Source organism: Cydia pomonella, chromosome 6 (assembly GCF_033807575.1).
Source record: "Cydia pomonella isolate Wapato2018A chromosome 6, ilCydPomo1, whole genome shotgun sequence".
NCBI lineage: Eukaryota > Metazoa > Arthropoda > Insecta > Lepidoptera > Tortricidae > Cydia > Cydia pomonella.
The window spans coordinates 11,215,867-11,360,045 of record NC_084708.1 but is presented as its reverse complement, the minus strand read 5'-3'; the positions used below and the strand labels follow the sequence as shown (position 1 = coordinate 11,360,045).

At 36.8% G+C, this 144,179-nt stretch overlaps 9 protein-coding genes and 4 long non-coding RNA genes across 18 annotated transcripts; 8 read left to right on the top strand and 5 right to left on the bottom strand.

The window, feature by feature from the left end:
• Positions 1-2,666: 2,666 nt before the first annotated feature.
• On the bottom strand, positions 2,667-5,834 carry LOC133518595 (uncharacterized). The gene is made up of 4 exons (XM_061852257.1): positions 5,771-5,834; positions 5,176-5,281; positions 2,830-3,067; positions 2,667-2,681 (listed from the first exon to the last, which is right to left on the bottom strand). The coding sequence occupies exons 1-4, from the start codon at positions 5,832-5,834 to the stop codon at positions 2,667-2,669; spliced, it is 423 nt and encodes a 140-aa protein (XP_061708241.1).
• Positions 5,835-5,954: 120 nt separating this feature from the next.
• Positions 5,955-7,254, bottom strand: LOC133518943 (uncharacterized). Its single transcript, XR_009799554.1, has 3 exons — positions 6,903-7,254; positions 6,558-6,721; positions 5,955-6,105 (listed from the first exon to the last, which is right to left on the bottom strand). It is a non-coding gene; the product is annotated as an uncharacterized LOC133518943 (long non-coding RNA).
• Positions 7,255-9,633: 2,379 nt separating this feature from the next.
• LOC133518944 (uncharacterized) lies at positions 9,634-13,100 on the bottom strand. Its single transcript, XR_009799555.1, has 4 exons — positions 12,992-13,100; positions 11,572-11,733; positions 10,257-10,327; positions 9,634-9,650 (listed from the first exon to the last, which is right to left on the bottom strand). It is a non-coding gene; the product is annotated as an uncharacterized LOC133518944 (long non-coding RNA).
• Positions 13,101-15,576: 2,476 nt separating this feature from the next.
• Positions 15,577-18,474, top strand: LOC133518653 (uncharacterized). The gene is made up of 2 exons (XR_009799503.1): positions 15,577-15,888; positions 18,277-18,474. It is a non-coding gene; the product is annotated as an uncharacterized LOC133518653 (long non-coding RNA).
• Positions 18,475-27,784: 9,310 nt separating this feature from the next.
• LOC133518940 (keratinocyte proline-rich protein-like) lies at positions 27,785-30,626 on the bottom strand. Its single transcript, XM_061852738.1, has 3 exons — positions 30,132-30,626; positions 29,747-29,995; positions 27,785-28,004 (listed from the first exon to the last, which is right to left on the bottom strand). Exons 1-3 carry the CDS (start codon positions 30,471-30,473, stop codon positions 27,960-27,962), a joined length of 636 nt encoding a protein of 211 aa, XP_061708722.1. The 5' UTR covers positions 30,474-30,626; the 3' UTR covers positions 27,785-27,959.
• Positions 30,627-30,800: 174 nt separating this feature from the next.
• LOC133518942 (small proline-rich protein 2B-like) lies at positions 30,801-32,323 on the top strand. Its single transcript, XM_061852739.1, has 2 exons — positions 30,801-31,230; positions 31,943-32,323. The coding sequence occupies exons 1-2, from the start codon at positions 30,997-30,999 to the stop codon at positions 32,132-32,134; spliced, it is 426 nt and encodes a 141-aa protein (XP_061708723.1). The 5' UTR covers positions 30,801-30,996; the 3' UTR covers positions 32,135-32,323.
• A 1,552-nt stretch (positions 32,324-33,875) lies between these two features.
• LOC133518939 (zonadhesin-like) lies at positions 33,876-46,799 on the top strand. The gene is made up of 14 exons (XM_061852737.1): positions 33,876-36,519; positions 37,977-38,183; positions 39,148-39,330; positions 39,556-39,747; positions 40,632-40,832; positions 40,940-41,128; positions 41,291-41,482; positions 41,621-41,848; positions 42,306-42,497; positions 42,636-42,827; positions 43,721-43,915; positions 44,145-44,333; positions 44,764-44,979; positions 46,582-46,799. The coding sequence occupies exons 1-14, from the start codon at positions 36,432-36,434 to the stop codon at positions 46,602-46,604; spliced, it is 2,487 nt and encodes an 828-aa protein (XP_061708721.1). The 5' UTR covers positions 33,876-36,431; the 3' UTR covers positions 46,605-46,799.
• A 12,992-nt stretch (positions 46,800-59,791) lies between these two features.
• On the top strand, positions 59,792-73,451 carry LOC133518938 (uncharacterized). 2 transcript variants are annotated; one of them, XR_009799553.1, is made up of 7 exons: positions 59,792-60,114; positions 62,105-62,296; positions 62,765-62,965; positions 63,495-64,923; positions 70,340-70,531; positions 71,141-71,341; positions 73,272-73,451. It is a non-coding gene; the product is annotated as an uncharacterized LOC133518938 (long non-coding RNA). The 2 variants fall into 2 exon arrangements; XR_009799552.1 differs by having other exon boundaries at positions 71,141-71,345; positions 73,272-73,396.
• Positions 73,452-73,529: 78 nt separating this feature from the next.
• On the top strand, positions 73,530-93,772 carry LOC133518936 (zonadhesin-like). Of its 3 annotated transcripts, XM_061852732.1 has the most exons (14): positions 73,530-74,457; positions 82,947-83,174; positions 84,512-84,694; positions 84,834-85,025; positions 86,384-86,578; positions 87,274-87,477; positions 87,704-87,874; positions 88,508-88,696; positions 89,245-89,433; positions 90,232-90,429; positions 91,611-91,796; positions 92,201-92,386; positions 93,021-93,215; positions 93,473-93,772. In XM_061852732.1, exons 1-14 carry the CDS (start codon positions 74,388-74,390, stop codon positions 93,487-93,489), a joined length of 2,403 nt encoding a protein of 800 aa, XP_061708716.1. In that variant the 5' UTR covers positions 73,530-74,387; the 3' UTR covers positions 93,490-93,772. The 3 variants fall into 3 exon arrangements, with proteins under 3 accessions (XP_061708716.1, XP_061708717.1, XP_061708718.1); XM_061852733.1 differs by lacking the exon at positions 87,704-87,874; XM_061852734.1 differs by lacking the exons at positions 84,512-84,694; positions 84,834-85,025.
• A 3,651-nt stretch (positions 93,773-97,423) lies between these two features.
• LOC133518937 (uncharacterized) lies at positions 97,424-105,134 on the top strand. Of its 2 annotated transcripts, none has more exons than XM_061852735.1 (6): positions 97,424-97,619; positions 100,650-100,686; positions 102,375-102,724; positions 103,092-103,306; positions 104,035-104,233; positions 104,778-105,134. In XM_061852735.1, the coding sequence occupies exons 1-6, from the start codon at positions 97,427-97,429 to the stop codon at positions 105,017-105,019; spliced, it is 1,236 nt and encodes a 411-aa protein (XP_061708719.1). In that variant the 5' UTR covers positions 97,424-97,426; the 3' UTR covers positions 105,020-105,134. The 2 variants fall into 2 exon arrangements, with proteins under 2 accessions (XP_061708719.1, XP_061708720.1); XM_061852736.1 differs by lacking the exon at positions 97,424-97,619 and adding an exon at positions 98,562-98,868.
• Positions 105,135-108,437: 3,303 nt separating this feature from the next.
• On the top strand, positions 108,438-110,658 carry LOC133518934 (uncharacterized). Its single transcript, XM_061852729.1, has 2 exons — positions 108,438-109,016; positions 109,267-110,658. Exons 1-2 carry the CDS (start codon positions 108,897-108,899, stop codon positions 110,407-110,409), a joined length of 1,263 nt encoding a protein of 420 aa, XP_061708713.1. The 5' UTR covers positions 108,438-108,896; the 3' UTR covers positions 110,410-110,658.
• Positions 110,659-113,167: 2,509 nt separating this feature from the next.
• On the bottom strand, positions 113,168-123,366 carry LOC133518935 (guanylate kinase). Of its 2 annotated transcripts, none has more exons than XM_061852731.1 (5): positions 123,182-123,366; positions 122,829-123,096; positions 120,449-120,672; positions 119,145-119,252; positions 113,168-113,537 (listed from the first exon to the last, which is right to left on the bottom strand). In XM_061852731.1, the coding sequence occupies exons 2-5, from the start codon at positions 123,083-123,085 to the stop codon at positions 113,521-113,523; spliced, it is 606 nt and encodes a 201-aa protein (XP_061708715.1). In that variant the 5' UTR covers positions 123,086-123,096; positions 123,182-123,366; the 3' UTR covers positions 113,168-113,520. The 2 variants fall into 2 exon arrangements, with proteins under 2 accessions (XP_061708715.1, XP_061708714.1); XM_061852730.1 differs by lacking the exon at positions 113,168-113,537 and adding an exon at positions 114,624-116,065.
• A 2,000-nt stretch (positions 123,367-125,366) lies between these two features.
• On the top strand, positions 125,367-130,340 carry LOC133518933 (G2/mitotic-specific cyclin-B2-like). The gene is made up of 7 exons (XM_061852728.1): positions 125,367-125,603; positions 125,685-125,896; positions 126,202-126,340; positions 126,771-127,121; positions 127,675-127,797; positions 128,246-128,466; positions 129,376-130,340. The coding sequence occupies exons 1-7, from the start codon at positions 125,571-125,573 to the stop codon at positions 129,764-129,766; spliced, it is 1,470 nt and encodes a 489-aa protein (XP_061708712.1). The 5' UTR covers positions 125,367-125,570; the 3' UTR covers positions 129,767-130,340.
• Positions 130,341-144,179: the final 13,839 nt, after the last annotated feature.

The window sequence follows — 144,179 nt, the reverse complement described above, 5'->3', positions numbered from 1 at the left end:
CTAATCTAGATAGATTGTATACACCCAAAAACCCCCATATACCAAATTTCAGCGAAATCGTTAGAGCCGTTTCCGAGATCACAGAAATATATTTATATATAAATATATATACAAGAATTGCTCGTTTAAAGGTATAAGATATATATTATAAGTTAATTAACTTTCTATAAACTATTGAAACTTGATGTGTTGACATAAAATACGATAGTTCAACTGATTGATCCTTAATCCCAATGAAAAACCATATTAAATACAATAATGGTTTATTCAAAAGACGTTACAAGTCAAAAGAACAGGACTGCACAAAACTCACAGTTTGCTTAATAAAATATTCCGTCGATCATCTCGACAATGATCTATGACTCATGCAGGGTGGTGTCCGACAGCTATGACTGCCTTGTCGAAGGCTGCGATAGGCTGCGGAGGCTGACCTACTGCGAGCACAGCATCTGTTGGGAGAATTTGCAAGATTAGGAATTTGAATAACCAAAAATCCAAGGATTGTTAAGTACATGAACAAAGAGTTCAAGGTGTTGAAGGCAAATGTAGAAAAGAAGAGAACTATCTCTAAATCAAATAAAACGTCAAGTTCAAATGTTGGTACCCTGAATTAACGATTATGCAATATGCATCATAAAATTGAAGTTGCCAAAATGACCAATTAGGGAAATTGACGAATCAAATATTTTGATGGCATTGACGTATTAGGGAAACTTACGAATTAACGACAATGGCGAGAATTACCAGTAGTGCACTAACGCGAAAACCAGTTACGGCAAAACAGCATATCTAGAAACATATTATACCTACGCTATTTTGCCTTAACATGGCAGTAATCTATGTCTACGCAGGGATAGCCCCCGTCCTGTGGAGCTTGGACAGCAGGCTAAAATATTATTATATTTGTGATGTTAAAGACTCCGTGAGCATGACACAACACAAGCAAGGTACACACCAATGTAAAATGCAATGCAGGACTAATTGAATGTCGAGTCATAAAAAACGTCATTTTTAGTAATTAGGATGGTCCATACAGAACGAGCCGCCTCGCGAGGAAATTCCCGCGCGAAGTAGCTCGGTCGGTGGAGACGTGCCTCGCTCGACGGAATGCGACCGCGAGTGCATTTACTTCGCCCGAGGCACGTCTCCACCGACCGAGCTGCTTCGCGCGGCAATTTGCTCGCGAGGCGGCTCGTTCTCTATGGACCCCCCTAATCATGAACATTTTTACGAATTTAGTGCCGTTTCTCGTAAATCAGTCCATGGCAAACTCCCCTATAATGGAAGTGGCATCAATAATGAAACGTACTTAAACCACAAAACCTGTAAAATAAGTGTTTAATATCAGTTTTTAAACACTGGCAACATTTTACCAAAAACAAGAGTCATTGAGCTAGATTAATATGAAATCGGGTACTCCCAATTTTCTCTTAAATATTTCATGATTGGTGCCGTTGCTATATCCACTAATGGGTACCCTGCTTCTGGCATCAGTCAGTGTTAAATGTTAAATCTGCCTTTAGCCGAAGCGCCAGGTGTCACTGGATATTTGCTACTTGACTGTATACTGTGACGAGAGAGCCGCCGCCGCAGCACGGCTTGCACGGCGCTGGAGGGCAACACGCCCCACAGCATCCGCCGCATCCACCTCTGTTGACGGTCAAAATTAAAACTTTAGAACTTATCAACAAATCCACCAAAGCAGTTTCTATATTTGTACGTCCTTAAGAGGGATAAGACGTGACCGTCCATGCAAAAACAGAAAACGTTTTTCCACTTCTAAATATTTTACATTCTTGATGAAAAACTAGGTTTATAGGTTTTCCTTTTTATCAAAATTTGCAAAACAAAAAAAAGGCATTATTTTTTATTTAATAAAGCCAAACATATAAACCTACAATATATTATGCTGAAGCGATCGACATCAAAATCAAAGTGATTTGTTAAGATTTTGTTAGTGGAAACTATTTTCTCGTGAAATTGAATTTCATAGAAAAAAAAACACCGTTATTTCGTTAGATTCGAAAAGCTATTTCCTTCTTAAGCTCTAGGACTCAACGTAATTTGCTATCTTTGTTCACCTAGAAAAGTTAAGTAATTAGCTCAAAGAGACTGATTTGCGTGGTGAATTAATCTAAATCAAAACTTGCCGTTGGTCTGCAAATAAACTACTTATATAATAAACCAATGTAAAAACATACCTGATATTTGACATTATTGACTGCAGTTGGTTGATGACGCTCATACGGTCGCACATTTTGCACTTTTCTGTAATGGAAATGTATTTTAATATTGGGCAAAATATTTTAATAGTTTATAATATTTTTATTACAAAAAATTCAACTCCAAAAATTTCGACTAAAGTTCCAAATAGATTGAACAAAATTTACTGACAAAATAGACGTTTGTTGTAATTTATTTTATGTCAAATGAATTGTCATACAAATTTAAAAAACGAATAACAACAAAAAAGGTAAAATTGAAAAGAGGTTTGTATATTCGCGCCGCTGAGTAGGTACAATTTTTACAAGTTTTTATATAACTTGCCCTGTTAAGGGGCCTACTGATTACCAATTCGCCAGCTGTCAGCTTTTGGGAATAATGAAATGAAATGAAATGAAATGAAATGAAATGAAATGAAATGAAATCGTTTATTTCGGACATAATTATCCATAGTTTTGCTTAAATATAATGAATAATTTATAATCTAATAATTTACTTAATATAAATAAAATCTACATTAAAATAATTAATTAATTAAATAACTTAAATTAAATTAAATTAAATCAAATCAAATCATATTAAATTAAAATTATTATTTGGTCTCACATGCATGGACATCCAGTGGGTGATCATAGGACTGTCCATCTTCTCGGCGACCACCTTTAATAGAGTGTTAGGGCTGCCCTGCACGCGCGCCCACAGGGACGCCACGCGCTTGCGCAGCACGGCGTGGAAGCCGTCCGTGCCGCTGTCGGCGAACATGCCCGACGCGCTGCAGCGCCAGGGCAGCCCCAGCAGTCCTCGAAAGGCATTGTTGTATTGGACCCGCAGAGCACTAAACGTCCTATTGGTGTAATCACTCCATACCCAACTAGCAAAATAACCTTGTAACCAAAGGCTTATATGGCGAAAACTCTTATAAACGTCATTTAAAGGCATCGTTTATGTCAACATACCGTATAAAAGCTTTTTACAAGAGGATTAAGCTAATACGGCTACAGACTTTATAATAAGGTCAGGTAAACGTTTACAAACCTAAATTATATGACTACAATAAAACCTTTACTTATAAGGTTACAACCTTTATAATTGGGTTCGGTAATCGTCAATAACACCAAATTATATGGCCACTATAAGACTAAAATTATTAATTACCTTATAATGGCTAATTATACGGGCTTTTAGCCAAATACTATTAAAAGACACATAAAGGCTATCACGGAGGCTTTTTATCTTATAAAAGAAATACACAGGATCGTTATAAAGCATTCTATCTTATAGAGGTCAGAAAGTAAACGACTATACAGCAATGGAATACATGTCATTTATATGACTTTCAAAAGAGTTCAAGTCTTGGTTAGTCAGGTATATAGTAATTATAAGCGTGTAGTCCTTATTATTGTCATAAAACTTTTGTTTATATGACAAAGACAGCCATTACACGAATTAAGTTTGCTTACATAAAATTATAAAAGATGAATTTGGAAGAATGGAAAAAGTTCAAAAAAAGTGGTAGTTCCAAGAGGAAAGTGAAAAGGATGTACGACCAAATGAATAATGATATTAGTAAAACTACGACTTCTACTTATGTCAACAACACTTCTTTTGTCAAGGACAATACATCCGAAAGTGCAATTGGTTCCGTACAAAATATTAACTTAGAGAGTTCGGTTGACGGCTTTCAAAGTTCGGAACATTTTAGTGAAAATTCGGAATATGACAGCCAATTTGCAGTATGAACGAAAAATAAATCTTCTCTTCTTAGAAATCGGTCCACATCAATGAAAATAACCATAGTAGTTCGTTCGGCAGATCTAGGATAAAAGAGTTTTATTTAGTCATTACTGAACCCTAATATGTATCAAGATGGAGAACGCTTAGCTCGCAACATAACCACTTTAAACGTTTTTCCCTTGTAAACACCTTATAGAGGTTTTGTTAATTTCTTGAAGACTTATTGAGGCAATAACAAAGGAATGAAAAATGATTCAAACTTTTTTTCACCACAAAACATTGTCAATTAATGGGGGCGTTGAAAATGAATTGAAAATACCCCATTTCCTCACTAAAACGAGTTGCCACTTAGTTTCAAATATTAAAGAGACAGAATCAAAGTTAGAATTATAGAAATAGACTTACCCTTTTCAAAATGGTTGATGAATCAAAAAATATGTCATTCATTAGAAACACTTGCGCAATTATTCTTGTTGTAGGATTGCTGCGATGTTTTTAAGTTTTAAGTCATTTAAAGCGATTCTTTTATAGCGGTTATAAAAACATGCTTCTTACGAATGGAGTTCATATAACAATTATAAGTTAATTCTACTTAAGCAAGGTTTATAAAATTCAACTATAAGGACTTTGAACATATAAAGGAATTAAAATTGGCAGTTATATGGGAATCATACTTATTGCTAGCCTTTATATGTCTAGTATAAGAAAAAATAGCAAATAATAAAGCTACAATATGGTAATCATAAGGTTTACTTACTTATAAAATGGGCCCAATTCCACTCTTATAAACGTTTATGTGACTTGTATTAGGATAACTTTTTTTTCCTTATAAACCTTTATATGACATATTTTTGCTAGTTGGGTAGGCTACACATGTACAGCGTCTGACAGTAAGATTTAAACAAAGTTACCTTAACTTCGCGTGTACAGCGTACAAACCTGCGTGAGAGCATATTACCCCTGACCGATAGTGCTCTGCGTTCCCTTTCTAGGTCGACGTCGTCTTTTAGGGTATCCGTGACCCAGTGACCCAAATATTTAAAACTTGTAACTTGTTTAAGAGGAAAACCGCCGAGAGTTATAGGCGGAATGGGGTAAGTTTTTGTACCGGATTTGAAAATTAATATTTCACTCTTTTTTACGTTATATTTGAGTCCATGAGTCACGGCGAACATTTCACAGATGGACAACATTGTCTGCACTGCTAGCATGACTTACCGCGACAGGCTCGACAAGAGACAGATCGGCGCGACTTGAGGGCTTGTCGCGGGGTGGCAGCACAACTCACGCGCGAGAGACGCGACAAACTCGAGATCGAATGTCACTGTCACAAAATGACAGAATATCGCGACTTTGAACTAAAATCCGTAGCACAACTGCCATTTTCGAGTCAAAATATTCTCTCGTCTTTACGTCAAACCGCGAGTCGAAGTCTACGCGACATTAAGAACGCGACTTGCTCTCGCGGGTGGTTAACTTGTACTTTTTTGCATAATTCATGAAATAATTCACATTAGTAGGACCGCAAGCCGGTTGGCTACTGGCGGATGCGGACGGCTCCGGTGGGACTCCATCACTTCTGCCTTATGTAATATGTAATAGGCTCCGGCGCGGCCCGATTCCGGCCGGTCGGTACCTACAGTTTTTCTCTTTTATGTAACAGGATCGTGTCAGGCTTTAAATTATGCTTTGATTGAAATCTATCAGTCATCACCTACTAAACCATTCCATCCCTGGCCAACACCGATATTTTGAAAGTGTCTTTAGGCTCATGTCAAGTTACGGTATGGCTGTACATATACGGTCATCATACGGTAGAGATCGTGGCCGTGTTCTAGGCGCTTCTCTTCGTGCTTGACAGGTCTTGATACGGTCATGGTATGATACGTTGCAGTAGGCATTATGAAGTGGGCCTAGGGAAGACCTTAATGACGGGTTCAAGGTACCTACTTTATATTTGTTTCATTGCAGGTAAAAATTACAGGAATTTAGGAAAAAAACAATATTTAAATTCAGAGTATATATTATTGCAACTTATATTAAAATCTTCTAGAAGAACACTAAAAAATAGTTTAAGTATCTTCTACATTAACTTAAAATTATTTTCAATTTTTCTTTTTCTTTGACATGCGGCGTAGGACAATCACCCTGGAAAGAGAACCGGTTTGTTAACAAAACAAGAATTTTTTTTGACTAACTATGAAATAAGCTTTTTATATTCATTTGTCAAATTTCAAATAGCTATACTTATGAAAACACACGTTATTGGCACAAATAAACCTACAACACAAAACAAGTGTTCTGTAAGAGATCTTGGGATTCAAAGGGCTAAAGCGCTCACACATCCAACTTAATTCAGGATCTCAAGGATCAGGATCAAGTCTGACTGCAGTAATCAGGAACAAATAATTTAGGATCCTAGGTAGGACGCCAGTCAGGTGTTGCTTGCTTTTTCTTTAATGCGATTGCATTACGGGAGATTCGGTAGAAATTGGTAATTCTTACACTCATACGTATCCCGATAATACAATTTATTTATATCTAATTTAGTAAAAAAAAGAAGATACAGTAACTGCGATCATAAGTTAGGTTAGTACTACCTCTTTCTCCTCAGACTTAGCAGCCTTGCTTAGCGCGGAGACAGCCAGCCCCGCTTTTGATACCTTCTTGCCTAGTGTTTTCTGACTATCCACTTGAGATCTCGATATCATCTTCCTGTTAACAATAGCTTCCATTGGATGTTTGGGATAATGCAGGACTTATTCTGAAAGAAATTAAAATCATCTTACAATAGGAATATGTGAAACAAACCAATAATCACAATTCCGGGAATTTTAATTTACTATAAGAATATATTATTATAAGTTTAATTAAAAATACATTAATAAGGAATATGAATTTTCATAAATGCTACAAAAGTGAATGTATAAAGTTCTATTACTTACATATTTTCCATATATATTCTCGTAATAAAATGTTGACAAAATTTGAAATTTCCTTGACTTTGACAGGATAACATAACCATCGACAAAAAACTTGATTTTTACCACCGAAGAACGAATGAAATAGCGCAACCCTGTTTCCGATTCAGTGTTGTTACATGTAAATAGCATTTATTTTTTCACTTTGATTTCATCGGGGAACACTGACGAGTCGCGCCGCGACTTTGAGTTCTCTACGCGACTGTTGCAGTCGCGGGTGTCAGTTGTGCTACGGAAATCGACAAATTTGACAGCTGCGGGAATGTCGACTCGAGTCGCGGTCCTTCTCGCGGATGTAAGTTATGCTAGACCTGCAGGAGTGCATCGATTGAGGGGCTCAGCAGTACCATGTCGTCGGCATAGCTGATACTATTGACGCAACAGCCGTCCACCGAGCAACCCACACCGGCACTGCTGAGCTCCTCAATCAGCCCATTTACATAAGCATTGAATAGCGTGGGTGATGTGAGCCCCCCCTGCCTCACTCCACACTTCATCTTGTAAACCTGCGAATAGTCCCCTGCCCATCGCACCACGTTAGTTTGGTTATCGTACCAATATTTAAAGGTCTCTATTATTTCAGCCGGCAGACTTGTGTCGTTGCTCAGCTTCTTCCAGAGCACATTGTATGACACGAGGTCAAATGCCTTCGACAAGTCCAAAAAGACCGCGTACACTGGCGTATTCCTGTCGGTATAGTATCGCACGGTGTGCTTAAGGCATAGTATTGCTGTTTCAGTTGACAGCCCAGGTCGAAAGCCGAACTGTGCGTCATGCAAAAGTATGTGTTTGCTTAAGTACGTATTAAGCACACCATCCAGCACCTTCGCCAGTATAGTAGCCAGAGAGATTGGCCTGTAGTTGGACTTGTCGGAAGCATCGCCGGTTTTATTTTTAATAATGGGTACAACTATCGTTTTCATGAGATCGTGCGGTAGGCAGTTGTGACGAATACAAAAAGTGAACAGCATTGCAAGAACCCTGGGGAGATGAACACCCGCGTGTTGCAGATGCTCGATGCTAAGGCCGTCGTGTCCGGGTGATTTTCCTCTTTTCATATTACGAATTACCTTTGAAACTTCTGCTGGTGTTATTTTGACTGGATCACCACGCACACGACACCCAGCTCCGAACACCGGCTCACTCCCATCTGCCGCCAGAGGGTCCACTTTAAAGTGGTTCATGAAGAGGTTGGCAATATCACTGGGTTGACTAACCCCCTCCACACTCGCCGGTAAACTCACCCTTGGACTGATCTTATTAGTCGCCTTCCAGAACTGGGCGAAGTTTTTAGATTTGTGATGAGAGGCAATCATGTCCATCCTTAATTGGTCTTTATTGTTTTGACAGTATTTAAGTTTGAGTTTGAATTCTTTCTTAGAGTGGTACATTTCATCATACAATCGACCTGATCTGAGTTTACCATACCGGCACCATTCTAGAAAACAAGATCTTGCCCTCCGGTGAGCCTTCCTCACATGTTTGTTCCAGCCAGTTACATTGCCAATCCTTCTGGGCTGTTTTCTTTCACAACTAGCAATAGAAGCATCCCGAAGTACTGTAATAACAGAATAATACAGTTTTTCAATAGTTTTCCTGTGATCAGAATTACTACATAAATTATCACAACATAATGCTAAATCACTCGGAAAATCAATATCCTTTAATTTACAATTACAAATATCTAAATATTCTTTTATTTGGGATTGCTCACGCTCACCCCATATTATGCCTTTTAGCAAGTTCTCATTTAAATTGTTACTGTTAAGAGTTATATTTTTAGGTACACTTTTACTTACGTTACATATAATTTCTATAGGAAAGTGATCAGACCAGTATACGTCATAATGTATTTTAGCACCAACAATAGTTTGTCTAGCCGCTGTTGTGGTCACACAGTGGTCAAGCCACCGCATACATCCATGGCTGTCACTTATGTACGTATACGAGTACTCCGGTAGGAGCTCTGAGTCCACCATACATAATTGCATATCCCTACAAAAACCACTCAGCTCATTAAAGAACGGCGTGTCAGGATGAGCATTAAAATCGCCTAACAAATATATTAAGTCGACTTCTTCACTGTCTATAATTGCATACATTTCACTTAAGCATTCTGTAAATTCACCCAGATTCTCACGCTCATCAGTTGGCATGTACACAGAAAATATTATTAAAGATCTGTCATTCATAAATAATATCGATAAAATCGATATCGAAAAAAATTGCATATTTAGCAAAGCGATTAAAAATTAAAAAAAAAAATTGAATCAGAAGATTCGAATAAACATGATAGTTCATCATTGTGTTCCACGTGTGCTTCTAATAAGAACATCTTCGAATTCGAGAAAAGCCTCGCCAGCTCCGGTTTACCTGCTGAGAGGGAACAGCGAAAGATAACCCCATCCTTCTAAGCACCAACATTTTTAAACGATTTTATTATTATTAAACGGTTTTATTTAGCTTGACCCCGTATCTTCTTTGTATATATCTACATCATATATGTGTGCTTCAAATCTTGCAATCGATTTTTGACCCCTTCTACTTAACCGATTTTGATGAAATTTGGCAGGCGTATCAAGTCCTCGTGACAATGGCTATTTATAATATTTTCAACCTTCGATCTTCTTCTCGTTCTAACAAGTTTGTAAGTGCGAAAGTGACAGGCATAGTGACATGTAATTAAAATGCGACCGTGCTACAGCCGCAGGCCTCGTAAGAAACAAAAGAAGAACAGAGAAATTCATATTCATCAATTATTGGCAAATTGAAGAGAAACTGCAACCCAGAAACATTGATGCTCCATTGATGATGATATTGAGCATAGCAGGGCAAACGAAGAACGATGTAAATTATACAATGTGTTTGTACGCCTATAATGGAGCCGTTAACAACGTATACTTAGTAACTCATGATGTACTGTAATAGTACAGTCACGACAGTGCCAAAAATATTTATACACGACCTCAAATATACGGACAGAGTGCCAAAAATATGTGTAGTACTGTACCTTAATATACGGGATATAAAGTAGTGTATACATATTTTTGGCACTTCGTGCGTATCGTATTGACCAGACTATACATTCCGATACACGTGCGATAAATTAAAACACGACCGCATGGAGTATTTTAAATCGACACGAGTTGCGAATTAACCATTCGCATGTGTATCGTTCAACGTTTTGCAACACTTACGTGCTATTTAGTAGCACCATAATTATGAACATAATGTAAAATTATTTATGATTAGGTTGTCATGTTAAACCTGCGTATATTTAACTGGGTTATTATGAGATTTGGTTGAAGCGAAACGCACCTGTTAATTCGCTCGTTGTTTTAGCGGCGTTGGCAATACGATGGCGCACAGGATGGGTAGTGAGGCTGGACCTGACACATCAAAGAAGGTTAGATACTTGCACTAGGTACTGCCTAATTAGGCAAATAACGAATTAGGTACGAGTTGGAACCGCAGTCGTGTCGCCGCAACGTGTCGTCTGAAGTTGCGACTTGCGACACATCGCGTCGTCGGGTTTCAACTTGTCCGTCAAAAATCCCCGGACATCGGGTAATTTCGAAAAATCGCTCATAATTCCATCATATCAAAGGCCATTTTTGGGAATTACTTACCCGACACTCAGAATTGACTCGGAATTATTTTATTATAAACTTATTTGGATAAAAAAAGTACACAAATGCTGCCACTGCCATGGAAGAGAATTAGGACGTGATTTCAACTAAGGAGATTTACCTTACCAAAGGATTCGTCTACGCGATGATTCGTGTGTAGACCTCTGCGCGTCTTGTATTCGTTGCGTTTTTACGCTTGCTTGCCAGACGCCTACGCTTACGATCCATGTGCGGGGGCCCTAGCCTAGTAGACTTAAAGGCGGTCTTCGCATTGGATGCGCATTCGCACGCCGCTTTGGTGTACGAGCGGGACATAGCTATAAATGCGCATAGCGCTGTCTCGCTCACTTAAAAGGCGGTCTACCTCTACACATATGGATTCACACTCCGCTCTGGTGTGCGAACGGAACATACGTATGTAGCTATATATACGCGCATAGCGCTGTCACACTCGTACACCGAAGGGACTAGCGAATTCGCATCAGTGTGATAACCGCGGTTGATTGTACAGTTACGGACTTTAATTGCTGAGCCATTTAGGGTTTACTTTACATTAAACACATCATAGGTATTGACATACTAACGGTACCTATGGAGTTGTCAAACTAAGCTTGAAGTACATCCACGCTTTATCAGGCCTGATGTCAGACCCGATTTCGGGCCTGAGAAAGAATATTTTTCCGTTTCACCAAATATCAGCACATCGTTTACAATATTTGAAATTTAAAAAATGGTTCATATGCAAAATTATCAAACATTTAACATTTTTGGCAATCATCAGAAGTATTATTTTATACAAAGTATTTTTTACAAATTAAATATTGTTAACGATGTGCTGATATTCCGTGAAACGAAAACGATTATCAGGCTCGAAATCGGGACTGATTACGGGCCCGAAGTCGGGAAGTGTGGATGTAATTGGCGCTTAAACCCGAAATGGCTCAGCAATTAAAGTCCGTGACCGTAAGAAGTAAGAAAAGTTATAAGTAGGTACGTTTTCTTACCGGTCGTTCGTAATTAATAAGTTGATATCGAATATGCTTGTCTTGGTTATTGACAAGCATGCCAGGCCAGGACGTGGGTCGGTACTCGAAGCAGCTGTCACCCACGATCAGAGGCCGCCGAAGAGTGACGTTGTCTATGCCGCATGGTAGGCAGGTTGGGCCCTGCTCGAATGAATAAGAAAATTAAAAAAAAGAACTGGAAATAAAACTGAGCACCTAAAATACTTCCCTACTCAGTGACATAAGTCGCTTCGCATAGTTATTTTGTCAACCACAATCATTTGAATTTTTTAATAAAAAAGTACTTACTTATTTTTAAACGACCCGTCTCTATGCATTGGAGAAATAATATATATATATATACATATAAGATGTTATAAAAAATAACATTTACAATAAAATGAATAAACTCGATTTCCCACCATTTTATTTTGTAACTTTTTAAATATACTGATTACACCATAAACAATTAAAAAAGACGCTCGTGGAACGGAATGCGTTTCGGGAGCGCTTTTCTTACTAAATTGTGGCTGAATGTTTTTTTTTTCTTCTTTCCTTTCGATTTTTTTATAAAGGGGGCAGTTTATGTGCTGATGATTTAGTGCGATTATTGTTTATACTCTGGCAATACCACTTTGTCAGTAGAAAAGGTGCGAAATTCAATTTTTTCTACTGACGGAAATGGCTTGCCTAACCCTGAGCAAGGAGTTAGCAAAACGCCTTATAGAGGCTTCGGCTGGCCAATATTTTGCTCAGCGGATTAGCATTGCTATTCAGAGAGGGGCAATGCGGCCAGCCTTCTGGGGAGCCTAATACCTAGCGGCCAAGTATTTTTTTTATTTGTAAGTTTTTCATTTAAGTATTTTATTATGTTTTCATCCACTTGTATTTCCTTGCTAAACTATATATTCCAGGTACCGTGTGCTGAAGTTTCAGGCATATACCTATACATATTTGTTTATGGACAGAAATTGAAAAAAGATTCCTCAAATTCTGCTTGTTTACATTTTTTTTAATAATATGTAACAATTTTAAAATTTCAGTAAGGATAATTATAATAGCTAAGTAGCTAAGACGAGCATAGCGGAAGAGAATATACAGCTACTAGACACTTGTATGGACTCTTAGATATGTTTAAAATATGCACTTAAAGCATGTTTACCTACTCAAAAGTACTTTACCTACTCAAAGTGGGTGCGGCCGTTATTGTTGTTACTCTTAGCTTAGTTTATTATTTGATGCAACAGTGGCTTGAATGACAGTCTTTGATTGCAAGAGTTGGTTGATACCGGCGAGGAATTTACTTCGCGATTCGTGTTGGATGTTGAGTGTGTCTCTGGCCAGGTCACCTAGGTCTTTAAATCTCCTAAAGCAAAAGTCATATAAGTACTGAAATAAAAGAAAGTATACCGGTACTTACCGAGACACGATAGCACGGAACGCATGGCGGAGGTTCTTTATAACTCGGCAAACATTGAAGAGGGCTACACATTATAATTTAGAAAAATATTCCAAAAAATTATCACTGATTTTGCAATTTTTTTACAAAGAGAATTGTTACATTTTGACAGAAAATTCTTCTTCAATCGTTCTGGTTGTAGCAACTAAAAAAGAGGTTACTTAATTAAATGAATAAATAACATCATTCAATAAAAAAGCGGCCATGTGCGAGTCGGACTCGCCTATGAAGGGTTCCGTACCATTTATGACGTATTAAAAAAAAACTACTTACTAGATCTCGTTCAAATCAATTTTCGGTGGAAGTTTGCATGGTAATGTACATTATATATTCTTTTTAGTTTTATCATTCTCTTATTTTAGAAGTTACAGGGGCGGGGGGGGGGGGGGGGGGGGGGGAGGGGCACACATTTTACCACTTTGGAAGTGTCTCTCGCACAAACTATTCAGTTTAGAAAAAAAATGATATTCGAAACCTCAATATCATTTTTGAAGACCTATCCATAGATACCCCACACGTATGGGTTTGATGAAAAAAAAATTTTTGAGTTTCAGTTCTAAGTATGGATAACCCCCAATATGTATTGTTTTTTTTTTCTAAATTTGTGTGAAAATCTTAATGCGGTTCATAGAATACATCTACTTACCAAGTTGCTGTGACATAAACGGACAGACAGACACGGACATGACGAATCTATAAGGGTTCCGTTTTTTGCCATTTGGCTACGGAACCCTAAAAACACTAACACGTCCGGTATGCCTATCTTCCTTCATAATCTGAATTCAGTTCCGTAATTCAGAAAGCCCAGAATCCCATACAATGTTATGTTCCATACACGTTCTGATTTTTCAGATTATGAATTTCTCAGATCAATCTGTAAGAATGATACTGAAAATTAAGCACCTCTGACCATATTATTATGTATGGGAGGGCACGTCGGGCACACACATACACCGGAATCAGACATTCGTGGAAGAGAGTGACAGACTTTCATGAGACAAATAATCGATCGGAGTGTTTAAGACATTTGTAAGCATTTTTGTAAGTCAAACCTTTCTGTTTCTGAATTAATAATCTGAATTCTGTTCAGAGAAACATCCTGGACTTGTGATGCCGGCCTTATAATTAAAAAACTACAAAATGTAATAGGTAGGTCAGTTATGTCATCAAAATAAATAATTTACTAAAATATTACATTTTAATATTCTCAAAATTACACAAGCTTTAATAGTGTCGTATGAGATTGCAGTATGTTCGAATGCACAGTGATTTTTCCGGCAGAATAGCTATCGAAACTCAAACAAAGCTATGTCCATCTCTATCGCTCTTGCTACATTCGAGTGAAAAGGAGGACGCTTAAAAAAAGACAAGCTTTCATTGAATGACAGCTTGTCTTTTAATTAATTCTCTTTGTTTATTCTAGCTGATGTCTCTGGCCATATTGTTGCAGCCACACATTTAGCTCGATTAGAAGATATTTTTAAGCAAAGTACACATAATATGCACTGTGCTTTTGTCTTTTAAGTAAAAAACAGCTTCATCGCCTTTTGAATGTATAGTCGTGCAAGCCATTTCCGTGAAGTGTTGTGTTCAGATAGATGTTTTATATCTGAAATTTATAATATAAATAAATAGATATTATAGGGACATTTTTACACAAATTGACTAAGCTCCACGATAAGCTCAAGAAGGCTTGTGTTGTGGGTACTCAGACAACGATATATCTAATATACAATACAATTACTTAAATCCATAGAAAACATCCATGACTGAGGAAAAAATATCTGCGCTCATCACACAAATAAATGCCCTTACCGGTATTCGAACCCATGACCATCGGCTTCAAAGACAGGTTCACCCACTAGGCCAGACCGGTCGTCACATATAAGTAAGTAAATATTCTTTATTGTGCACCATACAGTTGAAAAAAACACTTAAAAGTTAGGTAACAACACGCGGGCGGTCTTATCGCTAAGAAGCGATCTCTTCCAGACAACCTTTGGGTAGCAGGAAACTATGAACTTACAACATATACATCACACACATACACATACAATTACACATACAGTGAAACACACCCGACTTAAAGAACAATAGAGCTTAGCCTTAGCAATTTTTTATACCGCACTAGCGCATTCATTTAATTTAGCTACGTGCATCAAAAGTACTTACAAGTCTTACAACTACTTAACTGAAGCAGTTGATAAGTGTGAAGTATGTTCTACTTAAACATACCTTCTTATTTTTAGAAGACTAATGTCTATGATACTCGTTGCCGTGGTGGCAATTATCTAAGGAAAAATATGAGTGTCAAATAAAACATCAATATTCTCTAAACATATTTATTGTACTAAGACTTATTTAAAAGAATTATAAAATGTTTCAGTTTTTTCTATTATAAATAAACAAAGTTCTTACATACGCCACAGTCATACTACAAGTTGAGAACTTTATAATATGATTGTTTATGGGATGGTTCAGGGTTGGGTACGTGCGACTGATGAGGATGTGTATTATGTATGTAAGTAAAAAATATATTTAAACATGCCTCGTGGCATGCATTCTAGAATGCGCTACAAAAAAGGTACAGTGTGGACATAGCTTTATTTTTTTTTTTTAAACAAGAAGTAGTTCTTCTATATTCAAAATTCTTAATAACCAAAATGGTGAACCAAATCACAATCAACGCTCAGTATATACTTAACTTTCCTATTGAAAACACAAAAATATAAGAAAAAAAACGTATATTAGTTTGATAATCTTTTAAAAATATATATCCTAAGGAAAATACGCAGCGTTTGCTGAAAATAAGTTCATCTGTGCTAGCGAAGGCTATTCGTTCATTTCCCTGCGAAAATGTAAGTTCTAATTTCCTTTTACATTGTTTTAATTACGACCAGATTCTATTTTGGTTACTAAATGTAGCACTGTGACTAAATGCAAGCAACAATAGTCCTTTTTGTGAAGTGCTATGCTCCTATCGTCAAGAGCCGGATGTCCGCCTAGGCCCACAAGTTCCGTGTCTAGGAGTCCCGGCAATTTACCAATGGTTTTAAATTCCAAAAGGCCCCTAGGTCTATCGAGGCCTACCTATCGTTACAATTTTAGAACCTGGGAGACATTCTGCGATCATCCTTTTTATGCTTTTCTCAAACGTGGTTCACCGTGGTTCATAAGGACCCTTTTTGTCGGATATTATCTACTCTGCTAAGAGGGCCAGGGAAACTTCTGACAAAATGGTAGATCCTAAAGGATAGGCCCTTTGCATGAATGCTATTAACGTTGGCTGCTCACCATACTTCGCTATAAGTGATCCTACACCGGTATGCTCACAGCATCGGACTATTAGAGGTTTGCTTTTGACAGGCGCGGATTCAGCCCTCAAAAAAGGTTGTGGCCACAGCCACCCGAAAATCGGCCAAGTGTGAGTCGGAGTACGAACTCTTGAACGAATCAGCCTATCGATTTCAATAGACCGTGAAAGTGTAACGTTACAAATCTATACCTAATGACCATTCCGCGACCAATTTTTAGTAGATTATCGATGATCTAAGACATGTAAATTTTAGGTCGATTAACGTTTGGTAGAGACTTCACAGGTTCAATTCGCTCTTATGTATTGGGTTGGGTTGTGTTGGGTTGTGAGCATGCCCATCGTGCCCATAACGGTGGATCCGCCCTTGGCTTTTGATCCGACGATTCCGGTTTGTTACAGCCAAATGTCATAATGTCATTTTACCCATTTGACTAAATCCCAAATTGTTTTAGTTCCAAAAAGCCTAAATTCCCAAATTGACTTGTTTTCAATACAATCAAATGTCATAATAACATTTACACATTACATCCGATATTCAAAATGTATAGTTGGTAAAATGAACAATAACTTCAAATACCGAATTATTATTAAGACTGAAAGTGAAAATGCATAAGATTCATAATTACCAAAATTCAAACTTGCCCAAACATCATAATGACACTTTCTCATAATACCTAAAATTTAATAAAGCCAGAGGTAGAGAATCCTGTCCAACCCACCTTCCTACGGGTAACAGAACTCCCCAGGAGTACTCGGGTACGTGGGGTCGCTACTCCCCAACAGCTCGCCACAAGCTGCCCTGCGTTGACTGATTGCACTGGAAAACCAGTGGGCGATGGGGATATTATTATTATAATTAATTTAATTACTCATTGCTTAAAAACTGAAAACTTGATCATAATTTTAAATATTTTCCATAGATACTGTGTTTTAGAATTTTTTTGACAATGTGACGTTTTTGCATCTAGTTCATTTGATTTTTAGACATTTTGGGAAATAGTTTAATTAAAAAATCATCAAAACACGATCAAGACAAGTTTTAGACATTTTGGGAAATGGTAGAATTGAAAATTTATCAAAACGCGATAGAGTTTAAATGAGTTATAGTCATATTAAGAATACGGTAATTTAAGAAGTAGGCGTAAGTCATTTCGAGCTTTAGACATTATGAGAATAATCTGTTTTGATATTCTGACATTCTAGAAACACGTTATTATGATATTTGGCTGTAACGAACCGGAATCGATCCGACCTGTGATGCTCATGACCACACAAAGATTACGTGATCCCACCGGTGATGTTCATGGCAGCCAACTTGTTAAGGCGGGATTCCTGCCTGTTGTTTAAATAAATAAACCAGTGTGCGGCACAAAAATGCTGAGATAAGGCCATTTCGTGACACTTCATTCTCACTGTTTTCTTTTGTCTATTGACTGTGTTTACGAATAAAAAAGATATATTCTATTCTAAAATGCTTGTACCGCAAAGGTCGAATGTGGCTTTTTTGCGTGCCTGCCGTATTTTTTCTTAAATTTGGGGCATGGATCAACATAGAGGCCTCGTAATATATCCTTGATTATTCCCTAAAGTCCTAGATCCTATTTTGCTGAAACTTCTACGATTTTTCGTTTTATTGTATAAATTTCAGGAACACTAGTATTTACATTTTCTTATCTCTTTGAACGCCAAGAGCCACTAAAGTGGTCGTGTGCTGTCGTGCCTACCACGCCAACGACCACTAAAGGGGTCATGGCAGACGCTGTCAAAGCAATTTTACTGTTGAGAGATAAGGTTTAAATTCATTTCTCACCAGTTGAGATGTTGGCGCGTATGCCACATTTTGATACGAGAAAGCGTTCAAAAGGTTAACTACATCATGCTCACAGAAGTTAGTTGGCTGCGCTGCTATATTCAACCTATTTATTTCCAGGTGTTGCGGAGGTTGCTGTGGCTGCGGCTGTCCCAAGATCACTATCTACACATGCTGCACAAAGATCTGCTAGGGAAACATCGGGATGAAGAACCGACTTACCTTTCGGCGACGACGCCGCCTACCTAGTAGTTTTTGTGAAGCTATTTTGAATGTGCCGTTTCTCTAGTGCTGTAATAAAGTGATTTAGAAATGTGACTGATGGTTGTATTATTCACTTAGTTTCATCCAGGACCACAAAGTTGAATTCCTAAAATGTTGGATTTGCAAAAAGTTGAATTTGCAGCATGTTGAATGTTAAAATGTTGAATTTGCATAATATGTCCAAATTGCATAAAGTTGAATTCAACTTTCTGTTCCTGAAGGACACAGATACGTCAACTCACGCACACGCTCATAAAGTTTGCTATAGAGAGTCCGTGCGAATTAGCTTCAAAGCAACTCGGTCTTGCATAGAGTTATTCATTTAAATAAAAACTAAGCCATATAAGGTTTATATTGGAAAAATGCACGCACATATTCATAAAGTCCGCGAGTGTTGAGGGGCTTAACACGAACACCGAAATACGCAAATTGCGGGCAACTTTCTCTTTTACTCCAATCATGGCGTAATTAGGGTTACAGAAAAAGGTGCTCGTAATTTGCGAACTTCGGCGTTCGTGGTACAGAGGCACACGGAAACATGCTGCTTCATTTGAATTTAAACCTTAAATACAAACAGGTAAGATTTATATTGGAATGTAATGTTTCACAATTTTGAATCGAGTGGCGTTTGCCGCGCGTATTTATTGCTATACAAAAACATTGAATTGAATAAATATATTGTATTTTGCTAATTGTTAGTACCAAATTTAGTAAAAACCTTTTAGAAAAAAGATAAATTTTATTACAAAATCCACTTAAGGTGGTTCGATTTTCATACAAAAAACAATCGCTATTTATTAATTAATTACACAATATTATTACATAAATAGTTGCGCATCTATCTACTTTCGAATATTCATTTGCGCTAAATTAATAGAAAAACTTTGTTTCATACAGAAATCATGCAATAATCAACGTTATATTTTTATAAATTTTACTCATGTGTGTGTGACAAATGTCGTGTACAAATACATTGCGACGTTGCCACTCCATGCCTCGGGCGGCCATCGGCGCGACGTTGCGATGTTTGACGCGTTTTTAGCTGACTCTGTCGACACTGACACTCAGTGTGACCAGGCGTACGATAATTGTCGTACATGTACGATAATTTGGGCCCCGGTATGACGTAATGTTCCAAAGAGCATTATCGTACACTAAAGTACTATAATTTCAGCCCTTGGATGATGCCACCTTAAGTCTAGTAATTTGAAGCAAAATATGACACTTTCTCTCACAAATAGGCTAAAATTAGTATCTTTTGGGTGTTCGGCTCCTTGGTGTAAGTTTAAAGTTTAAAATGTCACAATTTCCTGTATACCGTTTGAGTCTATCCCAAAAATACACAAACATAAACAGATTTTTTGCGCAATTAAACGAAAATTGTATTTTTTTTATTATTAATTCGAAATTTAAGCTTATTTTGCTAGACATTTTTAGGGGCTGCCTTTTTGATTGGCGTACGATATTTTTTTCAACGATACAATAATATTGACACTCAAGTACGATAATTCTCTTCCGCTCACCTGGCAACACTGCTGAAACTTGACAGGACCTGGGGGCCTACCGCGAAAACCGAAATTCGCAAATTGCGGGGATCTTTCTCTTTTACTCTCACTAAGACGTAATTAGAGTGACAGAGAAAAATGCCCGAAATTGACGAATTTCGATTTTCCCGGTAGCCGCCCTGGTGCTTGAGGTACTTGATAGAAAACAACGCTGCCGCATGTTCTGAATTGTGATTTTATGTGTTTTTGGTTTGAAAATGATAGCAACGTCTAAATCAAGTTACAAAAATCATCGATATTCTGGTCCGCGAAAAACCAGGAAAAGTGTAACTGTAATTGGAGTCTACAAAAATGACCAATTCATAGAAAATATGACCTAGAAACTAGTTCACTTTGATAAAACTCAATTTTGCCCGAGATTGTACTTAGGCGAATACCTAAGGGAGCTAAGTGTATTGATCTTGAATAATTAGTTGGCTAATACATATATGACTCCAACATGATATGGACATTTACATCATAACTATTATACCTAGTTGGTTACTAAGTTCTGTTACTCGATTTCTTTCTTTCTTCCTAGCGTTGTCCCAGCATATTGCCGCGGCTCAATGGAGCTTGGGGTCCGCTTTGACAACTAATCCCAAGATTTGGCGTAGGCACTAGTTTTTACGAAAGCCACTGCCATCTGACCTTCCAACCCAGAGGGTAAAACTAAGCCTTGTTGGGATTAGTCCAGTTTCCTCACGATGTTTTTCTTCACCGAAAAGCGACTGGTAAATATCAAATGATATCTGTTCTGAAGTTCTGTTACTCGATTTGCAACCTCTTTATTTCCGTTAAAACAAATGCTACCGAAAAAATAAAAAATGACATAATGTGGTGGTATGTATCCCTATTCAGCGGCGTAGAAATCAAACTCGGATTTGTGAGCTATAATTATATACCACACATAACGCTTATCTCGTCGTAAAAGAGAATCGTATCGCAGTAATAGGGTTGTTTCCAATTTTTTGAAACGCTTGTATTACTTTCTATATTAACTAAAAGTTGCCTTAAAATTCAGCTTTTATACTAAAAATGGCTTTAAATATGTTAAATTAACAAAATATATTTTGACAGATGCTTTCGCGCCCAAAACGCTCTTTGAAAATTGTGTGACGTCACAGTTTATGGTTTGACACGTAACTACATACACACGTAGAAGATACGAACTGTCAACTGATATTTGTAATTTTTTGTTAATCGCCTAACTGTCAACAGTGTCAACCCGAGAGTTGTGACGTCATCAGAATCTTCAATGACGTTTCGAGTTTGGTCACGTGACGTGTGCCAAAAGATATTTTAAATTCAATATTTACAAAAACCTGTAATGACCATAATTACAGGTCCCCTAAAAGTAGTTTAACATGTTCTTATAATCCAAAAGAATTTATTGGGATACAATTATGCCCTAAGATTTGTAGATGGAAACAACCCTATTGCGTTGCACAAATGTGGGCACCCGCCAAATATGATTTTGGGTGTGTCATACTCAGGGCTAACACAGATTCATTTCTGTGAAAAAGGTGTGAAAACCGGAAACTGGAAACCGTTCTCGAACCAATAGTGAAGCCCTTAAGCCACACCCTATTTCAAAACCAGCCATGGATCTTTGCACAGGACTCAGCTCCTGCACATAAGGCAAAAACAACTCGAGCCTGGTTTCGAAGGAACAAAATTGACTTTATTGCCCACGAAGACTGGCCGTCCTCCAGCCCGGACCTTAACCCCCTGGATTATGCCACATAGCAGGTTATTGAGGAGAAAGCCTGTGCTAGACCCCACACAAATCTTAACTCCCTCAAGCGGGCCATAGTTAAGACAGTGACGGAATTAGACATGACAATCGTGCGTGCCGCTATTGATGACTGGCCTCGTCGTTTGAGGGCCTGTGTGAAAGCCAGAGGAGGCGATTTTGAATGATATTGTCATATGTAATTCCTGATTTTGTGTACTTCATTTTAATATATACTTTATTAAACTTTCGTTGGTATATTTTATGTAGATAAAGATTATTGCAGTAACAGAATTTAATAACCAACTAGGTACAAAACAATGCAATACATAAACACATAAATTGGATATGATGTGATCCGTTGAATGAAATTGACAATAAATAAAATAAATAAATAATTTTCTATCTCTAGGCATTGTGTGAAACTTCTAGTTGTGTCAAAATATCGGGAAATCAATAATATAAACAAACATGGTAAATATCTCATTTATTTTTATAATGGTTATAAATAGAAGGCCATGCAATTTTGTAACTCACTGTAATTTAATTAAATGTATCGTAAAAAAATGTTTTAATTCTACTGTAAAATAGTACCTACATTTTTAAAGGCTGGGTAGTAAGGGATTGCTTTAATTTTAGAACAAAACAGCGTTTTTTATTGAAAAAAATACCGGAAAATCTGACTTACAAATTTGGACTTTCTTAGGTTCATTCTACTTAGAATCTTCTCCACCCTAGCATTAAAAAAAGATATCCTAAAATATCCATACCATTACGTCACATTTTAGTGTGAAAGAAATTTCAGTGTAAAACTAAAATTTCAATACAAATTTTCGGGTTTTTTTAGCACGAGGATTGATTATGCTAGTGATTCTGAGTTGGAAGAACCCAAAAATATCGTGATGTGTGAGAATCAGATTTTTAATATTTTTATGGAAAACGCTCATATTTCTCATAAAATAATTTATTAATAATAGGTACTTGATAATACTGATAACAAAAAAAATAATAATGAGTCTCGAACCCACATCCTCTTGCATGTATTTCCACGTACATACCGCAACGCTATTGAAGCCTACTCACGCTGTGCCAAATTGTCTACTACAAGGATCCCAGTAAGACTGTTTGAATGTGTGAGTGATACTTAGAAATAGAGTCAAGAAACATTCTGTCGACATTAATAAGGGGTAGTTTTTGTACAATGAAGTGTCCAATATTTGTTGTAATAGTTCAATATTTATTTAAAGAGTGCGCTAAACATAATTTACAGTATAGAAACACCAAGACTACTCCACAAAAAAATTAAAACTCAAAATTTGCAATTGTGGCGCCATCTAGTGAGGTTTAAGCTTTGGGTAACCTAGTCGAACCACCTTAATAATTGGATAACGTGCGTTTATTCAAAAAAGTACTGTTTGTAGTAATAGGTTCTAGAATTCATGGGTGAAAATGGAATACTTAATATTATGATAACACTCCCGTCCCGGTTGTTACCAATGTTGTTATTATTAGAGTTTTCAATGTTTTTATATGATTATACTTAGTTTTATGTATACATTTCTATATATAAAGTTACTAAACCAGTGAAATTTTGTGTATATTAATACACTATATATAAGGTGGCTATACACTAACTGCAAAAGGTTGCGCCCAAGGACACCACTAGCGCACGCTTCACTTTTATCATGAAAAAAGTACATAATGTTAAGTTAGGCGTCAAATTTGACAATGACGTAAAGGTGAATAAAGTATATTTTTAGTTTACTTAATTGACCCAGGTGATTTGAGCTGGGTGAACAGAGTCAACTACAGGGTTTTTTTTTGCTCCGAGTTGCCTAGCCAAAATTTCCACGCGCCGCGACTGATATATACATATAATGTATATTTGACCATTTTGTAGCCTCGGTTATCACTATCAGTATTGTTATTTACTATGCGTCTGATGTAAAAGAAAATTAAAGGTACTATAGGCGGTAATAGGGTCTAATAGTATTAATAATACTCATACCTATAACTTTTTTTATAAAAACAAACACATTTGAAAAAGTAGTCGATAAAGCAGTTAATCATCGATAGATTATTAATATGTTGTAACATGACATCACTATTTTTGTTCGCACATAGACAATTTACGCACATACTTGCATTTCATTTTTGGTCACACTTTTGAAGTTTGACAGTCGTTCTATACTATCCTATTTCTATGGTGTATATACAGATTGGTCCCGTTTTTGTCAGAACTCAGTTCTGATGATGGAATCCATGAGGAATCGAGAGAATCATTTCGCGTGACGAGTGATGCCCTAATTCAATATTTTCATCATCAAATCAAGCATTTACATTTGTAAAAGTGACATTTGATGAAGCGGAACTGCTGATGATGAACAGAATGGAACTCTTTATCGCCGCATAGTTCACGTTTGGCAATCTGTTTTCTTCGCATGTTTGTGAAGCAGTTAGGTTTTCAAGGTACATTTTTGTCAAGCTTGAGTTTTGATGATGCATTCCATGAGGAATTGAGGGTACTTCTCAACTCTTTTAAGCAAACGTATAGCCATTTTTAATATTATTTAATGCATGGTGTGAAATACTTTATTTTAAATATAGTCGAATACCCTATTGCGGGTATTTTTCCAGTCTTTTTAATTCAATGTATGAAATCCAAAATCAACAATAATCTTTCTTTCACCGGTCACCCTCATTGAAAACGGTTTTTTTTTCTTAAAAATTATATCCAATTACGTTTTGCGACCTGTGTTGGCAGCATGGTTCCATTTTTATCGCTTGTCACTATGCCCATCACTTTCGCACTTACATACTTGTTAGAACGTGACAGGCATGGTGACAAATGATAAAGAGCCGACCATGTTAGCCCTACTGCGGTGGCAGCATGGTTCCATTTTTATCACTTATCACTATGCCCGTCACTTTCGCTCTTACTTACTTGTTAGAACGTGACAGGCATAGTGACAAATGTTAAAGAGCCGACCATCTTAGCCCTGCTGCTCATTATACGATCTACTGCGATCTGCTCATTATGAGATCTGCACATTTTGCGATCTGCTCATTATGAGATCTGCACATTTTGCGATCTGCTCATTATTGGATCTGTACATTTTGCGATCTGCTCATTATGCGATCTGCTCATTATAAGATCTGCACATTTTGCAATCTGCTCATTTTACGTAGCCTGCACATTTTGCGACTTGGACATTCTGCTATGTATCAAATTGAATTGGCTGCAAAAAAAGGCGCAGTATACATATATGACAACAAATATCCAAAAAATCAAAACATAGCGCCATAGATTATTTCTTCCTCTTGCAGTTTCCAAAATTTCATAATGATTGGTTGCGTTTTGGAGAAGAAACAGTCGAGATCGAAACATCGATTTTTGAGTTTTTTGCGTGGGAATTTTTGTCCGAGGTGCAGTTGTCCTTCTCACACGTACGCACTCCCGCACACCGCAGTGCGACAGAAACGTAGCTTCAAAGATTCGAGATTATTTCTAGGTAGTTCAGTTCTAGTTGCTCAGCTAGGAATTGCTCTTAATAAGTCAAAAAAGGGTTCAAAATAAAATTGAACGCCAAATTTTTCTATAGGTCTCTGGGTGGCTAGAGAGTAAGGCATGTTTAACCTTTTGAACGCCAAGAACACCTAAAGGCGTCGTTACTAGTCGTGTCCACGGCGCCAAGGACAAGATGTTATGGCGGACGCTGTCAAAGTAACCCTCACACTTTCGAGTAAGGTTTACATTATCTCCCTTGCGCCCGGGAGCTTAGCGTTTGAGTGATGTTTGTGTTTATGACAAAAAGCGTTCAAAAGGTTAAGGAAGAGGCTGCTTGTTGCATTTTGTGCTTCATGGAGACCGTTTTATGTTAACGTCACTCAAACACAAACATCACTCAAACGCCAAGCTCCCGGGCGCAAGGGAGCTTGGCGTTTGTAAACCTTACTCAAAAGTGTGAAGGTTACTTTGACAGCGTCCGCCATAATACCTATAGGTGTCCTTGGCGCTGTGGGTACGACAAGTAACGACAACTTTAGGTCTTCTTGGCGTTCAAAAGGCTAAATGTATCATTTGAATTTGTTAGGTACATTTATGTTAAATCGCAAACTAAGCGTACCTAGCAAATTATTTTATTAAATTTAGCCAATTTACTGGAAAATACCATGCAGATAAATTCAGTCAACGGTATGTAGGTATGATAAGACGAATATACCCCATAGATTGTCATAATGTTTAAACCAACTCGATAAAAAATAGCACTCGATTTCAAAACATAATCAAGTGTGCCACGAAAGCTTATATAAAGAACAAGCGCACGCGTGACATTCTTCATTTCCTCATCAACCCATCCAGGCTCCTGTCTAAGAAAATTATCCGGAATATCAGTCAAGATGAAGTGCTGCCCAGCTCCTGTAACCTGTTATCAACCAGTGGCCTGTCCTGCACCTTGTCCGCCAGAGACTTGTCTCCAGTCGGTAGGACCAATGCAATGCGGGCCCGGACACATCTCCCTCAGCTGCCACCCCCCACCCAGACTCCCTCAGTGCACCAGGTTCGAGAATCGTTGCGTCAACATCTACAGCTGCCATACGCATATAGTGTGATTTGTTAAGAATTAGTGAATATGTGCAAATCGATCAAATCAATGTAAAAAAAAATCGTCCTTGTAACAAATGTCTGTTATTTAGTGTTTGTCCAAATAATCGTGAATCAATATTATCAATAACCATTCAGTGCATTTTTAATTTTTGTAACAGTGAATTGGTAATACCTTTAATAGACCATTGATAGACCTTATTTTGTCGTAATAATCTTTATGAATGGTCAATTAGCTGTGGATTTCTTTATCTTCTTTTAAACCATTGAACGCTTTACGTTATAAACAAAAACGTAACTGACACGCCAAGGTCCCGGGTGCAAGCGAGCTAATGTAAACCTTACATGAATGTGTGAAGGTTACTTTAACAGCGTACACCTATTGTTGTCAATGGTGCGGTGGGCACGGCTAGTAACGACGACTTTAGTTGTTCTTAAGGTCCATATAAGTGGTAGACCGTCGGCGCCCGGCGAATAACGTCATTTAAATTTGATTAATTGAAATAAAATCAAATATTCCAAGAACTCAAAGTTGACTTATGCCTTCTGAAGAGTTAAAGGTTTTAGTTGTTGTACAGTCAACCAAACTATAAGCTTAGCACCCCTGCATAAAAATATGGACATAAGGGATGCCACGTATTAACCGTGCCAACTGCTTTGTACCACAGTAGGTCCATAAGTACTTTGTTTACCCGCTGTCCCACCGTTCTAAACAGGGTTCTATACGGGTAATTTATTTTAACCATGGTCCCACCGCACTGTTTCTATTCAAAAAACATTTCCTTCATAACTTAACGTGGGGTTCCTATTTCTGAGCGGTTTGCCCTTCGGTCAGTTGAAGCTACCAAACGAACCTAACCTATTAATTTAGTGTGACGTCCGTGACAACATTACACTTTGGGGAAAAAAGTGTAGGTTAGGTTCGTTTGGTAGCTTCAACTGACCGAAGGGCAAACCGCTCAGAAATAGGAGCCCCACGTAAAGTTGTGTAGGAATTGTTTATTGAAAAGAAACAGTGCGGCGGTAACATGGTTAAAATAAATTACCCGTAGACCCGTTTAGAATGGTGGGACAACGGGTAAAAAAAATACCCGTGGACCCACTGTGGTACAAAGCAGTTGGGACCACGGTTAATATACCAGTTACCAGCTAATAGTTATGCTGAATGTTCAACTAGCTTTTGCCTGTGACTTCGTGTATGAATAATGTTGATAATAATTGAGAAAAACTACCATAAGGTATATTCGGGTAATTCGGAAATTAGATAATCCCAAAACCATTTAAAAATCACTCATATTCCGTTGTAAGATTCCCTTTTCGACATTACCCGCCAGTTAAATTGTGTTAAAATATGTTATATCCTTTCAGAATTACCCTCATACACCTTATATCATCCTCTGTTTTCAAACTAAGTATATCCATAAAAATGTTCACCTAAATCGGTTCAAAAGTTTAAGTAAGAAGAGGAAAGATGAGACAGACACTTCATTTTCGCATTTATGTTAGTTTTTAGTAGGAATTAATACTAAATTGAACAAAACCAGAACTTTTAGAATCACATTTTATATCGAATCACAGTATAACCGTTACAAACATTACAACACTTGCATCAAACATTACTAAAACGTTACCAAAATAAGGACAGCCAGTTTCGCTAGATCAGAGGCACGGACATGTGGTTGACACAGCAGGGAACCGGCTGCGGACAAGAAAATAATAATTTATGAAGAGGTTTTATTTTTCTTAAACATACTCGGAAATGCCCCTATTACGTTTACAACACAGGAAGCGTCCAGTTCTTATCTTTTACAATTTTACAAGTAAAAACGCCGTGGTTTTGTCATTATACATATTTTCCTCTTAGGAGTAAGATAAACGTGTGAAAACCCATTATTATCCGATGCGTTAACCCTTTTCCAGGCCGCACCAATCTAAAAGGTTTTCCCAAAAAATCGCAATATATTCCAATTAATCCAGCTTTGATGATTCATTTGAAGACTAGTAACATTTCCTGAAAGTGTTATGTAATTTGAACCTTAAATCGGAATGCTAATGTTGAAATTCTAATGACGCGTATGTGGTCGATAAATTGTACTATGCCTGGAAAAGGGTAAACTTTTTCATCTTTCGCATTTGCATACATACATAATCAAAAGATACATGTGCAAAAAGTAGGAAATTCGCACGTGTATCGTACATATGACATTTGGCCCTTTAAATGTTCGACATAGTCACGTAAAGTGCTAATTACCGACGGGTGTGGTAAAGTAGCACCATAATGTACTGTAACAGACATACATACATTACGATAAATTAAAACAAGACCAAAGGGAAGGGAGTGCTTTAAATCGACACGAGTTACCTATTCGCATATGTATAGTACGTTTTACAGTACATATGGCACTTTAAATTTTCGACATAATAGTTACTAAAATGTGCTAATTATCGCACTAGTGCGGTAAAATAGCAGAAAATATACCTACTGTAAAAATACATACAGCCAAAGAATCTTTTGGGCCATATTTTTACTGTTTATGATTAGAATTAAAAAAAAGCGGCCAAGTGCGAGTCGGACTCGCCCATGAAGGGTTCCGTACCATTTATGACGTATTAAAAAAAACTACTTACTAGATCTGGTTCAAACCAATTTTCGGTGGAAGTTTGCATGGTAATGTATATCATATATTTTTTTTAGATTTTTCATTCTGTTATTTTAGAAGTTACGGGGGGGGGGACACTTTTTACCACTTTGGAAGTGTCTCTCGCGCAAACTATTCAGTTTAGAAAAAAATGATATTAGAAACCTCAATATTATTTTTAAAGACCTATCCATAGATACCCCACACGTATGGGTTTGATGAAAAAAGATTTTTTGAGTTTCAGTTCTAAGTATGGGGAACCCCCAAAATTTATTGTTTTTTTTTTCTATTTTTGTGTAAACATCATAATGCGGTTCATAGAATACATCTACTTACCAAGTTTGAACAGTATAGGTTTTATAGTTTCGGAAAAAAGTGGCTGTGACAGAATCGGACAGACAGACGGACATGACGAATCTATAAGGGTTCCGTTTTTTGCCATTTGGCTACGGAACCCTAAAAATTACAAATGGTGGCATAATACTTACCATGTTTTAAGTGAATGAAATTGACTAACTGGCTTGTAATTTTAAACTATTATTTAATAAAGATGGCCAGTAGTTTGAAATTAAAATCGCTCCATAGGTGTATTCCCAATTGTCCCCGTCGAGCACAGATGGGAATATGAAAAATGTAATACCTATGAATCATTCCCGTCTTGGTCTCAAGGAAGTCACTAAATATTGTTTGCAATATATTTTTGTTACTTACATTTCCTTACATTGTTAAAGTAAAGCACTATCCCCAGTAGACGGAAACAGTGGATCGCCAAAATCTGGCAGTAATATTATCAAATACAAACCTGTCTGCTATTATCAATCTTCCTCGTCACTACACTATTGTGGACTATTGTCGGACGTCGCCGCGTCACGGGGTCTAGTCCACAGATTTCTGGGCAGCAGCTGCGACCGATGGGTAGGCAAGGATACGGACACGGCGGAGCTCTTGGGCAAATCGGTCGTTGTTTGGGTATGATTGGAGGAGGGCATTGTGGATTGCAGCAAGGCAGCACTGGCTGGTAACATGGTATGGGCTCCGGGCAAGGGCGGCACTGAAAATTGTAGGTAAATATAGTTAGGTTAATATAGTAAATATTCATTAATTTGGGATTAGGTCAACTGACCAGAACACCATAATTATGTTACTGGTGACAATACGTATTTATAGGTTAGCAATGTGAGACTTACTGGTGGAGGATCACATGGCTCGGGAGGTGGACAGCAAGGTAACACTGGAGGACAGCACACTGGTCTCGGCGGGCAATACGGGGGCGGTTCTGGCGCCGGGCATCGGCGGGGCTTGCACGGCGGCAGTATCGGCACGATAGGCGGAACTATGTCTGGGATGACCGGCGCCGGGCACGGCCGGAACCTGGCACAACAGTTGCAAGGGGGACACGGGGTGCAAGGCACGGGGGGCGGGATGCACGGCTGGCAGCACTGCGGTGGGGGACAGCAGTAGTAGCCGCACGGTCCGGTGCCGCACGGCAGGATCGGCGGGCAAGTCGGGCAAAATGTACACGCACACATTTTTGTTGGTGAGGTTAGTATGAACTAGTAATTTTATATTTTTCCTATTTTTGTTATTTTCATATTATATTAATTTTCGGGTTTTAACTAAAAATTTGACTGAAATTTTATTTTAGATATTTTTTAGATGATGAATGATGATTGTTTATATCATTTTTTTGTAAAATGTTCTGTCAGGAATAACAAAAAAGCAAAGAGCATATAATCACTACGTTTTACAAAAAAAGTTTGTTACGTGCCAATAACAATCAATATTAAAATTAGGTACCTAGTAAATTAAATTAATTTCCTATTGTCATTCAAATACTAATTAATTTACTTTAATAATTTTGTATACCTATGAGCAAATTTATTTGCATATAAAAATACAGTTTCAACTCAAGGTCTTCAACCTTCTTTATGGCACCTCATTGTTCTAAAACAATGCTAAAAAAATAACTGTTAAAACAAAATTTTCAAACGTCACTAAACTGTCACTTTTGATATAACCAAATTTTGTAAAAAAAACCCTAAAAATTGCAAAATGAGTGCTCCTTTCTATAGTTTCGATCCGTGCGTGTGCTCAGGCGCGCCGTGCGGTGCGTGCTACCCGTACTCGACAAAACCGTGCGTGCATTCACGGAACGATCTCCGGCCGTGCTCCGTGTGCCCGGGTGGCGGGTGCTCGCCGTGCCCGGCGCCCGTGCGGCCTTGTCCGGCGCCGTGCCCGCCGTGTCCTGTACTGCCGTGTTTGCCAGAATGCCCGCCGTGTGACAAGGTATTATGTAGTCGAAACTGATGGTACCGTGAATGGGTGCATGATGTGTGTACGCCACGCGCACTATAATCAACATCATAAAAACTGGATATATCAGCAACAAATCTTCTCTTTTTTGCATCTACAATTAGTATTAACCCCGATTGCACCCTCTTTGTTTTGAGTCTAGAGTCCGCAAATAATTAATATTTACTTAGCAACAAACTGTCTCAATCTCAATATTTTGACTAAAAAATAAACTAAGCAGTAGCAGAAAATTACTGCAGGTACTTGTTTTATTGATCGAATTGTCTAGTGTCAGATTAAGCTAACCCTGCAGCGTATTTGATAGCACAGACTGTGGAAGTGTTATTTTAAACATTAAAATTTCATAGACTTTCACGTGTTATGCCATCGAAATCGCTGCAAAGTAAGCTTGGACTTACTCTAGTCATCCGCTGAACCCCCAATTTTGTACTATATATTTAAAGGTGCGAGATACTTCAGGGAAAGGAATAAAATAATAAATAAATAAATAATAATTGTTCGTCTGTTTACCCGACGACTAGTAATAAAGGCTGTTTTATTGATAGCAAGCTACTTTAATTCATTTTGCGTTTATATTCTGATTATATTTGCATACCTGTAATTCGTTTAATAAAATTTTCTGTTTAGAATTACTTACCACTTCCACTTTAGGCGATGAGTGTTAAAACCGTTAAAATGCGTGCAGGTGTACCCGCCTGTTCCTGTGCCGCCCAACATCTGCCCGTCCGTTGCCATCCCCTGCTGCCGACCCAACCGCTGCAAGCCGTGCCCTTGCTACTGCTGCCAGGGGCCCGGCTGCTGCATACCGAAACGCTGCAGCTACCCTGGCGCGCCCGTCTGTTGCGGCTGCAAAGGACCATGCATGCCAATCTGGTAGGAGGCAATCTGTTTTTTCTCAATCACATTGTGAAGATTTTGTGGGAAAAATTGCTCCTGCTATGGTAGTCAGGACCGTCTGTGGAGGAGTCCGTATCTAAAGTATTTTTATATTGTAAAGTATTTTTGATAAAAAAGTGTTGTAAAGAAACTGTGACGTGATTTTAATAAGAGTAAAATGTTTCCCTAATTTCTCTTTTTTATTGTTTTTCCCTTCGAGCAACACCGGCTTCGGACACGTCGGAAGGGAGGAGCCCAAGCGATATATTACCGTACAAATCCGAAATGTGCACGCAGTCGCACTTCTCACTCTCTAATTACAAAATCCAATGTATAATGACGACACAAATACATAAAAAATAATACACGTCCAAGAAAAATCTTGCACATCTCGATCTCTTTTTTTGTACGGACGATGCTTCGGCAGAGGGGAAATAGTACGAAGGCCGCCTTCCTTCCCGGTGTTGTTCGAAGGTTTTTCCACACGAATTAATAAAGTATTAGAATGGTAGATGATATGAAACGACAGCTTTTTAGTATGAAAACCAGTGTCATCAAACTCGCACATTCATACTTACAACACGGCATACAAAACATACATTAGTAGGAACTTCCCATTCCAATAGGGTGTTACCGGTTAACATTTTTAGAGTGAACATTAACACTGTAGGTACCTAACGTAAAATACCAAGGTCTTATAATGTCAAAGTTATGAGCAGGGCCCGTACGTGACATCATGTCATTGACGTCAAAATTGAAAGAACTGTTTTTGAAGCTTAATGCTGCACAATACGGTATTTTTACTTTAGTTAATAAACAATATTTGTTACACGAGTATACGGGTCACATGAATGTCATTCGAGTATGTAAGTAGTTTACAAAACAACTGATCATAGTCTGTACATAAAGTGAGTCAGCTGCTACTGATTGTGTGTCGGATATACATATACGGGAACACCTACTTGCCATCTGCATCTTATTCCGTGTTTTTCCAGAAAAAAATACCTTCTTCTAATTAGAGGATTATTGATTATTTCGAATTTGAATAAGATTCTAATTTGAAATGCTAAATAAGTAAATACCTACCTTATAATACCAGTTGGAGAGTACTTAATTCCAAATTGTTTGTGTTATAAATATATGGTTATGTTGTAGTGTAAAAATTAGTTTTAAATATTAAAAATTCATATAGTACACTAAATTACTATGACGACCGGTTTGGCCTAGTGGGTAGTGACCCTGCCTACGAAGCTAATGGTCCCGGGTTCAAATCCTGCTAAGGTCATTTATTTGTGTGATGAGCATGGATATTTGTTCCTGAGTCATGGGTGTTTTCTATGTATTTAAGTATTTATATATTATATATATCGTTGTCGAAGTACCCTCAACACAAGCCTTATTGAGCTTACTGTGGGACTTAGTCCATTTGTGTAATAATGTCCTGTAATATTTATTTATTTATTTATTATTTATTTAGTACAGTGGCCATCAGATATATCGGAGCGACCGAAGTGCTCAAAAATATCTGAACACCCACTAATAAATCAGTATCATATTGGAAACAAAATCGGCAACAATAAACGCAAAAATTAAAATGGTCAGACAATTTTTTTTTCTCATTCCGTTCCCAAAATTTCGTTACGATTGGTTAATAAGTTTTGGGTGAAGAAAATGTCAAGAACGCAACCTCGATTTCTGAGATTTTTACGCAGGATTTTCCGCCGCTGCAGCTGCAGAGGAGCCTGAGCGGAAAAATCTCAAATCTGAGGATGAGCTCAGCTGGTCTGGCGGGTTTTGGTAGGTAGTAATTCAGTTCTAGCCCAGCCTATTCGAACCCAGAACCACTGTTCTGGGTTCGAATCCCGGCGACGGAATTTTCTTTTTGTGTTTATTCTTTTTTGTTTTTGTTAGGCTGATGTTTTTAAATTAGAATTTCTCAAATAGAAAAATATTTTGTTAGATATAAATCAAAATAACAGGTATCTTTTGTCCTAAGGGATAATGATTTCTATATTTTATACATTTTTTAAACGACTTCATGGTTTCAAAAGGAGGAGGTTATCAATTCGGTTGTATGTTTTTTTTTAATGTTTGTTACTCCACAACTCCGTCATTTCTGAACCGATTTTGAAAACTATTTTTTTGTTTGAATGTATATATATATACAGATTGGTCACATTTTTCTCAAAACTCAGTTCTGATGATGGGATCCATGAGGAATCGAGGGAACTCTTCAAATGTGAAAGGCATACATATAGTGATTTTTGTATTTTTCTTGACAAATTAAGCATTTACATTTAAAAAAGTGACGTTTGATGAAGTGGAACTGCTGATGATGATCAGAATGGAACTCATCAACGACGCATAGTACACGTTTGGCGATTTGTCCTCTTCGCTGTGTTTGTTAAGCAAATTAGATTTTCAAGACATAATTTTGTCAAGTTTGAGTTCTAACGATGGGGTCCATGAGGAATCGAGGGAACTCCTCAAATGTTAAAGGCATATATATATATATATATATATATATATATATATATATATAGTGATCTTAGTATTTTCATCAACAAATCAAGTATTTACATTTGTAGAAGTGACATTTGATGAAGTGGAACTGCTGATGATGAACAGAACGGAACTCTTCAACGATGCATAGTTCACGTTTAGCAATTTGTTCTCTTTGCATGTTTGTCAAGCAGTTAGGTTTTCAAGGCACATTTTTATATTTCTATCCTAGTTAGTTTTTTTAATAATTATCTGGTGCTTTATTTTATGCATGGTGTGAAATATTTTATCTTAAATACAGTCGAATACCTTATTGCGGGTATCTTACCAGTCAACCACAGGGCAAATCTGAAATGTGTCAAGGTGGGTGCAGTGACAAAAAAACATGTTACCTCCTTTTCTACATACTTAGGCGTAGGACGCTGTCTTTTTAATTTCATTGTATGAAATCCAAAATCAACAATAATCGTCCTTTCTCCGGTCTCCCTCATTGAAGTCGGTTTTTTTTAATTGCCTGTTTGTCAATTTCGTTCGCACTTTTGCCTTGCGCGCGCATTGGAATCGTGCGTAAAAAAAATAACGCGCCAGCCATTTTCCGTATTTGACATAAAACTCATAAAATTGGAATAGTTTTGCATGTTTTTAGTTTATATAATGACGGAAACTTCATTTTCAAGCATTGAAAATGAAGAACACATAAAATTGACGCTGCCAGTAATACTAATAAAGGCAAGAGCCGAGAACGATAGCCTTTTACCATCAAAATCGGGTGAAAAAGAATTAGCGGCATATGAAACTTTTATTCAATAGAAAATCAGTAAAGACGCCCAGTCTTTCTTGCAAAACGTGTTGGTAGCTTACTTCAATGAACTGGCGAATAAGTGCCTACAAGCCCAGCGCGCTTTGGTGCAATTGTTAGATGTTAAAACTGTAAGCCACCATTTAGAAAATTGTACTTTTACTGTTACTATTTGTACTTTTAATGTATGAGAAGATTTTGCGATGGATGTGTGGCGTTACGCGATTAGATCGCATACGTAACGAACACATCCGTGGCAGCCTCGGAATTCGTGACGTAGCGGATAAGCTGCAGGAAAGTCGCCAGCGATGGTATGGCCATATAAGCCGCAGACCAGCAGACTACGTCGAAAATAGATGCCTCAACCTCACTGTCCAAGGCCCTAAGATCACGCGGCCGCGGTAGGCCTAAGCGCTGGCTGAAGGTCGTGAAAGCGGACATGGAAGAGAACAATCTCACATCTGAGGATGCCGAAAACCGGGCAAAGTGGAGAAGATTAAGTAGGAAAGCGGACCCTGGCGCTAGGCCGGGAAAACGCTAGGTTGAAGAAGAGAAGTAGCTATATTACAAACAAGTAAAACCTTTACTTTTTTGGGAAGTTTTGTAGCTCATATCAACTATTCGTTGTCGTTGACAGACTCAATGTTAAACTGTTAATTTGACAATATATCAGCACTTTCATGCCTTTCCAGTTTTTCTATTACCAATAGAATTAACCCACTGTTATATTCAATCGCAGGATGCAATTTGTGATAGATATTTTCTTTATATTGTCAGGTATTATATTCCCCCCGCCGTACCTATTCACTCCGTCTTACGGTTATTGTTTCTTTTTATATTCAATTCTTTCTTCATTTTATAACAAACATTTGCACAGCTTGCCTTTGCTCAAATAATATAATATATATAAAAAAAACCGAGTCACGACATTTTATGAAACGTGCATAAAGGCTCGTGTCGAGCAAGTTTTATATTATTGTACCCCGAGTGTCTAAGGATGGGTACGACGGGCGCTATGGTCGGTTTGGTTTTGACTATTTTGCTGGTTTCGACTGCTATTGTAGCTGAATCACCCCCAATTATCGGTGAGTTATTCCGGTTTTAATTATTTAGATAGGTATAGATAGTTTATTCATGGTGTACAGAAACCGGTGGTAAACCAAGTATTTAGTATTCATTGCTTTCTTGATTCCATAGTACATTTTTGGGTAGTAGTAACAGGGTACATGTGATACATTTCTTATGGTATCACATGGACGCTGAAAATAGGGTGTTGCAAATACAAACAATTTAGAACTTACAATAGTTATTTGTTTTACAAGGGGGTAAAGTTGTTATTTAACCGCTCGCGCTAATATTGATACCCGAGCAAGCAAAAGATTCCAAAATTGAACCACGAGCGTAGCGAGTGGTTGAGAAGTGGAATCTTGAGCGTTGCGAGGGTTTCAATACACGAGGGTTAAACAAACTTTGCCTCCGAGTGAAACACAAAATTTTTCACCACACCAACACAAGGAAATACCAAAAAATTCAAATGAAATCAAATCCAAATGAACGTAATAAAAAAATAATCATTCAAAATCATCATTTAAAAGTCAATTCTACTAGCTAACATAAGGAAACAACTCAAAATTTGCATCTGATTACTTTGCCCCACATGTGGATAAAATGCAACTTTCTCATTCGTTTTTGAACAATCAAAAGGGCCTTTACCAGTTGGTGTTAAGTTACTTAACATAGTATATGTAGTAGTAATTACTAGTAGGTAATTAAATAATTGATATCCACTAATGTTCTCTCTTATTGTTTTTAACGGAACATATATGATTGTCATCATTATATCCGTATGTCTGTTTTGTTAAAAAAGGAAATTTATGTATTTTGTTCTTAAGAGGGAAGTATAGCACGTACTCGTCCATACAAAAAAAGAAAATGTTTTTCAATTTCTAAATATTTTCCATGATTTTTTGTATGTTATTGACACAATTAAAACATGGTTTATAGGTTTCCTTTTTTAGGGTTCCGTACCCATAGGGTAAACCGGGACCCTATTACTAAGACTCTGCTGTCCGTCCGTCCGTCCGTCTGTCACCAGGCTGTATCTCATGAACCGTGGTAGTTAGACAGTTGAAATTTTCACAGATGATGTATTTCTGTTGCCGCTATAACAACAAATACTAAAAAACAATAAAATAATTATTTTAGGGGCCTCCCATACAAAAAACGTATTGTTTTGCCGTTTTTATAGATAATGGTACGGAACCCTTCGTGCGCGAGTCCGACTCGCACTTGGTTTTTTTCATAATTTTCAAAAACAAAACAATTTTTTTTTCAATAAAGTTATCCTATAATCCTAGAATATGTTATGCTGAGCTGAAGCATCAAAATCAAAGTGATTTGTTAAGATTTAGTTAGTGGAAATGGAAACCGTTTTCTCCCCAAATGGAATTTCGTAGAAAAAATACCGTTATTAACGTTAGGATTGCAAAGCTATGCCCTCCCTCTTAATGTAAATTCGCTAAACAAATTTAAAAAAATTCAGATTATGGCAAACCAATACCTCCTCCATGTCCTAAAAATGAGGTACGTCGCTGTCAGAACACCTGCCCGCCTGATCACTGCTTCGCCCTATATGCGGCTTTCGATTGCATCGCCAACCAAACTTGTGTGAACGGTTGTTACTGCAGAGACGGTTACCTGAGGATTGGTCGAAATGGCCCATGCGTTCCCAGGGACCAGTGTCCCCCGGGTATGTATATTCACTATAGTTTTTTGGTTTATTCGTTTTGAGATACTAAAACTTTATTTAATATTTCGTAAAAATATTATTTTTAACGAATATTTTGAAAAATATACATGAGGCTCTTATATGAAAGTAACTATTTGCATTAAAAAAACATTGAATACTACCTACAACAATTGTATATATAGTGGGAGTGAAGGGAGGGGAGGCTTCTAAAGAAGTGATAATAGTTTTGAAAGTATTTTTTGCAAACGCGTAACGTCTTATTTAAACAAATATTATTTATTTATTTATTTTTCAAGACTCGATCTACCAGTTCCGGGCAGTCCGAGTCACCGCGCAATATGCGACAAGCTGTAGTCAGCAAGATGTTGTTGCGCCTCACCTCTAGAGAATTATATCCAAGGCAGCCTAGTAAAAAATTTGTTGGGTACAAGAATGGGAAGTACCCATACCTTTTTTGTACAGAAATCTCAAAAAGGCCTTTTGGATTCTCTTCTATGTATAGATATAGCCGATTAGCGTATATTAAGAATGATTATGATGAATGGCTTATTTTCCCCGATTTTCTTTTAATTCTGCCGGCAAGTTATTTACTGATCTTTGTGTCATGTGGTAATTTTTGTAAATAACGTTGGCGTTCAACTCCACGATATATTCCCATTTGTCCCCGCCCCACGTCACCGCCGCCACACGTGAGGCGGGACAAGCAGGAATGATTTATATGAAAAGACCTATTCCCATCTGTGCCCGGCAGGGGCAAATAGGTAGAGTCAGACCAAGATAAGTTGGTAGCGATTTTGATAGCCCAGGCTGTGCAAGTGTTAAGTAAACGTCTATATATAGAACTTGCACTGTCTGGGCTATCAAAATCGTTGCCAACTTATCTTGGTCTGACTCTATCTTACACCAACTCCACTTAACAGTTAGGATAATCAAGTTTATATTGGCATTTTTATTCGTTTATCAGTTGAATGTGTCCACGATCCCAACGCACGGCGAGGTTGTGGAGACAAATGTGGCAAGACATGTGCAGACTACAACAGCAATCCCATTTGCCCCAAACAACCTTGTAAAAATGATGGATGTGATTGTAAAGAAGGATACGTACATGATACGAATCAGGACCTGTGTGTTCTTCCTAAGGACTGCAGTAAGTTGATATACGTTTAGTCATTTATAAATACAATATCACGGTATCGGCAGGAGGTATTTGGCCCACATTTTGTGTAGGTATCGAATGCCTCATGTAGTGTAACCGAGCATGAGCATGACATGAGTTTTCGATGAATTAAGCAAACATGTTTCGGGTATTTTCGTGGATAAATCGAGTTTGCTAGATTAACTTTCGCTATTAATGTACGTTGGCAACTTCCAGCAAAACCGTGCAAATCTCACGAAAGGTGGTCACCGTGCCTGATGGGTGAGTGCGTGGCTAAGACGTGCAAGGAACTGGGCGAACCGCTGGTGTGCCCAGCCAATGCAGTGGATCCTTGCCCGGGTGGTTGTATTTGCGACTACGGCTACGTGAGGGCTAAAAATGGTACCTGCATAGATGCCAAGAGTTGCCGTGAGTACAAGTCTTTAATATTTTTGAGTAGGCCTAGGAAGCGGAAGGGAAGTTAGCGTATTCCTTGTGCTAATTTTACGCTAGAACTTAAAACAACTACTGTAAATACCTAATAGCTACATCAGAATAGATTTACTTTGTTTTACACTGTGTGAACTCTATATAGCGACACTCAAGGGACCGGCCACTTTATGACGTTACAGAGAGTTTTCGTTAAATAGAGAGAAATTAATATTAAAGTAAGCCAACTGGAGCAAAAATTATTGATGTTACAGTTAGATAGATAGATAGAATACTCTTTCCTCACACGTCAGTAAAAGATACTTTACTACAGCTTAAAGAAAAACAAATGATTAGTGATAAAGGCAGACAACAGGCGGTCTTAACGCTAAAAAGCGATCTATCCCAGATAACATATAGTTATATGAAGCTTACACGGAAAGTGGGCGACCGCTTCTCCAAACAAACGTAGGTAGTCACCGTTTTCCTCCAAAAAACATTCTTACAGATTTTTCAAGACTGCTTACTCTTAAAATAATTTAAAAAATAAATAAACGTGCGGGCATAGCTGAGCTTCATATACATCAAATTGTGTAAAAGTATTTTCTATCATACATTTTGGCACTACGTTTGTACGGAGAATCATTCGTTTACTTTCGACTTAAGTACCTATTTACCTATAGCTTCAATAATAGCGTAGAGTCAGACCAAGATAAATTGGCAGCGATTTTGGCAGCCCAGACAGTGCAAGTGTTATTTTATACGTCAAACTTCTATTTATCCTATAATATCCTAAACCAAAATAAATCTATATGAATAAAAATTGTATGAATCACTTATTAATTTCAGACTTTACGTATGCGTCTTATTTTTTCATAATTTAGCCAGCTGCGGTGGCGATCCTAATGCACAAATTGGCTGTGGAAACCCTTGTGGAAAGACTTGTGCTAGCCTTAATGCCAACAAGTCTAACATAGTGTGCCCGCCATATTGTGAAGTCAATGGGTGCGACTGCAAAGAGGGATACCTTCTGGATCAAGATGCTAAACCACCAAGATGTGTCCTTGTTAAAGATTGTCCTAAGCGTAAGTATATAATGTCAGTTAAAATAGGTATTTTGGTTTGCTCTTGGCTCATAACTCCAAACGGACTTCACTTCATGCATTTATTGTCTTTTTTGTTTCTGTCCTAGCACCTAACAAATGCGGAAAAAATGAAGAATACTACTGCGGACCATCTTGTCCGGACTATGAAGCTACTTGCTCCGAACCCAACCCGCCTATTTGCATCAACAAGAGATGTGAATTCAAATGCTTTTGCAAGAAAGGTTACGTGAGGGATGATAAGAACGGCAATGTTTGCATTACCGCCGATAAATGCCGTAAGTTTAACAACAATTTTTTTTTCTGAGTGTTGGCAAATTTTGGTTTGAGGGTTGCTAGAAGTTAAACCAAAAATGTGAAGATATGTACAACACTACAAACATTTCCTACCTATTTTTATTCACGCGACAGTTAAAAAAACCTTTATATATTTTTGTCAGCGAAGAAATGTCCTAAACTCCACGAACGATGGACGAACTGCTACCTAGGAGAATGTGTGGCTAAAACATGCGAGGATCTGGGCAAACCGCTGCCATGCCCAGGAATACTAGCACCTTGCGCGGGCGGATGTATTTGCGAAACAGGCTTTGTGAGGGATGAGAACGGAAAATGTATAGATGCGAGGAAATGCCGTAAGTATTTTTTCTCAGAATGCGCCCCGACCCCGAGTGATAGACGAACCTACAAATTATAAAGGTTTGCTAAACGCTGCCAGAATCTGAAAGATAGTCTATATTATATAAGTAGTTATTCATTAAATTATATTTTAGCAAGCTGTGGTGGAGACCCAAATGCTCAATCTGGCTGTGGAAATCCTTGTGGACAAACATGCGCAAGCCTTAGAGCCAACACAAGAAATAAAAGAGACACTGCTAGGGCCTCTGCAACGGCATGTGCCGCATACTGTGTAGTTAATGGCTGTGACTGCAAGAAGGGGTACATTTTGAACACAGATGTTAAACCCCCGAGATGCGTGCTCCCTGAAGATTGTAACAAACGTAAGTGGCTTATTATTTCAGTTTAAAGTAATAGTATGAGCCAACAATGTTAAGTTCCTACAATGAAATAATAACTTGCGACTTATCCCTACTAATGAGACTGCAATGTTTTTTTCGATCTGACAGCACTATATCAATACGCTTTCAACTTTCAAATGATTTTGGTACTTTATTTCAACTAAACGAGATAAAAACGAGAATACATTGCAAAAGTAGGTATGTTAATTTCATCGGACGTTTCAAACTTGACGTTCTTAGGCGTAAAATGCCAACGAAATGTAAATTACCCTTAAGTCTTCAGTTTAACTAAGCCCCTTTTATGACACAATTTTACTACCGCAGTTACTAATTATTACCAAACTTGATCCAGAATATTTGTTAATTATGTTCATGTAAAACTAAACAATCTGTTTTCCCTCATTTATTGTCATCAACTTAATGGTTCAATTCATTACAGCTATAAACTGTACCAAGAAACATGAAGTATACGTCAATTGTTTAGCTGGTCAATGCGGCCCCAAAAACTGCGATGATTTGGGGAGGTCGCTTTCATGTCCTCGGCTGGGAGGTCCCTGTCCCGGGGGTTGCATATGCAAAGAAGGCTACTTAAGAGACGTTAATGGAAATTGTATCAAGATGGAGAACTGCCGTAAGTATATTTGTGGGATAGAAAATGACAATCGAAACAATGAACAATGTATGGATATAGTCACGTAACTGTTCGTAGCGTCTGTCATCACGACACATTTTTAATTTTTGGTTAACGTTTGTTTACTTACATTTCCAGCTCCGAAACCTTGTGGAGGGAATCAAACGTGGATGTCCCCTTGCAACGCACCTTGTCCCTATCCACGTTGCCCAAGAGACGACAAGCCGCCACCGCCATGCGTCAAGATAGAACCATGCTACCCAGGATGTCAATGCAAATTGAACTATTTAAGAAACTCACGTGAAGAGTGTATCTTGGCCCCGGATTGTCGTAAGTAGATGAAGCGTGTGTAATGGTTAATATAAAAACATAAACATATAAGTAAGCTGGGTAATATAAGGGTTAATACATCTGTAATATCGCCGGTCTGTGGAGACCGGTCTGTTTAAGCTTACACGGGGTACAGGTTATGTTAAAGTATGTAACTTTACTTTTGAGTGACATTAACGTGAGACACTTCATTCGGTTCTTGTCTGTTTTAATTTTTTTGTCTTTTAATTATTTATATAAGAATTCAAGCCTTGGCGACCCTCTACATCTCTAAGGATAATTTAATATATATTTTTATATTTTATCTCTGACACGTAGAGACTTATACATCTCTAAAGAATTTTAGTATTTTATGGTTTTATTTTTTTATCATAGTTTTTTTTTGTGTAATTTGACATTTAGAGACAGTATACATCTCTAATAAAGTATTTATTATTTCATAGATTCGATATTTGTAATTGTTTTTTTTTTAATTTATTGTTTGTAAAAATGGACATGTAAAAGTGCCCCTGTGGCCTATTTGCTGAATAAATGTTTGATATTTGATATTTGATATTTGATAGAAACGATAGATGTAACAACCCCAAACCTAAGTGTGTCATGTTATTAGTGATCGAATTATTTTTTTAAGTAATCCTGTTAAGTAATGGCGGAGCGCGGTCCGGATCCGGCCCGTCAACCTATTTTGTGCAGTGAGTACATAACGTTTGCTTATTCAATAAACTCTAGTATAGACAGCGATGGTAATTTTATTTTAAAATCGGGACCCCTGAAGAAACTCATTTGAAATCAAGTTCAATCCCGTTTTATTAAAATGGATTGTGAAATTCTACAAAACCCAAGGATAACCCAAAACTTTTTAAATTACATTGATTCCTTTTATTTTCATGTAGCTCCGGTAAACTGTACTCGGCCAAATGAAGTATGGAATGGGTGCCCCTCAGCGTGCCTGGCTGAAGGCTGTGATGACATCAACAAGCAGCCTACGACCTGTAATACTCTCATTTGGCTCTGCTCGCCTAGATGTGTTTGTAAGAAGGGGCACTTTAGGAACAAAGATGGCATGTGCATTCCTGCTTCACAATGCCGTACGTATTCTTAAATTAGTTTGTGCATTATCCACGGATAATGCCCACGGGGTACCAATATTTACATGATATAGCCACCTAGCTGGGGGGAGGGGGGTTAGTTCAAAACTGCCTTTACTTTTTATTCATGGTTTATGTCAATGTGTCGTCATTGTCGTCATGTAATGTTTATATACTTTCGAAAGTGTATCACTCGTATTAAAATTAAATAATCCCCATTGTTTTACAGCATCTTATTGTAAAGATCCCAACGCCTCATGGAGAGATTGCCGTGATATTTGCCAAGGCACTTGTCAAAACCCTAAACCGATATGTATCAGTAAAGAGGTGTGTAGACCTGGGTGTCAGTGTAAAAAAGGCTACGTCTTAGATAAGCCTGGCCATGGTGGAAAATGTGTCCAGATTGAAAAATGTCCAGGTACTAATGAATAATTTTAGACGTTATATGTACCTACATCAATAAAGATAATTGATTGATTTATAAAAGTATCATGATTATTTAACAATAACATTACATGATTATTTAACGAATTGTAAACATCTAGTACTTAAAATATCAGGTAAGTCATTCTAAGTATGTTTACTTAGTGGTGACCTTTCTGGCGTTGCTGGCATTAAAATCTCAATCATTTATAATTATTTATAATTCTTGGTTCATTCCTATCCCTAAATGGTTTGAAATAAGCATTTATTGAACCAAAACATAATGCCGTACTACCTCCAGTCCAAGGCTCGTCTAGTTGGGTTCATAATATTATATTTATAAATATCATGCATACGCCAACCTCACTATAACAAGCGGTAGGTCATGAAATATTGTATATATCTATGCTATTATTGTTTTTTAGTTACTACAACTACGACCACTCCGGCTCCACCTAAATGCAAATCCAATGAACATTGGACAGATTGCTTGCCAGGCCAATGTAAGCCAAAGACATGCGATGAGCTGATAACACCCGCGCCCTGTCCTAGAGTAATTCCTCCGTGTCCTGGTGGTTGTATCTGCGACGATGGATACGTCTGGGACGCAACAGGATGCTGTATAAAAAAAGAAGACTGTCGTAAGTAAATTGGGAATAAAGTTTTGCTTGAATAAAAGAAACTACATAAATGAATCTAGTTATTTTAGTAAAACAAACAAGATTAGAATTGAAAACAGTGAACCGCTGTTATTTTATACCTAGATGTATGGACTGGACGACCATTTTAGTCTATGCATTCTTTTAACCTTTTGAACGCCAAGAACACCTAAAGTCGTCGTTACTAGTCGTGCTCACATCGCCAAGGACAACTCTTGGTGTTATGGCGGACGCTGTTAATGTAACCTTCACACTTTCAAGTAAGGTTTACATTGGCATTGGCTCGCTTGCGCCCGGGATCTCGACATTTGAGTGGTGTTTGTATTTATGACATAAAGCGTTCAAAAGGTTAAAAGAAAAGTCCACCAGACCTAACGAGGAGTACAATTCTTGCCCCATAAATGGTATAACCTCATGTGTCCAGCTTGGTACAACGCCTGTGGCGAGTACTGGGCCAACAGTCTGCAACCCGGGGTGTGTCTAATAAAAAGGCTTCTATAAGAACAACAACGGCACGTGTGTTTCAAGATGCGAATGCTGTTAGCATTGTTTGGCTCCGAGTGATTATCAGACCACGCTATCGGAGGTGCAAAATGGTAGCTGTCAAGTTCTTAGGGATAGGTAAAAATATTTATGATGTCGATATCGATACTTGATCTTTCTGTACAATCAGTTGCAGTCAGTGCATGAACGCTCTTGAGATAAACCTTTTCAATAGAGGTTAATACTGGCCACTTACACTGATAAGTACAAATTTTTCAAAGTTTGTTGGATGACAAAAGTGTCGAAATTTCAGATGACGTAAATGAGAATACAGTACAAAATTACGCCAAATGTTAATTTTAAGAAGAAGTCTAACGTCCATTAACTTTTTAGCAATATATTACGAGACATATATTTCTAAAAACAAATAGGGCTAAGATAATAATATATTAAGTTATTTGTTGTATATATTTATCGTGACTGCACTAGATTACTGCAGAGAATCAAAAAAAAACCTGATCAGTCATTAAGAATATGGTATCCCCTTTGGTGGAAATAAAAGAGAGATTTACATTTTGTTTTTAATTCATTTATTAATGGTTCGTGCTATGAAGATAACGATAATTTCTTAGTAATGATGAAAGATTGAAGATTTTTATTTATAAAAATTAACAATGTTTAATACATGTTCGTTTTATAATTATATAGCCCTATTTTATAAAATAAACAGGTTTAATTAAAGTCTTAGACTATCATTATGGTAAAGACAAAATATCGATATATAGCTATAATTATCGACATGTAGGTAGCAAGTATTTCAAAATAATTTTTACCCATCCCTAAGAATGGCTCGAAATTGACAGCTACCATTTTGCACCTCCGATAGCGGGGTCTAGTGATTATAAAGCGTATTTTTATTTTTTTAAATCGTATTAGTTACTAAGCGTTAATGCGTTTGCTTATTGCATTAGCAATAGCTCCGCGGTGTGCATGAAGCAATTTTTTTTAAAGGCTTAGTCATTGTGTTACAATTTAATATCATAACTAGCGCTACGCTAAATAACAAAAACAATTCTGATGTCATGTTTTCGTTTGTTTCAGCTCCTAACACCTCATCTGATTAATTAGCGTTTTCTTTCTTTTGTATAATTATAATATATTTTATATTCATTTAATGTTTTATAACATACATACATCGTGGGATTCGTAGAATGATAATGACGATTCCTCTTAACTTCCTGTGAAATATAGTTCATAAACCAGCCAGAAGCCACCACGTTATTAAGTTATTATGTAAGTAACTGTTCAATAAATAATTTTATAGAAAATTGGGTTTTGTTTTTGAAATTCAGCTGCCATTTCTATATTCCATTTAACTTAAACCAGGCTAGAGTCCGTCTAAGCTAACCATGCATCGGCTTAAATTTGTGCCTGAGACTTTATGCATCTAAAATGTGGACACATTGTGGGACACAAGGATACGATATGCATCATTATATTGTACCCTGATGCTACTGTACGCCCGCCCAGTGTACCTAGTCCATAACTGGCACGTATAAAAGCTTTGACAATATGCTTTAAACAGCGTGATTTTGACCTCGTCTGAGCAACGACCGAATTTACGCGCCAGCATATTGCAACGAACGGACAGAGCCCTTCTCTCTCTTTCGATATCTGCGTCATCGTTTAAGGTCTCCGTCACAATATGACCAAGATATTTGACCGATGTTGCAGTCCGAACTGGTTGTCCATTCAAAAACACTCGAGGGACCCTGTCCGGACCCTTTCCACATCTAAAAACCAGCAGTTCAGATTTGTTCACGTTATATACCAATCCATGATTAGCTGCATATCGCTCACAAATCGCTAGTAGGTCACTGATACCATGGATCGAGGGGCTGAGAAGCACCATATCATCTGCATAGCTAAGGTTATTTAAGCAAACATTACCTATGTGACAGCCTATTCTGGTACTTCTCAGTTCCTCTATCAGGCCGTTGACATAGATGTTGAACAGGTCCGGAAAGGTTACCCCTCCTTGGCGCACGCCACATTCTAATCTATAATCATTAGAAAGTACGTCTCCCCATCTTACATTATTTGTTTGGTTCTCGTACCAAAATCTCAACAGACTCACGACATCCGATGCTACCCCAGGACCCAAGCAGTTTCTTCCATAGTAGGTTGTAATTAACCAGGTCGAAAGCCCTGCTTAGGTCTAGGAAGCACGCGTACACCGATGTGCCTCTTTGGGTGTAATAGTTAACACAGTGTTTCAGTGCAAATATGGCGGAATCTGTCGAGAGTCGGGGCCGAAAACCAAATTGTGCATCACTTATTTTAACATTCCTCATCAGTTCAGGCTGCAACAATCTCTCGAGGATCTTACCGACGACGGTGCCAAGAGATATTGGCCTATAGTTTTTAAGGCTAGATAGGTCACCCGTCTTGTTTTTAGGCACTGGCGTCACAGCAGTACGCATGAGGTCACTGGGCAAGTAGCTATATTTTTTTTTTTTTTTTTTTTTTTATTGATAAAAATGTTTACATGACATTACAGTTGAACCAATGCGTCACGAAACTTAAACTAACTAATAATTATAAGTATTAACAATTATAAAACAATTAAATTGGGATAGTAGAGCACCTAGCATCCATCGCCTCACAGAATCTCAAGCATTCACTATACACTGCCGCCCATCGCCAAGCAAATAGATCGCATTCAGGCGTCGATGCCAGGAGCGCATTGAGCAGTGAGAGGGCGCGGGGCACCGGCGAGTTCCTGCGCGATACGGTGCGCGCCGGCGGCACGGCCAACAGGTCGCGTTGTCGTGGTCTGAGGGCCATTCTCGGGACGTCCGGAACAAACAGGCGCACGAGACCAGAAACAACTTCGGGACAGTCTGACTCCCCACGCAAGGCTCGGCATGCCATGACAAGGAGTTGGTAACTCCGCCTGACCTCCAAGGAATTGTACCCGAGGGAGCCGAGAAGATACTTTGTCGGGTACAGGTACGGATAGAATCCGAATATTTTTTTATAAAGGAACCTTAAAAACGCTTTCTGGACCTTCTCAAGCAGTAAAGCATACGTCGACTGGTAGGGGTTCCAAATGATCGACGAAGTCTCCAGCTTACTCCTTACTAGACCATTGTACACCATTTTTATGGCCACCGGGTCATGAAAATCGCGAAGGTTTCGGATTACAAAACCCAGCCTTTGAAAGGAGCTCTTCGCGAGAGAAAAAATATGCTCGTGAAAAGTTAGCTGTGCATCGAACACTACGCCCAGATCCTTGACGGAAAAGACACGATTTATCGGCTCTGACCCCAGTATATAATGCCCATATATAGCGGAACGAGAGCGGCTAAATGTACACACACAACACTTGACTGGGTTGAAATGAAGTTTATTGTGCATACTCCACCGAAACACCAGGTCGATGTCCTCCTGTAACGTCTCGCAATCAGTTCTTTGCTCAATCCTGTATACCAGTTTCAGATCATCAGCATACAAGAGACATTTAAAGCAAAGATTAAAAAATTTAAGGTACTATAAGCACTAATAGGGTCTAATAGTAGTAATAATACTCATATAACATTTTTTTTTATAAATAACATACACATTTGAATAAGTAGTCGATAAAGCAGTCCAGCACCGATAGATTATTAATATGTTGTAAATTATGCAGTATTTACTTACTTTTTACGCAAAAATAGTTAAATGCCATTCAGTTTCTTTAAATGTACTTAGTTACTAAACAAAAATTAAACTAAAATCATATCTAGCTTACTGAATTGACAGATATAATTATAGAGTTTAAATTGAAACTCTATAATTATATCTGTCAATTAATCTGGTAAGTTTCTGGGCATGGATGGGCATTGGATTCTTTCTCTTGAAATTATGGTCAATCGCGAAGAACCCCGTCGCGAAACTATGATTGTAATTTCTCCATAGTACTAATTCCCTATGGCCGAAAGCAAAGATAGTGGAACATTTTGTGGAAATGGGTTAGAGCTGAAGGTCTGTTTATAATATTTTTGCATCCTTTTTCTTTAAAAAACTCCCGCTTGATAGTCTTGTTCTGGGAAACATTCGAGCATTTTCTGCTAGAAATAGATTAAAGAAATTGACGGCCCGCTGATATGATAGAGAGGTCACGACGATATTCAAATGTAGCAGTAAAGGAGTGTACAGGTTTTTAAAGGATAGCCAACGCGCATGTAACACCTCTGGAGTTGCAGGTGTCCATAGGCTGCGGTGACTGCTTACCATCAAGCGGGCCGTATGTTTGCCACCGTCGTGGTATAAAAAAAAAGTAAAATTGTTTCAAAATAATATCTTGAATATATGGGCATCGGCAAACGTTTAAGAAAAGCCCACTGTCTCCAAAGAAAAAAAAAAATAGCTCTGAACATCATTCGGCACGTAACTTGGTCAAAACTGCAAAAAACAACAGCTGTTTTGCATTATGGGATTTATGGGTAACTAATCATAAAGGGGAAACTTTTCTAAGTCGTACCCTATCAAGATCTAGTCTCATGAAACTGCACATTCACCTTATTTTTTACTGGTTGCAATTTCGTGTTATTTTGTATCTACTAAATTGATTAAGTGATTATGCCAAAAAAAAAATATTATCATTAAAAGTTTTACGTTGAAAAGGACCCGTTTAGATACTGACAGTTTGGTCATAGTTAAGCCCAGAAGCCAGAAGCGTAGTTAAAATAAGGAAAATGTTGGAAAAATCTAACGGTTTTTATCCGCCAATAAGACGTTACGCTGACTCACGCACAATCACATACAAATAATAAAAGTTTCATACTGGATCGTGACGATCAAACAGGACATTTTACTGCCTACACTCAATATATTAAAGTAGAGGTATTTGTGTAAGAAATTGAAAACGGCGGGGATGGGAGAGACGGCCGAGCGTAGCGAGGGCGCTAGGGATATGCTATGATAAGATAGGGATAGGGATATGGATATATTTTCTCAAACGTGCAATAAAATAAAATAAATTGTATTCAATTTGTTTTGTTGCGACCTTACGCGCCTAAGTCCACGCGCCAGAGCAATGCGCCACACCGCCGTTGCTTATAGCAGCGAATATGCACAACAAATCTAGGTTTACACAGCTAAAAACTAATTACGAACCTACTACTACTTTTAGCTATTTTAGTTTTTCTATATACTGTTTAGTGTTTAATAAAAAGTTACGATTAGATTCGGTCGGTCTATAGATGTCTCGCGTTTTTCTCTGGTGTCTACACGTCACGACCACACAGCTACCGATACATTACAGAAACTGTCGAAATTTCCTTACCCGTTGTAATTGTTCAAAGAGTATTAGACCCATTGATGTACGTAATAGGGGTAGATAAGGTACCAGGCGCTCGATCGTGAGCCACAAAATATAGGTTCCGGGACCTATATTGAATTAGTCGTACGGGTGACGCTGAAGTGTCAACATTGTCATCAAATTCGATAAAATATTGCCAAAGAATGCCGTGTTGCGCCTTTTTCCAGTGCTTCAATAGCTCCAAGCACAAAAACAAAGCTCACGGTATCACTTTTCATTCGTAAGTACTGTTATAACATTTGAAAACATAATTTTTTCTAAATAAAATTAAAAATTTCCTTGTTATTGAGTGAGCGCGACAGCTAAATAATGCATTACCCATGTGAGTAACACGTTTATCCGAGTGTCAAGTAGGCCTGCCCACTTCATGCATTGTAGAGTCAGCAATTTTTTTTATAAATAATGCAACTTTTTAAATCATGTGCTCCTATTCCTTGAAACTATAGAATGTAACCGGTTTTTATTTTAATATACGAATAACCGGTTGTTAACCAAAAATTCAGTTTTTCTGATAGTATTGTTAAAACAATATCTTGCATTAACTTGAAATCCAAATATCGGGAATAGTCCATCAAAAATTACTAAATAGTACTTGTACAACAATAGGAAAACTATGGACAACATTTTTAACGAGAGCTCGATTTACAATTTTAATATGCGAGTTATAGTGTAGTTTTAAGATGTATTTATGTATGTTTGAAAACTGTGTAAAAATATTTAGAACAGATATTAGATCAATCAAATTTAACCTTTTATCATAAACAAAAGAAATAAATAATAATCATCTCTATTTGTCAAGTAAAATGTATGATGACTGGTCTGGCCTAGTGGGCAGTGACCCTGCCTATAAAGCCGATGGTCCCGTCCCGGGTTCAAAGTTCTAATGATGGAATCCATGAAGAATTGAGGGAACACTTAAAGTCTTATAGGTACACATATAGTGATTTTTGTGGTTTTTGTTTACAAATTAAGCATTTTCATCCAAAAACTGGCAATTAGTGTAGTGGAACTGCTGATGATGAACAGAACGAAACTCCCTAACTACGTATTTACTGTTTGACTATTTGTTTTAATTTGTCCTCTTTGTAGAGCAACTAAGGTGATGAAAATGAAAATGATGAAAATCAGAACGAATACTTTAAATTGAACATTCTAATGTAGGGGCACGCTGCCGTCTCAAATCGAGAAAAGTGGGACTTTGCTAATTTCGCCTTCGATAGGGAATGATTTAAAAAAATATAACTTTTTGCAATTTTTTTAACTAAAAATGAGTATGAACGTTAAAAAAAATTAAAACTATTATGTTTAGAGAAAAAACTTTAACTTGTTTCTATTTTAAAACGAGCTGCAGCAGTGGAAATGCCTAGCGTTGAATTGTGAAAATTAAAAATGATGTTCGGTTTCGTTTTTGATACAATTTTTTTCTCTCCATACATTATAATTTTCCTTTTTATACCGCCCTCTACGCATATTTTTTTTAATTGTATAGATAAACTATCGGTTTTACATATAAAATACATACGGTTTTACATATTTTATTTAGTGTGTTAGCGAAAAAATAATTGTTTTCCATAAAATAAATAAAGTGCCTATTTATTTTAATTTCGTATATATTCTATAAATATTTGTTTCCTGACGCTACCTAATAAAGACAGACGTTGAAGGTGCTTATTCCCATGACTTACAACTTGTCCAATATAAGTGAATCCGTATACGTATCGTAGCTATGAATAAACAAGGTTCACACTTTTATATTGGTTCTCTTGAGTCGTGCGCTCGGTGAACGATTGGAATATATAAATACCAGGAGTAACTACGAATTACCAGTGACTACAATATTGGCTCTTGTCAAGCGTACCTGTCTTTTCCGAAAAACCATCAGAAGTGAAACCCTGAAACCTCGAGATCCCTATCAACTGAGATCATATCGTTATACTGGTTTTCTCGAGGCGACACGTTAGTTGAACATAGTGAATAGTCGACCAGGGTTTCAGAAGTAAAAAACGAGGGTCAATTTCATGCTTTAAAAATATGATAGTCAATAATTTGATATTAATCTCAGTGTAACTCGCTCGCTCAGATATTTGCTTGAGAGAGACGGTCTAAGATTAGGTAATATCAAATCATTGATATTTTTTTAAAATCGAAATGACTTAATATCACTTTAAGACGACAATGTAAGAAGTATGTACGTCTCGCCTACACATTTGTATAATGTTATTAGTTTTTCTCTGTTGCACCTCGAGGAATACGCAAAATATAGGGGTCTCGCTTGCGCAGCACTGTTAACTATATTTGGTTATCCTTGTTGCTCGTTGTGCACATGTACATTATAATGGTGTGTAGTATTTGCAAATGTATGGGTGCTGGACCAGATTTTAGTTTTGTCAACTATGAACGTCACATATCTACCCCTTTTACTTATATCAATGATTAGACCGTCAGTCAGTAGTTAAGCAAACACGCACATATGCATAACGTATAGGCCTGTAAAGAAAGCACCATTCGTAGTAGACCTCCGATTCCGTTACTAGTTACTGGAGCTACGACTCAACGTTTATTGGATATGTCTTTTATTTAATTAGAAGCCTGCGCGATTTGACATAGGTCTTACCTCTTTGAGGCATCACGGCCATCTAACATTAATAGCATAAAGGACGCATTTATGACTTTGACGCATGACAGAAAGAGAAGCCGAACTGCGTAAAATGGGCGTTTTCTGTTGAATTAATAAAATCAAAAACCAGAATAAATCCGTCTGTATAAGATAATAAGTTAATATTTAGTTGAATGAATATTAAGACGAGTTGAAAACCTTTACTTTAAAGTGGATTATGCTGGATGAAGATGTGTTTTCTAGTTGCACTAAGGTAAACAGTAAAAATGTTTGGATTTATTTAATCGAGAGAATTTTAAGCATTTGTGTTTTGACTGGTATCAAATCTCTTATCATATAAGCAAGATACATATATCCGAAAATCACGTCTGTTTGTTTCCGGGGCTAGCCACTGCTACGCTTCAAAGATCCCATTATTTTTCGATGCAGGGCCTTAAACCGGTCTTTGAAGAAGAAACTTATTTGTATTTGATTTATGATTATTTGTATTTGACAAAGCATGTGGCGGCAGCGATTGATAATAAACATAGATGACGAACTAGCTCTGTAAAATGACCCCACACATATTGTGCCGAAGCGGGCGGGGCGTCAACTTTGTGCCGATGAGCTATTTAGTTCGCAAATGGCGGCCCATTGTCACAGTCGTAGTAAGAAGTATTAAAATTATATCTTTAATAAAAGAAATATGCCTTATTGTGCGGATAAATGATGTGCTAGTCGTTCCAACAAACACTGGAAAAAATATGGGATTACCATTCACGTATAGTTTAGCTAGGATCATATTATTTTCATTTCTCTTGATCAAAACAGATTTTCTATGGGGATGATGTTATGCATTTTAAACAATCGTTGATATTAAGAAACTTTCATTTTAAATTTGTGCAGGTTGTAGTTTTGATAATTTAAATTCGTGATAGTAAATACGAATCGTCGTTGTAGGTGGCGCTTTTTATGTGTACATTTTTACTAAGTCCTGGTATCTCGCTGCTATTTATAACTTTTCGTTAAATTCGCGGACGGCTGGACCGATTTGGCTAATTTTGATATTGGAATATTTCTAGGTCCAGGGACGGTTTGAACGGTGAAAAAATATGGAAAGAATGCGAGGAAAATAATAAAAACAATAATGATATTTTCCCATACAAACTGTTCCTACGACGTTTTCAATACGATTTCTGCATGTTTGCTCTGATCAAGATTAAAATGGAAATCCAAGATGGCGGGCGTTTTATTTTTTCATGTTTGATCTAAAATTCGTTATAAAGGTCCTCTCGGATCCTCAGATATCGATTTTCATCTTGATCGGATGAAAAATTCTGAAATTCAAACCTGCGGATTTTTTTTTATTTTGATTTCAAATTCATAATAAAAGGCCTCTCAGATCCTCAGATATCGGTTTTCATCTTGATCAGAGCAAAATTTAAAAATCCCAAATGCCAGCTGTTTTTTTCCGATTTTGACCATTCAAATTTACATTAATTTCTATCAGACATATTTTTGTGCCACTTATAAACTAAATATCACAGGTGCCCATAAGATGAACGATACAATGTATTAATTGGTTCGGAGGCCTAAATGCCTTTAAACACGTGCGACAAACGAACAAATAACAAGCCTGTATATTAATACACTTTAAAATAAAATAATAAATTATCATACAAAAATATTGCATTTAAAACGTTCTATATCGCATGAAACCGTCTACTTCGAGTTGGTTTCCATTGTCATGTATTTTCAAGTGTCAACGCTACAGCCAATCACAGCGCCTTATTTTATAATGCACCAATCGTAGTTTGGGTGGTTTAAATTCACTAATCATGGTCAAACGAAGTTACGTCGAAGAAAACAAGACCCGAGTTGCAATTGGTCCGTTATGAGTACTGCGTGTTTTAATAGTGGGGCCACTTTTACGCTGATATTTTGTTTGACGTTAGTCTTCCATGTTTTTTTCGTTCGCTGTGTGGCGGATTACATTTGTATTTGATTGTGAATAACAGGTTTTTATGATAGAACCCTTTTATGTCATTCTTATGTAGCTGCACGCGAAAATAAACCAAACGGATCGAGGGCGCCGAAGCCGCGGGAAAAAAATCCGCTGCCCATAGTCGCGGCCAAGTTTAAAACAACCGCCTGCCGTTATGCCTCGAGCACTACCCACTTCTAACGAACCGCGGCGCTACTCTTTACCTGCTGCGAACAAAGTTGAGCAACAAACTGTCTCTAATGACGCTGTTTCATCTTCGAAAATCAAATGTAACACGCAATATGATACTCTCAAGGACATGGATAATAATGATTCGACCTCAACGTCTAATTCTAGTCTACAGAGCGCAGCTAAACCTAAAATCGACAATGCTACTCGCAAAAGCGACGTCATAGAACAAGCAGTCAATGAATCATGGCGAGAAGTGACCTACAATGGACCTACAGCAAGGGCCGCATGCAGAATAGACCGCGCCGGAATGCTGTCACTGGAACTGGACCCGTGGATAGTGATTTAAAAACGACAGAACGTGCAAAAAAAAATCATGCATGCTTTTTTGCAACTGACACTACTTCTGACACGATTAAATCCTATATTAAAAAAAAGTGCGGCATCACCGACTGCACAGTGGATAAGTTACAGCTAAAACACAATTATTACGCATCTTTTGTGATAACGGTGTCTGGAAGTAGTTTTGACCTTCTTATGCAAAGTGATAACCACCACCACTAACAGAGGTTCGCGAGTGGTTTCGTCACGGCGCCGGGCGTGCGAACGGCGCGTCCCATAACCGCCGACGACGCTCTGCCGCCGTCGCCGCTGCCCCAGACGCCGCCGTCGCCGCCGTTGCGGCCGCCGCCGTCACCACTGCCCCCGACGCCGCCGTCGCCGCTAGTGCTGGCGCCGCCGTTGCCACCGCTACTGCCAACGCTGCCGCAGACATTCAACAACAACAAGTCTAGCACGAATCATATTTCAATTCTCCGCCAGAATATAAATAGACTTGAACACAAGACGCATAAATTAGAGTGTGAATTACAATTTCGGAATCGAGTCAACGTGCTGTGTCTGACGGAGCATTGGCTAACATCCCCACAAATAGCCTGTGTGAACATAATTAACTACAGTCTTTGTGCCAAATACTGCAGACCTTCGCGCATAGGAGGTGGAGCATGCATCTACGTTGAGTCCGGCATCACGACCATCGAGCGACGGGAAATAGCCGAGCTTTCAATGGAGAAGCAATTTGAGGTCTGTGCAGTTGAGATTATAAATATGGACCTTATAGTAGTGTGAATTTATCGACCTCCGAATGGTGACCTAGACATATTTTTTTCCAAATTGCATCAATTATTTAATCTAAATATAATAAGTAATAATAAGGTTGTAATAGTTGGTGACATAAATATAGATTTTCTTATCAAGAATAATAGCACCAAATCCTTATGTAACATTTTAAAACAGTTCAGATTCAAACAACAAATACATCAACCGACTAGAATAACGACATTAACTGAAACCTGTATTGATCACATATATGCTAACTTACCAAAAACTGACATAAAAAGTGTATCCTGTTATCAAATGAATATATCTGACCACTTAAGTACATGTGAACGTATGTAGAAATGATTCAAAAACAAACTTTATTCCTAAGCGTATTTTTTCAACAGAAAAAATAAATGGTTTTAAACAAAGTTTAAGTTTTTATAACTGGAACACCTTGTTAGTAAAAAATATATGCCCTAGTAAACAATGCGAGTCCGTGTTGAATGTTATCAAACATTATTTTGATGTACATTTCCCAGTAAGGAAATGTCCCATAAAAAATAGGGCTAGTGTGTGGGTTAATGATACCTTGCGACAATTACGTAACCGGATTCGTCTTTGTAAACAAAGTCTGTCTATAGGTAATGTCGACATGTTTTCGCATTTGCTAGAACTAGAGTCTTGTTATTCCCTTGAACTAAGACAAACTCGTACTAGGTTCATAAATAAGCAAATAGGTTTATGTGATGACATGTGCCGGATTATAGCCTCCGAGACATACAATAACAACAAACGCGGGAGCAGGCCACTAGACGTACTCGTGAGCAGGTCGGAGGGCGACTGCGCTCAGGCGCGTGCCACCGCTGCCGCGAATGCGTTAAACCGGTATTACACTACTGCTAATGCCTGCAATTCTAAACCGTGTACTAGGGATGCGCTCGCTTACTTAGAAAAATACTTACCAGCTGAGCTCGTAGAATTTCAATTTAGACCCTTTACCCTTGACGAAATTACACAGACAATAAAACAAATGAAATGTAAGCCATCTAAAGATAGTAATGATATGACTACTAACATACTCCGTTACCTCCCACCCACAGTATCTTTACTACTGAAGTTGTTGAATGATTGCGTTAATGTCGGCATTTACCCTGAGCCTCTTAAAACTATAAAGATTCAACCAATCTACAAGGGAAAAGGTGAGATGCATATCCTTAAGAACTTCAGGCCTGTCGCACTGATACCAATAGTCTCCAAGGTCTTCGAAAGATTGCTAAGTAAGAGAATTATGAATCACCTTGTAGACAATAACATCCTGAACAAGCACCAGTATGCGTACCAAGCGGGGCGGTCGACGGTGAGCGCGGCGAGTGACTTGAAGGCGCGGGTGCTCGCCCACCTCGACGGCGGGCGGCAGGTCGCGGCGGTCTTCTGCGACCTGTCGCGCGCTTTCGAGATGGTCGATCACCAGCTCCTTCTACAAAAAATGTGGTGCTACGGAGTGGGGGGTAGCTTTCACAAGTTAATCGCATCGTTCTTAAAAAACCGAGTGCAGCGCGCCCATGTGTTGAACGCCATGTCCAGTCTGGATCCCATAGGTGAGTGTGCTGTACCCCAGGGATCCACGATTGGGAATTACCTATTTTTGTTATTAGTCAATGACATCACAGCTGCAAACTGTGATGCTGAAATACGTAACTTACGCAGATGACACTTGCATAATAGTCAGCGATAATAGTACTGAAAATCTTAGGCTGAAACTGACTCATGTTATGACCCAGATATCAAAGTGGTTCCGTGCGAACGGTATGCTCTTAAATGTGGAGAAAACTAACTTGATTCATTTCCAACTTCGAAAATCTCATACACAATTAAAAATAAGTATTGATAACACCCCAATACTCCAAGTCGACCAAACAAAATACTTAGGCTTCATGATCGATTCTGGTCAGCTCACATAGACATTACGTGCGATAAGTTATCATCAGCAGCATTTGCACTATTGAGACTGGCCCCGACACTTTCAGACGAAAATATGAAAAAAGCATACTAAGGGTATTTTCACTCGATACTGATTTATGGTGTAGCCCTCTGGGCGACAGCGGCTGATCGTGAGCGAGTGTAAAATTACAAAAGCGAGCAATACGAATAATCGCGAGGAAACCTTACGATCATCCAGCACATGCTTTATTTATTGAACATAAAATCTTAACATTACCTAGTGTCTACATTTTAGAAGCGTGTAAGTACATAAGAAACAATCTCAGCTCGTATAAAACTCGTGAGCAGCAGTCCGGCAGAAGCACGCGCGGTGGAGGTCTTCTTCTGGTCTCACCCCATAATACCGCTAAAGCCAAGAAAGCCGTCAATGTGTTCGGGGCCAAACTATTCAACGCATTACCTTAAGAGGTGCCCCTAGTGACGTCACATTTTCCTATCAACTAAAAAAATATTATTAGACATGGCCTGTTACATCATTGACGAATTCTTCGACAAGGTGTCATTGATGCACACACAATGCAAATATATAGTCTAAGTGTGTTTACCTGTTTACAGTATTTTAATTGAGAATGTTATTTTATATTTATTTGAGAAATTATTTATGTACCAAATTATTTTAATCTTAATATTAAGTCATAATTTATTGTATTTTTCTAATGTATTCATTGCTGACATTCAGGCGCGGATACAAGGGGGGGGGGGCATAGGGGCAATGCCCCCCCCCTAAAACCCTGGCTCTCACATTACTAAATTGAGTAAATTTTTTTTTACCATATTTTCTGTGCAAAAATATATGATTTTCTCAAAATGGCCCCCCCCTAAGCCAAATCTTGTATCCGCGCCTGCTGACATTTGATTTATAATTATAATTGACATTTTTTTTATTGATTTAATTTTACAATTTACATTTAGTTAAATGTAATACGATTGTGTAAGTATTTGGACGTGTAATTACTTTTATCAATAAATATATGAATATGAATATATATCAATAACTATGTCCTTACACAATGAAAATACTTCGTACGATTACAGTAATTTATCTAAATATGGGCAATAACATCGTGTATAGTAGGTACATAGGTACCTATACATATTTTTGACATTTTGTTCGTGGCAATATTTAATACCTTGACTTGTAACTTAAGCGTAGCAACTAATATAATAATTGTCTACCTGCGACCTTGAGTTGGTGGAATATTTTTAAAGACTGCATGTTAATACAGGAAAATATTTTATACCAAAGTCACGATGTTGTAGATACATAATCAATTCTTATAAGTAAGATCATTCTCGCTGACCTGTTGACCACACAAGTCGCATCCGTCATGGCTCGTTTTGTTTTTCTTTTATGCTGTATAATTTCTATGGCGATAGCCACATCACCCGATAGCAATGGTAAGTGATTCATTTTACAGACTAATTTGCAAATGATTACTTTATTAGCTATTAGTTTTAACGAAATAAATACGAGTAATATGAATATTTCGTACTTTACGTCCGGTTCCGAGGACATATATAAGTATTATTTCTTGATATTTTAATAATATACCGGTATTATTGACTTTTTATCTAACGCAAACGAGGAGGGTAAGGCTGCTTTTCCACCAGAGATGTGCAAGGATGTGTAGCGAGGGACGTTAATCTGCCCGGCGCGCGGCGCGACCTGCGGTGCCCGGTGCAGTAACGTGTGTTTTCACGACGCGGCAACGTATATTCGCACGGTGGATAACGTGCCGCGCTCCGACGCGACACCGCGTCGTTTTACGTTTACGGCGCCGTGTCGTGGACATGTGGCCACGCCCTTATTTGAAAAGAGTCTGCTACACACCCTTGCTACGCATCCTCGCACCGCTCGGCTATCTCCCACATCTCTGGTAGAAACGCTGCCTAACATTTAGTAAGGGAGTATGAGAAAAATCGATGTTTTAACTACACTACACCTTCGTAAATAGTTGCGCAATACCGACGAAATATTTTGCTTGGTATAGAGCATTTTAGTAGTATCAGATATGGATGTTAACATACTTACACAAAAAAGTGGTGCATTACCAAACATTTTTTTTATTATTTTTGACTTACGTTGCTTGTTATGTATAATTATTAAAGAATAATAATAATATTCAGAGACATGTTATTTATAGTTTCGATCAAAAACCCCATGTGCATTTAAATAAACTAAAAATACGATGTTGGGATTTAATTTATTTTTATTTACATATACCTAGAAAAAAATATAAAAGATCCTGCTCGAGTTCTTCATTAAAACAAATTTTTGAAGTGCATGGGCAGATTGGGCAGTTACGACATCAAAATATTATGGCTCATATATTGCACATTGTGCATTTAGCTAATCTAACTTTTTTTTTCTTGGGCAGCACGAGGGTAGAAAGAAAAATTAAATGATGTGATTTAGGCTAAAGAGGAAGTTAATGGTATATTGAGATTGGACATCAAAACTAAACGAAAGGCAGGATTAAATCGGCGGTACTCCACCGACTAGTATTATTATCATAAATGTGTACCTAAATGAATATTTTTATATGATGATCTTAAGTTCACTATGATTATATATAGATACCGAAATATGATAAAATTTTGATTCTATTTAAATTTAAGATAGAACTTTTTGTGTGTACGGTTTTATACAATCTTTTAAATACAAGTTATTTTCCCTTTCCTATCTTGTGATACATGTGAGTATTCTTTATTTGATCCAATGTAACTTTTCTTCGGCGTTTCCTTTCCGCGATAGTTTTCAATCCTACACTATTATTTTTCGTCGTGTCGGTGTCATGTTATTCTTCCCTATATATTTAATCCTGCTTGCGACAATGATTTTAACCTTTGCAACAGTGAGCCAGTAATGTTCTGCCGACTGCATTACTGATGACATTGACGCAGCCAGGATTTTTGATATTTGTGACAGTAATGCAGCTGCTGCAATACTGCTGCCAACTGCTTTACTTATTGCCGCAAATGTAAAATATCCTGGCACTGGCACCTAAACATAACATAATAATAGGTGACGGTACTCGCTTCGGACGGCGCCAACCCTAGCGGTAGCCACGCCCATACCACGCCTTTCGAAAGAGCTCGGTCCAATAAGCAACGTTAAGGCACGTTCGGTTTACCTAAACAGAGTTTTTGTTATACAGTGAACCTTCTGTATTTATTCTGTGACGTAACTATCCGCCCACAAGGAAAAAAAATAGTCGGATTATAGTTTTTGAAAGGTTTTACTAGAAGAACTGACCAACGCCCCACACCATGAGTTTGAAATGAAAAAAAAAACATTATTTCTAACACTAATAATGTCTCTAAGCCGCTTATAGACGGATAGACAGACAAGGACATGGAATAATCGTAAAAATAAATGTATTTGCAGATAAGCAATGCATTAAGCCGCACGAAAGATGGACGAACTGCTACATCGGTGAATGTGCGCCTATCACATGTGGACACCTGGGCAAACCACTGGCATGTCCCGCTATAGCACCGCCTTGCGCGGGTGGCTGTATTTGCAAACAAGGCTTTGTGAGAAACCAGAATGAAGATTGTATAAATGCCAAGACATGCCGTAAGTATCTGTACATTTAATAATATGGTTAGATTGCACGTTCTTGTCCTTCATTGAGTGGAGGAGGTAATCTTGTAGAAAATAACTAAGTTTTGCAACAATTACTTAACATAATACATAACAGACAAGTGCAACCTATCTGTAGTACATAAACATAATTTATTAAATGCGTCAGTAGAATGGTAGAACACAATAGAAAAGACCAGACCGTTTGCAAACCTGCAATATGGTTGGACGGTAATAAAATTTACACGGACAACTGGATGATAAAACCCAGGATGAGGGTTAGTGGTTAGTGATGATGCCATGTTGAGCGAGCCATAAATGGTTTGGGGTTGTTGATGAATTGATGATATATGAATTCATTTGAATTTATTTCATAAAAATCTAATTAGGTTTCCTTAAATTAGAAACTTTCCTTCCTATACTTTAGGGTAAAAAGCGCTCAATATACCTTTTATATTGCAGCAAACTGTGGCGGCGATCCTAATGCACAAGCTGGCTGTGGCAATTCTTGTAGACCTACTTGTACAAACCCAGCTGGCATACCTGCAACGGAATGTACCACATCCTGTAACTTTAATGGCTGTGACTGCAAGGAGGGGTACATACTGAACACAGATAAAAACCCACCGATATGCGTTCTCCCTAAGGATTGTAAACAGTAATGTAAGTGAATAATTATTTGGGTATAATTTTTCCAGGAGATAAAACGACACTAGAACATCATCAGCAGGATACTTGTCTTCTACTCGTACGAGTAGTGAGCCCACAATGTTAATCGGTTGAACTACTTATCATAGCAGCAAGTTGTTTTCATAGTGTTGTTAATATTAAATCATATTTATAATATAATAATCAACTTACAATAACTCACTTCAAGGTATGTCCATGCGCATGGTAAAATGTATATTTAAAATAATAATGGCCATAAGTTGATATTTACAAATCGCATGACTCGTGATACGTTGCTCTATTTCCTAAAGCGATCAGCTTTACAAACTTTGCAATAAGAGTGCTAAATAAGGTGAAAGGGCAGGGCTTTCATTGTCGCTAGATTGCGTCTGTTTATTGGCAAGCAACAAGCCTAGAGTTGAAAAGAGGACAGAGGACGAAAACTATGTCGTAATATCGCTGAATGCTCGTTCAGTTCTCTGCTTTAACTGTAGGTACTAGTGTATTTTATTTTTTGTTTCAGCCTTTAACTCGTCAACTCAATAAACAAGCAGACCAATAAACAAGAATGACGAATGACATTTCTATCATGTTATTTAGTTATCGTGGGTCTCGTCTGCGCCAAATACATGTACGGACAAATACGAGCGAAATGCACGATAACAGATGACATCAGTGTACAGTCAGCGTCAAATACTTTGTAGCAGTCAAAGTGGCCAAATAGTTCGGTACACCATACTAAATATATGGTGTACCGAACTATTTGGCTACTTTGGTTGCTACAAAGTATTTGATGCTAACTGTACATTCATTCTGATATCTGTGTACGTTCGAATTGGTCTGAAGGTCGAGTTCCAAAGAAAAACACGTTTGCATATGATAAGACTTCTTTATGTATAACATTCTGTCCAGTAATGTATGTGGATATTTTAGGTAACCCGGTATAAATATTATGTGTCAAATACTATATTTTTAAATATTTAGCCATTATATTCCATGTACAATAAATTAATTTTCAACACTAAATTTGCCTTTCCTTTCTGGATTCTCCTATGACTAAAATCCTGCTTACTGTGGGGCTTAGTCAATTTGTGTGATAATGTCCTATAATATTTATTTATTTCAATCCATCCTGATTTACATTTATTTCACAACTTTGGGAATCGACGTACAAAGTGCTGCGAAGGTAAGTACAACTTTTTAACCCCCTTTCAATGACTGCCTATATGTCTGTCTGTGGCATCGTAGCTCTCCAACGGATGGGCCGATTTCGATGCGGTTTTTTAAACGAAAAGCGAATTGGCTTACAGTGGTTAAGGAGCTTATTAGAAATGTATTACATATAAGGCATTATTACCATGAGATGGATTTTGCTGGCATAGCGTAGGGCGCCTCAATTTACCCATGAGTATTTACTCACTACCCATCTCTAGGCGGGAGAGGAGCTGTGAAGTGCGGATTCCGGCCACAGCTGCATTACTGTCACACACCTTTATAATGTTTTTCGCTCGCGTCCGTACCTCGCAACACATCCCTCGCAAAACATTCCTCGCTCGTATCCTTCACTTGTTTGTATGTACGAAAACCTCGCTCCGCTGAGCCGTTTCCACTAGAGCTACGCTGAGCTCGGATAGGTAAATGTACAGTTTCATTGCTTCATGACAAACACATCCCTCGCTATGCATCCTGGTACAGATTTAATGGAAACGCAGCCTAAAATAATTAAGTCGCTTATTCATTAGGACCTTAGATACGAACAATATTTTTGAAGATTGCACACTAATAGGTACAAAAGTCACAACGAATAATCACGTCTTATTTTACGTAGGTAGGCAAGTTAATTCTCGCCGACCTGTTGACCGCGCAAGTCGCGTCCGAGGACATGGATCGTATTATTTATCGTTTATGTTTTATAATTTATTTGGCAACAGCCACAACATCTGATAAAAATGGTAAGTGATTAATTTTACTGTCTATTTTGCAAATAATTAAATTGATTAGCGACAGCCGACGTACCAATGAATGTAAATATTCTTTAAATCCTTTTCAACATTACTTTCGGATTCTGACCTAGATAAGGGTTTTATTTTTCGATATTTTCGTTCCCTCTATATATTACCTGACGCAAACTTAAATTACTGAATCTTTACAGCTTAATTTTGTGTCGCATATTAGTATTTCATAATATCTCACATTTTAGTAACAAATCGGCTGTTAAAAGTTCGCTAAAAGCTTTTTAGACATTTGTTTTCACTTAAAAATCGTAAGTAAATATGCCCAATAATATTTTGTGTCTTGTACTTATCTAACATTTAATTATTAGTACAAATCGTTAATAAACACCCAAATGATGTATCTGTAAACTATAGTCTTCTTTAAATAAATGTAAACATTGTTTTTTATATTTTCCGGTACTTCAAACATTTATCAGTTAACCAACCAAAGTTCCTCAGTTCCTTTATCGTTCACGCTTTAACCTATTTCATTTAATCGTGTTATGTTTTCATAAGCGCATTGTAATATGCCTACTTTAATAATAAACTATATCTATCTTTATCCATATCATCTACTCAAAATGGCTAAATATTCGATCTCGTTTTAAATTCTTTACTAGGGCGAAGTAATAGCAAATATTACAAAACTAAATTACTATTGATTAACCAAATTATCCCTGCATCTATATTCTTATTAACAAAATAGCACGATTACAGCAGCTTCGTTGTTACGTTGACTAAGTAATATAGGAGTAAAACTTCTGTAAGTAGCACATTCGGAATATAACAAACCTCGAAATCTCTGGAACAGTCCTGACACACCATTTGACGTTTGAGGACCTCGAGGAATCGCAGCCGTCTTGTAAAATGTGTACCATCCTGGATAAATTCGCATTTTACTCTAAATCTACGTTATCTAGGAAAATATGGTGTAAGACAACATTAAAGCTTATAAAAAAACTACACGAAAAAGTCCTATATATCATTGCAAAAAAATACACATAGATTTCGAGGTTTGTTCCATTCCGATTGTGCTAAAATTTTGGCAAATCGAGTTAAATTGACTAGAAGAATTTTCTTGCCCAATAAGATACCTATTTGTGGTTTGTTCACATTCTTTTAAATACTTAAAGATGCAGACTAATAAAATACCTAATACCTACCCTATACCATGGTACAGGTATAATGCAGCGGATCTGGATTCTGGATTTGCCATGGTACCTTATTATTTGACCCCGGCGCATAGCAGCAGTTATTTGTTGGGGGAGATCAGAGAAGCAGACCAGCTAAGAAGTCGCAAATTAATTGAATAACTATTACCTAAGTCACCAAACCTCCGTAAAAAAAATCCGGACAAGTGCGAGTCGGACTTGCGTTCCAAGGGTTCATCGCGCTATTTCTAATGTTTTTTTTGGAAACATGAATGAGAGTTCTTGAAAACCCGAAGGGGTCCGATCAAAAACCAGATGTAACAGAAAGTACTACACAGAAAAAATAGTTCTCCAGCCAAGTAAATACTCTTGTGTCAAGACATTTTGTGTTTCCTATATAAGGAAACAATAAAATTCTTGCGTCAAGAAATAAAATATTTCAAAGTTTATTATTTAAGCTAAAAAATTAAATTCTCTATCCGAGCTATAAAAAGTTTTTTTTTTAAAAAGCTCATTATTCTCACCAAGAGCGTTTACGTTTTGTTTTAAGTATTGTATTTTTTAAATTGAACCTAACTGTCTTAGTGCAATACTTAAAGAACTTGTGCCAAGAAACTTTGTTTCTTGGAGTTAGATACTCATAATTGAATTGAGAATTATATTTCTCCATAAAAACAAGAAAAAGTATTGGTTCAAGAGTGCGTTACTCAATGTAAAATATGATATTATTTATATCTAGAGCTGAAATCTCTTAGCGCCAAGTTTAGTATGTCTTGAATAAAGAATGAATTTTCTTAAACCAGCATTGGTTTTCGTCATTCGTTGAAATCTTTGTAGTTTTCAATAATCCTCTTTATCTTCTTCTTCTTCCTCGCGTTGTCCCGGCATTTTGCCACGGCTCATGGGAGCCTGGGGTCCGCTTGGAAACTAATCCCGAGAATTGGCGTAGGCACTAGTTAAACTAGAGGCCTTATTGGGATTAGCCCGGTTACCTCACGATGTTTCTTCTTCACCGAAAAGCGACTGGTGAATATCAAATCTTCGTACAGAAGTTCCGAAAAACTCATAATGTACGAGCCGGGGTTTGAACCCGCGACCTCTGGATTGCAAGTCATACGCTCTTACCGCTAGGCCACCAGCGCTCTTGTCCCCTTAATCAAATTTATTGATACTATTTTATGTAAAAGTCTCAAACCAAAGTTTTGGTGCTTTTTCTTTTAAATAGCTTTGGCTCTTGACTGTATATTGACAACATCAAACCAAGAATTAATCGCTCTTGCGTAAAAACTTAAGTCTCAAAGCAACATTTTGGTGCTTCTTCTTTGAAATAGCTTTGGCCCTTGACTGTAGGTTGAAAACATCAAACCAAGAATTTATCGCTCTTGTCTAAAAACTTAAAGTCTCAAAGGAAAATTTTGGTGCTTCTTCTTTGAAATAGCTTTGGCTCTTGACTGTAGGTTGAAAACATCAAACCAAGAATTAATGGCTCTTGTATAAAAACTTAAAAGTCTAAAACCAAAGTTTTGATGCTTCTTTTTTTAAAAAGCTTTAGCTCTTGACTGTAAATTGAAAACATCAAGCCAAGAATTAATCGATCTTGCCTAAAAACTTAAAAGTCTCAAAGGAAAAATTTGGTGGTTCTTCTTTGGAATTTGGTAATATTTTTCTCTCAACTCAAGATAAAACCGTTTTTTAAGAGCGTGCTATATCTCTTTCTAAGACTTTTTTTTCTTGCGGCGAATAATTAATATCTTAACTCAAATCACTACCATTCGCTTTAAAAATGTGTAAAGATAAAATTAAATAATTTTTATTCTCCTTTTAAAAATTATGTTGTTTTTAACTCAAGTTATATTTATTGGACTAAGCAATTTATTATTTTATTTAAGCAACCGTGCGCAAGAGAGTTTTGCGTTTTGAATTAAGATATCTTTTTTATCTGTGTATGGCCCGTTGGCTTGTATCTTTACAACGATAATAGCTATATGCATAGATTTTATATCGATGTTTAGGAAAGAAGCCATTACTAGGAATTGAATGTGCCACTGACATCCTCATATTTGAGGCTACTGTGTGCGACAATTAATAAACAAAAATGATGCAAAGTAGCTGGCATAGCAAGATAAAAAACGGAACAATAGTACAAATGCCTAAAAGCGAGGGCCGAAGATAGAGCTGCATGAATGTAGTAATCAAGCACGGAACAATAGTAAAAGTAGGTACCTAAGCAATCAGTACAGTACAAGTATCATTGCGGCTGTTCCAAATAAAGCCTAGCCGCATTTTTACGCTTCCAACTTACGCTTGAACGCTAAAGGCGAGCTCTCTAGGACGCTTTGGGACTTCGGCCCTTGGTGCTCGGCCTTCGGCCTTTGCAATTAAGATATACTATCACTTATACACTATATTTAAACAATATCTCCCGCAGCTGGGCCTTCAGCCTCGCCTTCGTCTCTGAGCGAATCGCGGGCTTCGGCCTTCGAAATAGCTGTCCTTACCATTGCAGCTGTGTCCCTAAAACAACCTTACAGCATTTTTGTTCTTAAGTCCGACAGACAGACAGACGCACGAGTGATACAATACAAGACAATACAAATATTCTTTATTGCTCACCAATATGAGAAGAACATAATGACATAAAAATTAAACACACAACTTAGACTGTGATGATCCTATAAGGGGTACCGATTTTTTCCTTTTGAGGTACGGAACCCTAAATTAGTCGGGTTAGAATTCTTGAAAGGTTTTATTAGAAGACTTTTCAAACGACACGTCATACCGTGGGTTTAAAATGAAAAAAGCGGCCAAGTGCGAGTCGGACTCGCGCATGAAGGGTTCCGTACCATTTAAGACGTAGGTATTCAAAAAAAATCTACTTACTAGATCTTGTTCAACATTTTACCACTTTGGACACACATTTTACCACTTTGGAAGTGTCTCGCGCAAACTATTCATTTTAGAAAAAAATTATATTAGAAACCTCAATATCATTTTTGAAGACCTATCCATAGATACCCCACACGTATGGGTTTGATGAAAAATTTTTTTTTTTTTAATTTAATGACGTATTTAAAAAAAACTACTCACTAGATCTCGTTCAAACCAATTTTCGGTGGAAGTTTGCATGGTAATGTATATCATATGTTTTTTTTTTAGATTTTTCATTCTGTTATTTTAGAAGTTACAGGGATGGGGGGGGGACACACATTTTTTTCACTTTGGAAGTGTCTCTCGCGCAAACTATTCAGTTTAGAAAAAAATTATATTAGAAACCTCAATATCATTTTTGAAGACCTATCCATAGATACCCCACACGTATGGGTTTGATGAAAAAAATTTTTTTTTTTTAAATTTTATGACGTATTAAAAAAAACTACTTACTAGATCTCGTTCAAACCAATTTTCGGTGGAAGTTTGCATGACAATGTATATCATATATTTTTTTTTAGTTTTTTCATTCTGTTATTTTAGAAGTTACGGGGGGGGGGGGACACACATTTTACCACTTTGGAAGTGTCTCTCGCGCAAACTATTCATTTTAGAAAAAAATGATATTAGAAACCTCAATATCATTTTTAAAGACCTATCCATAGATACCCCACACGTATGGGTTTGATGAAAAAAATTTTTTTTTTTAATTTTATGACGTATTAAAAAAAACTACTTACTAGATCTCGTTCAAACCAATTTTCGGTGGAAGTTTGCATGACAATGTATATCATATATATTTTTTTAGTTTTTTCATTCTGTTATTTTAGAAGTTACGGGGGGGGGGACACACATTTTACCACTTTGGAAGTGTCTCTCGCGCAAACTATTCATTTTAGAAAAAAATGATATTAGAAACCTCAATATCATTTTTAAAGACCTATCCATAGATACCCCACACGTATGGGTTTGATGAAAAAAGATTTTTGAGTTTCAGTTCTAAGTATGGGGAACCCCCAAAATTTATTGTTTTTTTTTTTCTATTTTTGTGTGAACATCTTAATGCGGTTCATAGAATACATCCACTTACTAAGTTTGAACTCTTTAAGCTCTTATAGTTTCGGAAAAAAGTGGCTGTGACATAATCGGACAGACAGACGGATAAGGGTTCCGTTTTTTGCCATTTGGCTACGGAACCCTAAAAAAGCCACCCTTCTAGCACTATCTCTAAGCCAGTAATAGATGTATAAACAGAGACGGGCTTGCGAAAAAGGTAAAAATAAATGTATTTTCAGCCAAGCAATGTACTAAGCCCCACGAAATATGGACGGACTGCTACATCGGAGTATGTGGGCCTATCACATGTGACGACCTGGGCAAACTAATCGGATGCCCCAGTGTAGAGCCGCCTTGTGATGGCGGCTGTATTTGCAGAGAAGGCTTTGTGAGGAATGAGAAAGACGATTGTATAGATGCCAAGTTATGCCGTAAGTATCTGCATAATTAATATGATTAGGCTACACGTGCATGACTTTGGTTGGTAATGTATTCGTTGAAAGGAGGTATTCTAGGAGAAGATACCTAAGCTTTGGGACTAAATCTAGTTTGATGGTTTAATTATTATTTATTATACATATCTTCGTGTCGGTTGAGTGGTAGACATTAAACCACGATACTCGTAACACAACGGTTACCTTTATAGATATATCAATTTCGTTTTCACATATAAGCTTACAGTTGATAATAACCAAAGCGCTTACACGGTAAATATGAAATAATATATTATGCATATTTAACAAATTCAAAATTAAACTACTCGTTAGAATACAATTAAAATTACAGAATATAACATATATAACATATGTATATATTTACGTATACAACGGTTCATAAATTTTGCTAATAAACGAGACCATTTTTGAAACTTCTGACATGGCAAACAACCATCCACTAAACTAAATGATTAGACGTTGTAATAAGATTTACCATAGCAAATGGATGATTAAAAAAATTGCTAGTAGTGATAGTGCATGGTCGTCCAAACAAACAATTATGGGTTGTTGATGAATGTGATTATATACCTTTTTATATTTCAGCAAGCTGTGGCGGAGATCCAAATGCACAAGCTGGCTGTGGCGATTCTTGCAGACCAACTTGTGCAAACCCAGCTGGCATACCTACAATGGAGTGTATCAAATATTGTCCATTTAATCGCTGTGACTGCAAAGAAGGGTACATCTTGAACACAGATGTTCAACCACCAAGATGCGTTCTCCCTAAGGATTGTAAAAAATAACGTAGGTATGTGATTTTTTGTTTTTCATTCATTGAGAAACAAACAATCAAACAAAGCAGCAGAATTGACATATAGGGTAGTGGTGGGGTAGTAAAATAATTAAGGGGCTACCTGGCCAAATTCGCTGTTTTTACGTCGCTATAGCATGGTTGAACGTTGTATAAACAATTAAGTTATGCACGCAATATTTTAGCTTGGTAATTGTTCGTTAATTAGGTCTACTGATATTTAATAAAACATGCCGTATCACAAGTAAATATTTTTTCCGTGAATCCTTTTCTCAAATAAAATCCGTATAAACTCCCTAAGGGACACTTGCGCCATCCCACTAACCCGGGGTTAAGCGGTTAAAGGTACAATATGACACTGGGTTAACGGTTTTACTGGCTAACCCCGGGTTAGTAAGATAGTGCAAGTGTCGCTTATTATTATACAACACTTAGGCCCACTTACACCACTCAGTACCATGGTGACAAGTACAATGTGACACAGGGTTAACGGCTTAACCGGTTAATCTCGAGTTAGTGGGGTGGCCCAGGTAAGACCCGGATATTCTATTTGATAATCCCGGTATTCCCGGTACTTTCGGAAAATACTTACTTTCAAATACTTATAAAATTGACGTACAAAAACGCACGATTCAAAACGAACAAGCGCGTAGTTACACTTTAACCAATCACTAATAGCACAATCGGAATAGAATAGAGCAAACCTCGAAACCTGTGGGAGAGACCTGAAATTTAGTATGTACATATGTAAATTAAAGGCCCCTTTTTCGTGTCCACATCATTTGACATTTGGGGACCCCGAGGAATCGCAGCCATCTTGGAAAATGTGTACCATCCTGGAGAAATTTGCGTTTTACTAAACATCTACGCTCTCCATGAAAATATGGTGTAAGACAACATTAAAGCTTATTAAATTCTACAGAAAAAAGTCCTCGATATCTCTGCGGAAAAAATACCTACATCTTGTTATAGAAAATACTTGCTGAATTTAGATTTAGCGCTTATACACTTTCAGGGGACATTCTCTTAATAGGAAACTCGGAGGAATATGATTTCCAGTTTTACCTATGCATTTGTACTTGGATCTACCCCAATATTATCTTTTGACGAAGCTGATGGTCCCGGGTTCAAATCCTGGTAAGGGCATTTATTCGTGTGATGACTTGATGAGCATGGATATTTGTTCCTGAGTCATGGGTGTTTTCTATGTATTTAAGTAAGTATTGTTATATCGTTGTCTAAGTACCCTCAACACAAGCCTTATTGAGCTTACTGTGGGACTTAGTCAATTTGTGTAATAATGTCCTATAATATTTATTTTTATTTATTTATTATTAACATTAAACTTGATTGCGACTTAACCAAAAAGTTTGGTTATGGGTTTAAGTACTGATGAATCAGTACATCCTGTAGCTTAGGATACTGGCCGGATTTTTTTAAATGACTTTTCGGTAGATTCTTATTGCCCTTCATAACGTGTTTACACTTGTTTTATTAAAGAAAAATCAGTACAGCCGCCTTGAGAGGACGCCGAATATTAAATCATATTTTTCCTTCTAGCGCCCAAATTATTGAGCGGAATTCAATTAAACAGACATCAATAGATCCATACTTGGGACACGAGTGCTATGCAATACAAATTTACTAAAATTAACGGAGGAAAAATGTTTAAGGCTTAATATTGTGATTACAAAAACAAATTTTAGGTCTTAAATGGTGTTCAAACATTAGAGACAGAATTTTTTTCCCTGTTCTCATGGGCACACTGGGCACATATACACCTTTTCTTTTACATACCCGCTCCCTAATATTTAAAGACATGATATTGTTTCGCCAAACGAACATTAAAGAGAGGAAAACTTGTTTTATATTGACGTCTACACAATATCTGCTTATTTCTTACGTAAGTAATGATTGTTACAGGTTTATCACTCGTCTATAAAAGGCAAGGCAAGAATCAGAAGTTACCTAGTTTGTTGGCAACCTCCCTAGTCTCGCTATTGATGTTTAGTTTATTTGTAATTTGTATGGTCACTCTTACAACATCATCAACATCATGTATATATAAAAAGTATGTATATAAATTAAATAAATACCAAAATATCTCTTGTATTTCATTTCTTAAGTATTGTACAACAGTTTAAAATAGGATAAAATAACCTTACAGAAAATTAACAAATCAAATCTTGTTTTAAAGTAGATATTTATATTTTGTTAGGTATATGAAAACACAAACTTGTTGGCTACAAAGTATGTATTACATTTCTCTGGACAATAATAGCCTTCAGTACAAATTCAAAACTTGACCTGTCGGATTCTAATAATATTATATTGGAATTTTGTGCACGTAGACCCAGGTTTATTGGTCGCGTAATCAGCCTCTATATCCTTTTTATTTCGTAATTGTTCACATTATAATACCTTAACTACTCCATAACAAAATCTATAACAAAGATAACAAAAACTATTTTATTCGACCACAAATAGGCAAATTTAGATCCGCCTGGAGCGCGAGCGGCCTTAAAACAAAACTAGCGGCAGTTCGATGTACATTGCTGCTTTTTGTTTGTTTCTTCGGGATACCATACTTTCGTTTACTTTATTTTACTGTACTAGCATGTCCAGCTTAACAAACTATATTAATTATTATGTGATATTTAAAGTCAACTACTACCAGTCACCAAAACATACCTATGGCGGATAGGTTGTATTGGAAAAAGGTCTAACAAGTGGTATTGGAAAAAGGTGATTTTAGTTACGTCATAAGCTGAGACATAATAACTATTAAATACAAACCAGTCTATAATCTACTCAGTCTACTGAGTGTTATTGTAACACGAGTTAAAAAAACAAAACTAATGTAAGTAAAAAGCAATTGTTATTTAAAGACCTCGATTACAAAACATATTTGTACAGTTTGCCAACTCATGAAACAAATAAGTTACGATATTGTAAATGTCAATGAATAATAATAATAAAAACATTCTTTTTTGTTAATTCCCGCCGGCCTGTTGATCACGCAGGTCGTGTGTCAACAATATGGCGCATTTTGTTGTTCTTTTTTGTTTAGTAATTTCCACGGCGACCGCCACGACACCTGTTGTCAATGGTAAGTGATTTATTTCATTACCTCGTTATTTTACTATTAAATTAATCGAATATTGTATTAAACTAACGTTTAACATTATCATACACAATGCTATACGTAATATATGAATAAATTAGTAACTTCTTTGCTAAATAATACATTACAGTTTTTACTTCTTTCATGATTTAAGTAGTTAAATTTAGTGTTTTCGAAGAGTCGTTGGATATTTGAGTCAGTAATTAAATTGCAGTTTAATAACTCCGAAGATAACCAAAAGTCAGCGTTATATTTTTTGAATAACTTGGTTTGGTACGTGAGAATTGTAGGTGTTGGTCGGTGACTATACCTATTTGTTTAACCGAGCGAAGTGGAGATCTCCGTTTCAGTTTGGCCAAAAATGCTATTGTATGTTTGGCTGTACTCTACACGTTGCATTTCTCAATCAATTCTCGTGAAATCTTGTGAGCAGGTTTGATAATTTTTAAGATTTTTTTTGATTCAGTATTTAGAATTGTATTAAAATTGCGAACTACGGCGGCTTACGAGGTAGCCACAAAAGATGCAAATTCAGAAAAATCTCGGATGCATGACGCTACTTTTTGTACGAGTATAACCACTGATAAAGTTAAGGCACCATTCATTTATTACGTAAGATGCATTAGGGGGGAGGGGGTCGAACATGTATTATATTTTCTTACAAGGGGGGTGGAGAGGGTTTTCATAGTTCTTACGTAAGATCACAAAAATGCGAAAATTTTCAAAGGGTGTAGCAGGATAGCCTAGGAAAAATTGCCCCCAGCGATTTTGGGCCGAAACTGTAATCAAACGATGCCTTTTGGGGAGGTTATACTCTGCACAAAGTTTCATCCCTCTGTTACCCCCTGGGGGTGAAAAAAATCCCGATTAACCCCAAAACTGTTTTAATTATTTTTTCCTAAACTATGAAAGTGACGAATTTCAAATTTCGTACAAATATTAATAAGACTAAAAGCTATGTGCTAAAAAAATATTAACCCCCTAACCATTGAAATTCTTGTAAAAAAAACAAAAATAAAAAAAGAATCAACCTGTATATCAAGTTTGGCTCATGGTACCACACCATTTTTTTTTTTTCAAAAATGAACCAGTTTATATTCTACATGATACAAAAGTTTCATGGACCTACTCCAGAAGGAACATTGCGAAATTAATATGTATTGGCTCTTTGGTGCGTACTATTCATTGAACTCCCACTAAGAGCCTTGCATTATTAATAAACAATGGCTTGCGATCGGACCGCTGCTCGTGCCCGATTTGAAAAAGGTGGGGATAAAGAAGTATGAATCAAACTCATTTGTACATGGATCTCAAGTTTGGCTCATGGTACACACCATTTTTTTTTTTTCAAAAATGTACCAATTTATATTCTATATTATATAAAAGTTTCATGGACCTACTCCAGAAGGAACATTGCGAAATTAAAATAAACGTACTATTTCGTAGCTACTAATCATTATACTCGTATCATGCTTAATACGCAACGTCTCGGACCCGAAAACAAAATAATTTAAAAAAACCGGCCAAGAGCATGTCGGGCCACGCTCAGTGTAGGGTTCCGTAGTTACTCTTCCGTCACAATAAGCTAAACTGGAGCTTAAAGTATAGTAAATTGTTAACCAAGGGATGAAACGGTACCTTTCACGTGAGTTAAACAAATAGGCAAATTTGCATAATCAGTACTAGTATAGTCAAGTTAACGAAAAGTATGGAAGTAAGTCGTGTAGTCGTGCTTTTTTTGGATTCGTTAGATGGCGCAACTAGATTATTTCCCCCGAGTTGCACCGTTTCTATTATGTACGGAAGACCGTTAAATTTTAGGTATAAACTATAAAGTGCCGTAATTTTGGAGTAAATTAAAAGCTATTGGGTTCAAGCTAAGTAGTGTATAGAGTACACCTTGGTGCATAGTATATCTTAATTAAAAAGATGTGCAATGTATGATACCCTAAAAAAATTTTTTTTTTCGATTGCGGCTCGAGGATAAGTCAGTCGGTTGGTGCAATCTCAAGTTAAGCTTTTTAAAGCATTATAAACATTCAGTTAACTTTGCACGCCTGGGCAAATTATGGAACATGTATTTTTAATTATTTTGTACATTGTGCTTCGGGGGAAATTAAGAGAGACGTGAAAATTTTAAAAACGGTACTTATCTAAAGACACTACATTTGCACTAAATAAAAAATAGATTTTTTTTACCGGAAGTTTGTCAAAAAGTAAATAGAATTAATCGCAACGAACTGCAAGCGAAGATGGTTGCCGCACACTGTGCGGGGCGCGCGGGGCGGGGAGATAGCGCAGCGCGCAGCTAGGGTTTGCAATATCCGACAATTTTTCGGATCCGGATACATAGAAATAGGATATCAAGAACGACTGTCAAACTTCAAAAGTGCGACCAAAAATGAAATGCAAGTTTGTGCGTAAATTGTCTATGTGAGATCAAAAATAGTGATGTCATGTTACAACATATTAATAATCTATCGGTGTTTGACCGCTTTATCGACTACTTATTCAAATGTGTTTGATTGTATAAAAAAATGTTATACGAGTAGGTATGAAGTCGCTTCCCTTAGGGTCATATAGGGCCCAAAAGGTGCCTTTGATGAAACCAACACCATATTTTAGTATGTTGTTAAGCATGTTATTTTGACAAAAAAACCATCGGGAGACAGTTTCTAACGTGGTTAAGTCACCAGTTATGACGTCATCAAAATGGCCGGTGCCGTGTTCAGAATATTGCGTATACCACAGAAAGTATATCACATGTAAGCTTGTGTGGGGTGTCATAAAAAGCAAAATTAAATGCGTTACAATATCGTTTATACATTTGGCCTTGTAAGTACCATAGTTTGCGAGAAATTTTAAGTTTTATTTAAATTTTCCCGAAAAAAAATCCGTTTTTTTGTTTTCATCAACTTTACTAGTAACTTTACAGGAAAACATTGTATCAAGATATGAATGCTACATTAGTAAGCTATTAAATTCCATTAAAATTTTGAAAATCGGTTTATAAACAAGCAAATTACACTATTTTTGTTCCATACCGGATGACACCACCAAGAGTCGGATGGCTGTTTTAATACAATTTGCAAGGCAAATGATGTTTAAGTAAAGGTAACTTGCTGAACGATAGTTATAGTAAAGTAATATTTTCGATAAAAGTATTATTATCAAAATTAAGAATACTGAGATCGTTTTATTGTAATTTACTCCGGATCTAGCTAATTAAAGTTACACACTAATTAAACAATTTTATTGTTAAATGTTATATTGTCCCAGAGCATGCACCTTCGCATGCGCAAAGCATAGTGTATTTAAATCCGTGTTTTACTCACCCACACCCTGTACAGCGTTCTTTGCACTTGCAAGACAATAGCTCCTTGCAGCTGAGACTAGCATCAGGAAGGGTTTTCTACAAAGAGGTGTACGCTGGTCCATCATTTTTCTTTCGCCAAGCCTAGTTGCAAGAATCTAGCATTTGTGGGTCGCTATTCAGGTAAATTGGTCCCAATGTGGGTCTGTTAAGCCCTTTTTATATGCTGTAAGAGAGCATCCTGTTGAAGGAATATACTCGATCGCTCTGTTTTTAGGGTTCCGTAGCCAAATGGCAAAAAACGGAACCCTTATAGATTCGTCATGTCTGTCTGTCTGTCCGATTATTTCCAAAACAAGATCCTCCTCGCAGTATTTACATTACCTATTTGTGTCACTACTGGGTGTCACTACTATATGTAGGGTTTGCAATTAGAATATTGTGATATTTTAATTATTCGAATATCCACCAAAATAATTATCCGAATAAACGGATTTAAATAACACAGAAATAACGTTTTTAACTATGTTTTAATACAATGATATTATCCCAACCAATTTTAAATGATTACTTGATTATTATAATAGCTAACATAATGTTATCTCTAAAACCGTACTTAATAAGGAGGGTTTATATCTGGATTAGCTGGTGCATAGTTGGAAATACATCCAATGCCTCACCTCGTGTTCATTCGTCATGAAATACTAACTATGAAAGCAATACTTACTTACTTCACTGGATCAGTGACCCAAAAAGAATCTTGGCCTTTGACACAAGTACAACGTCACTCTGCTCTATTCTGCACCACTCCACGCTAGTTGGATACTCCGAGGGCGTTTTAGGGCTACATCGCTCCTATCTTCTCACAGCCCGATTCTCTCCCGTCCACTCCAAGTGACCAAGTCTGCGAAGTCGTGCGGCTATAATCTCGCTAATTATATTGGGTGCCGCAACTAGCTACTCTAGCTAGAGAAGATGAAAGCGTAGGAAAAATAGGGATTTTTCCTACGCTTTCATCTTCTCTATCTTCATCTCTGATAGGTCCCAGAATATTCCGCCAGAATTTCGTCTTCTTAACTAAGAACTTGTTCTTTTTTTTCTGATTCAGAGTCCAAGTGTAATACTTACCGATGCCATTCATCAAAATCTAATTATTGTCTTATAGACTTGAATCATGGACAGTCTACTGATCAGCTTGGATACTAGAACTCGGTGAAGCGCTGCTGAGCATCTTAGGGCATTTTGGATTCGAACATCTATCTCCTCTTCCCGATTACTTTAGGTAGGTCTTTTCTTTTCGATCTGCGGTGGCAGCATGGTTCTATTTTTATCACTTGTCACTATGCCCTTCATGACAAATGATAAAGAGCCGACCATCTTAGCCCTATTCATTTGGAGATATTCTAGTGGTTGATTATCAGACCAATTTTCTCTCCTTCCTACTCTACTATCCTAGCCTTGGCCTCCAGGTCGCTTTTGTTTTGAGCCTATAGCCCCAAGTCATCAGGATATCCAATGATCTAATGTTTGCATTAAGCAACATTCGCATTCATTGTATAAAGTTACTGCGTGACATGATGTACTTATCAAAATTGATGTGCTGTTAGTATTTGAATTGCTTAAATATATGAAAATACTATATTTAAATGACAAAATTATTCATAAATTTCATTAGAAAATTGTTTCGGTTATAGGTCAATAACCATATTTAACGGATCCGTAATATCCGGATCTTATGACCCGCTAGATCCGGATCTTATAGTTGACGGATATCCGGATATTTCGGATATCCGGATCTCAAACCCTACGCGCAGCGATTGTTCCGAGACAGTTTGTTTGACACTTTTGACGGGCAACGAGCACAAATCTTTCTTCTGGCATTAAAACGGAACTATTGTTTTAAACAATCATTGAGTGAACTAAGTAGCCTAACGTTTTTCGTAAGTATATGGAAAAACGCGATTTTTCGAATTTAACAAACATTGAGCGTACCTGTATTTAATTTGTTGACTGTCTGTCTGCATACTCAGAAACCTTTTACGAGAGGTATGGGCATTGTGAATGTCATCGCGCTCTGTGTGGTAGGGCACAGCACAGCGGATGTCAATCCAGATCTAGAGCAGAGCCCAACTGGGGAAGTACCTCCACCTTACAGAAAATCGCAGCCAAATAACACTAGACCCTACTCATAGTGTTGTGTTCCTGCCGGGGAGTAAGGTTACCAGAGCTCAACGAGGGGCGGGAGGGGGTTAGGGTCGGCAACGCGCATGTAACTCCTCTGGAGTTGCAGGCGTACATAGGCTACGGATACTGCTTACCATCAGGCGGGCCGTATGCTTGTTTGCCACCGACGTAGTATAAAAGAAAAAAAAAAATCATACTATTTTTGCAGTAGGTACATGCCACTACTCGTGCCTCAAGAGCCGTGCTTCGTCGGTGCATCTACGCGCGTTCCTTCTCTTGCCACTAATCACGCGCTTGTCGCTTCTGTGTATTTATTGCTCTACGTTTTTGGTACTTGATTACAAAACTGCATGTTCCGTATAAAAATGCCAATTTTTTATGGGGTGCGAATGTAAACAAAATCAAATGAATATGATTGCATCAATTTCCAATAGTATTAAAATTTCCCCCGAAGTACAACGACAGTAAAACATGAAAAACTACTTTCCGGGTGTCGCACCCTGGTGCGAATTTGACATTGGATTTAGATATTTTTTCTAATTATTTACTCAATTTGCACCGAGTACATTACTTTCCCCAGACCCGCAATGGCCAAAATAGATTTTATTGTATGTTGTTTTTTTTTTTACCTGTTCCGTAGCTTAAATTAACATAAATAACACGTGCGAATTTAGATATAAGTGTTGTAAAACGTACGCCAAATTGCACCGAGTACACCTTTTTTCTCTTCTTAGTTATAACCATTACATTATTTTCAGCCGATTTCACCCCTTTCCGGGGGGGTGAATTTAGTAACAATTGTATAAAGTTCGATTTTTAGCCCATACAAAACAATCCGTAGTGATTTTATTAGTCCTTAGAATTAGTTCCTGACTTTAGTGAAATTTGAGTTAATTTGACCGTACTATACCTACTAATTAAAGTATGTCTTTTTACTATGAAGGGGAAACTTTTTGCGATAACTCATAAACAGCTAAACTGATCATGTCCGCTATAGTTTTCATTTAATGTCTTTCTTAAGCTCTACTTCCACGATTTTTTAAATTTTTTTTGGACCTATGGTTCAAAAGTTAGAGGGGGGGGGGGGACACATTTTTTTTTTCTTTTGGAGCGATTATCTCCGAATATATTCACTTAAACAAAAAATGTTTGTTGAAGACCCCTATTAGTTTTGAAATACCTTTCCAACGATACCCCACACTGTAGGAATGAAGCAAAAAACAAAAATTCACCCCCACTTTACGTGTAGGGGAGGTACCCTAAAAAAATTAAATTTTTAGATTTTATTGTACGACTTTGTCGGCTTTATTGGTTTATATATCCATGCCAAATTTCAGCATTCTAGCACTAACGATCACGGAGCAAAGCCTCGGACAGACAGACAGACAGGCAGGCGGACATGGCGAAACTATAAGGGTTCCTAGTTGACTACGGAACCCTAAAAATGTTTTTATAAATACAAATGAGTTTGATACATACTTCTTTATCCCCACCTTTTTCAAATCGGGCACGAGCAGCGCCAGCGGTCCGATCGCAAGCCATTGTTTATTAATAATGCAAGGCTCTTAGTGGGAGTTAAATGAATAGTACGCACCGAAGAGCCAATACATATTAATTTCGCAATGTTCCTTCTGGAGTAGGTCCATGAAACTTTTGTATCATGTAGAATATAAACTGGTTCATTTTTGAAAAAAAAAAATGGTGTGGTACCATGAGCCAAACTTGATATACAGGTTGATTCTTTTTTTATTTTTGTTTTTTTTTACAAGAATTTCAATGGTTAGGGGGTTAATATTTTTTTAGCACATAGCTTTTAGGCTTATTAATATTTGTACGAAATTTGAAATTCGTCACTTTCATAGTTTAGGAAAAAATAATTAAAACAGTTTTGGGGTTAATCGGGTGTTTTTCACCCCCAGGGGGTAACAGAGGGATGAAACTTTGTGCAGAGTATAACCTCCCCAAAAGGCATCGTTTGATTACAGTTTCGGCCCAAAATCGCTGGGGGCAATTTTTCCTAGGCTATCCTGCTACACCCTTTATATTAATTTATGACGTTTAAAATAATACTTCCCACTTTATGCTATCAAACACGGCAGTGTTTGCCGAAACGTTAATGCAATTGACCATTAATCATTACAAATTGAACCGTAAACTGTTACAGTCCGTTACGGTTGACGGTTCAATTTGTAATGTTAACGGTCAATTACAATTAACGTTCGGCCAACATTGAAACACGGTACTGAGTTAGCTTAGACGGGCTCCAGTACCTTTGTAGGACCAAATAAACGTTCCAAAAATGATTTTTTAAATTAAAATAACCAGACAAACGAAACTTATTACTTTTTAACCGACTGCCAAAGGGAGGAGGGTAATGTTTGTATGTAGGTATGTATGTATGTACGTCTGTTTATTTGTGGCCTCCTGTAGCCTAAACGCCTTGATGGATTTTGATGTATAAGGTATCGTTAGATTCGTCTTGATCACGGGAGTGTCATAGGATGTTTTTTGGGGGTAACTAAAAAGTTATAAATAAATAAAATATTTTTTATAAAAAAACAAAAACCCGACTGCACACTAAAAAAGAGGAAAACAAGCCCCACAAGAATATTGTTGTTGATGGTAAGTATCGCAAGCGGGGACCAACAACCAAAATGACTATAAGTAACCCTCTGTTGGTCCCCGCCTGCGATACTTACCATCAACAACTATATTCTTGTGGGGCTTGTTTTCCTCTTTTTTAGTGTGCAGTCGGGTTTCTTGTTTTTTTATAATATTTTTTTTTTGCTTTATTTTCTTACGTAATATAGGGGGGAGAGGAAAGGTCTATTCGTATTTTTTCTTACATAGGGGTGGAGTTCGTTAAGTTAGCTGTCATACTCGTCGGAATACACCAAACCATGTTAACAAAGTACAAAGTACACATTATAAATATGTTCTATGTATAATTATGTATATGTATGTATGTACTTAACAGAAACCGATGACAGCATAATTCCTACTGCCCCTGCGACGAGTGTCCCTCGAAGATGCCCGCCAAATGAGGAGCTCAAGCTAAGAGGATCCTGCCCCCCGGATTCTTGTGACATGCTATATATGTCCGTTCTGTGCATCGCAAACCAAACTAAAGAACTTTTGTGCACTTGCAAACCAGGCTATCTGAGAAGAAACACTACCTGTGTTCCTGAAGACCGGTGTCTTCCACGTGAGTCAAGAATTTGTCTTTTAAATAATCAATTATGATATGCATAATTTTCTAATAACAGGAATTCCTTTTTGACTACGGAACCCTTATAGAAAGTAATGAACAATTGCATTAAAAATATTTAACTATAATGAATTCGTAATGATTTTAAAGGTACAAATATATTATTCTAATCAAGTTAATGCTACGACCTCGACCAGCAGGTAGGTATCTAAGGTATCATCAAAATAAGGAAAACGTGGGGATTAACCTCCGCACGCTCGTGTATGTCCAAGTCTAAATCAAATAATGATAGTTATCTACATTTTGGCAATTAAGGTTTTAAGTAAGTGAATATAATTACAATCAAACCTTTATTACGTAATTAAAGCATGTTTTGCGCGAGCCATTGATGTAGTTTACCTTATAACTATTGTTCCTTGATTAGGTTTAGTATATTTTTGGAAGGTGTACATTTAATATATTTTACAGAATCAAATTGTCTAAAACATCCGCTTTGTCTAATAAAGAAATAAATATTTACTTTATTCCTAGCCACTGAATCACTATCATGAAGGTTGTCTGGAAGAGATCGCTTTTTAGCGATAAGTCCGCCTGTTGTTATGTCCTTTCTTTATTTGTAACATATATTTTTCTTTGTAGGCTTGTGTTGTGGGTACTTAGACAACGATATATAATATATAAATACTTCAATACATAGAAAACACCCATGACTCAGGAACAAATATCCGTGCTCATGACCAGCATTTGAACCCGGGACCATCGGCTTCATAGGATCATATTACCCTGTCACTACCCACTAAGCGAGACCGGTCGTCTAAAAAAATGTTAATACCAACAACCTGAAAAAAATGGGCAGGAGGGAATCTCGAGCGAAATTTCGACATTCAATCTTGTCCGTAGGAAATCTAGCTTGGTCGAGATCTCGATTAATATTTTCGAGATCTCGAACGTGATAGAAAGATTGACTCTTGTGGATTACTTTGTTTTCGTGTATGTCTTTGTAATGTTTTTTTAGTTGAGTTAAGATTCATGGTAATCAAGTAGTGCCACTGTGTGCGGCCAGATTTAACTGATGATAAGTGTTTTGCCTACCCACAATTATTGTATATATAACAGCAAGTCAAGTACCCTAAATAGGTATCTAGTATGAGTGTTCGTAGGGATTTTTGATAAAAATAACTAATTTTTCATTACTATGTCAAATCTCGATCTCGAATGTCTGGTGAACGAGATTTGAAAAGTCTGGTAATCGAAATCTCGAAACACCCAATCTCGATAAAGAATATTCGTCAATCTTAAATCCAGATTCCCTAAATCTGTTTTGTTTTGGACAGCCGAATGCGCCCATGACCCCAACGCTATAAGAGGATGTGGCAATAGATGCGGAAAAACATGCGCAGATTACAATACAACCCAAGTGTGCAAAAACAATGTATGCCATGTTAACGGATGCGACTGTAGAGATGGATTTGTTTATGATCAAAACACAAAGAAATGTGTTAAACCCGAACAGTGCAGTAAGAGAATTCATATAAGTAGTTATTATATTTCTAAGTTGAATCCACATTAGCATTTTATTCGTAAAAATATTCTGAATTTCGCATCGTTGTCAGCTTTACAAGTCGTTACAAATATAAATTTATTTTTTCTTCACAGCCAAGCAATGCAAGGGATCGTATGAAATATACATTGACTGTCCAGCCGGCCAATGTAAAGCCAAAACTTGTGATGACCTTGTGAATCCTCCTGGTTGTCCAAGAATAAAACCTCCGTGCCCAGGGGGCTGTGTTTGTAAACATGGTTATTTAAGAGACAAGAGTGGAAATTGTATACCGAAGGAACAGTGTCGTAAGTCACAATTTACTTACATACAATATCTAAGTATTTTAACCCTCTAATAGACCAGATTAATAAAATCCACAATTAAATTAAAGTCGCATTGCCACTTATTCATAGTCCTAAAAATTCTGCATAAGAAATCATACAAACATTTTTGTTACACACATAGAATATAGCCAATAAAAGGTAAAAACCAAAAGCAGTGCCGCATCATATTTAACTTTAGACACTTCTGTATTTTTGTCTCAATGCGGCATTAGGTATCAGCGTTTTAGTAAAATAATATAATTTTATATTTATTTTCATTTCTCATGCTCTCAAAGTGGGTCGTTGTTGTTCTAAAAAGTGGGCAGAAAATGATACGTTTCTGCTCTAGAGTAGTTTCCTTACTTTTTAAGTAGGTTTTTTCTTGTTTTTACGATAAGCATTCAAAATTTTGGTTTTAAATGGATTTGTTGTACAATTTCAATTCTGATAATTTACTCTCCATTCCATAAATAACGATATTTTACCTAAATTATTAATTTAAAGTACCCGCAAAAAAATACTACTTAAGTTCGGCAATTCGAATTGCATTTTTATGTGAAAATTATGGGGAAGAAAAGAAACCTATCACTATTTAGCAGAGATCTATAGCACAGTTAAACTAAGAAAGTGTATACTAGAAATTTATTCAGTGTTTACATGAGAACTGTTATTGACCGACTGACATACATAAAAGTAAACAAACAATTCATAGAACCGTTGCTACACAAATACAAATTTGACAGGGTTCCGTCTACTGCCAGTACTGTGGCCCCTTAAAATAGGCGTAACCAGATTCTATAAATATCACATTAACATAATATTTCAATAGAAATAATATAAAATATCTAAATGATTTCATGTTGTTATAATTTATTTTGCCTGAATTTATTCGTGTGGTGAGCATGGATATTTGTTCCTGAGTCATGGGTGTTTTCTATGTATTTAAGTATTTATAAATATTTATATATTATATATAGCGTTGTCTAAGTACCCTCAACACAAGCCTTATTGAGCTTACTGTGGGACTTAGTCAATTTGTGTAATAATGTCCTATAATATATATTTATTTATTTATTTTATTTTATTTTCACTTCTCATGCTCTCAAAGTGGGTCGTTGTTGTTCTAAAAAGTGTGCAGAAAATGATACGTTTCTGCTCTAGAGTAGTTTCCTTACTTTCTAAGTAGGTTTTTTCTTGTTTTTACGATAAGCATTCAAAATTTTGGTTTTAAATGGATTTGTTGTACAATTTCAATTCTGATAATTTACTCTCCATTCCATAAATAACGATATTTTTACCTAAATTATATTATATCGTCTATAACTTTATATATATTTTAGCTTGTCTGCAATGTAAGAAGAAAAACGAACGCTGGTCAAACTGCGTGATCGGAGAATGCGTTCCAAGGACTTGCGAAGACGTTGGGTATCCAGTAAGCTGCCCAGACATTATAGGCCCCTGCGCTGGCGGCTGTACTTGCATTGAAGGCTTCGTAAGAAACTGTACCGGAGATTGCATAGACATGAAGAATTGTCGTGAGTATTTCAGATATTCGGCAGGTTGAGGCATATTATGTAATCTGATATGATAAGTTTCGATAGAGCACCTAGTCACGGAACTCAAGAGGGAATATACGACGACGTACTCGTCCATACAAATAGAGAAAATGTGTTTACACTTCTAAATATTTTCCAGTCTTCGTAATTTTTTTGTATGCTAATGACACATCTGGGGGCACGGTACCATGACGGTACCCGCCAAGACGACTATATTATGCTGAAGCGATCGACATCATAATCAAAGTGATTTGTTAAGATTTAGTTAGTGAAAACCGTTTTCTCCCGAAATGGAATTTCATAGAAGTAAGTACCGTTATTTCGTTAGGATTGCAAAGCTATTTTCCCCTCTTAAAAATGGTGTCAAAGTGTGGAGCTGGATAATTATATTTTTAACACGCTGATATGAAACACTCCTTTTGTTCCAAACAGTTTGATCACGCTAGTACTTAATATTATGGTAGAACATAAAATAAATGTCTAAAATACATATATTTGAGGATGATTTCATCAAAGAGATAAACTCATATTTTAACACTCATACTTTTTTTAGTACGTAGGTACGTAACTCCTTTTCGCAAATAGTAAAACGTGATTCATCATCACCTGTTCTACTTAGGTACTCTATCTATAAGGACACGAAATATATTTAAACCGTTTTACTTATTTTGTAGCAAGTTGTGGAGGAGATCCTAATGCAGTAAGTGGTTGCGGTAACACATGTGGTAATACGTGCGCGAGACTGTATACGAACAATTCCGACTTGATCTGTCCCGAATATTGCGAGTACAATGGCTGCGACTGCAAACCCGGATACCGTCTTCTAACAAATAACACAGAGTCTAAAAAATGTGTTCCGGAGAAGGAATGTCCTAAGCGTAAGTTGCTTTAAGCATTTGGATAAAGCAAATAAAATTATCGTATACCACCGCCCACATTTTTTACAAAAAATAATTATAGATATCTTGGGCTAAGCGAGCGTGCCCCGACTCTGTCACCCATTTGAGAGTTCCTATACGATCCATCGTATTTGTCAGGCAAATGTAAAACCTTAAAGATCTTTGGCAAACCTCTAGTTGAATAATTGGTTCGACATTTTTATAGCTGCATGTGGAGTGAACGAACAGTACTACTGCGGTACTTCATGCCCCGAAGCCAGCTGTGTCAACCCCACGCCTCCAACGTGCGTCAACAAGAAATGCAAATTGGGTTGCTTCTGCAAAAAAGGATTCGTCAGAGATTCCAACAACATATGTGTGCCGGTCAACAAGTGTAGTATGTTTTTCTCATTCCTCATGCACTGAAAGTGGGTCGTTATTGGTCTAAAAAGTGCGCAGAAAATAATATGTTTCTACTGTAAAGCAATGTACTTTCTAAGAAGGTTGCTTTTTTTTACGATAAGCAATTAAATTTTTGTTTTAAATGGATTTGTTGTCCAATTTCCATTCTGATAATTAACTCCCCATTCCAAAGACGATATTATTTTTACCTAAATTGTTAATTAAAAGTACCCTCAAGAAATACTAACTGAAGTTTATACTTAGCCAAGTTTTTTAATGCATATATATTTACTTTCCTCGTATTCGAAATGAAAAGTAGAGTGTTTAACTCGAGTGAAAGGCACCATTTCAGTCACGGACTATTGGCGCTCTCACTGCATTCGAGCGCCAAACTACCTCGACAGAAATGGGTGCCTATGAAAGGCCTTTCATCCCTTGGTTAACAATCTGCTATTTAAATTCACTTGGTAACTGTAATAAGTTAAACATTAAGTATTTTAATTTAATACTCTATATTATGTTTAAAACTACGTAATAAATCAGCAGATGTGTGTCCTGCTTGTAAGACACCTCCATACTAAACTACTAAAATATCTTAATCTTTAAGAATTACATGTGTCTTCCTCAGCCAAATGTAAAGGACCCCATGAAAGACTCATAAGTTGTCCAGCCGGTCAATGTATCCCAAAAACATGTAAGGACCTAATAATTCCACCTGGCTGTCCGAGAGTATTGCCTCCTTGCCCAGATGGCTGTATTTGCGAAGAAGGTTACCTACGAGATGCAAATGGAAAATGTATTAAGAAGTCACTGTGTCGTAAGTTTTGTCTTATTACATTAATATTGACCGGAAATGTGCGTCATAAAAAAGAACGACGAACCTTTAAATATTAATCATTATTAGTTTTACAAGGCAGCAAAGTTGTTGTTTCGCTTGTGCTAATATTGATACCCGAGCAAGTGAAAGATTCCAAAATTGAACCACGTAGCGAGTTGTTCGAAAAGTAGGATGAGCGTTGTGAGGGTTTCAAGGCACGAGGGTTAAACAAACTTTGCCTCCGAGTGAAACAAAAAATTTTTCACCACAACAACGCGAGGAAAATACTAACTATGAAATACCAAAGAAATCAAACCAATCCAAATGAAGTTATTAAAAAACGTATTATTCAAAATCGACATATGCACGGAAAGTGCTCATTCCCGCACACGTGCGGGAAAGTAGCACCACATGTACTGTAAAAGAACTTTTATTAATGTTATTTTTGTATCGGATATTTGCTATCATTGGAACAACTAGTTTGTTCCCTCTCTTCTAGGAGTGTCCAGCACAGGAATATAATAATGATGATTGTAATATTATTACAGCCAAAGCTTCTTGCAAAGCTAATGAAACCTACGTATTGTGTGCTGTCAAGTGTCCCGATAAGTACTGCCCGAAAATCGATGGACCCCAGCCTGTATGCGACCCGCCCAAACCCTGCCCTCCAGGATGCATATGCAAGGTCAATTATAGATATGACCAATCTGGAAAATGCATACTTGCTTCTGAATGCCGTGAGAACTTTTTTTTTGTTGTCGTTTATGCCACTTGTATGAAATCATGTTGCTAAGCTTATACCAATGAATAATGCAAAAATAACACGCATAATAAATAAATAGAATACCACCGCAGAATAAATAATAGTACTACCGTACAGAAATTACACTTCCTACAAAACCGAAGTTTGACAGCAATTCGGAGACGAATCAGGCTGTCCCTTTATAATGTATGATTCCTTTTGGCTATTTAGGGTTATCAAAATTCAAGTAATTATCTTATCTGTAATCGAGCACGCATAGGGACGTCAAGTTGTGCCAACCTAATAAATTGCTCGGAGCAATGCTGAGCCGAACGGAACCGAGAATGCCCGAAAGTAGGAGTGTCGTCCCACTGCCTATACTTAAGAGGGAAAGTTAAGCCGGGAAATAAGAAAGGAACAAAAGATTAGGCTCCCCGCTCGAAACTTGCGACGGAAGATTTCGCAATCGCGCGGGTTTAAACGTTTTTCGTAAATATTTCTGAGACTATTTAAAATTTTGCCGTTCTACTCCCTCGGCTATATCATTATTTATTTACGAGTATACTGCTATAGTTTGTAGGGTAACGATATACAATATTGAAAATAAATGAAAATTAGACATGTTTTCATTTTTAGGAACAAATTATTTTTGCTCATCTGACAAATTAATTCCCTGGCTTTCAAGCCCTGTATCACCAACTTTGCAGGCAGTCACTATTACTACATTACCAACCAGGTAATTGGCCGTTGAATAACAAATAAATAGATAAATTATTATTTCTTTTTTTAACAGCACCATTAAAATGTAAGGATCCTAACGCAATATGGGATTCATGCCCTTCAGCCTGCTTGAATGAGCAATGCGAAGCCACTAACTCTCCGCCCGTGACGTGCAACACATTGCTTCTAAATTGCAACCCTCGATGTGTATGTAAGCCCGGGTATTTTAAACACCCGGAAACCGGATTATGCGTGCCAGCTAAAGAATGTCGTAAGTATTCAACCTAGCTTACAATATTCATTACTGTAAAGTAAATAATTATTGATTTTAATGGAGATCGTCAAGGTGACAACTAAAACTTATTATTCCTATCACAAATTCAGACCCATAGTGAACCGTATTAATTAATAACAAAATAAAGCAGATTTTTGTTTAGGTAATGAATTATTTTATCTCAGCAGCTCGAACAAGCCTACTTTAGTCACTCCAGAAAGTGTGGAAAGTGCGACTTTCCTCACTCCAAGGAGTGAGACAAAGTAGCTTTTTAATTTAGTGAAGGCTATGAATACAGGAATAAAAACTTTACTTGATGTTGAATTGTTTTAACCTTTAATATGTTCTCACTACTGAGGTGAAAAGTTGTATGTGTCACACAAGAGCAAAGTTATTTTACATCTCGTATTTTTGAGTCCCTCGCTACGCTCAAGATTCTAACTTTCGCTTACTCGGGACTCAAAATCAACACTCGCAAGAAGAACTAACTTTCCTCTCTTGCAGCAGAAATAAATGGCGCTGGGCTGCGCTGTTTTGTGATCACTGGATTGGCAACCGTCAACTTTTGACAACCAGAGTTACCGCTAAATTTGCCGAACTGCTCAGCGCCATTTACATCAGCTGTCAAATTTGAAACAATATTTTTTTACAAACATGCTGATTTTAATAACGCCACTGCAAGTTATCTACCAAAACTCACTAGTTAGAAACTAGTTGGCAACAATTAATGAAAAAAAATCAACCTTGTTTTGACCATAGAGTAAAGATTATTAGTCCAAGGTTTTGACTAGTAAAGATAAACATTCGTGACGATCACCAAACATGTACAGACAATAACAGCAAGAAAATAACAGATCAAAAAGTGTGTATCACGAAATGAACCCAACTCAGCATTACACGGCATAGTACGGTTTACAATGGCTCTGAACTTGTGATGGTAGTAAGTGAGTTTTGGTTGTCACCTGTCAATATACCTATGGTATTTAAAATACCCAAACATACATTTTTAATTCCATAATAGATTATTTACTTAGCATATTATTGACGCCTGGCTGACGTGTTAGAATAAGAAAAAAAAGTTGATTAGGTATTTTTTTTTTTTAAATATTTGCAGTATTTTTTTTTATAAATGCAAATATATGTCAGTACACTTTATTAATACAAGATGTTTATTGCAGCGGGCGTGTGTAAAGACCCCAACGCCTCCTGGAAAAATTGCCGTGACCCCTGCCCAGGCACTTGCCAAAACACTAAACCAATATGCTTGAACAAAGCTTGTAGCCCTGGATGTCAGTGCAATGAAGGCTACGTTTTATCTAAACTAGGGAAAGGTGGGAAATGCGTTAAAATTGAAACCTGCGCAGGTAAGGAAGCCTATTTAAATTATATAAATTAGGTTTATGATGTTTGATGTCTATAGCATATGATTTTTTTTACGTCCGTACTGTTTTTCACTGTATTCGAATTGTCTCTAAATGAAATATACCATCAGTTCGGCACTGACATAAACGCTATCGAGGACGTAACATACTATCTATGCATCTCGCTCGTACTCGCATAGATAGCGTATATGTCAGTTTTGAAGTACAGTCAGGAAGTTTTTTTTTATGTTAACTTTCCCTGAGTCAACACAAAACGTTTAACTGAAATATGTACCTATTACCTATTATTGGTTATGTATTTTATACTTAACCATTAATTCTGATTAGTAAAGAAAAATAAGAATATTGTTTTCACATAAAATGTAATTTTTGGACTCCAATTTTAGATTACGCCCACTGTCCCGCCAATCAAACCTTTGTACATTGCACATTTAAATGTCCCCAAGTAATGTGTCCTAAGTCAGACCAAACGATTTTGTGCAAACCACCGCGAGACTGCCCTGGAGGGTGTGGATGCAAGCCCTACTATAGGTATGACGCCAATGGAAACTGCATCAAGGCGGCTGATTGTCGTAAGTTACCTACTCATAATTTGTCAATATCATCAAATCAAATCATTTTATTACTTAAAAACTTTATGTGCAGATTTCAATGAAAACTTGTTTGTTTGCAATAAGGCATTCTAGGTATAATTATGCAATCAATACTTTAAATTTATTTTTATGATAAATTATACAAGCAAATTCGAGTTTTAGTTATTAAATCTTATATTCTAATATGATACTGATCTGTCAGTGTCAAAAGTGACGTTTTTAGATTCGAGTTTTAGTAGATCTCATTGCAATATGATACTGATCTGATATTGATTTGTTAGTGTCAAAAGTGACGTTTTTGATTGAATGTTGACATAATGCGCCTCAAATTAGCCTTAAATATCTTGTAAACAACATGCAAAAATATTAAAGCAAAGTAAATAGTAGTAAATAGTCAAGTATGCTCTGGTTTTTTCTACCGAAATTGGATAATATATACATAGATAATTGTAAATATATATATATACACACACTTACCTGTACCTATTCGAGTTACCGTATATCCAACAAGAAGATCTCTGCCTGGCTTATGGTAAAGCATCAGCAACACACTGTTTTTGACGATTAATATATGTGTAAGTATAAACTTATTTAAATTATTTTATTATTTCAGCTCCAGTCGAATGCACCAGAACACACGAGGCGTGGACATGCAAACATATAGGTGACTGGGAGAATTGCGATGAGAGATACAACTCTCCTCCGTTTTGGCCAGGCGACCCTGATGATTGCGAGCCGAAGTGTGCGTGCGAAAAAGGGTATTGGAGAAACCCTCAGACGAATAAATGTGTTACAGAAAATGAATGCCGTAAGTGAATGGTTACATTCTATTTGAAAACAAAATAGGTACCTAGGTATAATAGGTATTGTACCTAAATGAAACTTATAAATAAGCGAGTCAAAGTTTTCCTTAAAGAAATGATATAACGATAGATGATGATAAAACGACAAATAATAGTATGACAAATAACTATAGATTTAGATAGATAGAGATAACTTTGTGAGATCTGAAGATTTTATGCCTTTTATTAGTATAATTCTAAAATAGTCAATAATTTGTTTCAGCTCCAATTACTGAATAAAAAGACACGCAGAAGAACGACGAGTAATTATATCCTAAATTCTAGTTGTTTTCCTAAACTACAAATAATTATGTGTATCTATTTTATATGTAGTTTCATTTTTTGTATTGTATAGTTGACGTCAAAGATATGTTTACACTTGTGCACCTTCCTCCTTTGTAATACGGCAAAAATTATGAACATATCTTTGACGTCGACTGTACACATCTCCCAAGTAGGTAACGTGTCTACACGTTATCATGTAAATGTATTTATGTTTTTATATTATAAATTATTATGTTAAGATGCGTGTTGTTTTTTGAATCCCTGTTTATGCCCATAGTCGGAAATTATTTAAACTAATGAACGCGCCTATAATGAGATGAGAATACCCACAGGAGACAGGAACCAGTGCGGCTACCACCAGTTCGGCACTAACATAAACGCTATCTAGAACGTAATTTACTTTCTATACATCTCGCTCACACTTATATGCGAGTACATATATGTCAGTTTTGACACTGTCAGTGACTCATGGTACGGGTATAGAAGCCCGTTTAAATTTACGAATTATTGACTGGTAAACCAATTTGGAAATCAAAATGTCTATTAGAGGTCCCTCCTACGCGCCTACACTTTTCAAATTTGACAAGTTGGTTTACCAGATTGAAACTAGAAATTAAGAATAGATAGGTATCATCCCTTAGGGTTGTTTCCATCTACAAATCTTAGGGCAGAATAGTATCCCAATAAATTCTTCACTAGGTACCTTTAGTGGACCTCTAATGAGCACATTTTTGTAAATATTAAATTTAAAATAGACCAAATTACGTGTCGGCGGCAGATCGTAAAAACTGGCAGATCGAGATATTCCTAGGCATATCATGAAAAGCCGCCATTTCATTATCTGATTAGCCACCAGCCATATCGTTCAAACCTCAACCTCACGTTTGTCGATTTGCCTGGCGACGTTTAGCACTAGTCTAATTTATTACCACTCGTTGCGAATTTCCTACTTTCCGGACTTGTATCATAAAATAATGTGACTTCAGAATCAGTCATCTATCAATGCAGCTTGCATTAAATTTAACTAAAAAAGAATAAGACTTACTCTTATTGGCTGAACTGAACCTTATAAAAATAACCTTACAAATAAATTGACAAACAAAACAGACATTACGATAATGTTCCCGAAAGCACCATTTTAATAGGATTTTGGGAAACACATCTTACCAAAACACCATTTTCACAAAAAAATACGTACCTACCTATACGACTCGAAAAAGGTACAATCTGGCAACACTGGCGGACGCAGCGCCACCAGTGGCAAAAAATCCAATTATTTTACGATGCTCCCGGTATGAACCTAGGAATATCGACGAATACATTAATTGCTCTTATAGATCTGATGCCTCTTTTATAAGGCAAATCGTGATATGACTGGGTTAATCTTAGTCAAATCATGAAATGGCGGCGGTTCATGACATGGCTAGGAATATCTCGATCTGCTCAATTATACGACCTGCCACCGACATACATAAAAACATACGTTGAAGACTATTATTATTTTAATCCAAGTGTTTATCTGACCTAATCTAGGTCATAGAGAATATAACTCCGGTTACGTACCTCTTTGACGATGTTGATTTATGCAACTGGTACAAAACAATAGTCAACTCTATATAGTAACAAAAAAAAAACAAATATGTCAGTTTTTTTATAATTTTTATAGCTAAATCCGACAAAAATACAAAAAATTCAATAAAAAATTCAAATTATTATAAAAATTGGAAAATACAATTGAGAAACATTAAAAAGCATCCCGGTTAGTACTTGTTAATGAAAGTAAGTACATAACATATATTAACTTGATAAGATTATTTCAATTTTTTTTCTTTTGTAGTTTTGCAAGTATTTGCCGAATTCGTCTGAGATTCTGCCTAATGTCTGTGTTACCCCGAGGTTACGAATGCTGCCGGCCATGTCCTAGGTATTTGTTTATTTTTATTTTTGTATCTCCTTAGATTTCACGGGCCTATAAATCCCGGACTTTTGATAGGCTTGCGTGGGGATATAGATCCAACACGTAGAGAGCTTTAATGTCATGTATAACACCTGCTGGAACCCATTTACAGGCGCAACAATAGATACCCATGAACCGGTAGCAGCATTGGGACTATTGTAGAAAAAGTGAACAGTGAAACGGTCTATAGATTGAAGTTTGGGTGGACAATGAGACTGGGTTATTGCAAAAACATCCGAAAACCTACCATAACAATGTTTTCACTAGTTATCGAAGCAGGCGGTGACTCGCCGCCCACTAGATGGGCCCCTGAAACTGCCGTATCGAAGACGACCAGGAGCAACACCGGTGTGAGCGGCTCAGGGGTGTCGAGAGGTGTACGCCGCTTTCTACCCAGAGGTTGATAACAGCCACTGCTCCAACTCACGTCTTATGCAAATTTTCACTTCCACACCTGGAGCATTTAGCTCTGACGACTCCTCTCTGGACAGCCAATGAAGGCAAGCCAGAGCTGAGAGTCCTGCTCCCTGGTCCCCTTGGGGTCCACTCCGACCGACGAAGACACGCCGGAGACGGAGATCCTGACTGACTCTCGGGAATACTCGGGTCCGTGGGGTCGTTACTCCCCAACAGCTCGCCACAAGCTGCCCTGCGGATTTATTTTATTTTAATTTTATTCTTAGCCTACCTGAAACTCAAATAGCAAACTATTTGAAGTACGTGGGGAAAATATTCGTTCACAAGATTTTTTAAATAGTTTATTTTTGTAACTAACGTCGACTACAATAGAGCCGGATGTAACTTTAACCACTTTAACCACAATATGTCTGATCTATTGAAACTACTTATGCAACTAAATCCAATTACTACTTATATCAAAATATTAAAACAATTCTCCCTTAATTGCTCAAAGGTTAACAGAAGAACATCCCTTAACCCTTTTCCAGGCCGCACCAATTACAAGGTTTTCCCAAAAAATCCAAATATATTCCAATTAATCCCGCTTTGATGATTCATTTGAAGACAAGTAACATTTCCTGAAAGTGTAATCTAATTTGAACCTTAAATCGGAATGGTAATGTTGAAATTCTAATGGCGCGTATGTGGTCGATAAATCGTACTATGCCTGGAAAAGGGTTAAAGGGATAAGTTCGCCTTTGTACTAATGATGAGTGTTTTTTTTTCCTGATTTGTTTTAATTTTTGTACAATAGAGACTTTCAATACTAGGTACTTAAACATTGCTCGTGGCAAGTAACTACAAAATCGTTTTAAACTTATGTGCCTACCCTAAAAAACCGGCACACACACCGACAATTTGTAGTACCTGCACCTATTCTTACTTGTATGCCTACAGCTGTCTGGGCATTTCAAGTTGTACTGAACAAACATGTAACCACCATGTAACGTATGTGTTGTACAGGTACGGCTGTGTACGCGGAGAGTACAGCATCTACCACAAGCGGCCACGCTACGGGCAGCCCCGGCCTCAGCCGTTTACAAGGGAGTGCGCCTGCTATTGCAGTGAACCCACTAACGCTCCAATGGAGAGGTATGTCACTTCATTTGTAACAGATATTTCTAGTACCTATAATTTATAATGTACTATGTTACAAGCCACTGGAAAGATACCCGTCTTAAGTTCAGTAACACTTTACATGAGAAAGATATTTTTTCAATATGTTATGACTCGACTAAGATTTTTCCAATGAGTAGGAGTAGGAAGTTAGGGCTATTATAAAGTTGTACACTCCATTTCTTTTACTCGTTGTTATTTCTACTCAAAACCACGAACTAATTGGAAAAGAAAAAGTTTACGGAGATCTTTTTATCATTCTGTTCCTACAATTCATAGATTTTGTATGACGTTAACAGAATGGAATAAACAAAAAAATATATTATGAAATTAAAATGGCAAATCGGCTTCATACAGGCCATGCCGCTACGACATGCCGTGCAAGGCGCACTGCTTCAACCACGGCGCGTGCACGCGACCCAGCGGGCGCTACGCGCGCACCGTGTGGTACCCCGGCGAGTGCTGCCCCGCCTGCCCGCCCTGCCAGACCTTCACGTGCCCCAGCCCGCCATTCCATCCCTGCTGCTTCCAGACGTGCAACAAATTCTGAGAGGTATCTGATACAAGAGCTTGGCATTGTGAGGTGATGTGCGTCTGTAGCATCGTTTTGGACAACGTTTATAGAAATATGACCCTCCAGTTTCGTGTGACCAAGGAGTTTTGCAACTTATTATGATTTGAAATAAGTGTTTTGTTTTTGGGTAATTAAATGCCTGATTAACATTTACTGCATTTTATCTCGTTTATCTGCAGTGTTAAGTTCGAAGAGAGCAGATAACTGTACATTAGATCCACGAGCGTAGCGATTAATCGTATTTGGAATCTTAAACGAAGCAAAGAACTAAAAGGTACAAATAAGTTGCGTCTCGTGTTGTACATTATGTACTTCGGTAGCAAGAACACAAATACACCACAATGTTAAAAAAAAGTTTTCGCATAGCAATGTACTATTTACGCTGATTTGAGCTGCCGAGGTGAAACTGATTTTTAGCTACGATGACAGGTTGACAAGTCAGTTGGCTCATCAATCCATCACAACACAGCTCTACTCATCCACGCATAATAATTGTAACTGCCATTAAAACCCAAGTTTTTATTTGAAATTGCTGCGCTAGAATACTGTGGACAACCGCATCAGTTTTTCAATGACTTTTATACGTGGTGTGGTAAACTAGATACCTACAGATGTAGTGTATAATTATTTTCCTTCGTATTTTCACGGAAACTTAACGAACGCGTCTTGCTATTTCAGTCAGTCTCAGTACAAAAAGTACTAACATTGTCTGAACTAGCATGACAAATATGATATTCGACGCATGTCTTGACCCGTAATGTCATGTTATTAAAGGTTAGATTCATACATAATATTACAGTATCTATTACCAATTGAAAAAAAAAACCTGGCAAGCGACTGTAGCCGCCCACATAAAGTATGAAATAGTGTAAACTCAAGTTTGAAATAGTCTACAATATTCATATTGTCTCTCTTGCTCGATGCTTTTCCAGCTGAAAGGCGAGGGAGATAGCTCGAATGTTTAGATTCAAGTTTCAAGGTTGGTTGCCCGAAACAAGCTTCAGACTAGGCTAGTTTTGAGAGTAGTTCCCGCGCGCTTTTTGCAAACATTGGCCGGGTACGAACTTGCGCATTGCCATTTTTCTAGTTTTTTTTTATTTATTTACCAATCATCGTCATATTGTATAATTTCATGACACTTGTTAAAAAGTTAATGCTAAAAACGCAAATGAACGTTACCAAATCATAATGAAGATTTTGGTTGCATTGTTGATTGTTGGTGTATCTGGTAAGTTTTAAGCCGATTTTATATTTTAGTGGGAGATATCCTGACTTTGGTGAAATGTTTAGTTTTAATTTCTAACCCGCGGTTAAAACAAAAAGAGGGTTGTTTTGTGTAAATTTAAGGTGATTATGTATTTATTTGTACGTACCAGCCAATGAACACATTTTAGTGCGGTTTTGAAAGTCTTCATAATCTATAATATTTAAAACTTTCTCGTTTTGAACACATTTTAAAACATATTTAAAACCGGGGAAAATCGCGAATTTATTTTGTTACCTCTATTTTCGACATTTCAACGCAGGTTTCACTGGTCGTGGTCGCGGGCAACTGATCAACGTCCCAGCAAAATGTCAAACAGATTTGTGTAACTACCCGACGAAGTCTATGAATAAGTTTGGGACGGGATAGGCGGGACGTGTCAGAAAATTACCCATTCTGTCGAGTTCGTTCTTAGCTATTTCTGTGAAAATATCAAGAATTTCGTAAAACAATTTGCCTATTCCAGCCGTGCTCGGATTACTTAAGTATATTGCCATAAGTTGCACTTTGGCCTATCGTTAGGCAAAAATAATTTAGATGGCATACCTAAATTTCCAAACTATTTCCAAACAATATACAATAAAATTAAAGTGTAACAGTTTTAGAGAAGAGTATATATGAACACGATCTTTTATCTGTCGAACCACTAAGAATTTTTCAACCAAACTTGGTACAATTGCACTGGTAGATGTGACTGTAGAAAAAAATAAGTCAAATAATTGAAGGATAGGTATTTCCTTTCCCTTATCCTGCTTTGTATGACACCAACTCAAATTGTTAGTTAAGTAAAATCGTGACGATAACAATGTGACAATAGGAGGTCAGGACCTTTGGCCGAGTTTCTTGTCGGTCCCATATTGGAAGGGATTTAAATCTTCTCCAGTCAGAGGTGTAGGGTTAGAGCCGGCGTAGCTTTATTTGACGTTCATAAGCGCATTGTATGCCTTAAAAATAAACTATTTTTATCTTTCTTTATCTTTGACCATTTTTTTTTTGTAAATGCACGTACCTACTTAATGATTTGAGTATCTGTACCCTGCATACTCCGTAATAAATCAAGTGCCGTCAACCGGGGTGAATAGGGATGGCTGGGGTGAATAGGGACAAAACTTTAATTGTGATCTACCCGACTGTTTATCTAAAATTGATTCATTCGATTGAAAATTAGTAGATTTTGTATGATACAATTTGTGTGGGTAGTTATTAAGAAATTGTTCTGTAAATTACATTTTAAGTTTTGTCCCTATTCACCCCAGCCATCACTATTTACCCTAAACGAAAGTCAGCACTTAAAACGAACGTGGAGGACCCAAACGAAATCGCATTTTCATACAAACGTAGTCCTCATTTTCCTCCCTGGATATTACATTATTGAAAATATTTATACATAATTTGATGTAAGTAGGTATTCTAATTTTAGTTATGTCCGACCGTTTGTTTTTTTCTATTTTTTAAATATTACAAGAGTTAGAAGCGAAAAATAGATATCATACAAATTTTTAAAGGCTCCTAACTCTTATAATAAAGTTAAAATCGAAAAAAAAATCAAACGGTCTGGCATAGCTATGATTAAAATACATCCAATTGTTTAAAAATATTTTCGATAATGTTAATATCTAGATAGAAAAATGAGGACTACACTTGTATGGAGAATCGATCATCTCCTTTTCTCTTAACGTTATTTGCGCAATGATACCTAACAGTTTTTATTGTGTAGGAGTACTAACTTTTTGTAAAACTTTCAGGAGCTCTAGGCCGCCGCGCGGACGTAGACATCAACAGGTTAGTGCAGTGACGCACTCCGCTTGGCACGGCTCTCGCTCGACACTCGCATTTGCTCATATTTTACATCTGCTACAATAATGGAGTCGCCTCTTCCATCACCTCTCCAAATAACATTCAAATATTACTTATTACAATACGTCTTGCGGTTTTTTATGGCATGTCATGCTTTTAGAGTAAGTAATATGTAGGTAGGTTGGATATCTAAAAATGGTTGATCAAGAAATACTTCAAAAGTGCATATCCACTTTATAAATGGAACCTCTCGGAAAACCACATAAAATTCATTCATAAAGTGGGTAGGTATGCATGGGTAGGTCTGCAGCTCTGGGCGTACATATTTTACTAAAATCGTTACTTTTAAAGATGATTTCAGTTTCTAGCGGTTGGCTGAATTAGCTACGTATATTAAATTCAACCGTTAAATTTGGGTGAAACTCGATTTAGAAAACTTGACCTAGACTGAAATAGTTATTTGTTTTACAACGAAGCACAGTTAGGCACACTCCTCGTGCTAATATTTATACCCGAGCATTGAAATATATCTAAGGACGGGCCTTACGGGCAATAAGAATGGGGCCAGTACAGCGGTCTCACGCACACGAATTCGAGCCACTCGGGCAGTCTCACGCCACAACGCGATTGGTTGATAAGTTCGCATCACGCGCGCGATTGGTCGCAACTAGTTAGTATATGTCAATGTTCCCGAGCAAACGCAATAATTCAAAATTGAAACACAAGCTGAGCGTAGCGAGTAGTTTGAAAAGTGGAATCTTGAGCGTTGCGAAGAAGGCACGAGGGTTAAACAAACTTTGTTACCAAGTGAATAACAGTAGCTATAAAATATGCATTGCAAACCATATTCAAATGAACGCTATTAAATATAAATCGTTCAAAATTAGCCTTTAAATGTCAGTTCGACCAGCCAGACCAGGAAACAACTCAAGAGTAAACTCATCAGTTTTTGAAATAAATAGAGCCTATACGAGTTCATGTGATGACAAATAAGTTCAAATAACAAACCTGTGGCCCTAGTGAAAAAGGGTACAAGTCTCTGGCAGCGCAGGTGTAAAGGGGTGTAAGTTCCACGTAACACTTATGCCCTTATACACCTAAACTGCCAGAGACTTGTACCCTTTTTCACTAGGGCCACAGAAACCTATCTACAGAATAAAATTAATTAATTTAGTAATTAGAATCTCCTTATCAATTAATCAATTATGTAAAAAAAGTTACTGGCACTTTTTTTTTTTAAGGATGACATTAAGTGATGGAAATACTTTACTCTTTGGTAATACTTATTTTAAATCCGCAAGACAGAAAAAAGTAACAGATTGTACAAAATATGTAATCAACATTGTGTTTTGATTACACTTAACGTGTTTGTTTACTTTAAAACATTTTAGCGCAATACATCAGCATGCCAGTAAAATGTAGATAGTAGAAACTGTAAATAAATAGAAAGATAAATCAGGGAAATATTTCACCGATAATAGTTTTCGATTGGACCGAAATAGTGCTTGCGTCAATGCGCAATAAGTATTGCACAGCGAACTGGACTGAGAGTGGAACATTCCACGATTGCAAATAGGTAAACCTATTCTTGCCTAAATATTTACAGGATTACCGAAGTGGCGTCGATGAATAGTGAATCAGCCAAACTAAAATATCACTTGCATTTGTTTCAGAATTAAACAGATCTCAAATCAAGTACCGCTCAATCCCGAACAGATAAAAGAAAACGATAGGCTAATTTTAAGAAGCAATGATTATGACGATCATAGCAGCTGGTACCAGCACACGCCGGCGCTACCCCCTCATGGCGCAGAAACCTCCAAGGTTCCGGTCAAAATCCACCAGCCACGCGAAGACCCGCGTCTGTACTATCAGTCTGATGCGTATCTTAACGAGCATGTTAGGGAAAAAGTGAATGAAGAAGTTACTTTCGTGTATCCTGGCAGACATGTTGTGCGAGCTGGTGAACGTGCAGAGCTTTCTCGAATACAATCTAAGGACGTGGACAACTTTGCTGCTCATGGTAGGTATGATAAATGTTGGTAAGATTTGCTTTGTTTCTATAATGTCAAAATGAGCAAGTGTTTACCCACGGTAATCATAGTTGAAAATAAAACTAGTCACTTTCTTTATAGGTAACTAGTTAACTGCACTTGCCTTAAATGACTGTTAATAAAATACCTACCTTATTCGTAGATTTAACAGTACCTAGGTGTGAGACACATTTGCACCAACTTGGTTTTAAGCACCTAATTATCAAGATGGTGACATAAATATGACTCAAATGCTTTGAGGACTTTGAGAAGGTGAATCGTCCACATAACCATCAAAGCATCAAAATTATCATAAAGCTTGAATAGAACTTCTCGCTAATTCAAATATTTTTACAGATGGTAACATATGTGTGAAATGCCCACATGACCTTACGTTGGTAGCAATGGCATCATCTGGACGAGTCGTGCTGCAGAGCCCAACACTTCGAGCGTGCTCGGGACGAAATGCGCCAAGAAATGCAAAATTTGTGCACATGTACGGACCGAAGATGGGCTCTTTGTTGGAACAAGGGTCTCACATGATCATTGGTCGAATAATGTACAAAAACAAGGTAAGTGTCTAAATGTAGCAGCAAAATAAGATTTACATAACTTGACTATTTAACAAGCTTTTATTTATTATAAACTGAAATAGATGTCATATGCTTAAGAAAAAGTGACCAACCTACCCGTTGCCGAGGCCGGAATCGAACAGGGTCTTCAGCTTACGCGGCTAACGTCCTGACCACTAGAGCACCCGGCCTCAGCGGTACCCGTCGAAATTCTCTAGTACCTAAATGCTATCTTTGAAAGGCTGGGCGATTTTGACCAACTTTAACGGGCGAAGAGTACGTGCTTCCACCTCTAGCTCTATAGTTTTTATTTAGTTACACGTTACCCCTGTCCCGGTATATGTAGATAAATATTTTTTATATACGACGTCGGTGGCAAACAAGCGGCCCGCATGGTAAGCAGTCACCGTAGCCTATGGACCCCTGCAACTCTAGAGGTGTTACATGCGAATTGGCTACCCTTTAAAAACCTGTACACTCTCCTTACCCTAATATTACGTCTCTATACCTGTTTATTATTTACAGTTTTGACTTATTAGTCTTATTACCAAATTCTTAATATAAGATAGAGCTGAAGTTTGTTAAGGGACATCGTGTTCATGTTAATACAAAATGTTTACTTCTTATAAGGGATTACATGCAATATTGAAATCATGAAATAAACGGAACTAGGTAACAAATGAAATTTTGTTATTGACTACGTAATAACAGTTATCTTTCTTTTTCAGAATCTCCAGTTATGTAAAATACAAGTGCACATCGTCACTCAGGGTTGTGTGACACCGAAACACTTGGTAGCCCACTGCTGGGACCAGAACAAGCAATGCAATTTCACTTGTATCAACAAACAACTCGAGCTAAGTGGACCGCCGATGCAAGTATGTGGCGACGATATGAAATGGAAAGGAGATCTTCCGGTTTGTAAAGGTAAGGTTACTTAGGGCGCACCACACTAGCGTCTTTTGAGCGTCGACGTCTAGTCAGCGCTATGAACAATGGCGTCGCTACATTCATTGTTCCGTGAATAGGAAAGATGTGTCATTATAATAACTATGGCCATAATAAGTAACAACTAGTCATACATATTTAAAATATCTAAATTTTAAGAAAAAAAGTTTTTTTTTTTTTTTGCGTTTAATACCTATTTCATTCGGTCTGTAACTCGGTAAGCAATAGGAAAAGGAATCTGAACTTATTTTTCCAGACATACCTACCTAGGCATAAAGACTAGGTAGCATTATAGTCTCATTATGCTCCTACACTACTAGTGTGTGACAGCGACAACATAATAAAACTATCGGTACCTACTTATAATGTTGTCCCTGGCACACGATGTTATATAATATATAACGTTAAGTATATAACAGCCAGTGTAGGAGCACCATTATAAGAACGTGTGCCCATGCCCCTCCATGCCCCATACATACCTACAGCTAATATTTTTTACTGACTGACTTTTCGAATTCCACAGCCAGAACATGGTGCGAGCTGCCCCCGCCGCCCGAGCGCGGACGCGTCAGCTGCCAAGGCGCTACCGTCGCCAATGGCAACGGGCTCGCCGAAGGCTCGCGATGTCGTGTCAAGTGTATGCGCGGCTTTAGAAGCTCTCGCGTGACGCCAGTTTGCCGCCGAGGTGCTTGGACGCACAGTCTCGTCTGTCAGCCAATTCGCAAAAGGAACACCAAGCAATCATTCTATGGCGGTGTGCTGTAGCAGCGTGTGAAAGCACGACTTCTACTTTTATCAGCTTTCTTTCTCGAACATTTTATTTGACGAATGAACTTAACGAAATAAAGTCACAATTGTCACAAAGCAGTAGTTAAGCAGATTCCGCTGTTTCAATTCATTGTTTACCTCAAGACGAAAGTGGAGGACCCGCGCGAAATCGCCTTTTCATACGAACGTAGTCTTTATTCTCCTCTCTGGATACTAACATTACTTATTGAAAATATTTTGCTACAATTTGTTGTATATCAACCACAGCTATGCCAATACGTTTTTTCCCAATTTTTAATTATTATAAGAGTTTGTATCAAAACTGTTTTTCGCTAATACGATACGATTTTTACGATAATAAACGTAGCGGCATAGCTCTATGTTTAATACACATCACATTGTATACAAATATTTTGCATAATGTCAATATCCAGAGAGAAAAATGAGGACTCCATTTGTAAGAAGAAACGGCCGTCCCCTTTCCTCTTAAAAAGCGTTTTTGAGAGTGTATGTGATTAATAATGTAGGTACCTACATAAAATAATCTAATTGCCTCAAATAGGTAATTTAAAGAAATTATAATATTACTATAATAGTTCGTGTCATTCACGAAGACGCGTGCCTTGACTCGTAATATCATGTTATTAAAGGTTAAATTTGACAAATCTGCGAATTATACTTATTCTGTACTTCAGTATTAAGTAAGAAATAATATATTCCTTGCGTGTAACTTGGGATTATTCATTTATACGTACACTTTAACAACTTCATTATTTGCCTTACGAAAAGTTAAAATTTAATTTACAGGATAGCAATAAAAGGATAATTTATTGGCAAAAATTGCATTTTTGGTACAAGCTGTTATAACTTACCCTGTTAGTATGGGGGGTAGAGGTATGTAGTACTTATAGAAAAGGTACCTCTACCCTCCATACTAACAGGGCAAGTTAAATAATTTAAATGAAAGCTTGTAATAAAAGCTACAAGATTGCAATAAAAACGGTGGGCAACAACTAAGTACGTCTACGTCACCTAGGACATTTTAGAAGTAGGCAGAAATGAAAAGTGATCAAAAGTGAGACAAGGACAAACAATAATAGGGGCCGTGCGCGTTGGAGGGTCTGCCATCTTGTGGCCTGAATCGGAACCATAAACATGCACATTTACACGTCACGTGTTTTCTTGTGCATAGTAGGTTCTGCCATCTTGTGGGCTACATCGGAACAAAAAACATCACATTTACGCCTCGCGCCAAAAATCTGACGGCTCCTGTGCTGCCTCCTACAGTTCATGCACGCTCCCTATAGGGCTTTATCTGCTACTCTGACTGAAAGTTCCATAATATCATCCCATTCGGCATTTGGGCGGCGCCGGTCATATTCCGGTTTCGCCAGTTTAGGTTTAGGTCAATATCTGATTGAGTACGATTCTGGTTATACCAGATTCATCTTAGGCCTGTTTCTGAATCAGATACTTTCAGGGCATGACTTGTAAGGTGGAAACCACTTTCTCTTTAAGTTAATTTCTGACTAGGTCAGATTCTGGGTTGACCATTGTCAGTATTACGTCGGATTAGCAAAAAAATTGTTTCTTAAAATTGCATTTTCTTATTAATTATTATATCAGATTCGTATCGCGTCGTTTTCTAAATCAATCGGAATCTTACAGCAATTTATTCTGAGACATTTTATTTCTTATTAGGTCAGTTTACGTACAAGTCTAATTCTGAAAAGAAGAGGTATTTATAAGAGCATGGAGAATATTTAGTAAATGTAATACAGATACTATCAATGATTTTGGCCACTTCTTTTTTGCAACTTAACTAGACGGAGCCCCGCTTCGCGCTTCGCTTCGTGGGGTTCCTATTTCTGGGCAATTTGCCCTTCGGGCATCTGACGAACCTAACCTACCTACTTACCTACAATTTTTTCCACAAAGTGTAATGCTTCCGCGGATTTCACACTAAAGTAATAGGTAGGTATAGGTAGGTTAGGTTCGTTAGGTAACTTTAGATGCCCGAAGGGCAAGCCGCTCAGAAATAGGAGCACCGCGAAGCGGGGCTCCGTCTAGTTAAGTTGCGAAGGAAATGTTTTATTTTTTTAAAGAAACTGTATAGGTACTGGTTGAGTTAAATAGAAACTGGCTACCCTAGAATCGTACTTAATCAGATTTTAGTAAAAGAGAAATATCCCCACAATATGCGAGTTTCGGTTTTTGCGGTAGATCCCCCGTTTATTTCTTTAGTGAGGGTTTTAACAATTCGGCCTCCCCCCCCCCCCCCCCCGTTGTCTGTTCTCAGTACAAAATTTAATACTCAAGCCGTAGCCATTTTGGTGGTGGGCAATTAATTGAAGCTTCGATATCTGCACTAAAAATTAACATCATAGAAATGCTAATGGATAATTAATACTTTATGATATTCTCAATTATTACAGAAAACATATTTTATTAGTTGGTTAAAAACCCACACGCACGCATACACAGCTTGCCCACCACCTAAATGGCTACGGCTTGAGTATCAAATTCTGTACTGAGAATAGACAACGGGGGGCCTTGGTGTTACGTGTGTATGCACCTATATACTTACTTTACTCTTTGGTATCTACATAGTTATGTGTCAAACCGTAAACTGTGCCGTCATACAATTTTCAAAGAGCGTTTTGGGCGCGAAAGCATGGGTCAAAATATATTTTTAATTTAACATATTTAAAGCCGTTTTTAGGATAAAAGTTAAATTTTAGGGCAACGTTTGGTTAATATAGCACGTATTACAAACGTTTCAAAAAATTGGAAACAACCCTGTTGTGACGTCATCATAGTCTTCAATGTCGTTTGGACTTGGGTCACGTGACGAAGATATTTTAAATTCTATGTTTACTAAAATATGCTCATTAGAGGTCCACTAAAGGTAGTTTAACATGTTCTTATAATCCATAAGAATTTATTGTGATACAATTCTGCCCTAAGATTTGTAGTGGAAATATCTCTATTCCGCGCGAAAGGTTATCGATGATCGTCCCATAGAAAATTTGAATGTCGCGCCTTTTTTTACGGACTAACTTGTTTGACCGACTAATTTAGTATGCCACGACACGATCGAACCGATTTAGGGCCAATTCACAAATCTGAATTTAGAACCTGAATAAAAATAAGCAAAAAGTTACGGGCTCGCGCTTCACGGAAATTTCGTAGTTTAATTAACGCCAATATGGCGGCAAAGCATCAACTGATTTAATTTAACTGTGAGTTATGTACTGAAAGCATTGTTATTATTAGAGTCAGACAAAGATAAGTTGGCAACGATTTTGATAGCCCAGACGATGCAATTGTCAAGTAAACGTCATAATTTCATAGACGTTTGAGGTTTAAAATGCCTGCCGACTTAATCTTGGTTCGACTCTATGTGAAGTAGCAACCGCTATAAAACCATAAAATATAGCTGCTTAATATAATATAAATAAATGTTTATCTTACTACAGATGATGAGATTGACAATGAAAATGCCAAATTAATATCTGATCAAATTGGCAATTTGATTGTTGTGTCTGAACGCTCATAAAAACTGCTTTTACTATAGTAAAAATCGCATGCGATTTGTTCCAAGATTTGTGGCCCCTTAAAGCGATCAATCATATCCCCTCGTGTAAAGTAGTCTTTACTTTTCTGCGGGTGGCAGCATTGCGAGTTCTGTCACTGTTTAAATTAGGAAACAAAATTGACACATCCAACCGTTACTATTTTAATTTTTTTGTCCCTGCACTGGAAGTTGTTAAAGTTGTAGTAGTAGTAAGTAGCTAAAGAGAGTTATATGTGCGATATGTTTAATGTGGCCTAGTGCAATTCGGTTAAGAAATTTAATATATGCACTAAGACAATGGGAAGCAACACCAGCAAAGTAACAAATGAAGCAGCTGTTCAGGTCCAAAAAAACGACACTGAAATCAATTCTGATCCAAGGTCTCCTACACCCGAGATATCGCGGACACCTTTACAGGTAATTCATGTTTATTAGTTTCTAATATAGTGGTAAACTTGTATGGATTACACAGCTGAGCAGTAATGCTTTCCCGCCTTTACATTTTGCTCATTTTTTATCTGAGAATTATTCTGTTTTAGCAGTTCCTATACATTTTTCGTGATAGGAATTGGTCAGAAATATATGTCTTCATTGTGAAAATGTATCTGAGAATCATGAATTTACCAAATTCTATGGACATCATTTAAATTATACACATTTGTTACAGGGTAAAGGCGGATCAAAGCACAATATAACTAAAAATGTTGACTTACGGAAGACCTTTGAAAACGGCCAGGGTGAAGACAAGCTTATTCACAACAATCCCATCCTATCTGCTGTTATAAAAAATCACCTCCAATCTTATGATCCTCGCTCACCTACTCAGGACTTTGAGAGAACACCTATAGTGTTAGGACTGAACACTGAAGAATTGAAAGACAAAAATGTGCTAAGAGCTAAAGCTATAGATGATTGTGGCAGTCCTAGTTTGCACAATAGCACTTCGGATGATAGTTTTGCCCCAAAATCTATTCCTGACATTGTTCCTAAAAACCTGTGTGATGGGTTCCTAAATCTGACTTTTAATGACACTATTAAGGATGTAGAGGAACCATTAGGCTCATCCACAGCTTCAAGTGACAGCATTGAAAATGCTACTAAGGACTCCATTGACAAACCAAAAAAATTATTAGAAACAAACTTTGACTTTGATGAAAAAATTGAAGAAAGTATTGAAGAATATGAAGAAGACAGTGAAGAATCAAAAAGCAACAATAATAATAGTGAAGATGAACAGAAATTAATTAATTTTGCCAAATTTAAGATCTTACCTCAAGACCCAAGATCCCCCACAAACGGAATAGAAAGAACTCCTATTGTGGTTACTAAAACTGAAGATAAGACTGATGACAATGTTGAGGAAATGTCTGATGACACACTAATTAAAGTTCTCCAGAATACCAATGCAGAGCTAATTCACGGTATTACAAAAGGGTGTGGGAAGAATTCAGATGGAATTCTCATCTATGAAGATGAAGAGGAGACCCGTGAAACCCCTAAGAAATCTCGATCAGCAGGCTCAGGTGGATCAAGAACTCCTTTGTCATGCATGAAAAACAAGGGGGACAATGCCCATGGCCGCTCAAAATCTGTCAATACATTGTATGACAATAAATTCCCAATAACAGGCAAAAAAGTATCACATATCCCAAGACTGAAATCATTATCAAAATCTAAATTTATGCCAGCAGCGAGCAGCACTTCTTTGAGAAGCATTTCAAAAGCTGTAGGAGTTATCGGAGACTGTGAAAACACTCCTCCACACTCCCATCGCGATAAATGGGATAAAGATAGTAGTATTGTACTTTAAATTTAATGTTGATTTCCTTCACATATCATAGTTTCATTTTTAATTTGTAATCTAATAATTTAAAAATATGTATAATTTCTGAAGCTTTTATAAATCAAATATTTTGCAATTATGAAGCACAAATACTTGGTTTCACCTTCTTGACTTTGGTTTATTGACTACGGAGAATTTTGTCATTTTATAGATTAAATATTAATTGATAAATGTATGTTAATGCCAATTTTCTTTAATAAAACACACTTAATACTACATATTTTGATTTAACCTGTTGAATATCTGCTAGTGACCATTATTATTATTATTATTATATAGCCCTTTGTTCTGAACGTGATTGTTCTTTTTGATAGTCTTGAATTATCATATGAAGTCTCTTAGTTCAGTGTGCCTGTCGGCAAAGGCCTCCTCCAACTCCTTTCAGTATCTTGTCTCTCTTGCCACCCTTGGCAAGTGGCAAGAGAGAGTAGTGACCATTATACCATTATAATTAATCACAGCAGGTAGCAGTTGCCACATACGCGTCGGTCTCGGCAGTGTATACAACCAACTGCATTTACATGCCTATGCGGGTCCACACAGAGCGAGCATACGCGCGAGGCAATTTCCTCACGCACACCGGCTAGTACGTAGCACAACACGTGCCTCGGCCGAGACGGGGCGCGCATTTTCCTCGCCTGAGCGCGCCTAGTCTAGGTAATAAAAATACATGTTCCTCTCTGCGGCGCACCTGGAGCTAAGGCCCTGCCCTGCTGCCGGCGACAGCCTAGGTTAGGTTTTATAATTAGTTTATATATATTATGTATTGTTTTTTACTTTTATATTCATATTATAAATGACTTCAGAACTACGAGAAATAAAGAAAATAATGCATGAGTGACGTTACAATTTTGGGCCATATCAATGGTCTTACCTATAGTTCAGTATTGTCCCCTTCCCTACATGACCCAAAGTAATACATACATAAACCTTTTCCAGGCCGCACCAATCTAGGTTTTCCCAAAAAACCTATAAATACCTACTTATTCCAATTAGCTTTGATGATTCAATTGAAGACTTCCAAATTTAATTTGAACCTTAAATCTGAGGTTGAAATTCTATTAACACGTATGTGGTCAATATATCGTACTAGGTGTGCCTTGAGAAAGGGTTAACATACATTATCATATGTTTTATATTATATTATAGTATATAGGTACCAATGTGATGGCAGTATACGTATCTAATGCTCTGCAGAATAAAGTAGGTATGTACAATTGTACACTGAGATCTGCGCAATTATCACGCTCATTCTTAGCATATACCTAAATCAAAATAAAACAACACAAAGATTTTTATCCTGTATTTAACCCATTCATTGCCGACGCCTCATATTTTTACTCATCACGCAGTGCCGCCGCCTTCCACGCGACGACGCGAATTCGCGTCCGCGGCATTACGTTAACATTTCATGGACGCGAGTTCGCGTCCGCGGCATTAGGTTAACCTATTTCAAGGGCGCGAATTCGCGTCCGCGGCATTACGTTGTCAAGGACGCAATTTCGCGTTTTCGGCATCGTAAGTGAAATTTTTGCGCCTAAAAACAGTTTTTGTCGAAAACATATTCAGTATAGACGTGACGGCCGTATACTTCAGACGTATATGAGTTTTTAATGGTTTTTAGTAAGATTATAAAAGTTAAAGAAAGTGTTTAAAGCAAGTGTTTAGATAATGGACAAAAATGGTAAGTATTTTGATATTGTTTTATGAAATATTTCGCAGTTCAGTTATTGATAATAGATAGATATAGGTATATATTATTAGTAATTAGACTAATATCATGTTTTTGCAAATTAGTATCAATATTTAAAAACATCACTGGTTGGAAACCTTTTCTTTATGTATAGTTATTTATTTATAATACGTGCATACATTATAAGTATTATTACGTTATAATTATAACATACACTACCCAATTACAAATGCACTGAATCTAAAAACCAGCAACAGTATAATATTATCCTTCATAAATAAAGTAACATTTTGGTATCAGCATTTAAGTACAGTTGTTTTCTAGCAAAAAAAAACACAACTCGAGGACGCGAAATCGCGTCCTCGGCATAACGATTACACATAACATGGGACGCGAATTCGCGTCTTCGGCATCCGAGATAAGAATTATGAAAATTACAGATGCACTGAATCCAAAAACCAGCAACAGTATAATATTATCCTTCATAAATAAAGTAACATTTTGGTATCAGCATTTAAGTACAGTTGTTTTCTAGCAAAAAAAAACAAATAACTCGAGGACGCGAAATCGCGTCCTCGGCATTACGATTACACATACATAGGACGCGAATTCGCGTCTTCGGCAATGAATGGGTTAAGTAACAACATTCACGTGACAACGACAAATGCCTACTAGATTAGCAACATTTTACCTTGATAAAAGGACAGATGATACAATTTAAATTAGCAGATGAGATTTTGATTTTTTATAATAGGCCTATGTATGTCAGTGGTTTCCAACCTTTTTCATGACGCGATCCCCTTAGTAAGTAAAATAATTCGAGACCCCCCTGCAAGCTTCTGCTGTTCGCAAGTAGGTACATAATATACCTAATCGGCTCCCATTTAGAGTATGTGGGTTACGACACTCACGACATACAGCTTGACAACACTGATCTAAATAATAAATTAATAACGGAAGTAAATATTGCATATTCAGATGATTTTGCATCAACTTAAAAGGTACATCACAATAAAATACAAACAATAAATGTTCATCACAACATATAATACATAAAGAAAACTAAGCAAAAATATGCCTATACAAGGGTGCTCAGAGTGTTACCAAACGGAAGTTATCCACACCAATCGATATGACGAGCAACACAGGTCGATCGGTCTTATATCGTCGTTCAAACAAGTCTCGATCGATGAATTATCTCGGTCGACGCAGAATACGTTGGTTTGGTAACACAATTATGATCACATAGATACGGCACAGTATTTCTTTCATGGAATGGTTTTTAAATTCAATGCCCAAATGAATAAAAGTATTATCTTATTAGAATATACACTTAACACATATATTTTCTTTGATGCGACGACTAATTCCTTGTAGTTTACTTGTTACAGCCCACGGAGGTCTATGAAGAAAAATAATACATTATTAACTTATTATGCCGGCAATGATAAACCCTACGTGTTAAGTTTATTGCACTTAGTTATATTCAAAATATTTGATATAACATGGAATGTTTACATTTAATTACAATTGAAGAACTTTACAATTAAGAAATAAAAATGTTAATACGCTACACGATGTAACATATGAACAAAAATATAAATAAGCGAGGGCCGATGTTAAGTATTTTATATTTGGCACCATAATCGACCTCAGCCTTTATTATGCTCAAGACGTAATAAATAATAAGCACTAACTTAGCTCACAATTCTATTTCAAATTGAACAGTAAAAGAACAGTATAAAATATACCTAAAATAATGATTAAGCAGTGCTTATGAAAATAAATTACTCAGATCCTGATTATGTTTCTAGGAAAGATACATCTACCGAGTTATTGGAAATCTTCCGCGAAAGTATTCACTTTATGGTTGTAGAAGGAATGCACATTATTCTTAAATTTAATGACCGAAACAATCAATGTGGTTAATCTAATGCAATAGGTACCTACATACATACATTTACTCGTGAGTCTGACTCACTATTAGCTTTTAGCTACATTACATTAACTACTACCTACAATATTGAAATATCGTGGCAGCTTACGACCACGTTGCCGTTATTACAGGATTCTCTGTTATGCAAATATTGGTACAAATAGTAGTTGGCAAAAAACTGTATACGTCAAACTTTCCTTATAATAATTAAGTTAGTAACTGTTTAGACATTGATTATTGTTCATATATTTGCCACTAAACGCATGTAGCAAATGTATGAACTTGCACTAAACACGGATCAATGTGTAAAAAGGCCTTAAATGTAGACAGACTAGGAAAAATTAGATGAACTTTGTGGAATATATAATGCATAGACGAATTTATGACAATATAGTTACCACAAAACGCCATGCAGCGCTAAGTGTTAGTCTGTGCGGTGCGGAAAGAGTCGTGGAATATACGGGAACTATGGGAAGCAATACATTCTACTTATGACTTGTCTCTTTCCACACAGACTCTATGGTCAAGTGTCAAAAACAATAACGCACGTAGTGAAAAATATTGTAAGTGTATTTTCAATATAATATCTTTGTCTATAGTAATAAAATACAACAATATGTGTCAAATTACCTAAGCACGTTAACACGATTATTATTTTATTTATGATGGTTGCATTTATTGCCAATCCACCTACACGGGCCATTAAGATCAAAATAATGCTTTACTCAAAAATGAGTATGAAACGAACAATCTCAGGACTTCCTATGTAATTGTAAACAATATCTGTTCTAGAAACCCAGACTTTTAATCGTTAAGAGCTCCCACATTTCTCTTTAGCAATAAATATCTAAATATCCGTAAATTTTGGGGCAAACGTTTGCAATAGGTACATTAATTGTGTAAATGTAAAGATATGTCGAAACTATACAATATGTCCACAGTCACAGACTTATCAGTTTCTTTCGACATTTTAGTGAGTTCCTTAATGAATACGCATTCCAGTTATATAGCTTGAAAATTACGAAGTATTTCACTTGTAATTATTTTTAATTTTAATTTTATTTATAATGGAAAGTTTAAAAAATAATAGGTACGTATGTCATTTGAAGAGTTTGCATTGCGTACACTTGTCAAATGACAACCAAACTATTAACTGTCGATGGACATACTTGACGGTCAAATAGATACCTATAAAGGTCCTTCGTGTGATGCGTACTGCACGCAACACTTTCTAGATATTATCATATAGAAGGAAGTGTAATTAATTCACGCTAAGTAATTGAACACAATCAAACTTACAATTAACACAGAGTCAATGCTGATTTTAAATATTTTCATAAATTAATTCATTGTCAAGAGTGTAATTAAAGAAAACCCATTTAGTGAATCAATAAATGTTGTAAAATTACTTAATGAAAAGTCAGCATTAATCTTCAACAAAATCTTAAGATATTCTCTAACTTGTACTAATGAACAGAAATAAAAACATTAACAGAGTTAAAAATTAACTAAACACATGTAGAAGGGCGACTCATCAGCCTTTCAACCTCCATATCTATTTAAAGTAACCGTTAATATTCACAAAATATATGTACAGTAATGAATGATATTCCCAAGAAAATCAACCGTGCGCTTTCTAATACTTATTTACTTATTTTATCGAATCTCTGGGCGAACAATCGCTGACGAAAAACGCCAGCACAGTACACAAATAGCCAGGCTACTAGATCGACTTATATGTACAAACGAACGAATAATTACTCACACTAAGTGAACTATCGATTTCGTGAATATCAAGGAGACTGTAAAAATAAGAAATCAGTTTCACTTTATGAAATATCATAAATTTCATGAGTGTTGTTTTTTAACTGGAAATCCCAATCTAACCCAAATGGGAGTAACGTAGATAGTATTCACAAAGTGAAACAACCCGGCAAATGTTAACCACTCCATGCATTGAAATGTTCACTCGTTGGCTGTAGGACCGTCGCACGCTGAAAAAAACAATTAGACACACTTAACACGTTATTAGTCAAACAAACACACATACACAATCTAATGCATGGTTATTGGTTACTAGTGAGTAATTAGCAGCGACGCGCGTATCTATTGGTGTATACTGTTGTACGGGAGGGTCATATAAGGGGTTAAGTTTGTGTTGCATGTGGATACCTTTGTTTTGGGAGTTCTAGCGAAATATCGAAGCTACAGAGGTCATTTCGATGAATCGATTGATTTATCTTCATAGTACATTTTTAGCAGACTTTGGAAAACAAGAGGTCTGTACAAGAAAATCCGATGATTTTCAAATGTTTTTAATTAATAGAAAATAACAAGGACAGGCTGCTTTTAGAGAATAGTGAGGACTGTTTGCATTAGCTTGTTGCGCAAAACAATTATTACTAAATTAACTTATTGTAGTATGGGAGTTGTATTAAATCATTACGCTACAAATAGTATGATTGAAAGCTTAGCGCTATTGGCTAAGTGAAAAATATACATAAGGTGAGCCGAGAGGGGGTTAATATAAAACATATTACTTATTTGAGAAATAGCTAGTTATTTATTACAATAAAATAGGTCTTATCACGAATAAACATGATAATTAACTCCGACGTTTGGAGCGCGATATTCCACATTTAAAGAGGTGGTCCAGCGGTCATTTATTCATACAAACGTACACGACAGTTTCCTTCGTGAGTTTTTGATCCTATTAGAGTAATGATTCTTTCAACGCAGATTAATATTATCAATATATAGTGTCAGACTGTTTTGCTTTATTGGATTTTTTTAAGCGATAGAGCATGGTATTCGAAACTGATGCCAATTAGTCCAAAAAGGAAAACTGTCCGGCACAGATAATTTCATTACCATTTAGATTTTAAATTTTCGTTGCGATTGGTACAGTTTTGGTGGAGGAAACAGTCGAGTACGAAACTGGATATCTCAAAAATCGATATTTCGCCTAAGCTGTAGTTGTAATTATCACACTGATTTTACGAGCCGCTCCCTTCAGTGCGACGGAGATAGGGCAGAGTCGGCTATATCGTACCGCCGGTTAAATCTTAACGCTTCCAGTTTATCCAATAAATAATCTAGTTTATTTACACTTAAGGCACCAAACAGTGCTATATTGGAATTAAGCTCAGTAATCTAATCAGTCATGGCACATGACTACAAACGAACGAAAGAAAGAAAAAATATGGTTTTCGTTGGACTTGATCTAACTTTTAATGTGTGTTTGTAATACCATAACTTGTGATGTATAAAAGTTAAAAATAAGCAATTAACAGTATTTAACTACAATTATTAACGGGTTTATTGTGATGGTGTTAAAAAATGAAAAATATTTTATGATTTTATTTTTATACTGATTATTAAAAAAGGGGGCAAGTTCATATCGCCGGAGACCTAGGGGGAGGGGGAAAGACGCCGCGGGGAGGGGGGGCTGCGGCATTGTATATAAAATTTGAGCATGTACCTACCTACGCCCATGCTATAGCAATTTGTTATAAAATGGCTTTCGGTCATATAAACTCAGGCCATCTCAGACCACTTGTAAGTTTTGAGTCGTATAAGTATGAATTCGCAATCCGGTAATAAATATTTGTTTTTTAAATCCAAAATAAGCAAAAAACTAGCGATACGCTTCATAGATACAATTTTTATATGAGTGGTACGATCAAAACATCTCGTCGGCTAAATAGTACCGATGGCAGTACTTCCGAAAATGCCGATGTGATCCGATGCGATGTGATCCCAGAATGCTCATCTTCATAATGAATGTAGCCAAGATATTTAACTTTTATATGCACAGTCAAAGACTTGTAATTAAACTACCTCATGTAACAAACTATCCATGTTTAAGTAAAAACTGGTACGATATATCCGACTCTCTCCTATTAACCTAAATTTCTCAAATCTGAAAAGGGGCTTAGCTGGCCTTTCCTCTTAACGTAGAAAGACTCAACGAAATGCAAGACTTCAGAGGGACTTTTCGAGTTCATTTATGGGCGATATGTCCCGTTTTAGTAGATAAATAATGTAAATTAGAGTGAGTAGGTACAAAAACTTTGAAAATTAAATCAGGTATTTTAGAAATGTCTACAGTCAAATGCGGCAAAATAGTCGTCAATTCATTGTATAATGTGGCCAATCAGCAAGGTATTATGCAACATCTGAATCCGAGAAAATACGTTTGACAGAACCCACGGCAGTATTATATTTATTGACTATCGTAGCAGCGCTCTGAAATCACAAAGTTCACTATTTCCGTAGTTATTGATTTGACTGGGATAGGGCATCATTCAAATTACAGCGATTTCATGGAATCGTGTGTCCGGTACAAACGCGAATTGACTGGCTATTGTCGAAATCTGAGTTTTATTTTTGTGACATTAAATCTAAGAAAATAGCATCGATTTATAACAATGAAAAAACTCTAATATTAGGTATGCAATTAAATGCCTCTATGGGTTAGAACTTAGACCAGACCATTGCTATTCATACATTTCTCGGATTTTAATCGTACGTTTTAAGAAAATTGCGTTCAGATCTGGCGTACACGGTACGAATGTGCCTGCAGCACGTTAAGGCCGCGGACTAGACGAATGCGACCGGTGGCGCGGAACGTGAGGCAGCGCCGCCCCTGTTGTCCAAAACAAATTCATTCAAGTCTATACATTTATCTAGTCGCGCGAACCAACACTCGTGCCGCCAGTCTCGCTTGCCGCGCCGCCGGTCGCTTGCGTCCAGTCTGGGGGTTACCTGCTTGCGCATACATAGGTATTACCTAACAGCATAGAGTCAAGCCAATCTAAGTTCGCAGCGATTTTGATAGCCCAGACTGTGCAACTGTTATTTTAAACGTCAAACTTCTATGAAATTATGACGATTACTTAACACTTGCACCGTCTGTGCTATCAAAATCGCTGCCAATTTAGCTTGGTCGGGCTCTAACGCGCGTGCAGTGCAATGGTGTCGCGTGCGCCAGACATGGAAACATGGACACACCTTGTAAGTTTCAAGCTGTTACAACATGCACAATAAAAACCGTGCGCATATTGTACCTACCTTGGTCATTGTCCTTCACATTCTGCGCAATAAACTCACGCAGTTCCGAATACGCCTTATCCAAGTTGTCGTTCATGATGATGATGTGGAAGTTGCCGGGTTCCTGGCCTGTAATGTACACAAATACTACTGTCAGCCATTATTAAAAAGTAAAAAAATATAGATTCTCAATTCTATTCTATAGGTACCCGTATTCAGAACTAGAAAATGGACAAACTGACGTTTGCGGGAACCAATTACGTGAAATTACGGCGTTATTGAATGGGGTTCAAAATCTACAGATTTTATATAACTGATTCTAATTGTCTTTTATTTTGAAACCATTAAAATTATGCAGTCTATAGCCCTCCTCCCTAGTCTTCCCCTCACATCGTTTTTTGGATTTTTTAACATCAGTACTAGAGCCTTGACCGGCTAAGGCTGTTACCACACTGGATGCGATTCGCACGTCGCTCCGATGATTGAGCAAGACAACGCTATGCGCTTGCGCATATTATAGTGGTATCCCGCTCGCACATCGGAGTCACGTGCAAATCGCATACAGTGCCCCTTGTTTTCGTCGGAAGCTGCGTAAAAATTCTGTAAAACTGTTATTGTGTTACCATACATACTAACATTGTTAATATGGCGTTAATCGGAGATCAAGGCCTTTAGGATAATAGGGATTGACGCTGAGGCAGTTTATATTCAGTACTGTAACTGAAAATAGCGATGTCATTGACTTAGCTTTGTCCCACTGGACTCAAATGCGAGGAAGGTCACGTGGTTCATTAAACTTTGTATATTTGAATCAGGAAAACAAATTAAACACCATCTTTAAAGCCTACACCATTCCGCTCCTTGTATTGGTACAGGTACGTACGAGCGAGCACACGCCGGTGTTTTAATCTGGAGAATCATACTTCAGATGTCATATTGATTTTGTTAACATGCCCATAATGGTGGTGTTGACTTCATGCATTAAAATTGCCAGTGTAACAAATCAACAAAATGGAGATTATAGGATTTATAGGCAATGACTTATTGAGTATTACCAAGATTGTAAACATGTTGTTGTGGAAAATAGCCAACAAAAGTGAAAGTAAATTCACTGCCCTATGTCAATACATGTCTAATTTTATATAAGTACCTACCTAACTATATCTACTTGTCACAGTACTTTTAAATCTTTTCATTTTATTTATTACCTTACCACTTACCATTATGCACGCCAAATTACTCAATGTTTGGAGCAATCTACCCAACAGTTAAGAAAAGGCGAGTTTCAAAGCAAAATTAAACAATACAAATATAAAAGTTCTTACCAAACTCTATTTCCTTCCTAGCTGTCTCAAGTCTCAGCTTCAGTGCCTCATCAGACTCTGTGTTACGTCCACGCAGGCGTCTCTCCAGCTCTGCGATTGAAGGCGGCATCACAAACACCAGCAGAGGGTCGAGATCTGAACGCTTTACTTGTTTCACACCTTCAATCTCAATATCCAGTACACAGATCTTTCCGGTGCGGCGAACATCTTCAACTGCTCTCTTACTGGAAGTATAAGGCAATAGATTAAAAACTTTCACATTAATAAACATTTGTATAACATCTGGTTTGTTAGTATAGAAGTATAATGTTTCAAAAAAAATATTAGAACTAAATTATAAAGTAAATAATCTTTCCTAGGGTGTGCTCCCATCCCAGTATAGTTTTCTATACAAAATCAGTCCTGAAAGATTTCCTGATCCTCACCATACAAATTCAATACCAGGTGCTTTCCCTAATTACGGCTATCACGCAAAATAGGCGCAAGTCGTCGAGTTGCGGAAAATCGCCCGACTTACAATACAATACAATATGTACAGCTATGCAGTTAGTCATAAAAAGAAGACCGCCATCGGCACGTTGGGCTGATGACATAATTAAATTGCGGGGGCCAACTGGATATGGGAGGCCCAAGACCGCCTCCATCCTATGGAACAATCCGGAAGATGCCTGTACCTGTTAAGAGGGTTCTGGTGTAATTTTATGAGATTTAAGTCCTAGATTAAGTTGTAAACATTTAATATTTTTTGTTCTGTTACTCAGAATTAAAAAGGCTTTTATTTTATTTTATCTATTTATAGTTAGTCATACTCTTAAAAATAATTTAAGAATACTAAAAGTAGTTGAGTAAGTCTCCTTGTTCATATTTATTATTCAAATCATGACCTACATTATTATATGTTTACAAATAAATGGTATTAAATTTATAACTGCTAAGCACAGTAGTGCTGTGTTGATATTATTTGTAAATAAAAACATACTTAGCTAACATAAACACAAAGTAATCAATGTTGATATATAAAATTATTACATAGTCACAACTACCCCCGCAGACATTTTCTCAGCAATAGAGTGGTCAAAGCGTGGAACAAACTACCAGAAGATGTGGTCTCAGCACTGAATGTCAATCAGTTTAAGAACAGACTACCTAGACAAATACTTAACCAGCGCAAAGAATACATTTTAAGTGAAGATCACTCAGATACAGGCAACTATCAGTTGTTTCAACTGCCTGCCTGATTAATAAATAATAATAATAATTAATCTACAATATATAGCACTAGGTAACAATATAAAGGATATAAAGCTAAAATTAACACAGCTAGTTAAAACATAGGTTTATAGATACAGTAACAAATTAATTATCGAGTTAGCAGAAGTAGTTTTGTATAGATGCATTTTAATGAGCGAGTAAAAATGGCAAGGTCCACTGGGGCGACTTTTAGTAATGTTTTGTCTGAAGCAACTGAATCACATTCTTTATTCGAATATCAAAACAGGTCAAATATTCGTACATAGAACCCACGCAGAGGCAACACCCGCCAGGGTGTAAGGACTATTGAGAATTCATGGAATCTAAAATGAAAGTGATGGAGTAAATACTGAGCTAAATTACTATTAGTTTTTTTAAATATATTTTACAATTTTGATTGAATTTTGGGGTGACACCCAGAATTTCCACACCGGGTGTCACCCATGCTAGCTACGCCACTGGCTTCAGCCCCACATACGCCTTCCAAATGCCTGGGATTTTCTGGTCCCGAGAATTTTTAAAAGACATACAAATAATGATAATAATTAATACAATAAAAGGGCAGCTTACCACTTTTGTCGCTTGCAATAAGGAAGCCTTGACAGGTTATTTGTATAAAGATACAAGCAAATCTCGTCCTTATTGCAAGCGACAAAGTGGGGCTTTTAGCCGGCCGCGGTCACATATAAATGTAAAGGCTATTTAGCATATAAAAGAACAAATTTGCAAGCAACTATAAGTTTTAATTTTGAAATATACATTATAACAGGACTAAAGTAAACTGATACAGACTTCTCATAATAAATATTTGATTACTTTCATGCATATCAAAAACCAGTTATCTCAAAATCTAGAATTTACAGGTGGGTATGGACACACAGCCTTTATGAAATGTATATATAGCAGTAAACCACAATATAGTGAGTCAATATACCAAAATACAAATATTAGAAGTAATAATTTATATTCAACCTATTTGCAAGCGAATATACTGATTCTGGTTGATTCAGCAGAGTAAACACTGGTTTCAAAATAGGCACAATGAACTTTTGGCACATTGCCAAGGTTCACATCACAACATTGTGAAAAAGCACATGGTCAGCCTGAACCCAGAAAAACTCAAACTTACCTTGTCCCATATGTGTTCCCACTGAATGTAGCGGTTTCTAGAAATTCACCTTTTTCAATGGCAGCGAGCATTTCATCTTTTGTAGTAAAATGGTAATGGACTCCATTCTTCTCACCCGGCCGGGGACCTCTCGTCGTGTGAGAAACGCTGAACCCAAACTTATCGGGAAATTCTTTAAGAAGGCGCTTCAGCAGAGTACTCTTTCCAGATCCCGATGGACCGCACAACACCAAAGGTCGAGGCCCTTTCTGCACCATTGTTGCAAAAACTGAATGCAAATCAGATTATTACAATGACGCCGTGCGTAACCTAAGTTAAGAATTACACGTTTACACTGAATGAATGATTATTACATTTGATAAAATTCGTGGTGATATCCGGTAAGACTTATGTCTTCTGTAATTTCTTTTCTGCTTAGTGAGAGAGTAATTTAATAAAATTGGAAAATATTGCGGATATTATCGATATTGGATACAAGTTTTCGCTCTCGAACCGACTGACGTTTAAATGACGTCTGCCGTCGATTGGTATTGCCATACACTTCCTGATATTTTAATTAAAAGTTGGATTATTTCTTCATTTTAAGACTTTACTAACTTTTTAACAAATTGCATGAATTTTGTATGCATTGCGTTATTTATTCGATCGATAGAATGTATTGCACGTAATTAGTCGTTAATATATCTGTTTGGAACAAAAACTTTTCATTCCAAATCCAAATTCAAGAAAAAATTTGAACAAGTTTGCTGTACATTTATTACAGCTATAATATAATATTAACTATTTAAAGAAACAATAAGCTTAGCACACCTGCGAATATACATTTTTGTATGCAGAGATACTAAGTTAATTACTTTGATGACTGTATTTTCTGAGTGTAATTTGACGTTTGGCGAATAAAAAAAAACAAGTTTTCTCATTTAACAATTATTTCGATTTGTGCTTCATTGACTATTATTCTTGTGTCAGAAATAGCCTCTTGGAAGTTTTTACACTTTAGTGTGGATGTTTACTACAACGACTTGATTTATTGTCACAATAAAGTACTTAGGTAACGTAAATATATTAGAGCAATCAATAATAATAATTATAAAATACTTTTTATTTTATTATTATTGATTGCTCTCGTCCTACTTTTATATGTATCCAAAATTCTCATATTGCTACTGTTAATATTGATTTGTCTTTCACCTGTTAGTGTTTGATCCTTTCGCATTTTCTCAAAGGTTAGCTGGAAGAGATCCCTTTTTAGGGATAAGTTCGCCTTTGTATATAACTTTTTTTATTTTGATTTGTCTGTTTTATGTTTGAGGCGTTAAACCTCATTTGTATGTATGTGTAAAATGTTTCGATTCTTCTTCTTCTTAGTCGTATACTCTTGTCAGAGTAGTCGTGGTCATTGAGGTCGTTATAAGGCCTTTTTGTTGTTTCCTTCCTACCATGCTTCTCTATTTAATGATTTTAAGTGTTTCGATAGGTGTTCTATAAGTATCAGAAAGGACCATGGGCAACTTTGTATGGAGCCTGGACTAAAAACCAACAGAAATGTGAGGTACTTCATTTCGTTCTATGGACACCAAGCGGAATTCCATTGCAGAACTGGGCTACAACCGCGAAAATCGAAGTTCGTCAATTGCGGGCATTTTTCTCTGTCACTCTAATTACGTCTTAGTGAAAGTAAAAGAGAAAGATCCCCGGAATTTGCGAAATTCGGTTTTCGCGGTAGGCCCCCTGAGATATTTGAAATTATTTTTGTTAGGCCATGAGACTGCTAAACAGAAAAAGTTGTCAACAGCAAGTAATTTAGTAAACCTTTTATCAAGAAGATATATCTGTGAGCGATACTATAAATTTTATATCAAAGGAAAAAAAATAGAAGCGTAATTTTTTCATTTTTTACCTGTAATTTATAATTTGAAGTTATTTCTATATCACGTTTTACTTTTTGTAAGGCAAACGTAACTACGTGAAAGATGGGATTTGTCTAAGATTTTGAGTAACTATTATAAAATATATTGTATCATTAAAGCGCCAGAGCTAAGTTAAAATTCCCGTTTACATAAAATCGTCGAAAATGCAGATTAATAAAAAAATAGCAACACAAATTTCCATAGACTATCATAATCAAGTTGAAAATAAACTTTAGATTTTATTAATTAACAAACGTCGTTAATAAATTTTACATTTTGGAAATATTTGATTTTTATTAAGTTTTTGTAAAAAAGAATTTTTTTTTGAGTATTAAGAAATAAACTTATGAAAATCCTGAAAAAGCATTATAGTCATAGACCATGTATAAACAGCTGATCATTGTCTCTGACCAATTAGTCGATTGAGCAGTTTATAATTATTATTTTCACAAAATACACATGTTATAAAGACATTAATGATGTAAATAACTTAGAAATATTTTTACAATGTCAGTAAAATAACACTTGTTACAACAAAACTAATATTGTTATAAAGAGCTTATGTGTTGGTTATATCGTAACTCTCAATGACCAATCAGCGAGTTGCATCACAGCTGGGTTGTCGAAATCAAATCTTTTCCGTTAATTTTAAGTCGGCCGTCAAGCAAGAGAGGCTACAATACCAAGTGCGCTAGACATTTTGTGTTGCCCTGATGTCTCGCAACTGATTGAGAATTGCAACTGTAGCTTTTCTACGTTATTTACGTACACTGCAACATTCTCAATCATTTTAAGTTAGTATAAAGCTACTTCGGTCGAATTCTAGAAAGAAATGGAGATCCAAGTGAGGAGGCAGCAACGATTGGTAAGCCATAGTTAACATGTTAATTAATATGGTGCTATTTAAATTATTTGGCAAACAGTTTCATTTTATTTCGTGCATCAGGTCAATCTTCATGATCAAGAAAACGCGAATGTCTTTAAAGGAAAAAGCAATGCGATTCTACCTATCAAAAGACAGGGGTTGACCGCTCGCGGAGCCTTGGGTGATCTTAACACCAATGCACAAGCTCAGCGGGACATCGCAATTGGGAAAGTGGCAGTAGCAACCGCAGAATATGAGAAGAAAGCTACTTTAAATCGGGCCACAATCAAAAGGTAAAAAAATCTACCCTCAAGTTTGTTATAGCGTTAATGATTTGCAGATTTTGAATTCGTGATAATTTAATGCCTCACCACTAGTAAAGTGATACTTCTACATGTCATATATCATCAATTACTCAAAACTTTTGAGCATTTAAGTAATATTTTTATTGGGTGTCTTACATTTTTTAATTTTAACTGGTTCCATGTACTAGTCTTATTAATACATGTTCTTTGAAGCAATGTTATTTACATGAAGTTTGTTTTCCAATTTGTTGTGGCACTTTGCTTAGACTTAATGCATTTTATTTGTATTGTAGCAACTATAGCCATGTGCGCTCCAAGATTGACACTGGCTTGGCAGTCACCAAGCCAACAATTCAACCCTCTTCAAGGCCACCATTGAGACGTGAAGAAAGCACAGCCGGGCTTGCTGCTAAAGCAGCAGCCAGAACTAAGGTAAAATTCAATATTGTAATTTATAGATAATAAAGACTTAAACAAATAAGTCCTATTGTAACCACAATTTGCTTATGTTATGGGTACTAAGCAATTCAGGAACAAATGTTTATGCTCTATTACACAAATGCCTTTATTGGGTTTTAAACCAATGATAGTATGGGCTAACTGGCAGCCAAACTTATCTCAATTTTTCAGCTACTCCATACTGCAAGTCTATGTATTTTCATCAGGTTTTTGTTAAAAAATCTCAAGTAAGTACAAATTTTTAGGGTTACATAGTCAACTATAAACTGCAATAAGGGTTTCTCATATTTAGCAGGGAAATTCAATATTATTTTTACAGTACTTTTTCTGCATTTTTATCTTTAAAACATTTTCACCTTTTGACTTACATTATATCAAATTGTTTTCAAAATTTGTCATCCAGGCGGTTCTCAAGGAGACTCAACAAAATAAGACCAATGATGAAAAAACATTGAAGCCAAGAATACAGTCTCAGGACTCTAAGAAGCCGTCAAGATTATCAGCTGTAAATGAAGATGCTAAGCCAGTATTAAAAGAGCCCACAGAATCGTTGGGAAAATTGAAGTTAGCAGAGTCTGTAAAACAGGACAAACTTAAAAAGAAGCATCCTCCGTTGCCTCTGGATGTAGAAGATATTGATGCCAGTGACAATAATAGTCCTTTGCTTATGTCATGCTATATTAAGGACATTTACCATTACTTGACTGAGCTGGAGCTGAAGTACTCTATTGAGCCTGATCATTTGAAAGAACAGGTAAGTGTAGCTTGGAAACTAGGCCTATAAAATTAAGTTTTTTTTTTTAGTTTTTTCCTAAACACTTTCAGTATCAAGACCCTACTAGTTGGGTTCATTTTGTATTGCAAATGGGGCATTTGACACTGAAAGTGTTAAATGGGGAAAAAATGTTTTACCAAACTTAGAAACTTTTAGTTTTAGAGTAAAGGTATTAATTGCCTTGTGTATATTATTTTTACTAGGCCCTTTTATCATAAAATTAATAACCAGTGAAACGTGAACAATGATAGTTGTTGCATAAAATGTACTTATGTAGAGCAGTTTAGGAATTTTAATATTTGTGACCTAGTCATACCTTTTTCATTAAAGTAAGTTTTTTTTATCTAATTAGTATGATAGGCCATTTGCTTCATGATTTCATAAAAATGCCATTTGCTAAAGCACTAGCCTAGCTAAGCGAATGAATACTATTCATTCAGTAGTTTTAGGTAGTAGATATATTCATTGTTAGTAGTTAGTGGAATATCTGTCCTCTTTTTCAAACAATTTTTAAATTAAATATTTTTTGCAGTCGGAGATCAGTGGAAGGATGAGGGCTACACTCATTGACTGGCTGGTGGAAGTGCAGCGCCAGTTCTCCCTGGTTTTGGAAACATTCCAATTAACTGTTGGAATTATTGATAGATACTTACAGGTAAAAAATATTCATGTTTCTTCTCTCCTTAATTGCTAACCGTAGTGATGCTTATGCGAAAGTATGTCCCGACTTATTTTAATTATCAACATGAACATGAAGGGTTTCTTAAGTTTTATTAGACTTGCATTTTTTGTGTTAATGTTTGAATTATGAAGACAATTGGTGACAATGGTGAGCTGTAATCGACTATTGGTAAACAATTAGTCAGTACAATCTTTTCCGATCTATTGGCGATGAAAATATATTTACAGCTGTTAAAAGCCCCTTACCTTAAGTTATGTCCCTGAAATGGTAACAGTAGCCGGACATCAAGTTTCATATACATATGTATACCGGAAAAAAAACATGCCTAGCGTCAGCGTATGCTCGCTCTGAGTGGACCCGGCTATTGACCTTTAATATTCTGCCATTATTACGTTAAGGCTAAACTTTAAATTCATTTCAGGCAGTACCAAACGTCCAACGCAACCAGCTGCAGCTAGTCGGCGTCACAGCGATGTTCCTGGCGTCCAAATACGAGGAGATCTACGCGCCGGAGGTGGGCGACTTCGTGTACGTGACCGACAACACGTACAGTAAGGCCGACGTGTTCCAGTGCGAGAGGGACATCATGTCCAAGCTGGGCTTCTGTCTCGCTCGGCCCATACCACTCAGCTTCCTTAGAAGGTAACTTCCCATAATCGCAGCAGATTTTGTAACAAGCAAGCAAGACTAAAGAAACGGATAAAACCACCACCATAGAGATATAAGAAGTAAGCATAGAGTGCTCTCTCCACACATCAGTTTTGGAACCAAAACCCTTATTATTTTCGACATCTAGCATTGAGTAGCGGAATTATCAGTACTGCTACTTGACACTAGATGCCTCTGGTGTCGCGACTTACGAAAATCGTATTTCTCTACAGTTTACAACTAACAGTACAACCAGAAGGATCTCCTTCTGACAATAGAGTACCGGTTAATCCGGTTATAATATTAGCTGGAAATTGTTGAGCATTAGACTTTTCCTTAGTTGCAACATCTATTGTCAAGTAGCGGTACTGATAATTCCGCGGACGTTGGTGACTAGCAAATTATATGGCAAACTATTTTTATCTCACTAAAGACCACAGATATAATAACGCTAGTATTGACTATAAGATTTTAGTGTTTGTATTCATGCTCGTGAGTTAATTTGTCAGAGATAGAATGTGGGTAGGTATTCCGAAAATACGTTACAGTTTTACGTCGCAATACTAGTCCTTGTATACCTATACATACATTTTGCATTAAAACCTTCATTGAAGAAGCGCGGTGTCTGCAACGCCGCTTCTATCTTAGTTTCATCTGTCTGACGTGCATCGTTTGTGCTGCAAACTTCAAGAGAGCGCGATTGTATCACAACTTCGTCAAATTTTTACCGTAATTTCGCCCTAAGTAAGTCAAAAATCGGAAAGATTTTTGGTACACTATTACGTGCGATGAAGGTAGAGACAATGTGTACATAAAAAAATATTAGTTAGAAATATCTCAAAATAGAATGTAAATAAAATTAAAATGGACATGCTTTTCATACGAAATTGTTATTATTTTCAGGTTTGTTAAAGCTGCTCACGGGACATCAAAGAACCATCATTTAGCGAAGTATTTTGTAGACCTCAGCCTGGTAGAATACAGCATGGCGCACTACCGTCCTTCAGAGCTAGCCGCCGCCGCTCTGTGCCTTTCCCTTCACTTGCTGTCCAGAAAGACCCTTGAAGAAGTTTGGACTCCCACGATGACCTACTACTCCCAGTATACTCTAGAACACCTCGATCCTATTATTCGGAAAATCGCAAATGTCGTCGTCAATGTGAAGAATTCCAAATACAAGTCTGTCTACAACAGATACTTGGACCCTAAACTAGCTAAGGTATCGGCGCTCCCGGAACTGAAGGAAGGAGCCATTGAAGAACTAGCAAAGATACCTTCGACAACCTACCTATAGGTGTAATAAGTATTAGGAATATTTCAGGTATTGTATTAAAACGTGACTTAGTTGTAATTGTGTGAGAAACAATCATGAATGGACTGACATATGTTAAGGTTTGATTATGTACCTGCCCGTTTGTTTAGTATTTTATTTTTAGACTTAACTTTCATTGACATGGAAATAAAACACTGACATGCTTGATTTGGTGTTAGATATTCGATTTCTATAGAACGCTTTTAGGTATGTGATTATTTTGGAATAATTTATCTTTTGTAATATACTTGTATTGATGATTGATAGTTTTTTCTTCAATTTGTTTCCGAGGTTTCATGTAATCTCACCCGAAATTCACATACTTACTTGTTAACTTAGAATACCTACGTGATATTCTAAATTAGTAATATATTATATAATTATTTGTATTTAGATGTATTGATATTATTAATATAGGATTTAAAAACTATGGACCAAAATGTAACATTTTAACCTGGTAAGCGTGTTTTAAAAGTAGAAAAGTAATTTTGATAGACCTGTGATTAGATTATATTACGGTGTAATTTGTTAAAAATAAATGAAATATGTTTTACAATTATTTGTGTTTTATTATTTACTGGCTTCTCCAAAAGTCCTAGGAGTAAAAATCTTGACCAAACTAGGAACTACAGGCAAAAAGTGTTTGACACTCGAGGAACAAAATTTCCTATTAGGCTTGACATTGAAACATGACAAACCTGTTAGGGCCTCCGCTAGCTGACGCGGACGCCCGCCGCGTGCGCACGCACGCGGGTGCTATTTGTAGGTGAAATCCGCCGCACGCGTCCGCTTCAGTTAGCGTCGCTCATATTATTTTTCGTTAACCCGCTCGTCCGCTCCGTGCACTCGCGCCAGCTAGCTTATATATATATTTAAATTTTAGTATTTTATGAACTCTACTGTACTTTAAGTTCGTTATTGTGTGTCGTTAGGAAAAAATAGATTATTTTATACTGTTTCATAAATTTTAACAAAGTAAAACTAACGGGATAATTAATGACATCAGCGAAGTCTTACTATTCTCAAAAACCATGCGTAAGAATATTAGCAAATATAAATTTCCCTGACGGTTGCCAACCTCACTAAAATTGAAAATCTTAACCTTAACTTCAATTTATATCTTGGAAATGTGCAAGTTTGTACGAAAAAAATTGCCGACCAACCTATACGATACGAATCGATATATAAAAATAATCTTATACAAACAACAAACTCAAAACTAAAATTACATAGCACAAGCCCACAAAATATGGCCATAAAAGTTTATAACAAATTATCTAATGATATAAAAGGCATCGAATCGGAAAAATATTCAAAAAACTCTGAAACAATATTTTAATCAAAAAATGTTATTACAGTTTATAGGACTATTTAAATGACAATGAGTAAACACCGTATTAAATATATACGTAGGTCTAGAATTTTAACTACGTGTATGTAATTAACCTTTTGGCCGCCGGACCCTGTCCGCCAAGACGCTCACTCACACGCCAGAGCAAATTTTAAGTAAACATCTAATAAAAAGTTTAGGGATTGCAAATAGTGATATCGATATTTATAATTAATGGTGGAATTCTTCTCAATTTGGCTTATTTATTTCCAAACTTTGATTTCTCTCAAAAATTCTAAACTAAACAGATTTACTATACAAGCGAATGTTGAAAATAAAGGACTTTATCATGAAAAACAACCGCTAAACATTATCGATATCCCCGCACTAGTCTGTACGAGTAGTCTTTTATACATGCCAACGGCGCGCATGGCTCGTCTTTAGTTCAGACTGACAAATACTGTTTACGCGCGAGCTAAGTAATAATAGCGTCTGGGTCAACGGCATAAGCGCTTGTCGGTACGTAAACTTTATAAACGTAAGATTAGAGACGCGCATCGTGTGTCGATAAATTTACATACTTACCGGAGCGTTTTTGGAGAAAAATAACAGGTGGATTGAATTATTTCAAAGAATAAAAAACAGTAATATTTAATCAGTCATTTATTAATGGAATATTAAATACATAACATATAATATATAAGTTTGTCCAATTTTCATATATACACAATTACACATATATAATACATACACCACGCTGGTTTTGGTTTCCATTAAATTCAACAGGACGTTAGGTTCATTAACAGAAGCTATCTGGTAGATCGCTTTTTGAGCCCCACTACACTAATATATCAAAATAAACTAGTGGCTCTGGGAGCTGTAGACCTTCGCGACATGATGAGAAAACGCAAAAGTGAAAAATACTTAGTTCTTAAAATCATTATCACTGTCAAGTCACGATAGTCTTAAGCGCCATATACGCTATTTGCACTTAAGTCCTTTAGGGCAATTTCCGCATTTTACATAATTTCCAAAAACTGGATCGACAAAAAAATTGGTTCATCATAGAATCTGGTTACAAATTTTCTCGAGAATCGGTTGAAAATTGCGACCTGTAGAGGAGAACATCCGGACATACAAAAAGCAAATCGAGTTAAAATGTAGACCTCCGCTGTCGCTGCGGTCAATAATTTATTCGGCAAATAAACCGAAATGGTCGATTTACTTGTCTGACTCATTTACTGAAGAAGCTGCCTAAACTTTATCTATAACTATGCCTCTCTTTCTCGACATATATATACCTAGTTACTACGAGTAGTTACCAACAATGACAATAATTGGCGATTATTTGTTTGAACGATTAAATAAAACCAGATTCGTGATATCATATTTATTTAAAAAAATTGCACATCGATTAAACTTTCCCATCCCTAGCTGTCTTTTATACATGCCTACGGCGACAGTGACACGAAAAACGTAGAAATTATAAGCATATTTTTTAAATCCTTTATTATGAAACAATGGATTCATATAGCTGTTTAAAAAGTAAATGTATGAAAAAACAAAGGGTCAACAAGTTGACATGAGTACCAAAGAGTTTCCAATTTTTATTATTTTACCATTTAGTAAGCGGTTGAAACTTTGTCTTGTATACAAGACGACGGCGGCGCGAGTGAATCGTACTGTCGTTGTCTTCTATACCGAACAATGGCGGCCAAAGGGTCCAGTATATTTACTCTTTATTTATTTTGTTTGTCTCGGTGTGAAATTAACAATCTACCTACCTAATTGTATAATGCTCTAAACGATCCTATCTACCTACCTTCATTGCTGCACCCATCAGGGTTTCATGTGTCATTTGTGTACCTACCTATATTTCTAAGTACTTGGAATACCTGTAATGTACATGTGAAATGCAATAAATAAATACAATACTATCAGCAAGTCTATTGGGAAGGAAATTCCCATTGGTTCAACTGGTAAGACTACAGGGAATAGGCCTTATCGATTAACAAATCAAGTTAGTGATTCATCTCTCTAAGTCTAGTACCTAGATATGGTAGAAAATGTCTTTTGGCCGCCGTTTGTACATTTTTCTTTGTGCAATAAAGTTGAAATAAATAAAGTCATTCATATGGTACTCAGCGAACGAAATGGTACTAATATACTACTATTATAAATGCGTAAGTGTGTCTTGTCTGTTACCTCTGAACCTATTAATTTGAAATATAGTATAGAGATAGGATATGGTTTTGAGGTTTGCTTCGAGTCCCGGGGAAGGAATAGAATAGAGATAGTTTATGTCGGATATTATCCCTTAAAAGGGTGATGGAATTGAGATAATTAGTGCGTCGCCTTTTTTTCCAGGCGCTATAGTTGTCTCTCAAATACATACTAATATACTATCGTACCTATGGCAAACTTATGGGTATCATGATATGATATGAAATGCGTATGTTCGTGACAATCACAAACATGTACCTACGAAGCTAAATAAGGCACCCAAATTACTAATTCTACGCAGGCAAAATCTAGTTAATATTATAAATTCGAAAGTTACTCTTTGTCTGTCAGTTAACTTTTCACGCTTAAACCGCTGAACTGCTTAAGAAGAAATTTAATATGGAGATAGACGCCAGAGGAAGGATATCATAAGGATATAAGATAATTCAATCATCCTGATCCTGATCATCCCACGCAGACGAAGTCGCGAACTGAAGCTAGTATATAATATAAAGTAAACCTATGGACCCATTTTTAACCGACTTCAAGATTTCAAAAGAGGAGGTTATCAATTCGGTTATATGTTTATTTTTTATTTTTTTAGGGTTCCGTAGCCAAATGGCAAAAAACGGAACCCTTATAGATTCGTCATCTCCGTCTGTCTGTCCGATTATGTCACCGCCACTTTTTTCCGAAACTATAAGAGCTATACTGTTCAAACTTGGTAAGTAGATGTATTCTATGAACCGCATTTGGATTTTTACACAAACATAGAAAAAAAAACAATAAATTTTGGGGGTTCTCCATACTTAGAACTGAAACTCGAAAAATCTTTTTTCATCAAACCCATACGTGTGGCGCATCCATAGATATGGATAGGTCTTCAAAAATGATATTTAGGTTTCTAATATCATTTTTTTCTAAACTGAATAGTTTGCGCGAGAGACACTTCCAAAGTGAAAAAAATTGTGTCCCCCCCCCCTCTAACTTCTAAAATAACAGAATGAAAAATCTAAAAAAAATATATGATATACATTACCATGCAAACTTCCACCGAAAATTGGTTTGAACGAGATCTAGTAAGTAGTTTTTTTTAATACGTCATAAAATTAAAAAAAAAAAATTTTTTTCATCAAACCCATACGTGTGGGTTATCTATGGATAGGTCTTCAAAAATGATATGTAGGTTTCTAATATCATTTTTTTCTAAACTGAATAGTTTGCGCGAGAGACACTTCCAAAGTGAAAAAAGTGCCCCCCCCCCCCACTGTAACTTCTAAAATAACAATGAAAAATCTAAAAAAAATATATGATATACATTACTATGCAAACTTCCACCGAAAGTTGGTTTGAACGAGATCTAGTAAGTAGTTTTTTTAATACGTCATAAATGGTACGGAACCCTTCGTGCGCGAGTCCGACTCGCACTTGCCCGGTTTTTTAAATGTTTGTTACTCCATAACTCCGTCATTTCTAAACCGATTTTGAAAATTATTTTTTTGTTTGAATTTATATATATACAGATTGGTCCCGTTTTTGTCAAAATTCAGTTCTGATGATGGATGGATGATGGATCCATAAGGAATCGAGGCAACTCTTCAAATGTGAAAGGCATATATATAATGATTTTTGTATTTTCTGTAACAAATCAAGCATTTACATTTAAAAAAGTGACATTTGATGAAGCTGATGATGATCAGAATGGAATTCTTCAACGACGCATAGTACACGTTTAGCGATTTCTCCTCTTCGCTGTGTTTGTTAAGTAAATTAGATTTTCAAGACAAACTTTTGTCAAGTTCGAGTTCTGACGATGGGGTATGGAAGAGAACAATTGCACACCTGACGATGCCGAAGACCGGGCAAAGTAGAGAAAATCAAGTAGGAAAGCGGACCCTGGCGCTAGGCCGGGAAAACGCTAGGTTGAAGAAGATCGTACATGCTCTTCCGGGAAAAGTGTAAAAGCTCACTGCTTTTGCTACTCACTCCTGACGTCCTTCCGGTCTTTTAGCTGCCCCCCAGCAGCAGAAGTATGAACAGCAACATGAGCACGATGGTGTTTTGAGTATGTCCCTGTCTGTACATTAGATTAGATTTATTTATTTCAATGTATTAGAATATATATTTTGATCGTCGATAAATTAAAATAAAAGCTAAATAATCCAAATAAATTCATTTCATTAATTATACAAATAGGTTATGCGGTAATAAATTATACAGTTATGTAAAAAAATCACATATTGAATAAAATCACAGATTATACAAATAGTTCTTTCGAACAGATACTTATCTTTCAAAGAAAACGCAAATACCTACGGTTTTGATACCTACACAAAAATACAATGGAGTGGCTGGAGGAGCCGCTCCCCGCACCGCGCGCACCGGCACAACGCTAAGGTTGCCTACGCTTAGAAATGATCTTAACAAATAAATACATACCTACTTACACAACGGAGTGAAATAAAATAAAATCTAAGTATATCTTAAATTAAGTATTTTAATCATTCATTAACTTACAATTTATATTATATTATTATAACGAGCCCATTGTGTCCCACTGCTGGGCAAAGGCCTCCCCCTCTTCTTCCACTCATCCCGGTTTTGAGCAACGACCGACCAGTCGCTCAAAAAGGAGTCTAAGTTATCCCGCCATCGCCGACGAGGTCTGCCAGATCCCCGGTTTGACTCGTGGGGCACCCAATCCGTGGTTATCTTGGCCCACAAGTCATTCGGCATGCGGCAGACATGCCCAGCCCAGTCCCACTTTAACTTGGCCACTTTTCGAGCTACATCTATAATCTGAGTTTTAGAGCGCAGCGTGGTGTTCCGGATGCGATCCCTTAGTTTAACACCTAATATGCTGCGCTCCATGGCTCTCTGTCAAACCCCGAGTTTGGACTTCTGAGCTTCTGTCAAAACTTACAATTGTTTTACTTTTATTAAATGTAGGACTTTTTTTCTCACTCTCTCTCACTCAATTCGTTCGTTTCTTAAACCCACACTCGTGTATTTGAATGCCTTTTATTATGTAGCAGTCACATAAACTACTATTATTGCACCACAAAGAAAACAAATTTTAAAACAGATTTACAATGTAAAGAAAGGTAGCAACAAGCGGTCTTGTCCTTATATCTAATTACTGCCGTTAAAATAAACATTTGCCTACCAAAACAACTTCCAGTTTGCTACCTAGGTATTTCAAATAGGTAGATAACTTACTATAAACGTGTCCTTTAAAATATTAAAGAAATTCCATGGTACCTACGAGTACTTACTATTTAGCTTGTAAATAACGTAAAAAAGTAGTGATATTAGAGCGCGCGGTGACGCGGACGTGTGTGCGTGAGCGCGTGCAGCAATAGCAACCAACTGGCTTCCTTTTGTACCGCCGGCGGGACGAGATTCATAGGCATAAATCCGAACTCGCGTGGAGAGTTCCATAGGCCTGATATAATGAGCACTTATTAAGTAAATAGTATTCTATCTTTGTTTCTATTTATCTATAATGGGTTGTCCAGTAAAATCGCCGGGCTCACTGCCGTCAACGGCCTATTCCAAAGGATTTTAACAAGCAGCCAGCGCTTGAATTTACGTCGTCCACACAAATATAGTTAAATAAAATAAAAGATTAAATATACTAAATATATATATATATATTTATATGAAAAGTTGCGTTACGGATCGTCAATTTCATTCCTTATCTTCATCGGACTAACGCAGCCTTTTGCGTGCATGATGGTCCTTATCCAGTCGTTATACGTAATCGAAGCGAGGTAGGTATAGCTGGAACGCATTTATCAGCGCGAAAACTGGTGCAGCGGTCACGAGTGTCACTCCACAGCGGGTCGGTACGGTACCATTGCTTTCACCATGTTTTTATTAAAGACTGGACTATACAGGATAGTACGGCCGGGTTGCTTTTTGTTTCTGGCAGCTATAATTTTGTCTTTCAGTTTTTACCATTTTTTGCGAAAGGTATTTTTAATTTACTAGTTCAACTCCACCATGGGACGACTCATAGATATTAAAAAATCACATGCGACTGTGGCAGATATTTAACACAATTGGTATTAGACAGGTTGCATAATTTCAAATAGCATGAAATTAATATCCAATAACCTTTTGGCTTCGCACTTGGCACATAACTATAAGTAAGGGGTCTTGTATCGAGCATTCTTTACTTTTGTAATGTGCAGGTATCCGTACGTCTTATCTAGGGTTTCTCAACTTTTGTTTTTTTTTTTGTCTATCTAGAAGATATGAATAGTTATTAATTAGTTGTATAGGTTGGTACCTATAGTATTGACTTTTTTCTCCTCCAGTCATTTAGTCATTTATTTATTGTCATGTGTAGTGTTATGTATAGTCATAGTCTACTTGTTAAACTTTGATGTTATTCTTATTGAAATGTCATATCATGCGTGTATAAATGGACCGTGTCACGCGTTATGTGTGACGTGGGCTTTAGTCTGCAAATTCCAAGAATTTATTAACGCTTGGCGGTTAGCCGAACGGTTTTTGTTCCCCCCTTTTTACGGCCCGGCTCCCTGCAGCGCGGACAATGTAAAAACAAAGAAATTGCAAGTTTTTGTTTTATTTAAAAGCCGTTTCTTTTTGCAGATTTTGCTAAGTTTTCCGCTGAATAACGGGAACTGGCTTAGGTTTAATATAAATAAACAGACTACCACTGTTTTTAACACGGTGAAAATTAAGAATTTCATCCAAGTTTTTCATCTGCTGTTATTTTTAATTTATGGAAGGTGGTGTAGCATTACACTAACTGATAATTTGTCAGTAACAGTTTAGTTGTTTTAGACATTGTACCTATAACTTGCCCTTGCCTGCAACCTCGTGAAAGTGACCGTCTCCCTCCTCCGTTAGTACTTCCATGGTGCCTATTATTCTACCACTATTTCATCCTCTTAGGGGATGACTCTCCCATTAGGCCTTAGGTTATTTTAGTTCAGACCCCACAATTTTTAAGCCTTTTTGCGTGATTGAGTAAGAAACATCACACCAGCATCTAAATTATCCATATTTCGATATCTTCATACAATATCAATTGTATGAAGATGTTCCTAGGTCTGTTGTGTTAAAATAAGATAGTAAATCTACTGCTTTTATTACCTATGCGAATTCTTCACGCCTTACGTCAATTAGTACTTAGTCGAGTGAAATACTTAAGAATAAATTAGTAATGAATAGCCCAAGTAAATATACGTCTGGCGTAATTATATATATGGCGAATCTATTGTCTTGCTAACGCTGCATTATGAAAATTTATCGGTGAAAATAATATAATAACCAGTTTCAAACTTTCATAGGCATTAAATTGGATATGAACTTGGAGTAGAAGCTATAAGAACATTTTCCAGGATAGTTTCATCTCACCATAATACTGTTAGTTCAAGCGCAGTCATATACTTGGCAGTGTGTTAATGCTATAACGTGGAGCCAAATAGGCGTGAGTCCATACAAGCTACGGACAGTTATAGGCTCTTTCGCCTTAGCATGCTAGAAATAGCTGCATGTTGCATTTTTGCAGCGTGCCATGCAATGCGCAAATGTGTGCTCTCCACATGGTTGTTGTAATGCTGCGAAAGCCTGTCTCGTAAATATTTCGCGTACGCAATTTACAGCTTTGGGAATCCTCTTAACGGAATACTGGGGCAGTTAGTGGGCCCCCGGATATTTATAATTTTAACGACCCCCACTAAACCGCTATTGTTCTTTAGATTACTTGTGAATTGTTGTCGACGTAATCTGTTCTCAATCGGAATATTTATTGTGTCTTCACGAGCGGTGCATTATACTCGTAAAGCTATTTAAATTCATTATAATGTAGCGATAGCAGTAACATATTGAATAACATGTTTGAGTAGGATTTAAGCATGGAACCGTAATTCAGAATCAAATAAGTAGGTAAGTTTTTAATATGAAGCTAGGAATAACAATATCTGTAGGTACAGTTTAATTAAGGCGAAAAAGTTCTGGTAATATTTAGATCGGTTTACCAGATTTCTAGCCCCTATAGGGCTATTAAGAATATATTTCTTACTAAGACCAGAAAAACGGGAGTATACATTTTTGGAATTTTGCGTAAGTAAGTAGGCATGTATTTATGTTCGATTCTAAAACCAAAAGGACGCGTCAATCCAATCAACTGGTTCGTCATCAGTTGTTAAATAGATAAAATTTAGCAATTAGCATTTTATCGCAGTGCGTTCTAAGCCTAAAGTTAGCTCTCCGCTCCTCTACACCTACACAATTAATGTACAGTCAGCAAAACCATTAGCTTAGCACACTTGCATACATATTTTGTGTGCTGAAATACTAAGCTAATAACTTTGCCTCTCTGTATTAGGTACAAATACCTAGCTTTCTAGAATAACAAAAACCACTTATATACCTACGGTGGGGCCTGTAACAGGAGCAAAAAATTAAACTGTAGGCTGTACTTTTCCAACTCAAACATTTGTTTAGAGACTTAAAAATAACTTGTGTTTAAAATTTTTAGAACACCTAAGTTTATTGTAAGACACAATGTACTCGTATTGCGAATTTTGTTATGTTTAAGGTTGTCATCATTGTAATTGACGTTGCTTGTCACAAGCAACGTCAATTACAATGATGATGGCGTACATTGAAGATAAAATGTAATTGGTACAAAAAACTTCATAATTTTTAAATGTTATTGACCAAATTTGTCACAGTTTGAGGAGTACAATCTATGTTTTAATTATTTGCTGATGTTATAGGCTCCACCCGTTATACTGAAGCTGATTGGATCCATTAAGAACTATGTTAGCACAACCAGGGAATCTAATTATTTTATTATAATATTTTTAGATTTGTGTTTTTAAAGTAGGTACATAGTGACACTACCTTTTCTGGGAATTAACATGGGGTATGACATCTGTTTCAGGTTATAACTATGAAAGTACATATAATTTCGTTTCATTTTTCGCACTAGCGCAGCAGCAGGCAGTTAAAAAGTACGCTAATATATTTCTAAAAACTCTTTATAATTGTATTTACTACAAATACATATTATATTCTCATCGTATGAAATTACAACTAAATTACCCTACGATATTCTATATGAATTTATATCATATTATATTAATTAATAGATACATAATACATAACATACATTTACATTATTTTATTGACAATAACAAAATACATAATGGATATATACAGATGATTACTATAACTAGCTTATATCTAAAATAGGCCCTTGAGGCATTGTACCAAGGATGCTGGCGGCATTTCCTCGTTGTATCGCAATACTGATACGTTGTGCGAGGAAGCCGCCAGCTCTTCGGTCACCAGTTACGTCAACCAGACGTTTCGCGATTTCTCCAAAAAACTTGTGCGCGCTGGGACCCCATGGACCTAGGGTTCCAACATACATTTAGTCTAATTAGGTAGTCTTCTTCTCTCCTTAACCATTTTCCTAATTAAATAACGAATATCAATTTAACTTACAAAAGAAGATCGCCGTAAAGTTTTGTTAAAATTAGACCAACTTTTATAATAACGGAATATACTTCTGCAACGCGTTGCACACTTGCAAGTTTCGGCGGCATGTGAAAAATCGGAACTTTCTCTTTGAGCCGGCGACGTATCAGCTTAAACAGCAACTTATTTTGTCTCGAAACAAAATGCTTCATATTATTGTCGTGTAGTACTTTTGTGCTTAACGTCGTAGCGGCAAGTGTCTCGGAGTAACAGCTCTTCCGTTGTTTCACCAACTTTTAACGAGTTTGTCGGACACTGGTGGAACTACGTCCCTACTCCCTAGCGTCGGCGACCGATGGGACTGCTGGCACATATGTTACCCACACTCTTAAACAATTTGCTTGGAATTTTATGAAAACGCTAACTTGGCAAACATACCACGATTAGCTGAGGGCTTTAGGAAACCTGTTCCAACTAGGCTAAGTAGTTAAATGTATATTAATAGGCTTAAGTAATTAACTTAAATTTATACTAAATATCGGTAGAATACCAACATATGTGTCGAAGTCTTGTCAAAGGTCCCACGTTGTCGCTTACAATAACAATGAGATTTGTTCGTATCTTTATATGAATAATCTGTCAAAGCAGCCTTATAGCAAGGGACAAAGTAGGACTTTTTGCTTGGAAACGACACATATAACATTCACCTACGTATTTATATATTTTTCCGCCATTATCATATATGAAATATACTCGTTATACATTTCACCTCATATGTTTTTATTTCCTAACTTTCCTTGAATGAAAGTATTCAAACATAACCGTACATCGCATAAAATAACTACAATATTCAACGATACCCACAGGACTGTATGGCACTTAAAACTACCGTTAGAAGGAACCGATTCAAAAGCGGCGAATAAATAACGCAGTCAGCATTTACGGCGACGATATTTCCATCGATTATTTTCTTTCATTGCCATTTGCTAAGTAAAACGAGAGCTAAGAACGAAATGCTCTGGAAAGTACCATTAAAAGCTGCACTTAGATGCCTATTAACTTGTAAAGATTCCACTTTCTCCTTTGTCAAATTTCAATATATAATATCGGTTTTGAATATGAGGGGAATTAGAAACCAGAACATTTCTTTTTACAAAAAGTCCGTAAAGACGTCTACTTTTGAACGTTAGTTGTTTGTGCAAGTAGGGTAAATGTTTACTACCTATTTAAGAGCTGAGCGTAAAATTCACTGTTCTTTAGCCAGTAGTGCCGGAAATCCTTAAAACGAACCTAATGTGTACTTAAACCAGGAGTACATACGTTATTATGACATCCTGCTTCTAACACAAACAACTCGGAGAAATAAGTAGGTAAACGTATGTATGTAGTGAAAATAAAAACATCGACGCAGTATTTTATTTCTTTCTAAATGTTGAAACTTATGCATATTGGCTATTCTTAATGTATAAACAGAATACTTATAGTATTTCGAATCGAAACTGCTAATTGATATGACTCGTTTTCTCTATATCGTATATTCCTTAGGTACGAGTACCTACTGTAAACTACATTTCCTTCTAAGAAGTCTTAAGAATTACCTAACGGTCGTGCTCGTGTATAAAACTAATAATCTGACGCATCCACCCTCATATATTTCAACTTGCCTATACTTATCGACTCTTATTTCTGGAAAGCTAAATCTATTTGCACAACCCTTTCAATCCACAATAAACAATAAGAAATATCATCTATAAAGTCACGTACGAAAATCATTTGGGGGCATATGCAGGCGTGTTCACCGAGCTCATGTTTGTTGTCACGAGGGGTCGAATGTCGAGGACGCCGTAAAAACGCGACGTACATTGTCTAAGTGTCATGTCTCGGTTTCCCGGTATTTGAAATATTGAGTTTATGGATCTCAGCATAAGGGTGGTTTTAGAATGATCTAATGAATAAGATAGGAGTTTGGGAGGGTTAACAGAGGGGCGCTCCAAATGGGCTGAAAACTGTCGACGCCGCTGATCCCGATGCTCATCGGAGATTTACTGATGCCTCGCAGAGTGGCATCGATGTCGGATATTCTTTATGATAACCGTTTCCGTAATCGCTATGTCCTTATTTTACAAGCGTGTGTACGCTTATTTAAAGGTTGAAAATTTGACTATTGGTTTTATTTATTTAGTAAGTACGTAGCATGAATAAACAGTAGGCACTATAGTTGCAGCAAGTTGCGACGATAATTGTAGAATTTTAGTGCGCTTCCATAAAACGTTCGCATGTACCTAACCAACATGACAACTTTACCTAGAGATGCGTATTTTTCTACAAATAGGCTCTTAGTAAAATAGTATGTATGCTTTGCAGAAATCTATATTAAATAAAAACAAAAAATATTAATATGAATGCATGAATTTATTTCATAAACATCAAAAATTTAATTCCTCCTTTTTAGACATCTCACATACCTACTAAATATTAGTTTTCTTATCCGCGAAAAGATAACGAAACGCGTTTTTGCGGTGGGAGGGTAGGAACATTAATTGCATGTTACAATTATAATACGCATGGTTATTATTATTGCATGTTATAATACGCAAGTTAGTATAACGAGGTAGCACTGATTAGTCAAGCACGTTATTTTTTCGCGGATAAGCAAAGTAATATTTTTTTAAATACAGTTGCTCAAAAAGCGCTACTTTTCGTAGCTGTTTAGCGTGCGGAAAGTTGGATTTCGCGAACTAGTGCTTTTTACTTTTCCACTTGTTCCAATTCATGACTACTTATTGATGAGTGTTAATGTTAGTGTCCTTTAAACTACCTAACCTACTGTTAATGTAAAAATAATAACTATAAGCATATTTCATATTTTATTACTGACCTCTTCATCATTATAACACGTTTATTTTTTAATATTGAATATTAAAAAACCGTTCTTAATAAGTTGTCTGAATGGAACGGAATAGCTGCCGAAACGCCTGTCAAACTGCTGTCAAAGCAGAGGCGTTTTTCTTACTGCAAGAATGTTTTAAGTTTCCAAAGGCAACATTCGATATTGTTTTCATACAATTTAAATATACGATACTCAAATAATCATAAATAACGATACTTAGGTATAATATTTTATATTTACAATTGTTTCTGTCTTAAAGAACATGCATAAAAAAGTACTTGTTGTTTTTCTTATTTTTTCGCACCTGTATTAAAAAACGTCGTTCTATATACGTGCGGAAATGTCATTATTCACTCTTCCCTCATATCTCGGTACTCATGAAGTAATGACATACTTTCCGCACTAGCATCGAAAAGTACTATTGTTTTTATTTAGTATGTGAGATGTCTAAAAAGGAGAAATTACATTTTTTATCTACACACATATCA

What these genes read in the sequence shown, in the direction of transcription:
- LOC133518595 (XM_061852257.1), bottom strand. Translation starts at nt 5,834, where the DNA reads ATGACCGTATCAAGACCTGTCAAGCACGAAGAGAAGCGCCTAGAACAC. An exon ending in ACACGGCCACGATCTCTACC is followed by an intron (nt 5,282 to 5,770) that starts GTATGATGACCG and finishes ATTTTGTGACAG; the next exon opens with TGACATTCGATCTCGAGTTT. An exon ending in CTCTTGTCGAGCCTGTCGCG is followed by an intron (nt 3,068 to 5,175) that starts GTAAGTCATGCT and finishes TTACACCAATAG; the next exon opens with GACGTTTAGTGCTCTGCGGG.
- LOC133518933 (XM_061852728.1), top strand. Translation starts at nt 125,571, where the DNA reads ATGGAGATCCAAGTGAGGAGGCAGCAACGATTG. An exon ending in AATCGGGCCACAATCAAAAG is followed by an intron (nt 125,897 to 126,201) that starts GTAAAAAAATCT and finishes TTTGTATTGTAG; the next exon opens with CAACTATAGCCATGTGCGCT. An exon ending in CCACTCAGCTTCCTTAGAAG is followed by an intron (nt 128,467 to 129,375) that starts GTAACTTCCCAT and finishes TATTATTTTCAG; the next exon opens with GTTTGTTAAAGCTGCTCACG.
- LOC133518939 (XM_061852737.1), top strand. Translation starts at nt 36,432, where the DNA reads ATGGGTACGACGGGCGCTATGGTCGGTTTGGTTTTGACTATTTTGCTG. An exon ending in TGTTAAAGATTGTCCTAAGC is followed by an intron (nt 40,833 to 40,939) that starts GTAAGTATATAA and finishes TTTCTGTCCTAG; the next exon opens with CACCTAACAAATGCGGAAAA. An exon ending in TATCAAGATGGAGAACTGCC is followed by an intron (nt 42,498 to 42,635) that starts GTAAGTATATTT and finishes TTACATTTCCAG; the next exon opens with CTCCGAAACCTTGTGGAGGG.
- LOC133518942 (XM_061852739.1), top strand. Translation starts at nt 30,997, where the DNA reads ATGAGTGCTCCTTTCTATAGTTTCGATCCGTGCGTGTGCTCAGGCGCG. An exon ending in AATGCCCGCCGTGTGACAAG is followed by an intron (nt 31,231 to 31,942) that starts GTATTATGTAGT and finishes AAATGCGTGCAG; the next exon opens with GTGTACCCGCCTGTTCCTGT.
- LOC133518935 (XM_061852730.1), bottom strand. Translation starts at nt 123,085, where the DNA reads ATGGTGCAGAAAGGGCCTCGACCTTTGGTGTTGTGCGGTCCATCGGGA. An exon ending in GGGAACACATATGGGACAAG is followed by an intron (nt 120,673 to 122,828) that starts GTAAGTTTGAGT and finishes TTATACTTCCAG; the next exon opens with TAAGAGAGCAGTTGAAGATG. An exon ending in TGTGAAGGACAATGACCAAG is followed by an intron (nt 116,066 to 119,144) that starts GTAGGTACAATA and finishes TGTTTTTTTCAG; the next exon opens with CGTGCGACGGTCCTACAGCC.
- LOC133518940 (XM_061852738.1), bottom strand. Translation starts at nt 30,473, where the DNA reads ATGTGTGCGTGTACATTTTGCCCGACTTGCCCGCCGATCCTGCCGTGC. An exon ending in AGCCATGTGATCCTCCACCA is followed by an intron (nt 29,996 to 30,131) that starts GTAAGTCTCACA and finishes TACAATTTTCAG; the next exon opens with TGCCGCCCTTGCCCGGAGCC. An exon ending in AGATTGATAATAGCAGACAG is followed by an intron (nt 28,005 to 29,746) that starts GTTTGTATTTGA and finishes TCTTGTCCGCAG; the next exon opens with CCGGTTCCCTGCTGTGTCAA.
- LOC133518934 (XM_061852729.1), top strand. Translation starts at nt 108,897, where the DNA reads ATGGGAAGCAACACCAGCAAAGTAACAAATGAAGCAGCTGTTCAGGTC. An exon ending in TATCGCGGACACCTTTACAG is followed by an intron (nt 109,017 to 109,266) that starts GTAATTCATGTT and finishes CATTTGTTACAG; the next exon opens with GGTAAAGGCGGATCAAAGCA.
- LOC133518937 (XM_061852735.1), top strand. Translation starts at nt 97,427, where the DNA reads ATGCCGCTACGACATGCCGTGCAAGGCGCACTGCTTCAACCACGGCGC. An exon ending in GCGGACGTAGACATCAACAG is followed by an intron (nt 100,687 to 102,374) that starts GTTAGTGCAGTG and finishes CATTTGTTTCAG; the next exon opens with AATTAAACAGATCTCAAATC. An exon ending in GGACAACTTTGCTGCTCATG is followed by an intron (nt 102,725 to 103,091) that starts GTAGGTATGATA and finishes ATATTTTTACAG; the next exon opens with ATGGTAACATATGTGTGAAA.
- LOC133518936 (XM_061852732.1), top strand. Translation starts at nt 74,388, where the DNA reads ATGGCGCATTTTGTTGTTCTTTTTTGTTTAGTAATTTCCACGGCGACC. An exon ending in CATACTTGCTTCTGAATGCC is followed by an intron (nt 89,434 to 90,231) that starts GTGAGAACTTTT and finishes TTTTTTTAACAG; the next exon opens with CACCATTAAAATGTAAGGAT. An exon ending in TAAAATTGAAACCTGCGCAG is followed by an intron (nt 91,797 to 92,200) that starts GTAAGGAAGCCT and finishes CTCCAATTTTAG; the next exon opens with ATTACGCCCACTGTCCCGCC.